Source organism: Myotis lucifugus, unplaced genomic scaffold (assembly GCF_000147115.1).
Source record: "Myotis lucifugus unplaced genomic scaffold, Myoluc2.0 scaffold_27, whole genome shotgun sequence".
NCBI lineage: Eukaryota > Metazoa > Chordata > Mammalia > Chiroptera > Vespertilionidae > Myotis > Myotis lucifugus.
In genome coordinates this window covers 3,778,693-3,922,871 of record NW_005871075.1, presented here as the reverse complement: position 1 = coordinate 3,922,871, position 144,179 = coordinate 3,778,693, and the positions used below count along the sequence as shown (strand labels likewise).

The window sequence follows — 144,179 nt, the reverse complement described above, 5'->3', positions numbered from 1 at the left end:
ATTTGCTGAAGCTCGCACTGCTAGAAAGTGGGGTTCTGGCGCAGGCTGAGCAGCGAGTCCGTGCATGGAACCACTCAGCATCCCACACTTGGTACACACAGACAAGGGTGATGGGAAGGGGCGGAGCCGAGAGCCCAGAGGACGCTGCTAAACTTCAGTACCTACACTGTTGTGGGTGTTGGGACTGTACAGCCCAGCTCTCAAACTGTGGTTCTTTTTTAAAAATATGTATTTTTATTGATTTCAGAGAAGAAGGAAAAGGGAGAGATAGAAATATTAATGATGAGAGAGAATCATTGATCAGCTGCCTCCTGCACGCCCCCTACTGGGAACTGAGCCCACAACCTGGACATGTGCCCTAATCAGGAATCGAACCATGACCTCCTGGTTCATAGGTCGACACTCAACCACTGAGCTACACCGGCAAGGCTCACATTGTGGTTCTTGAGCCTAAAACTGTCCAACTGGCACCAAGGGGCTTGAGCGCCAATCCTTGCTGAGCTGCTACAGACAGGTAAGTGATGGGAACTGCTTCATTGACGGCCCGCTTCCGTTTCCTCAGGGTGGAATTCGGCCGTTGGAAAAGATCACCTGGAAGCTGTTCCCTCCTCCCATGTCTCTGCTCCATTATTTCTGTTCCCTTCCCAGGTATTTTCCATAGATGGCCACCGGCCATTGATCATCCCCAGGAAAGCCCGTGGCTTCCCAGAACCAGCCCAACTCCCAGCCGAACAGCCAGCAGCCTCCAAACATGCTGCGTGTGCCCCACCACTGCGCCTCTGCCGCCCAGGCCGCCCTGGGAGAGGAGGAGACAAAGAACCACAAAGAAAACTCCCGAGCAGCCGTGCGTGCCTCTGTCCAGCTGGGCGCAAGGGCAGGACACGGGCAGATGGCATCCTCCACGGACCCAGGACCCATCCCTTCGCACGACTGCTGATCTGGGCAGCACGGGGCACCCTAAAAATAGCTCCCTCTGCGGCTGCGCTTCGCCACGTCTCATGTTCTTCCTGACCCTCGCTGAGACCCAGAAGATAAATCAGCAGGTTTGAAAGGGCTGCAGAGGAAACTGGCTGCAGCGACAAAGACAGAGCGGACATCTGGGAGAGCGCCGCTGTGCCAGTGAGAACCTTTATGGAAATCAGACGGCTGGCTGAGAGGCACATGCACCTTGTGAGTGAGGACACGACTGCACTTGTTTCTGCTCACCCTGCACCGAGCACGCACGCTGAGGGCAGGAACCAGCGTGTATCACATTTTAGGAGCAAAGCACCAGGTTGGCTGTACCTGGAGGCGGGACCTGGAACTGGGTTTATCTTTTGTTTAATCCATAAATGTTTGTGTACCCTCTATGGGCACACTGTGGAAGATTTAAAACAAATGAAAATAAATATGAGATTCTTATTATATTAGACGAGGCCTATATTGATTCAGAGTCAGCCTGGAGAAATAATGGTGTATTCATTTCCTATGCCGCTGGAGGAAATGACCACCAACTCTGTGGCTTACAGAAGCACACATTTATTATCTTGTAGTTCTGGACAAATCAGTTTCACCAGGCCAACATCGCCATGTTGGAAAGGCTCCCTTCCTCCCGGAGGCTCCAGGGGAGAAGCCGTTTCCTGGCCTTCTCCCGTGGCTGGAGGCCGTCCACAGTCCTTGGCTAGTGGCCCCTTCCTCCATCTGCAAAGCCAGCTGTGCAGCATCTTCTCTCTTCCCTAGCCTCTGCTTCTGCCCTCACATCTTCTCTCTCAGACTCCGACCCTCCTTCTCCTCCTTAGGAGAACCCTTGTGATTGTACAGGATCCATTAGGATAATCTCCCCAATGCAAGATCCTTAACTGAATCACATCTGCCCAGTTCCTTTGCCATGTGAGGTACCATATTCACAGGTCTTGGGGATGAGGATGTGGACATCTTTGGGGACCGTTTTTCTGCCAAAGATGGGCATACGTTGCTAATTTGGAGAGTCCAGGAGGCACTGTGGTCGAAACGTCAGTGTCTATTCATCCTCAGACAGTGCTCTAATTCCATTCCCTTTCCCACCCCTGGGTTCAGGGATGGGAAACGATGGAGAGTTTTTGAGGAGGCCTGGGGCGGGGGGGAATTTCCCTGATCTTAAGAGAGACCCCAGAGGGTGTGAACAGGAAGCAGGTGCCCAGATGCTGCAGTTGGCCATCCTTACGGCCATGGGGACACCTGCTTTCGGATGAGGCTCCTCCTATGGACGAAGACAGAAAGAGCCTGGGTCCCCTGTGACCTTGCTAAGCCACCAAATTAACACACCCAGAGCCTGCTCTCCCCCCTGGACTGGGGGCTCCTGTTTTGCAAGAACGGACGTTTCCTTCTTTTCAAAGCCACTTTGCCTTGGTTCTGTTTCTCGCCGGTTCAAAGAGGAAGCAGGAAGGGTGCAATGACCTCCCAGGCTTCCTCCTGGCACCAGGGGTCACGCGTTGCTAAGAGAAGTGTAAGTGCAGCCCCGCTGCTGAGGGATGCACAAATGCTTTACGGCTAACCTCTTCATTCTTCTCAGTGTGTATGTGTAAGCACTTTCTCCCATAACAAGCAAAAGTTTTATTTAAAAAAAAAAGGGTAGCACAAAATCAGTCTGCGCTCTAAACAGGATGATCCGCAAAGGAGACAATCGGTGGAAAGAAAGAAGTAAAAGTCCAGAGGCCAGCGGTCGAAGTGTGGGTGCTGGGGCAGGGACTCTGTTTTGTACATGAAACACACATTTCCTAAGCGTGTTAGCTTCCTAGGGCTGCGTGACAAAGTCCTCCAAACCAATTGGCCGACAACCACCAGAACGTTATTGTCTCGCAGCCCTGGGGGCAGGAGAGGAGCACACAGTCTGAAATCAGGTGTCAGCAGGGCCACGCTCCTCAGACCCGCGAGGAAGCGTCCCTCCTGCCTCTCCCTCGCTCGGGTGGTGACCCGCACTCCTGCGCTCGCAGACGCATCGCTCCGGGCCCTGCCATGGCCTTCACAGGGCGCTCTCTCCCTGTGTCTGAGTCCAAATTCCTCTCTTCTCCTAACGACACAACCCAGCCGTACTGAAGTAGGGACAGCCCCAATGACCTCATCTACAAAGACCTTAAGTCCAAGTGAGGTCACATTCACAGGTACCAGGGGTTAGAATTTTAAACATCTTTTTGGGGAACACAATGTACCCCCCCCCCCAAAAGCATCTATCTACCATGTAGCAAGGATTAGAGCGATTCCAAAGGTTGAGGACAAAGGCTTGTCGGGCTCACCATTGGGCTGGGGTGCCTAATAATGGTGCAGGACCACAGGCTTTGCAGCAACCCTACGACGTAGGTCTTGTGGTCCCCACGTTATCCATGGACAAACCTGTGGAGGGCCACAGGGCCTGGAGGTGGGAGAGCTAAGACCGAAGCCCTGACTTTACAGAAACCAAAAGGCTCTCTCCCTCCGTGACAAGCTGGAGACGTTCCCAACCAAGGACAACGAGGCAATTAAAGTGGCGGACAAACTACAAACTGTGTAATGCCTCTTTGGGAGCAAATGGTGGGAGGGGCATAAGAAGAGTGAGCCCCCAAAAGTCTGACATGGCTATGCCCTGCAGACTGCCACTTGCCACAGCGCTTTGCCGGGGGCGGGGGGAGGGCATGGCATCCAGCAAGTGGCACTGTCCCCTCCCTCCACCTGCCCCCTGTGCAGGCGGCTTCCAATGGACAGGCCCTCCCGGTCCGCCATGTGCAGGCGGTGAGTGAGGACAGAAAAGCTGATGTGTCAGGGCCCAGCGTCTGCGGCAGGAGGCCAGGGGGTGGGGGGGGGTGGGGGAGGTTGGAGGAAGGGAGACTTAGGAAGCGCCTGGGTCGAAGTGCACGGCCACAGTAAGTCACTGTGCCCCTGTGAGGGCTAATATTGTGGGAAGGCTAATTAGGACAGGAGGAGGCTCTCTGCACCCCCCGTAGGAGCCGGTCCAAAGGGGCAGGGCACCTCGGCGCTGCTGGCACGCTGGACCCGGTCACTTCGTCATGGGGCCGTCCTGTGCATTGTGGGGTGATTCGCAGCACCCCTGCCTCTACCCTCTGGGCGCCAGCAGCACACCCCACCCAAGTCATGCTGACCGGAAATGTCTCCAGACACTGTCAACTGTCCTCGAGGTGCAACATCGCCCTTTTGGAGAGCCACTGGCCTCACAAAGGGGGACACGTGTCCTTGTCCCCGGAGGAGGGGTCGCCGATCCCGGTGCTGGGCCTGGGAAGCCACGCCTGACACACGCAGCGGTCACAGCAGCGGCCCGCACACACGTGCCGCAGCAGCGGAGAAAAGCTATTAAGTTCGATGCCCACCTCCGGCTTCCTAGGCACAGAGGTAATAGGCAATCCTGTTCCCCTAATGAGGAAAATGTTCCACTTGCCATCACAGAACCATTCATTCCAAAACACACAGGTCACTTTCCCCACATCAGCAGGCACCAGCTCCCTCCTTGCAAACCAGTTGCCAGCAGCAGCCTTCTCACCGGGGCTAAGGGGAGCCTCGGCACAAGCTCCTGGCCGTCTCCCGAGGGAGCATGAAGATCAGGCAGAAAGGGGGTAGCATGGAAGGGTCACAAGCTCAGCTCCCCCATTTGCCGCTATCTGACCTTGGGAAGGGTCTAACTCCTTAGACTCAAGTGTTAATGATTGTACTCTAAAAAACATGAGTGTTGAGTGGTGTTTTAATCATCTTTGTTGCACACATTACACCCAAAATGCACCATCTAGGATTTCCAGTTCGGGCTTCCTGTGAAAGTCTGCGCCGCCTAGATTTTCTTGTAACTGTCCCAATCTTTTACAATTGCCTCATCCATACTCAATTTCATGGCAGTTTTTTAAAGCAACTTGCTTCTATCTTGTTGTTCTAAACATCCCACTTATTTTGTAGAAATAACCAATCTTGATTTTTGTTTTCTGGGTTTTTTGGGGGGTTTTCTTTGGTTAATCTTCACCTGAGGATATTTTTCCTTTGATTTTTAGAGAGAGTGGAAGGGCAGACAGACAGAGAGAAACATTGATGTGAGAGAGACACATCAATTGGTTGCCTCCTGCACACACCCTGACCAGGGCAAGGGACTGAGTCTGCAACCTAGGTACGTGCCCTTTACCGGAATCAAACCTGGGACCCTTCAGTCCTCGGACCAACGCTCTATCCATGGAGCCAAACCAGCTAGGGCTTAATCTTGATTTTTCACACTCATATCCCAAAGGTTTACATACTTTACAGTTAAATACCTTCATGACGGGCCATACAATCGTTTGGGGGGGGGCACACAACAGACTCTAGGTTGAGCCTCAACTCAGGTGGCAGGAGTGTGTGGACATGCCGAGGGAAGCCCATGAGCTGTGAGCTCGCTGAAGGCAGGGCTGGCGTATTTCAGAGAGAAAATAAGGAGCACTGGTTATATCAATGGGCCAATTACTAGTAAGTAGGGCTTTGCTGTAGCAATAATCAGCCAAGTCCTACAGGAAGGCAGGGGCCAGGGAAATTAACTCAGGCCCGGCTGGGGCACCCGTCCACATCTAGCCCCCCCTCTCCCACATTTAATGCTGCCCATCTCCAAGGAGCTGGCGAAGGAGAATGGAAGTTAAGTTAACCACACAAGGGGCAGCAGCTTCTCTGGAAGCCTGAACGGTTCCTCCTTCCCAAACATTACAGAACAGCAGAGGCCGAGAGGAGTGTGCGGAGGGCCCACGCGAAGACTGTGCTGTAAACAGTTATGCATCAACAGTGGCCCATCCGGCCGGCTCAGTGGCTGAGATTGACCTATGAACCAGGAGATCACGGCTTGGTTCCTGGTCAGGGCACATACCAGGGATGTGGGCTCGATCCCCAAAAGGGGGCAGGCAGATCCATGACTCTCTCTCAGCACTGATGTTGCTATCTCTCTCCCCCTCTCCCTTCCTCTCTGAAATGAATTTAAAAATATTTTTTTAAAAAAGCTTGGTCATTTGATGGTATTCAAAGCTGTAGCATCAAGAGGTTCCTAGTCAACCTCCTGTCATGAGCCTCGATTTCCTGGCACCCTGCACCTTCATATCAGCAGGCAGCTGCCAATGGCAGCAGCTTTGAGAGGCGTCCCCACAGTTCTAGATCTCTCTGTCGTCTACTGTGGAATTGGAACCTTGTGCCACCAGCCTCCTCCGAGCAATGACCCGAAAGCTCCTGTGGCATCTGGCGTTGGGTGCCATGGCGGACACGCAGGCCCCGCCAGGACGGCGTGCAGCAGGTGTGACAGTGCAGGCTTGCTGCGAGGGAAGAGCGGCTCTCCTTCCTCTCAAGCCCTGCTCTGAGAGCCAGAAGTCTTGAAATGTCAGGTGTCTTTTCACCTTGACGCCGGCTGGAGGGCGGCCCAAGCGCTGCATCGCAGAAACCGCCTCAGCGTGCGTCAGCTGCCGCCCTGGCCGGGCCATCTGCCGCCCGGGGACGCCTGCAGCCGGCGCTCCACGCGGCCAGCACATGCCAGCACCGTGCCCTGCTTCTGCAGCCTCACTGGCGCGTTTCAGGATGCTTCTATTTATCTATCTTATTTATTTTAAAGATTTTTATTGATTTCAGAGAGGAAGGGAGAGGGAGAGGTAGAAACGTCAATAATGAGAGAGAATCGTTGATTAGCTGTTTCCCCCCTCACCCCGCACGCCCCACACTGGAGACGGAGCCCACAACCCAGACAGGTGCCCTGACCGGGAATGGAACCATGACCTCCTGGCTCATAGGTCAACGCTCCACCACTAAGTCACGCCGGCCGGGCAGGATGCTTTTATTTTATAACTATAAGGTACGTGGGTTTCAAACGGGAGAGTAAAAGCGTCTCAGGGCGGCACCTGAAAGCCTGTTCTAATGAGAAAGGAGGGAGCTCAGTTCTTGTCCCTCAGAAAGCGGAGCCACGATGCCCCAGCTAACAAAGACCTGCTTCCAGAGGCCAGGTCCAAAAGGCCCCGAGACGGACCACCTGAGCCAGCCCTACAAGAGAGCGGGTCAGTGAGGACCACCCGGGCACACCAGCAGGGCACCAGCTGAGCCTTGGCCGGAGGGGCGCCCGCTGGGGGCTCCATAAAGTGGCTCTTCCCGCTGACCCCAGGCTGGACTAAAGGACCTCCTTCCTCCTGTAGGAAAAAGGTCTCATGGCATTGAGATGCTGGAGAAGAGACAGGGCACTTCTATCCTCAGCAAACACGGAAAAAACGTGACTATGGTGTCGTTACTGCGCTGTGAATGGAGGCGACAGGCCCGTCCTCGCAGAACGGACATCTAGTCTAAACTTGGGGGCCATGGACTTCTAGGGTGACCTCATCGCTGGGAGGTGCTTAGAAAATGCAGGAGGCCACCAACCAGCGACGGGTCCTTGCTGCTTGGCGACCACCTCTCCGGAGCCCGCGCTCGCCGTCACTTCTCCGGCTCAGGGAGCAGCAGCCTTTTCTTCGCTGCATCCACGAGGCAGGTGGTTCCCATCAGGGGCACTGTCGTTTCATTAAAGGTCAAAGAAGGCACGCAGGATATTAAGAACATCAAACTGACAAATATGTTTCTTCTGGCTTCATCAGCATTTTATTTTTATCCTCAGGCACAGAGAGATGGACAACTGGGAGAAGGCGGCATCATAGGATGCCCTACATTTGTTTAACAACAAGGAGGGAAGGGAGAGGGAGGGAGAGAGTAAGAGAGAGAGAGAGATGGAGAGAAGGAGAGAGAGAAAGGGTTCCTGGTATTACAAGTTACCATACAGAGCTCATCTGCCATTTACACCAGCCACGAAATCTCTCGCCACTCAGTGGAGACACTGGTCACACTGAAATCAGTGAGCAGCACCCAAATCCCTTATGTTAGCCTTGACAATGGCTTCAAACTACCCAAACATGCTTGTATGAGCTATTTAGATCGCCCACGTGTTCTTGCAACAAAGACGCGATTTATCTTCACGGAAACTGACGGATGGAGAACGGTGATGGGGAGCAGGAATCATATATTAACCAGTGGGAGGATCTGTCTCTTTGTCCTCCTGGGGTTTCATTGGACAAATTGAAAAAAAACTTAAAACAGTTTCAAAAATAAACCCTTAAAGCTTCCAACAAAGGAAGCGCAACTTCCCTTTGGCTGCAAGGCTGTCCCCACACCCGCTCCGATGTCGCAGGAAGAGAAAAGCACATGGAGTTTCCTGTTCACAAAACCGTGCTCTCAGCCCTGATGTGGCTGAGATGTGGCGGGCGGGCGGGGACAGCCAACACTGTGAGCTCAGCAAATGCTGGAGAAGGCTGGCGAGGCGTTTTGGGAAGACACCCCCATGCCCACACGCGGGTGGGAAGATACCGCAAACTGATCAACTGACAGTCTTTCGGCCCATCTCCCACATCCCAGCCTCCCCACTTCACGACTTTCCTAAAGGCAGAGGAAAGCCCTGGCTGGTTTGGCTCAGTGGAGAGAGCATCGGCCTGCGGACTGGAGGGTCCCGGGTTCAATTCCGATCAAGGGCGCATGCCCAGGTTGTGGACTCGATCCCCAGTGGGGGGCATGCAGGAGGCAGCCGGTCCATGATTCTCTTTAATCATAGATGTTTCTATCTCCCTCTCCCTCTTCCTTCCTCTCTGAAATCAATAAAATTATATTTTTTTAAAAAGACTACATTTTGGGGGAAACAAAATTAAACACACACACACACACACACACACACACACACAGAGTCCTACCACCATCTGGCGGCTCAGACCAGCAAGCATGAGATTCTGGCCTGCAGGGTCCTGGCAGCCACACAGACTGATGCTCCCCTTTCTTTGTTGCAGTTTTCAAAGCAAAGCGAGAAAGGTAACATGGGAACATAAGACACGGACACGCTCACACTCGGGGAAAACCGTAGCGGGAGCAAGGGCATTCCCACAGCGACTCCTCCCGCCTTCGTTTCGGATGGAGCGGTGCCTGGTTGAAAAGCACCGCGAGGGTATCACCGGGGAAAAGCCGCTGGCTCCCCGACATCTGCTCCCCGACATCGCCAGCGTCTGCCTCTGCCACATGGGCACAGAGAGATGCTCCCGCTGGAGCCAGACTCCAGGACGCCAACCCGTGCCAGCAAAGCAGATGTGGGCTGATGTGCAAAGCCTCACGTCTTCTCAGCACAGGAAATTGAACTGTCGGGCAGATAAAACGCTCCCAGCCACAGATCCGGGCATGATCTCCCAGGCAGCCCTCAGGGAAGGTCAGATGAAGCAGAAGGTGGCCCGACGAACATGGAAGCAGAGCAGGGCCGTTCGTGTTTTAGGGATGAGAGTCAGAGCGGGTGCACCCCTCTCTGCCGCCGGCATGAAACCCCAGAGAGCGAGCCCTCTGGCTCTGCTTCTGCCGGTGAGCAGACCTCCTTGTTACATCAAGCATCCCGATCAGGTTACCCCGTGTACCGCTGGCCTAGGAACCACGCTATTCCTTTAAGGGGCTTCTGTATGTCCCGGAACTGTGCCAGGATGTGCTGACTTCAGCCTCTGTCAGGAAGCAATCTTGCTGCTTTCCAAATTATTAAGAACAGCTACCATTTGCTGAGTGCTTGCAATCTAACAGGCACATGCAAGCACACTGTATTCGAAATCTTTACATCTCATTATATTCCTCAGACAGGTATCATTATAGTTGAGGTATGATTATCCTCACTTCACAGGTGAGGACAAGGGGGCTCAGAGAAGTGAAGTAACTTGTTTAAGGTCACACAGTAGAATTCAGGATTTGCACCCAGGGCCGAGTTCATAGTTAAACCTTATAACCATTCTTGAGGGCATCTCACTGTTGCCAATTATGTACCGAAGTATTTGGTGGCTAAGAAGTTATGTTTTCCTCTCCCCCGGCCCCATCCAAGCACCTTTTTTATCAGCCAGAAACTATGTGCAGGCTGGCCAGTCTGCGTGCGATGCCCTTTGGCACTGGGCGTGGTTTATTCAGGCAGAGGACCCTTCCCTGTTACCAGGAGAATCTCTTTCCCCCAAATCACCTTTTAGCTACTGACACCTCCCAGGAGGGGCCACTGCCGTCCAGTTTCCTGGGAACGGCCATCCCTGCTCAGCCAAATCCTCTTTGGGTTCCGGAAACACAGGCATCTCATAAAACAGCACGTCATGGGACGTGTGCACATCTCTGAACATAGTAGGTGCTCAACAAACCTGAGTGCGTGGGAAGCGGCAGAAGTGCCAAACTTCTGGGCTATAACACTTACCCTTCCCAATTTCTAAGACCCTCTCCCTCCTCCCCTCTTTCCCCTCCATCCTTACTGCACACCCCACCCACCACCGTGACACGGAAATCGGGAGGAGCTAAGATTTAAGATTCCCAAGGACAAGTGGCACTCGGGAATGGGACTCAGAGCGCTCCATTTTGTGGCTAATTTTCTAGCCAAATTCATCTAAGATGATGAGAACGCACTTATCAATGACATTCTCTTCTTCCTCTCAATTTATATCGCAAGTTGCTGTACCGCCACAAAACGAATGAATGAATGAATGAATGAATGCCTGGATGCTTTCGGATCTCACAGTATTTGAAACTCGAACCCGGAAACAGCAAACAGGAAGCTGGCTCTTACAACCAAAGGGTTACCCACGAGGCCCCGGCAGGCAGGACAGCAGCACGTGGCACCACCCAAGTGTCCGCAGGACCCTGAGCCGGGCAGCCCCGTCCTCCTCCCTCCACTTGGGAAACCAAGGCTGAAAACTGGGGTTCACTACTGGTTCCCCCGTCGAGTCTTAGGGTCAAACAGTCGTAATACGAATCCCAGAACCACTCAATAGCTCTGAAAGTCTCCTTACTGCTCAGGGGAAGTCTCCCACCCTTCGTGCTGGAATTGTATTAAATCTGGGAAAATGATCCCAGATGGACAGTTATCATATTTCTCCAAGAGAAGATGGAGGGAGGAGGGACTTCAATGTGACTTAAAACTGTAATCTGCTCTGTAAGATGTTATCGAAAGCTTGCGGTGGGTCCACAGAGGTTGGGGAAAGACCAGCAGCGCTCCGTGGACAGAAGCTGCCACTACGAATCCCAGTCCTGCCCAATTTCTACGAAAACGGGCCATGGTTCTGGCAGCCTGCTGACCCTTTGGGGTTAAACCAAGCTGGCCTCTTGGTCCCTGAGAGCCGGTCGCACAAGGTGATGCGAACTTTTTATATATATATATATATTTTTTTATTTTTTAGAGAGAGGAAGGGAGAGGGATAGTCAGAAACATCAATGAGAGAGAAACATCGATCAGCTGCCTCCTGCACACCCCCTACTGGGGATGTGCCTGCAACCAAGGTACATGCCCTTGACTGGAATTGAACCTAGCCCAGTCCGCAGGCCAACGCTCTATCCACTGAGCCAGACCGGTTAGGGCTGATGTGAACTTTTTACAGGATCATCAGAGCGACTCTGGTCCCTCCTCCTGCTCCCCTTTCTTCTTGGCCCCGAACCCGCATTAGCAACCGCGTTCCTCTAACAGATCGCAAATACTTTCTCTTAGGAAAGTAACCACCCAGGCGTGGCTTAAACCTCACCACTGCTCAGTCATCAAGTCAACCCCAGGGGAAGTGGCCGAGGCTGTGGGCAGAGGGGCCGCCTGCCCTGCTCCGCCACGCCCCAGCCTGACCGCGGAGGACCAGCTGGGCCTGCGTGTCGCCACTGTGCTGTGTCGGTTCCGGCGGCCGACAGCTGCTCGCTCCGTGGATCCTCGTGTTCCTTCCTGCCCCGGAAGATGGGCGAGGCGTGATTCTCAACCCTGGCGCTCTAGGCAATAAGCCGCGTCCTTGTTTGATGGTTTGTCTGGAGGAGGTCCTCCCAGACGAAGGCAGGTGGCAGGTGGGTTTATCTCCTGGGCTGGTTCTGACCGGGGGGGAACAGGTGCCCGAGCACTGTGTCGAGAAGGATTCTCAGGCTGGATCCGGACTCAACGGAGAACAGTGCCCAGACTAGCGAGCAATGTCTGCCATGCAGGCAGGGGCCCCCAGTGGAGGGTGCGCACCTTGTATTTGCTACCCTGGCCCTAAGGTCTCAAAAGAACCAGAGCAGCCCACTTCAGGGGATCACGCTAAAATGCAGACTTGGGTGCAGAAGGTCTGAGGGTGGCCTGGGACTCTGCATTTATAACAGGCTCCCCGGTGAGGCTGCCGCTGCCAGACCACCGGCCTCTCGCTGCGTCGAAGGGGCCAGAGCATTTCAGCAGCAAACACACCTGTCCCCGGTGCCCCGAGAACCTGGATTTCAGGTGGACCCTGACCTGGACTTGGAGGAGACACCTGGGGAGGGTGACTGATCACCGGGTCGCACCCCCATAAAACATCGGGGTCTGCTGCCACGACGAACCCTGCTGGCGAAGCTTCCCCACCCCTCGCCAGATGTCTCCTGCCAATGAGTCCACGCGTGAAAGGACAACTTGGGTCTAGACACGAGAGAAAACCTGGGGGCATCAGATGACACGGTGGGGACACGGTGGCTCGACAAAAGCTCAGCGCGAGTCACCAGTGGCCCTTGGTTCCCACTGGCCTCCGTCTCTCCCAGGCCCGGGACGTTTAAGAAGCCCTCAGCCTGGCTGAGTATGAAAAGGTGGGCATGGAGGGAGCTTGCTCTTCTGCCGCTCGGAGGATTAGCAGCACAGAAGCCTCCAGCACTTGCAATTAAAGATGAGGTCATGGAGGAAGGAGGGAAGGAGAGACTACGGGACCAGGCAGTCGCCAGCTCACACCCGCTCTTCACACGCACAGACAGGCATTCGCCGTATTTGTAACCTTGTCCTGGGCTTACTACCTCCTGGGCCTGGGTCCTCATCAGACCGACCGCGGCCACGTCCGAGTCGTCCCTGAGTTCCCAGATGCCTGACCCAGCATAAAGGTTGGCTAGGTGGTTGTAGATAACAGAAACAAACAAAAAAAGTAAAAACATCAGACAGTCTCCTGTTCTGAAAAGCAGACACTCCTAACATTTTAGCGGCTGAGATCAATCTGAGCTCCCAGAGGGGGGCGATGAGTGGTTTTTATCAGTTTTAGACTCACCCATGGGTCCCCTCTGCTCTGTGGTGTGAGAACAAAAGGGGCCAAAGCTGTGAGCTCTGGGAGGCCTGCCAGGTTGAGGGTCACAATCATGAAGGGAAAGAACGTACCTAAATGCTAATCTGATAGAATAGTTAGAGCAATGCCTGGCGATTCCGCCAGCCTGCCAAATCCAATTACATATCTGAGCACCTACTGTGTGCAAGGCTTCATGCAACAACAGGACAGCGATTCTGCTCCCATATGTGAACATGCTCAAAAGAAAATGAAGGCAAAACAAAGCAGTCTTTTTATTTTAAGATATGCAGCTGATATGGACCTCGAAAGTCCCCATGAGGATGGAATAGAGCCCATTAAAATGTTCGCAATATTCAGAACATGTTTTTTTAGGAGATAATTACTAACAATCTCAGGAAGCCTCGGATCCCCTATATGCTATTAGAAAAGCCTTTGCAGGCGCAGCTCTGTTGCCATGACAACCATCAACTGGCGGAGTTATGAAGAAGGATGAGGGACCTGCCAAATGGTATTCTCAACAGTAAGCCCTGGGATTTCTGAAAGCCACTTTTTCTAAAGAACCTTTAGCATCTACGAGTTGCAGAACCTACAAGCTGAATGAGACCTTCGGGGTAACTAGTTTTAGAATGTGACCGGAATTTTTTCTTTCTCTCCCCCCCCGCAACCTCCCCTCCCCCCCGCCAAGCGGTCACTCAGACTCAAGCAAAACATCTCCAGAGCCGGAGAACGTGCTCCGCTCTGTGCTCCGAGGGAGAGGTGGAGCTTTCCTCGGAAATCCCTGGAGTGGGGGGAGCGTAGGTTTAGGAAAGACGGGGGGTTCTTACTTGAAGAACCTCTCTTTCCAAGCAGAAGGTTGGGGCCACGCATGCTGACCTCTTTGGCAACGCCTGCTTCGAGCTCGGTGAGACTGAGTGAGACAGAAACAGCCACGGAGGCAGCCTCTCCCAGGCCTTCGGTGCAGAGCTGGTTTCTAATTCCAGCCGTTAGACGCCACCTGGAAACTCATGACTGTCACTGTCTCACTGTTTCCCTGAACAGAAACGGCACCCGGCCCCTGGCGGCATTCGGTGAACCGCTCGGCGGGCTGCATATGGCAGACATAACCGCACACCGTGCATCCACACACGGTACAAACAACACACATGTGCACAAACACACACACAAACCACAAGAGGACCCCCAGGATGGGCCTCGTCAGTCACCTCTGCAGAGCAGAGCGGCACCGAGGACGGCCTCTCCCAGCGTCCTGGTCACCAAAGGACTCGGAGATGAAAGCATGTGGGGTCTCAGGTGGCTCCCGGGGACACGTCTGCACAGACCAGGGCTGGGAGGAGGGGTGAGCTGGGGCACTGCTGGGTAAGCACACGCAGGCTGTGCTGAGGGGAGCCCCACGTCAGCCACGTGTGCTGCTGTGGGGAGCGACCCCGCCACCCCCTCAGGTTCCTCTCACTGTCTCCTGATGCCACCCATTGCTGGGAGGCCCCAGGACAACAGGTACCGGGATGCTCTGCTGGGTGCCGACGTCCATCCTGCCCATGACCGAACGGCCCAGGACCCTCGGATCGGCAATTCACCATGCCCCTCCGCTCACCACTTCCCAGATGGCCCTCGGGCACCCTAGCACCTTCCAATAGTCATCCCGGGCCGGCACAGGGCTGACGGGACCGCCATCCTGAGATGAGCTTACAGGCTCACTTCTAATGAGCAGAGAAGTGTTGTCTTTGAGACTCCAGTTTACTTAGTGCAGTGGTCGGCAAACTGCAGCTCACGAGCCACATGCGGCTCTTTGGCCCCTTGAGTGTGGCTCTTCCACAAAATACCACATGCGGGCGCACACGTACAGTGTGATTGAAACTTCGTGGCCCATCCGCAGAAGTTGGTATTTTGTGGAAGAGCCACACTCAAGGAGCCAAAGAGCCGCATGTGGCTCGTGAGCCGCAGTTTGCCAACCACTGACTTAGTGCCTTACAGTTTCCACCATCCCAAAGGAGAATTGGAAAAGACGGAAACGGTTTGCATGACCTACCGTGCTCTCACTGGTCTCTGACACAAGCGGGTTTATTTTCACAGAAACTGCTAGGAAGAGGGTGCCAGTGGAGCAGGTGTCTCCCCAGAATGCCGCAATGCAGCCCCCCGGGATTCCCACCAACGTTCCCATCAGGAACCCAGCACTCACTAGGGGAGGAACCAGCAAACCATCCTTAGTACTTAGTCAGCCAATGTACTAACGTTGGAGGCAGGAACGAGCTCCTGCAAGAATGGGCGATCCAGTCGAGGTGACACTGTATTTACTCCAAACCAGCGGTGGCGACTGAGGGAGGGAAGAAGGAAGCTCAGAGGGCTCCTCACCAGAAGGCAGAGGCCAGGGGCGGGGCACCGGCCGGAGGAGGCACAGAACCATTACAGAACAGGACAGGAGCCGCCCTCCCCCACTGGGGGACGTTAGCTGAGGTTCCGGCCGACTGCACGCGGCCACAGGAAATGGCCCAGGCGCGGCCATTAGGGGAGAATGGCTCTGCATCCAGATAGCTACGAAGCCAATCTCTCGACCCGGGAGATGCTGGTTTATTTTAGGAGACAATTACCCAGTTATTACAGAGCTGAAACTGAGCTTTCAGGCCGCAATCTTGGCATCAGGGATCATCTGATCCCAAGCCTGAGAGGTGGGGTAGCCGGGTCACCCTGAGCTGCCTGAGAGAGGGGGAGGGGGGAAGAGAGAGAGACAGTGTGGATGTGTGTGAGGTGAGAGGGAGAGACAGACAGACAGAGACGACAGACAGACAGGCACTAGTGAATCCAAGGGCAGAGACAGACTGCCCGGCAATACTGGGCCCCTAGATTAACACTGAGTTGTATTCAGCCCACAGTCAAGCACTCAGAGCAGGTTAATAACTGTTGGAAACTGTAAACCCAATTTTCTTACTATTTTTAAGTTCAAAAGACTGAGACCCATCATGTAGAGTAAACAAACCCACACAGCTACCATCCAGCCTCGAATGCCCCGCGGAACATTCCTCCTATTTCATTCCTCAGACGGCAGCACTGGGTGCTAGTCCGGGAAGGAAGTGGTAGGGGGCGGTTCTCCAGGCCCGAAAGCTGGCCTGGCCCCTGAGCACCCGAAATAGACAGTAACCAGACCCGCTACCCCACCTCTCAGGCAGCTCAGGGTGGCCCGCTACCCCACCTCCCAGGCAGCTCAGGGTGACCCGCTACCCCACCTCTCAGGCAGCTCAGGGTGACCCACTACCCCACCTCTCAGGCAGCTCAGGGTGACCCGCTACCCCACCTCTCGGGGTTCTGGTTGGTTATCCATAGTCACTGCCCAGCTCTCCCACCAACCAATGGCATAAGTTTGGGTGAAATCCACTCTGCACCTCAGTTCCCTCACCTGACAGGACCTCCCCCACAGAGCTATCGAGGGCTAAGTGAGGCAGCCCGGTGGGATGCTGAAGACGGGCCCCGTGCAGGCGGAGTCCGTGGGTAACAGACACTTGCCATCATCACGCTCTGAACATGGACAGCACGGCTGTGTGACTGCAGACCGCTGTGTATGCGTGGCTCCACACAAGACGCTCAACTGGGTCTGGTCCCAGGTTTACATCCTACCTCACTCCCAAGTGCGTCTGAGCTTTTTACTACCCAGCAATGTGCGCCATGACCGGTCAGGAGGAGGGTCACTGCCTTCCAAGCAGCCGCAGAACGTGCCTGCAGCACCTCGGGCTGCTGGGGACAGCCTCACAACTGCAGGGGCGTCACGGGCATCGGCAAGTCTGGTTTCTACCCCGTCAGACCCAGAATGAGGTTCCCTGGACTCCGACTCACAGCTCCAGGAGCTCTGGGCCCCTCTCCTGTCATTCTGTCTGTTGGCAAACTTTAAAACAGACTAAGTCACTCGCAAAAAAGGGGAAAGCTCCTACCCCAGGCGCCGGAGGGAAGAGCGGGGTGATTATCTGTGTGCTACTGAAACCTTGTTTACGGAGAGCCCAGGTAAAGCGGCCCACACATTTATTTTAAAAAATCAAACATTAAGCCCGGCTGGCATAACTCAGTGCTTGAGCGTTGACCTATGAACCAGGAGGTCACAGTTCGATTCCTGGTCAGGGCACATGCCAGGGTTGCAGGCTCAATCCCCAATGTGGGGTGTGCAGGAGGCAGCCAATCCATGATTCTCTCTCATCCCTGGTGTTTCTATCTCTCTCTCCCTCTCCCTTCCTCTCTTAGATCAATACAAATATTTTTTTAAAAAAAAATTCAAACATTAAACGCTAGGTGATTTAACTCAACCGAGAACAAGGGTGTGTCACCACTTGCTCTCCTTCCTGGGTGGGTGTGGGGATGTCTTTTCCTGTGCGGAGAGGACCCCTCACCTTTTCCTCGTTGTGGGTATACAACAACGTGAATACAGTTAACACTCTTGAACTATACCCTCAGAACTGTCAAGAGGATAAACCTTATATGATGTGTATTTTGCCACAGTTAAACATTTAAAATTAAAAAAGCCTCAATGAATCTCCATGACCTGATCTCAGCCTCGGTTTCTGCTCTGGGGACGGTTCTGGAGGAGAAACGGAGGCAAGAACAAAAATGTGACTCCTTCCCTAGCCCGCTCAGCCTGGGGGCGCTAGGACAGTGATGGCGAACCTTTTGAGCTCGGCATGTCAGCATTTTGAAAAACCCTAACTTAACTCTGGTGCCGTGTCACATATAGAAATTTTTTGATATTTGCAACCATAGTAAAACAAAGACTTATATTTTTGATATTTATTTTATATATTTAAATGCCATTTAACAAAGAAAAATCAACCAAAAAAATGAGTTCGCGTGTCTCCTCTGACACGCGTGTCCTAGGTTCGCCATCACTGCCCTAGGACAAGTCGCTCACATCACAGGATGAACCACAGAACACCACGCCCTCCTCCTGCCAGCTCCCGGGACGCTGGCAACCTGGGCCCCAGGACTTTTGACTTTCAGGGTCCTCCTGCTCCTCCCCAACATCACTCTCCCCTTTGCCAGCACCCGAGGTGACAGTGCCAGGGATCCTCCCAGCTCTGGGCCACATAAGCCGTCCACCAGAGCGGAAGTGCGATGCCATGTTTCCAGGGGCAGGCACAGATCAACCAGACCAAATAGGAGGCCGCGCAGCATGAATACGCAAAGGAACCTGTGAAAACTCTGCCACGACTGTCAGAAGGCTCTACAGGCCAAGCATGTCAAACTCGCGGCCAGCGGGCCACATGCCTTGTTCAAACGAGGCCTGCTGGCCGCGAGTTTGACATGCTAATGTGGCCCGCCGGCCACGAGTTTGACATGCTAGCACCCCAGGCCGAAGGTGCAGCAGACAAAATTCCACGAACTGCAAAACAGAGGGAGGCTCATTTGTCCTGGGGTCGACGGGGGAGCTGGGGAGGGTGGGAACACTGGCTTGGCCACCTCCTCCAATGCTGCTGCTGCTGCTGCTGCAGGTGTGCTGGCTTCAGGCAGTAAGACACCCCATCACACACTCTGTTAGTGACATTGGCCCCCAATATGCCTGGCATATGCCTGTAGCTCAATGATGTGACGCAACCCTCATACGCCAGGCTGGGCACGGGAGAGACAACAAATCAGGGAGGGAGTTGGATTTATAAGCAACTGGGAGCCATGCATGTTGGCAGAATCGGGGAATACAAAGGGAAGGGGGGGCAGAGCCCGTGAGTCCCCCACCACAAATCCTCTAACAAATTCCCTTTCTGAGTCTGAAGTGGTTTCTTCAGCTACAAAGCAGACCCTTGACTGATAGTATCAGCAAGAACGGAGCCCTTCTTAACTCGCCTTTCAGCCATGAGGCGCTTAACTGCTGAAATCTCGACTGCTTTTTCATTTCAAATTTCGAGCTCCTTTGGAAAAGTAGGAGTTGGTTAATAAGCAATCAGATTAACTAGCAGAAACGCACACTAAGGACTAACGTCTCATCTGCCCTCAGGCCTGCAACAAATCCCAATGTTTTTCCAATCAGGATTATGTAAGCTGGAAGCCCACAGCTGGAAATGCGCTCAGCTCAGAGAGCGGCAGGCCGGCTCTCCAGCCCAGGAGCGGGTCAGACGAGAAGTCTGTGCCTAATGTTCTTCCCAGGACTCACTCCAGAGCACTGGTGGCGGGAGGACTCTCAGGCGGGCTGGGCGCTCCTTGCCGGAGGAGGTGGTAATGTGGGCACCAGGCAGCCCGGGGGCATCGGAAAGCCAGCAGCTGCCTCCACGAGGCAGGGCGCCACGCCTCTCTCTTCCATTTCCAGAACCAGCCCTCGCCAAAGGGCCAGCAGGGTCCAATGAGTCCCCATGCAGGTCAGGAGCAGACATTTAGGCCCAACGGCCATGAACTCGTTTGCCTTAAATTTTCAGGCCAATCTCTATATATAAAAGCCTAAGCGACCGTTTGACAGTTCGACAGTTAGACCGGTAGCTATGACGTGCACTGACCACCAGGGGGCAGACGCTCAAAACACAGGCATGGAAACATGGAACAGACTGATGAATCTCAGAGGGAAGCGGGGAGGAAGGAGAGCAGGAAGAGATTAACCAAAGATCTTATATGCAAACTATGGCCCAGTGCACGGATTAGTGCACCGGTGAGGTCCCTCAGCCTGGCCTGTGGGGATCGGACCAAAACCAGAAGTCCGACATCCCTTGAGGGGTCCTGGATTGCGAGAGGGTGCAGGCCTGGCCGAGGGACCCACTGGTGCACAAATCTGTGCACCAGGCCTCTAGTCAATTATAAAAGGCCTAAAATCCAATTTTCCATTTCTTATGAATAAGGGAACCAGGGCAGCTGGGAAGGTCTTTGAAAAAATCATCTGGTACACTTCAGAAGGGACATCACCCAAGTCAGAAATTTACAAAAGAAAAATTTTTTAGGTAGTGAACCCTATTTTGATTTGAGATGCTTCACAAGAAGGTCCAGCTGTGGCCGGAGGGGTGGGGGAGTGAGGGGCTCTGCACAGACTGTTCTCCACCCCAGGGCTCACCCACCTGACCATGCCACTCAAGATCAGAGCACACCCTAATTTTAGGGACCTCAGAGATCCAAAGAAGTCAACTGGCACAATTCCCCACCACATTTAACACATGCATGGGGCAGCATTCCTGTACCTGGTTTCTAATACCTTTGACAGCTCTAGGCAGTGCGTGTTAATATTCCCATCATGGATGAGGAAAACGAGGCAGAGAAACTGTTGTAATTCCAACAGGTGGCCTGGCACTGTAGCCCCACCCCACCCCAATTCTTTTTGGAAAAGGGATTCTTTATGGGGGCTATGCATGTTTGCTCAGTCTTGTGTAAAGAATTATATAAAAGCACTCCTTCCAGAGTACTACCTCAACACTTCTTATAACAATATTCTCAAGCTGCCTGTGAACAGAGGTGCGCAACCTGCCATAAGTCACACAGCTAACATGCAAGGGAGCTGGGCTCTGTGCCTCCAATGCCCATGCACCTTCCACCCAACCTCACTGCTTCTCTCACTGGAATCCTCTGGCTGCTGCCCAGGTCTCAGGCGATGCTGAGGAGACCTGGTTAGCACCCTCCACGCACCCATTTTCCACAGCAAATGGACAAGTGCCCAGCGCACAGTCCGCTGTTTCACAACATTGCTGAGCTTCGTCCATGCAAACAGTAAGCAGCCGTTGCCTCATTCCACATTATCGCAAACAGATTTCCAACGATGACATCAACAGGGCAGAGTCTGTGCGCCAATTTTTTTCATCTTTGATCCGCCGTTGACAAAACGAATGTTTGGACAGCAAGTGCGGCAGACTTGGTGACCCTGCTACTAAAACGACACTTGCCTTTTACCCGTTGTGATTAGGTTGAAGGACGGCAAAGGGGAGAGAAGCCCAAGGCCACCCCTTCCACTCCCACAAGACACCACATTCAGGCTTTCCTGCACACGCCTCCCCCAAACTGGCTCTGCGATGTCCCTGCTACCCTCCAGGCGTCCCCTCATCCACAGAACCACACACACGGGGCAAGAAGAGGAGCCTTCCCAGACACAGGGGAAAAGAAAGAAGGAAGCAAATGTGAAAAGCATCAACTAAGAAGCAGGCTGAAATACGGTCCAAGGAACAAACTAAAGGGAACACATGCAATGCAGTTTCAGACTAAACAATGACGTCCCCACACCCCGCAGATCATGTGACGGTAGCAGATTTATATCATCTGGGGGTGCGATGGCTGGAAAATGTAAGGATGGGGGGAGCGCCTGGCTCCAAAGGATGTGGACAGATGCTGACCGAGTTTGTTTATCTCGGGTTTTCTCGCACACGGTTCACGGGAGGTGATCAGCATTCACGGGAGGAGAGTTCCACCTGCATCTCATACGGCTGGCGTCTACTAAAGGTAACAGACAACAAGGCAGAGCGCGAATGTACTTCAGACTGGCACCTGAGAGTCTTTGTGGAGACAAACTCGACACCCACTGCCAACACACACGCTCCAGACGACAGGCGTCCGGCGCGCCCAACGCTCGTCCTCCCTTGCACTTGTCTCCTGGCTTCCGTACTCGCTGTTCCCTCCGTCGGGACGCTGCCCTTCCTGCTGGCCTCCGTGCCCCCTGGCGACCCTGCCACGGGTCAGCAGGCTGAGCAGCTCCTCTCTGCAGAGCCAGACCCCCAAGGCCCCGGTCCGATGGTCACACTATCCAAGGCCCCGGTCCGATGGTCACACTATCCAAGGCCCCGGTCAGATGGTCACACTGTCCTGCCACTGTTTACCCTTTGTCTCCTGCACCCAGGCTAAGTGAGCGCCCTGCAGTGGGGCTCCTGTCTGCTGTCCCCCGATCCTGGCATGGGCAGCAATCAAAGCAATTTGCTGAATGATGGAACACTGGAAGGGAGAAACACATGGCGGGCCCTGGGGGGGGCGGGGCCTGTCACTAACGCCAACGGGAATGCAAACGAATTCACACAAAACAGACAATTTATCTTTTCAGACTTGTGAATAAAAGGTTTTTTTTAAAAATATATTTCCATTGACTTCCGAGAGGAAGGGAGAGGGAGAGAGATAGAAACATCAATGATGAGAGAGAATTATTGATCAGCTGCCTCCTGCACGCCCCCCACTGGGGATCGAGCCCACAACTTGGGCCTGTGCCCTTGGCCGGAATCAGACCGTGAGCTCCTGGTTCACAGGTCGACGCTCAACCACTGAGCCACGCCAGCTGGGTACTATAAAGGTTTTTGAAATCTCTCGCTGGCTACATACACAAGGATCACAGAATTCAGACTCATGACGCTGGAAAGGATCCTCGGTCCCGTGGCCCTGTGGCTACATACACAAGGATCACAGAATTCAGACTCATGACGCTGGAAAGGATCCTCGGTCCCGTGGCCCTGTGTCCCACTCATGCAGGAAACACGTGTCTGCTTTGCACCAAGTCGGCGAAAAACAGTACACAGATCACAGCAGAGGTTTTTTCTTTCCGCTGCTTCAGCTTTCTGCCACTCATCATCGGCGAAAAACAGTACACAGATCACAGCAGAGGTTTTTTCTTTCCGCGGGGCACTTCCGTCCTTGGGGAAGGGCACGTCTTCTGAAAGGCACGGCCTTCGTGGAGGGCATCGGACCAACTCTAACTCCCGGGGGTGTCTAGCAAGTCTTGGCATGCAGTGGACGCTCCAAATATTTCATAATTGGTCTTTGACCAACACAAACCCAGTATCAGCCGCACGCCTTCACTTTCCAGGCCTCAACTCCTTCCCACTGAAATTCCCGTCAGATAGAACGGGGTAATGTACTTTTTAACTTTTTAATTTATTTTTAAAAATATATTTTTATTGATTTCAGAGAAAAAGGAAGAGGCTGAGAGATAGAAACATCCATGATGAGAGAGAATCATTGACTGGTTGCCTCCTGCACACCCCCTACTGGCATGTGCCCTGACCGGGAATCAAACCGTGACCTCCTGGTTCACAGATCGGCACTCAACCACCGAGCCATGCTGGCCGGGCGGGTGATGTATGTTCTAGAAGCCACCTAAAAATGAAGGACGTCAACCAGTTTTATTACTGGAGTCATAAAGCGAAGGTCTGACCACCGTGGGAGGACAGCCATACAGGGGCAAGAACGCTACCCTTCTGCTTACAGCAACGCCACGGTGAAGGAGGAAAACAGCCGTGAGAATTCTGAACCATCTTTTCTTCCTCCTGCATAAAAAATTCCCAGGCCGAGCAATGGCATGGCTATGCCTCACCTCACTGTGATAGTGCAAACGAAACTCTATCTTGAACGACTGGGCAGGGAATACGGTTTCTCCTATTGAGCACGGTAGTCCAGTTCAAAGGCCGTCCTCGCCCACATTCCAGCCCCTTCCCGGCATCCCTCTGGAGAAAGCCAAAAAGAAAAAGAGTACTGCTCCTCCCACTCACCTGCAGTCCCTTTACCCATCAAGGACACGTCTAACAAACCACCTTCCCTCAAACACGCCCCTTGTTTCCCATTCCCCACCCAAACCCACGAGGACAGAAAACAATGACGCCACTTGGTCATCACCATGACTCTGACCTTTAAATGTTTAACCGGGGATCTATTCTTTAAAGGCCAGATAAATAGGCAGGTGATTAGTTTTCAACATGAGTCACAATATCCCCACAGAGAAATAATTCAATTAAATATTTAATGGCCTTCGGTTGGTTTGAGGCCCTGTTTATACCGGGCCCAGGTGGCACAGGCGTGGTCTCCTGAGTGAAGAAGGGAACAGGCCCCCAGGGGGAAGAGGGGCCCAGGGGAGGCAGGGCAGGCGGCCCTCACCCTGGAGCTGGGAAGCCAGGCTCGGGGACAGGAAGACGATGCACCAGGCACGGTGGCACTGTCCTGGTCACGCGGAGGCAGAGGCCCTGCCCTCTCATAGACTGTGTCTTACCACCCCTCCCAGAGAAATCCTCACTAGCCCTTGGAGAGGCACCAAGATCCTCAAGTGGATTCTTGGCACCAGAGTGTTTCCGGTTTGGGCTGGATGTTGTTTCTCTGGGTGATGTGCTACCAGGAGCTGGCTTTACTCTCTTAGCTAAGAAGACCCTCCTCACCCGTGTGGCTCAGTGGTTGAGCATCGACCTATGAACCAGGAGGTCATGGTTCGATACCCGGTCAGGGCACATGCCTGGGTTGAGGGTTGAACCCCAGTGTGGGGTGTGCAGGAGGCAGCCGATCAATGATTCTCATCACTGATGTTTCTACCTCTCCCTCTCCCTTCCTCTCTGAAATCAATAAGATATACGGTATCAAAAAAAAAAAAAAAAGCCCCTCCCCAAGTAGACTCGCCTCACCAGGAAATACGGGGAGGGCCTCCGTGGGCAAGGTCAGAGTTCAGACAATCCCACCCTACAGAAGACTAACAACTCAACCTGCTCACTGCTATGTGTCCTTCCTCTAGTTCTTGGGGACTGGAGGAAGCACTGGGGGGATAGCTAATCCGGAGAACAGTTTCATTTGAAGGATTCCGGCAATAAAAATTTCCCAAGCTGCTCGATTTAGCTGTTTCGGGGTATGGCTACCCTATTGAAAATGTTTAACTGCAACGCCCTTTGCTGTCCTCTGAATTCCCACAAATGTTCATCTTTCTTACAAAGACCACAGGAGACTATGGTATGTGCCTTCATGTTCCTATATCTACATTTCGCTTGTCATACTCCCCAGGTATTTCCCATCAAGGTATTGATCCATCACCTTTGTTAGCAACATTGAAAGGCTAACATTATTATGAAATGCGATTCGGCCCCACTTTGTGAATACCACATTTTCTTTTTACCAAATATAAATAAATCTGGCTCCCAAAATAGTTGGGTGCCCCGACCCTCTGCCAAAACTTTGACCCCAAAAAGTGAAACTTATCAAATTAACCACCCAATTGAAGCATTTGGCTTAAAACAAAGCAAGAACAGCCCTGTCCAGGTGGCTCAGTTGGTTGGAGTGTCGTACCACACACCCAAAGGCTACAGTTTCGATGCCAAGTTGGGGCACACACAGGAGGTAACCGATCTGTGTTTCTTTCTTTCTCTCTCTCTCTCTCTCTCTCTCTCTCTCTCTCTCTCTCTCTCCCCCTCCCTCCCTCTCTCAAATCAATGAGAATTTTTTTAAAAAGCACCTAAAACTCAGAAGCACCTTCTAAAATAAGTTGCTATGTGACCCTTCCCTGGGAACTAGGAAAATCGGTTCCTCCCTCCTTGTCAGTCATGAGAGCCATCAACCATGGCTTCCTCTGGGTGAACTGAGAAGTGCTGGTTAAACCAGCTTCAAAGAAAGGGGGAGATTTCCTCGCAATCCCCATTTCAACATGCTAGTCAGCACTCGAGCACACATTCAAGAAGGCCCGGCCCGTGCAAAGACCTGCACAGACAAAGGAAGGACAAGTCAGGCCCTGCTCTCAGGACTGACTGGGTCACCGCGTGGAGGAGAAAGGAGTGCGTGCAACTATGTACCAGGAGCCACACAGGGGCTCCCAACCGCACCGCGTGCAGGTGGCGAGAGAGCGAGCACCATCTTTTTGAGCAGGGCTGGGCCGTTACTGGCAGATGCTCCGCCCAGCGCTTCAAAGGAGGAACGGTGAGGGCATGGACCAAAGTTCAGAGAGAAGGCGACCCCAAGCAGTCCAGACTCAGGTGGTGGCGTGACGGAGAAAGAGAAAGGAATGGGCAGAGGAGAACAGCAGGGAGCAGCACCTATTCAGCTTGAGAGCCTGGGAGTGATCAGTGAGGCAGGACTAGGAACCGAAGGTCAGTCTGACATTTGAGGTCCAGGTGACCTCCACTGGGAGCTTCACAAACAAGGGAATGAAGAGGCGGCAGTTTGGTTTGGCTGAGTCTCAGGTGCCATCGGGAGGACCCAATATCCCTGAACTGCGCCAGGAACGCTGACGGTGCGGAAATAAATGTCTCCTCAGATGATCGGAGACCAACCAGCAGACGGCAGGAGGAGGGAACTGGAAGCTGACCCAAAGAGGTGTGTTTGCCCAGAGTAGGGAGGTGTGGGCACGGGAATGAGTGAGGCCTGCACAGAGCTCTTTCCTACCCTCCACATCACCCACGGCAGATGTCTGGCAAACGCCTGGGAATGTCCTGCTGCTCGGATCATTGTATTTGTTTCAGAGATAGATGCTATAGACGACATGCCCACATCTTCCCAGCGACAGACCTCACAGCAGCACATGGCCCCCAATCTGTCAGGGCCTGGGCGTGTGGAGTTCAGACCCAAATATGCAAATCATCCCTAGCAGGGAAATGGTTCTCTGGGCGGGGCTTTGGGCATGGGAGCCGGAAGGAAGAATGAATGAGAAGGTACTGTGTAAATGGTTGTTTTTTAAAAATGTATTTTTTACAGATTTCAGAGAGGAAGGGAGAGGGAGTGAGAGATAGAAACATCTATGATGAGAGAGAATCACTGATCATCTGCCTCCTGCACGCCCCCTCCTGGGGATCAAGCCCAAAACCCTGGCATGTGGGAATCGAACCGTGACCTCCTGGTTCATAGACGGATGTTCAACCACTGAGCCACACTGGCTGGGCAACAGTTGTCCTCTTTGTTGGGCAGAACCAGACTCACGTCCTGCCTCTGCCTCCCGCTAGTTTCGTGATCCTGGAAAGGATTTTTCTGAGCCTCAGTGTGCTCATCTTTAAAGTGGGCCTCTCTTCTGGCCTCAGAAGATTCTAGTTAAAACATGAGATAAATCACGGGACAATACACTATGGAGTGTAAAGGGTTTCTTGGCAAGCCACGGAATCCTTCTAATCTTTGCACGGAGCCTATCACAACAATTCTGACTCATTCTTACAGGCAGAATTCCCGTCCAGAGAAATGAGTGCGTGGCTGAGGACTTACGGACAACAAAAGCTGAAACTTAAGCAGGCCAGCACTTTCAGACACAGGCTCCCATGGCTGGCAAGGCCACTGTACCCACCGAGGCAGCCCAGTCTGGTCCTGGCAGACGGCCAGTCAAGGCACCCACCACATAAAACTGCAGCTCTGGGGTCCTTGTGAAGGGGTTTCAACTCTAAATGCATATTCAGCTGCACTGCCTTCTTTAAACACATCTCGGTCCTCTTATTTCTTGGTGAACAGACTGCAGATCGGGAAGGCTACCCATCCATTTTCATGAGCAAACCCTCACACACAGCAATGAGTCCGTCCAAGAAATCCAGATGGCAGGATTCTATCCGGGCAACGTCCCCACCGCCTCCCTGCGCCTCCCAGTTGGCTCACAGGGTCAACTTTCCAGTCTGTGACTCTTAAGCATAATAGGCACCTACTATGTGCAGAGCCTGATAACGACAGGAAGGGAGGGGCTGGGATTCAAACCAAAGTATGCCTCCAGGGCCAGGTCTCTGAAGCCTGGCACCACGCTGGCGAGAATGAAGGGACCCGGCAAAAGCAAGACCACAGCGCATCTGACGGGCGATGGGAGAGGACGTTGTGTTAGTGTGGGTCTTCCAGGAGCAGGGCTATTTCTCGCCACACAGAGCCATTCTGGTGTTTCTGCAGTTCTTCTCCAGGGAACACGGGGCTTGCACAGTGCTGGGCTGGTCTTCTCCTGGGAACACGGGGCCTGCACAGTGCTGGGCTGGTTTCTCCTGGGAACACGGGGCTTGCACAGTGCTGGGCTGGTCCACCCCACTGGCAGCTTCTCAGGCAGCTTCTCAAGCACCTTTTCTGCCAGGACGATTAAGCTAAAGTCAAGGTGGCCCCCGCCTGAAGGACCCTGAGAAGCATCACGTCCAGAAATGAGCCATCTCAGAGCAGCGGGGTGGGGACCCAGTGAGGTTTTATTTCCTAAGGCCGTTTGTTGGAAGCTGCTCCCTCTGCCCTTGGAAAGGAAGCGACAAGATGAACCTGGTCATGGGACCTGGTTAGAAATGACCCAAACTCAGCGAGGAGAGATCAGAGGCCCCCACAAGCCCTGCCTGGGACACCTGGTTGTACGTTTCTTCCCCTGCGCGTGGCCCAGCCACTGCTCCAGAGAGAAAGCAAGGGGCGCATCTCCATGGTGCCGGCCGCAGGGACGGATGTACGCCGCCCTGGCACTAAGAAAGGTCTCCGGAGGCTTCTTCCGGTCACTGCACTGCTGAGCCAGCCGTCTGCTCCGTCCCTGCCGGGCCTGCACCCACGGCCACGGCCTGGAAGCGAGCCGGCCGCAGGATGCTGCTTTACCTGGGAGTGCTCTGCACGGTCCCAACCACCGGGAAGCAGCGCCGGGTCCACACCAACGTGCGCACAGAGAAACCTTCCGGGGCCTCAAAAGCCTGCCGCAGCCGGACTCTCAGGAGAAAGGGAGGCTGTGCTCACCTCTCCCAGCCCCCGCCTCGGACCCTGGGGTCTGCATGGTGCCTCCGGGCTGTCTGAAGACCTGGGGCATCTTACCGAACCTACAACTGGCTCAGTGAAGTTCTCGAGTTGGCACAGGAAGGATGAGGGCTGGCTATCGGGGAGACATCAGAGCTTAATCACTCCACCTGCTAACACTTACTGAGCGCCACTGCATGCATCAGACACGTGACCCCTCCCTTTGCACAACCCCGGCTTTATCAAGGAGGACCTGAGGCTCACGGAGGTTAAGTCCCTTATTCAAGGTCGCACACCGAGAATATGGGGGGGAGGGGGAGATACAGGATTCAAAGCAGGACAATCAGATTCCAAACCCCCATTCTCAACTCCTCCTCCATAACACGGGGCCACAGCCAAGGGGAAGAGGGGACACGGGACCAGGGAAACAGGGGAGCACGCCAGGGAAAATTCGTGAAGAGGGAAGGCTGGGATCAGAGGCTGAGCAGCACCACGGCCCCAGGGACTGTCGTGTGGGGTGTGACGGAAGGAGAGGCAGGTCAGGGAGGAGGCGGGCGGCCTGGGTTGTGTAACCTTCCGTGGGCAACGAGTAGGGAGCCAGGGAAAGACGCACAGGGGAGCAGCGAGAACTACATTTTGGGAAGAAAATCAGGACAATGGCGTTTCCTATGGATAGAGCTTGCCTACAGAGAGAATACTGGCCATGATGGCAAGCGCAGCACAGCTCACGCAAAGGAGCAGAAGCTAAAGGCCTGGAGGGGAAGGGCCGAGGGGCTGCCATCACCGTCTGAGTCTAACCTCAAGCAGCCGCCTCGCCGCTCCTGGTCTCACTCTCAGATCCTGTTCCCCGGAACACGGTGCCAATTATCTCTTCCAATTAAACCGCAGCCACAGGATACGAAGTCCAACGACACAGACCAGCAGCAGGAGGCTACCCGGCCTCGGGCTGGCATTTATGAGCCCGATTAGCAGGAAGGCTCGTCTCCTGCTCCCCACCGCTAACTCACCAAGGAAGCTGGAAGTGCTGGTGAGCCCTGCGGGGCCTCCGCCTCCGACCCCGACCTCATGAGGCCCCCACGACAGGGCAGGGCTCTGGCAACGGGCAGGACGACACGGATGGCAGAGCCCGGAGAAGCCATGGCTTCCTCCGCACCAAGTCCACTGTCCTGCACAACAGGCTTTCGGGACACCACAGTCAACGTGCCAACTCCACAGGGGGCTCCTGCCCATTGGCAAGAGCACAAAAGATCCAAGTTACAGGCACGTTATCAGCTAACAGCTTCCACTGATTGTCTACAACGGGCAAGAAACTGAGAAGCATTTTATATCATTTCATGTAATTCCCATGGCAACCCTCTGAGTCAAGTCCTATGTTACCATCACCCTATTGTACAGATGGGGAGACTGAGGCTAAGGGAAATTTGTCATAGGTGGGTAAATCTAGGATTCAACCCCAATGGTGTCTGGCTCCAAAGTCTGTACCTGAAGAGTCACTGCCCCACGGCACACTCAGAAAGTAACATGCGTGGGTTTTATGTAATCCTGGTCCATCTGCAGGAAAACGGTATTCACCAAGGAGGTCCCTGGGCAAGAAGGGCGCTGAGCTGGAAATGAGCTCACATACTGAGCATTATGACCTGTCCCAGGCCTGTGCTCTGTGCATACATTCATTCATTATAATTCTTCCAATGACCCCGTCACCACCCCATTTTACAGACGAGGAAACTGAGACTCAGGAAGACAGATCTGGGTGCTTCGCTCTAAGGCAGTGGTTCTCAACCTTCCTAATGCCGCAACCCTTTAATACAGTTCCTCATGTTGTGGTGACCCCCAATTTCATTGTTACAAATTGAACATAATTAAAGCATAGTGATTAAACACAAAAACAATATGTAATTATATATGTGTTTTCCGATGGTCTTAGGCGACCCCCAAAGGGGTCTCGACCCACAGGTTGAGAACGGCTGCCCTAAGAGAATTAATTACCCAAAGGACTAAAACGCCCCCTTCTGAGCAGTCACGGTTTCTGTCTTCAGCATTTTAACTGCAATCCTTTAAAACACAATGCGCACACTATGCCTTCTTACACAGAGCCTCCCGCCCGCTGGTGTGAGCTCACTTCCCAGAGCTGCCTGGGTGAGGACGGCGAGGGGGCCAGGCTTACTGCCTGCCGAGGCCTGTCTGAGGCCTCCCCGAAACACACACCTCGTCTGCTCCAAGGAACGCGATCCCGCCTTTAACTGCTTAAACTGCAGGATCACACACATTTAATAAACATCCCAGGACTCTGGCCAGGGAGGAGGTCGCCTCCCCGTCCCCGGAGAGACCACTTTCAAAGGCGAGCTGTTTACTCTGGGCCCAAAGGGGCCATGGACCCGAAGGCCCCATCTAACTCCATCCGAGGCTGTTGGGTTCAATGGAAAGTGACCACTCCTCTTAGCAAGTCACCCATCAGCAAAGCCACCAGCAGACACGTGGGCCCAGGTTTCACAGACGGCTGTCATCCACACAGGAGTAAAGGCGACATGGAGTGGAACGGGAACAGAGGGAACAAATTAAAGAGGATAAAGGCCTGGGAGGAAAAGACAACGAGAGACACTGATATTTTTCATTATTTCGATGTACAAAGATCTCACACATATGATCTCAATTCCCACATCAATTCTACGGGAGGGGGACACACCGTGACTGGTCTCCTTGGTTCACAAACACTGGAAGAGAAAGCCAGCCCGATGCCAGGGGGTGCAGACACCTGCTCCAGTGGGGCCCACAGACCAGCAGCAGGGCCTGGGAGCTCACTCCGACCTCCAGCGTCGCAGCCTCACAGCCCGCATTTCAATCACCCAGGTGAGTCATGGGCGCTTTAAGGATGGACAAGCGCTGGTCTAGTGCATAGGTTTGGGGTCAGAAAAATCTGGGTCTCACTTGCCATGTGACCTGAGCTAAACACTCATCTGTGAAGTGGTCCTTACGTACAAGGTAGTTGTAAGAAGGACACAAAATAAAATGCATTTAGCATAGACTCTGAGAGCGAAAAAAGAAAATCACCAGTTGGCTCTGCCATGGTCACCGTCCACCACTAGGACCCGAGCCACAGGCGCGCCTCTCGCGGCTTACATCATTCTGGGAACCTTTGGCCGCGGCACCCAGAACCTGCTTGGCATGTTGCAATGCTCACGGCCCACCTCCGTGCTCTTAAATACACAATGTCCCAGCATCATCACCAAGACAGAGCCGCCAACCACACTCAGAGGCAAAGACACACAGGGATGAGAAAAGGAGAAGAATGACTCATGGTGGGCTTAAACATTTCGCCAGCCAGCGCCCCAGGGCTCCGCCCTGGAGCCTACGGCACCGTACACCCCCCAGGTGCTACAGACAGAGACAAGGAAGCCGGGGACAGGGACGGGCCAGCTCCTCTGGACTCTGTCCAGGCAGGCTTCCTGAGCCGAAGGTCCCTGAGAACACACAGACCAAAGGTCACCACCTTGACCCAAGAATCTCCCCAGGGATGTGAAATGGATGTTACGCCCACAGCGAGCAAACAGCACAGGGATTTCGCCACAGGTGAGCCCATGCAGAAGGACACATACACCTGCAAGGCAAGGGCAGGTCTGCACGCCAGGGCCCGACGCCTCTGCAGAGGTCAGATATGGTCCCGGCCAGCCTGCCACTGTCCTTCTCGTGTCCCTGGGTCCCTCTGTGCCTCGCCAAGCACCAAGCCTCGAGTCCCAGTCAACGCACCGGTCCCCAGGTTTACCCTCTGTCCTATGATGTCTCTGGCCCCATACTGTTCACTTTGCTCCCAAAGCCACCCTCATTCGGGTTCTGATCATGAAAGCCCTCAGGCCGGCCAGTTTCTGTCTCTCCACAGCTCAAACCATCAGGATCACTCCCTCAGTCAATCTCCAACCCCACTGTGCCCGCTGGTGACTCTCCTGCTCAGAGAACAAACCACAGGTCCTCCAAAGGGGGGGGGGCAGCAAAGCTGAGGTTCCCATCACTGCCCCCTGCCCCCCAGTCTTCTGTTGCAGCCACTGGGATAAGAGAGATGTGGAGTTTGCTGGCAGCGGTTGTCTGTCTGGTTTGACTTTAACAGAAAGCAAACAGAAGAGGTAAAGAGCAGGGCTCTCCACATAACCACAGACGGATGTCAGCGCAAAGACGATGCATCTTCCTGCAAACTGGAAACTTCTCCAACCAAATGGCTGTCATCAACTGAGGAGCCAAGCCCTTCATAAAACTCTTGTTGGGCAAACCCTTTTGGGAACTCTATGTAGGAACAGCATCTAGAACAGTGGTTCTCAACCTTCTGGCCCTTTAAATACAGTTCCTCATGTTGTGACCCAACCATAAAATTATTTTCGTTGCTACTTCATAACTGTAATGTTGCTACTGTTATGAATCGTAATGTAAATATCTGATATGCAGGATGGTCTTAGGCGAGCACTGTGAAAGGGTCGTTCGACCACCAAAGGAATCGAGACCCACCGGTTGAGAACCGTTGATCTAGAAAGTGGTTTATAAGTCACTGGAGAAAAGCAGTTCTGGTGACTACTTCACAATCCAACCCTCTTTCTGATCACAAGCTGTGCTGAACAGCTCTGCACCCACCCTGGGCCCAGGACGCGGCTCCCGCTCCTATTTCAAAAATAAAAATTAGCCCACTCTCAGTGGGCAACTATTTACCACAATAATGTTTGGTGACTTTAATTCGCTGCTGTGTAAAGTTCGGATGGTGGTCCCAGAGAGATTTCCCCAAAAGGTCAGGGTGGTGGCCACACTGAGGGAGCCAATGGAATTAGCTCCCAAAATTAATACAATCCCTTCTCTCACACATCAAGTTGTGATCCAGACCCTAATTCATAGATGAAAGTTTATATGAATCAACATGACAAAATGGCCATGACCTTCTGCAGGGAGCTTCCTTGGAAACCAGTAGGAAGGAAACATACAGCAGTCCCTCCTTATCCACGGTTTCACGCTCCATGGTTTCAGTTACCCGGAGTCAACCGCAGCCCAAAAATATTAAGTGGGAAGTGACCACTCTTCTTGGCAACAATTCCTAAGTTTTAAATCACACGCTGTTTCTGAATATGGCGATGAAATCTCGGGCCGTCCAGCTCCATCCGCCCGGGACCTGAATCGTCCCTGTGCCCAGCATGTCCACACTGTAGACGCTCCCCACACACTGGCCACTTAGTAGCTGTCTCCATCATCAGACTGAGTGTCTCGATCACTGTGCTTGTGTTCAAGCACACCTCACAGCAGCCGAACGCTATGTTCCAACGCTTACGTCATTCACCTCACCTCCTCTGGTCACACAGGCACTGCGTCATCTCACATCATCGCAAGACGGTGAGTACAGTACAATGAGACACTTTGAGAGAGAGACCACATTCACATAACTTTTATTAAAGAATATTGCTATAATTATTCTTTTATTAGTTATTATTAATTTCTAATAATTAGTAATTTATCAATTAAACTTTACCATAGTATGTATGTTGTTGTTTTTTAAAAACCCAGTATATATAGGGTTTAGTAGGTTCAGTACTATTCACCATTTCAGGCATCCACGGGGGGAGAGGGGGTGTCTTGAAACGTATCCCCTGTTTTAAAGGAGATATAAAAAAGTCTCTGCCCTAGCTGGTTTGGCACAGTGGATACAGTGTTGGCCTGCGGACTGAAGGGTCCTGGGTTCAATTCCAGTCAAGGGCACATGCCTGGGGTTGCGGGTTCAATCCCCAGTAGGGGGCATGCAGGAGGCAACCTATCAATGATTTTCTCTCATCATTAATGTTTCTATATCTCTCTCCCTCTCCCTTCCTCTCTGAAATCAATAAAAAAATATGTATATATTTTTTAAAAAAAGGTCCCAGCCCTGGCCAGGTAGCTCAGTTGGTTAGAGCATTGTCCCAATATGCCAAGGTTATAGGTTTGATCCCCAGTCAGGGCACATACAGGAATCATCTCTCTCATCAATCAATAAAATTTTTTTAAAAGTCCCAATTCCCCGTTTCTTTGTACTTTCCTTCATCATCTTCTCACACCACATTGTTTACTATTTACAAACATGGAGACATGGAGATCACTCGCTGAGGACACACCCCTTACACCAGGTGCACTCCAGCAGTTAGTGACGCCTGGGCCTGACTTGTGTGATCAGCTGCCTAGAGCACCAGCCTTCCCATTTCCCTGATCTAAACCCTCTTCGCCCTGTTGCTAAAACAGCCATGCCGCTGGTATTCAAAGCCTGCTCCCTGGGTCAGCGGGAGCCGCACAGGCCCACCCCGACTTGCGGAATCAGGGCTGCATTTTACAGGATCCCAGGTGGTGCCCATGTGCATCTCAGTTTGAGAACCCCTGTTCCACGTGGTAACAAAAAGACAGCACATGATTTATAATGTCCTAATGAAGTTTTTGTTTTTCCAAAATAATCAACCTTCAACCTTCAACTTTGTTTTTACAAAACAGGGAACCGTCCGTCCTCTGACTGCTTCTGCTTCCTCATCTGCTAGAAGGGACCCGTATGTTCTCCTGGGCTGTGGCAGGTCCACTCCGGTGCCTAGCTCGGAGCCGGGGACAGAAAGGAGCTCGATCCCCACTTACTTGCCCTCCAAGCATCACTTCCCTCCTCTCTTCCCATAAGCAACCCTCACTTTGGGGTTCAAAAAGATCAAAGGAAACCAAGAAACAGCAATGGAAAGAAAAGAAGAAAACGGAGAACACAGACAACAAGACACACAGGACTGAGCTAGTCTAGGCTCCCCCCGCCAGCCCCCCCCAAATAACCAGTAGACAGTGGGTGCTCAACCACTGCTGTTGCATGGATGTCCTGAGCTGTTAGCATCTCTGACACATCTGCCCTATTTCGAGGTGGACTCAGCTTATTTCATGGCTCTCTGATTTCTACCTTATTAGGATGCCATCCTGCTTTCCATCTGGATGCTAAGTAAAATAATAAGAAAGGTTAGGTTGTCTCAATATTCTCACCTAGCGCCCGCCCCCCAAATGCCCTGTTACACCCACCAAGGACCTGAATGAGTCTCTGAGGAAGGTAATGAACTCTAAGGTTAAAGCACAGAGGTGAGATATCTCTTTGCCAGACTCCTGGGACTAGGAGCAGAGTCCAAAGCAGCCTCGGACACAGGTTCTTGGGTTTAACTACAGCTACTGCCAGATTGCGCGTTCTCTCTCTCTCTCTCTCTCTCTCACACACACACACACACACTCACACACACACACACACACACACACACACAACATGTTTGGAGACTCCAAATTCTAGGGAAATGTAACAAAGGTTATTAACTCGGGCAGCTTACATTCGAAGAGTTTTCCAAAGGGCAGCCCATGTGACAGGAGCAATCTGACAGCCATGACAAATTCGGCTTGATTTGCCCGCGAGCCCTCCCTGTCCATTTAGCTGTGATCACTGAGGCCTCCTGATCCTCGCCGAGGAAATACACCCGGCTGTCCACGATGAGCCTCAGATCTCGCAGACCCAGCGTCTCCGAGCATTCCTGTCCAATGAGCAGAGAGCACCATCACCCTGCGGAGGGGCCTGGAGAGGGGCCGCTTCACGTGGAGGCACACGAGCTCTCTGCCCTGACAGGACCTTGCACAGTGACCTCAGAGCTTCTTTAGAGGAACCAACTGGCAGCATTTGCTATAGGCTACTGACTCCCACAACTTCATCATCATTCAGGCTTCCTTGCTCGCATTTAAAATTCAAAAGTATGAAACTCTGAACTAAGACCAGCCTTTCCTCCTGAAGCCACGACAGTAAACCTAGGCTAAAGAAGGAATGATCCTTTAAATCTTCTGCTGTGTGTCCTGATTCTTCTTTCCAATCTTTAAAAAATGTTTTCATTGATTTTTTAGAGAGGAAGAGGGAGGGAGAGGGAGAGAGGGAGGGAGAGAGAAACATTGATGCAAGCAGGAAACATCGATTGGCTGCCTCCTGCACGCACCCCAACTGGGGATCCAACCCTCAACCTGGACATGTGCCTTTAGCGGGAATCAAACTGACAACCGTTCGGTGCACGAGGCGACCGACACTCAACTGAGCCACACTGACAGGGTGTGCCCTGTGTCTCTATGATCCCTCACTCTCATGTCACACCAACCCGGCACGTTAGACACTTACCCCAAAAGCTCATGACACCGAGGCCTGCTCAGGTCCCAGGGGGAAGCAACAGGCTCCGGAACTGGCTGCCTGAAGCAAGTGCCCTTCTCTGTGCTTTTCTACAGAGCCGTCCTGCTCCGTCAGTTCAGGTTAAGATGGCTGGATTGTTAATGAATTCATTTATCAACCCAACCCCTCCCGAGGATCTATTCTGTGAAAGGGAACAGGGAAATGGGGCAGTAGCTTGAGAAGGAATAGAATCAAGGGCAGTTTCACGTGGTGACATTAAAGACCGCGTATACCCCAGCCAGTCCCGAGTGAGGGACATGCCAGGGGAGACTCGTGAATAGGCTGGGGCAGGGATACGACCCCAGGGGCCTTCTCCCACAGAAAGGGAAAAGGCTCGATGGGGAGGGGCTGCTGGGGGCCTTGGTCCCAGAAGACGAGCACTGACCCTTGCAGAAATGCAGGCGGCTGGGGGTTCGCCCCTCTGCGCACCGTGGCCACCGCTGTTTCGTGCCGGGGCCTGCAGGAAACAGGTGGCCATCTCCATCCGCATCCGGGCAGGAATGGAATTTCTGTGTCACATTCTTCTGATGGGTCTTTTAAGCAAAGGGTGGATCTGCCCCTACCAGTGAAAGGGTTGGTTTCAAAGCTACAGGTAGGATGTAGGCACTTGCCTGTTTATTTCATACAGTTACTGAGCCCAGGTGTGAAAGCCGCTATGAGAACATAAAACCAAATCAGCCTGAACTTGCCCTCAAAGTCCGCTCTCACAGAAGACACATCCACCATTAGGTAAATGAAGGAGGTGAAACTGGTTTGGGAGCTTACGGAGGTAGATTCACTCCAGTTGGGAATAGGATGTCGCCTCCCAGATGTTACTGTACATAATGAGAATCACCTGATAATCCTTTCCTGCGGGGTCTCTTCCGTCTCATAAAACTCTGGGATTCCTTTATCTGACTTCCTTTATGGTTTTACCCTTTAAGCCGGAGAATGTCGCCTCTGACAATAAATCTAGTAAAGATGTTAATCATAATTCTTTTATCAGAAAGATCCAAGGAAATTTCCATCTTGATGACTACAAAAGGTATCGAGCCTCCCATTGTAAGGGTCTTTCTCTCCAACCAGTGGAGAAGATACAGGAAAAAAGGCGTGACACACAAGTGTCTGTGATTAAATCCACTCCCCCAAACGGCCCCACCTTCCAGTGCAGGAATGCCGCTGAATGCGCTTCACAGGAAGCCCAAATCATCCGAAAATAGGCTCGGAGGGAGGAGAGTCCCATCTGACACAGGGAAGAGGATCACACCCGGACATTCCAGCTCGCAAGTTCCTTCCTGGGCAGAGCCCCGCGGCCTCGGGAACACGGCCAGGAGGCCGCGGGGTCCGTGGTGGGGTGAGCGGGCACCTGCTCCCCTCACAGCCTCCGCGCAGTTGTGTCTCCCGGAGCGCCAGGGGAAGAGACCGGGCACAGAGCTCACCACCACCACTCAAGCATGACGCTGCTATGCCCCTGACATGCTTCCCTTTTAATGACCTGCGAGGTTTAAAGTGAACACCGTCACCGGCATCCCTCTGTCCTCCCACTCTGCTCAGGGTCCAGGAGGGTGACAAGGACGAGGCCACGAAAGAATGGGCAGCAGCGGAGGATGCCTTTCTTAATCACTAGCAGTTATTGCTATAACGTCACAAGCAAACAAATGAGAAAGATCATTTTGGAAACACAGAAACAGTCCCCATGAAGGACAGAATTCTATTAACTGTGGAAGGTCGGTTTGAATTCATCAAAAGGCTCAACTGGCAAGTATTAACCAGGCCCTGTAACAACAACACAAAGATGTTCAGTTTTCCAAGGCATAAATAGTAATGAGCGAGGTTAGAAGGTGTTGGCAAGCTGAAGTCCTGGGATACCTGCTTTAACGACGATATAAAATTCTCACAACAAAGTGTACAAACGGCTCCTTTATTTTTTTATTTTTTTAAATATATTTTTATTGACTTCAGAGAGGGAGAGTGAGAGAGAGAGAGAGAAACATCAATGATGAGAGTGAATCATTGCTCGGCTACCTTCTGTACGCCCCCCACTGGGGATTGAGCCTGCAACCCAGGCACGTGTGCCCTTAACTGGAATCAAATGTGGGACCCTTCAGTTCGCAGGCCGATGCTCTATCCACTGAGCCACACCAGCTAGGGCTAAATGGCTCCTTCCAATTGCTGTAAAAGCACATACAGACTCTACAGGGACAATCTTCCCGATAGTATTAACCTGTAGGCTTCTTTTCTATAAAATGTTAGGACAGTTAGTGTCTAGACCAGTGGTTCTCAACCTTCTGGCCCTTTAAATACAGTTCCTCATGTTGTGACCCAACCATAAAATTATTTTCGTTGCTACTTCATAACTGTAATGTTGCTACTGTTATGATCGTAATGTAAATATCTGATATGCAGGATGGTCTTAGGCGACCCCTGTGAAAGGGTCGTTCGACTGCCAAAGGGGTCGCGACCCACAGGTTGAGAACCGCTGGTCTAGACGTTCATAAACTTGGGATCTGGAAAGCCTAATTTAATCAAGAGTTTTGCTAAACTTCTTGCTCCCATAATTAATAATCATAATAGCAAACCAGATAAACATAATAAAAACAGACCAATATAATGAGCCTATCACATGCAGGTGACCTTTAATGCGCATCTACTATGTGAAACATATAACTGTTTACTAGCTGGGCTCTCCCCAGCTGTAGTGCTGGACAGGAGCTGTTCAACCCATTTCACAGATGAGGAAACGGAGTGGTTTCCCTTCGGGCTCACAGCTGGTAGGGGGGTCACGCTGGAATAAGAGCCCCGATCTTGTGACTCCTTCCCCCAGCCTACTCACTGTTCATCACTCCCACCTATTTCCCACCAGGCAACAGGAGGTGAGGCTATGAAAGGCAGTCACTCTGGTTCAGTAGAACGACCATCCTGTCGGATGAGATGTTTGTTTGATTATTTTAAGAAGTCAGAGCAGGAGAGGACTCAGAAACTATATATACACCTTAAACAAGTTACCTTCACTCAAAACATTCACTCCATCTTGTGATGAAGGGCCAAGGCCTCCTCTTTGGATATGGATCTGCTGACCGGAGAGCCATGGTCTTTCTAGCAAAACCAAACCCACCACATCCAATTTCAGGCCCCTTCCAGGAGCATTTCACTACTTGCAAAGAGAAGACTCCTAGAATTTAACCACCACCATGCTCCCTCTTTGTTTATTCTGATGCATCTTAACCACACCTAAAACAACAGGAATATTTTAATAACATTTTTCAAGTCTTTCCAAAACACTGAATGTAGTTTTCAGAAAAACAACTTATTCTCTTCACACTCAAATTTCATCAGCTGCAAAAAGTTTTGGAGAAAAAATAAAAAAGAAACAATTGATCAGCCAGCACAGCACTCCCCTGGACGAAGCAGATGAGGTAGGGGACAAGCAAGAGAGCAATCCTAGCCCCCCACCCAGGACAGGGGGACAGAGAGCCACCGTCACCCCGGCCAGCAGGCCCACAGGCGGCCAGCTAAGAGAGCTTCTGTCACACACACACCTGGGAAAAACACTAAGTGTTCTATCAGAAAGCAGAGTGGTGTGAGAGCAGAAGAAAAGGTGAGACCCAACACACATGGCTCCAAATAACTATGACCTTGGCAAGTCCTGGAAATGAATGGTTAACACAGTGTTCCTTATGCAGCTGCTGCCCTTAGCCCCGGCCTAAGAACACAGAACTGCTCAATAAACTTGAGTTTCTTGGCCACGTTACCTTCCTCCCACAATGCCTGGCAACACGCTTCGAAGTCGAAAGCTCTAGAGATGGATGGGTAGACGGACCGATTTACAGCTGGTCTGGTGGCAGAACTCTAAACACCCTTCCGTTTAGTAACCTGCTTGGCTCAAATGGCCCAAATAGTGAATCAAAAGCTGTATCCTGCACCAGAGGTTTCCCTACTGAAGATGAAAGAATTCTGGTTTTACCCACGAGCACGGAGAGAACAGAGTCGGGATAAAAAGAAAAACAGCCAGCGGGAGAGAATTCGGAAAGCATTGGTCCTGCGTGTTACACAAAAGCTCTGGCTCACCGGTGAATCCATCTTCTTTCTTCCCTCTTCCTTCCAATTGCAGTGACTGACAACAAGGATATATTAGCATGAGTGTGATTGTCCTCCAAGGCGCAGAGAAACGTATAGCCAGCTAAATCCAGGGAAAAGGGTAAATTATTTACATTTAGTTTCCAATAAATAGCAAGTCTCAAAAAGTTAAATGGGTAATAGGTCCAGAAGGGCAACCACATGGTTTGATTCCAAGTACTTAGCATTTCATGAAATGCACAGTTAACTGGAAAGGCGTTTAAACTCTGAAATGAAGCAGGTGCGAGAATCCATGCTTTCAATGGTGAAGGGATAGGAATGGAAAGCAGGCAGAAATGGAAAGCCCTAAGCTCAGCACATCCTAAGATACATTTTTTTAAATGAATCAATCACTCAGTAGAGAAAGCTTTCCCTCACTGTTGATTTTTTATTTACAAAAGCTCCAAGTGCTGAGACACATGGGAAAGCTCGGGAAGAGACACTGGACTCCGGGAAGAAAAACATCTCCAGCTGAAAGCCAACTCATTTCTCAAAGAGTTTAAGCTGATTTCCTTCTTCCTTCAACAACGCTGTCTTCGCTGTCTTCGGTGGGCCCAGCTAAGCTTTAAACATATCCTCAGCTTGTAACATAAGCATTAACTCAACCAATTTGGAAATACGAGTCCCTGAAGAGAGTCTCACTTTCCTTCTGTGTTCTTTCAAGACAATATGCGAACAGTCAATGGACTGTCTCAAAGCCTCAGTTTCCTCATCTGTGAAATGGGGACATAGTGGGCCCCATTTCAGTCAGCTGTTGTGAGAACTAACGATACATAGCAGACTCGGTGTATCTTGTACAATAACTCCTCAATCCAAGGGTGCTGCTATCATTCTCTTTCTCTATATAATTACTAAAAGGAAAAAAGGAGGGGGCGGAGGAAGAATCTTTGAGCAGTAAAACTGGCAGACTGAGAAAAACATCGGTAACACCTAGCGTTAATAAGACACTACACGTTTTATAACCTACTGGATTATAGCTAATAGCTATTTTCTACATGATTTTAAAAGCATCTGCACTATGACACATACCTTCTTTAAACAGAAGGAATTTATGTACATTTTCAAGAACTACCTCAAATTCAAACTACATTTGCATACTATTTATGTTCTATGTATGTGTTATGTAAGTCATGTTTGACTACATCTAGATTTGGGTCTTTTGTGTACCAGGATTTTTTTGGCCTTTATTAGATATCAGAGTTTCTGTGTTTACCAGTTTTTATCCTCAATAAAGCAGGTTCTAATATACAAAGAAAGGTGTGTGCACTGGGGAGAGGGCAGGTGTTGAAATGATACCATTCCTTCTATCCCCATTATCATGTATTAGCCAATTTCAAAAGTACTAAGAGAGAAACAATTTCTCAATTCTTCCTGCTCTTCAGCTGGTCAGCTGTGAAATGAGGCAATCCCATGAGTTTTCTGAAGTAGGAGTAAATAGACATATATTTGGTAACAGAAGACAGGATCCAGGCTTAAGGTCATGTACATGGAAATCCACTGTAAATAAAGTTTTATTGAAACACAGCAGGCCCATCCATTTACCTATTTTCTATGGCTGCTTTTGCTCCACAACGGCAGAGATGAGCAGCTGCAACAAAGAAACCATGGTTCTCAAAGTTTCAAATATTTACTCTGTGGCCCTAAGTGGTACAAAGCATTGGAACCCCTAGGAGTACATGACATTATCAGCAGGAAGCAGCCCTTACCCTAAACAATGCTCTCATGTGGCACAATGGCAGAGAGGACAGGGGCTCTGAGACGGGGACTGTGCTTCCCACCAGCGTTGGTGACCACATGACCCTCAGCTCCTCCGGCTACACACTTAGGGCATCCCTACCTACTTCACGAGGCGGTCATGAGGATCAACCCCCTACAACCAAACCCGGTATCCCTGTGGCGACCTGTTCATGCTAACTGTCCACCATCTACCCTCCCCCAGGCACAGTTACTGAGTAAGCATTCCGGACTAAATATGAATCATGGAGACCTTCAGCCATGAAGGCACCTATCACCACGATCTAAAAGGATCATAGCGCCATCATCCAAACGAGGGGTGCCATGCCCTGTTCTGTGCTGAGTCCCAGAAAGTGAAGGCTCGGGATTTTATGCCGAGCTTGGGAAAAATACTGAGAAGCGTTTCAGGATGGAACCCTTCAAAATCAAATTGCAGGCCACCTCCTGGGTATGGAGAAGACCCAGAGCTCAGCCACCCAGAGTCTGACTTCGAACCCTGCGTGTTTAACCTTATTAATAGCCAGCCAGAGCTGTAAAGAGATTATGCTTAAAGGGCTGTGAAATGACGCTCCTGTGGCTTTGCGCTGATAGGAGGGGTGACTCCAGCCAGAGCAACAGCAACGACCAGGAACCAGACCATCGAATACTGCGCAGGGCAGATGCTGGGCATGATGAAATCACGGCAATGTCCTAGGCCAGGAGTAGCCACGTCTCCTCAGCCCTCTATACTGTCCCCCCTTCCCAGCCCCCCTTCTATGACATTTGCAACCAAAGCCATGCACAGCCTTCCATCACCCCAAAGCAACTGATCCTGCAAAACAAATCCCACAAGGTGGGCAGGTCAGGGGTTGGGTGTCAGTTTCACAGTTGGGGAAACCAAGGTTCAGAAAGGAGGTGTGGCCTGGGAGCAAGGTCCCAACTATCTGACTTACCCGCCACTCCATATCCATCCCCGGGGCCCAGCAGGCACTTGGCAGTTAATACAGGTGCTCGGTTAACTATTGTTTAGGGCTTGCATGTAAACCCCAACTCCTCCTTCCACTAGCCATTAACCGTGGGGATATTCATTTACCCTTCATTGCCCAAGTTCATTCATCTGTGAAAAGGGAATAACAGTAACCTAACCACATAGGGTTGTTGTGAGGCCTAAATGAGTTACTACGGGTGAAGTCCTTAGAACAGTGCTGCTGAATCGAAGCTGCCTGACTTAAAGCCAAATCTTCGGACCACTTTTTGCTTCTCATTTGCAGTCATTCCCCAAACACGCACACAGCAGTTTTAAAAATTATAGCCTGAGATAGGCCCCCTCCTAGGATGTCAGCATGAAAGCGCCAGGCAACAAGAGCCTTTTTCAAAAGGAAGCCTGCCTTACGCTGATAACGTGCCTCAAAGTAAGCAGATAGCACCAGTCAGTCACACGCGGGCGTCTCAAATGAGAACTGGAGTTTGACGTGCCCCTCCAAGAGCATTTCTTTAACACACATTTAGCTGATATGTAGTCTGTAGAGCAAATATTATATGGAACTGCTCTACCTGCCTCTAGTGACCAAACATGGTCCCCATGGCCACTGGGTGTCATCGATGACTGCAGTTGGAAACCTTTTAGAGCAGTGGTTCTCAACCTTCCTAATGCCGTGACCCTTTAATACAGTTCCTCATGTTGTGGTGACCCCCAATTTCATTGTACAAATTGAACATAATTAAAGCATAGTGATTAATCACAAAAATATGTAATTATGTATGTGTTTTCCGATGGTCTTAGGCGACCCCTGTGAAAGGGTCATTCGACCCCCAAAGGGGTTGCGACCCACAGGTTGAGAACCGCTGTTTTAGAGTAAAAGCATTTCTCTGGGGTTCTGCCCTCTGAATAAGGCTGCTGACCATTCCTGACGGCAGAGGGCCCTTCCCTGAAACCACAGGCCAGATACAGACAATGCAGAGGTGTTCACAAGAGACACGGATACTTCCACTGCTCGGGGACATACGTCTCTGGGGTCACCTCGTGCCAGCGGACCCCCTTTTAGGAGATGAGACGACACGCGTGGCTTTCTGTGAGGATGCCGGGACGGTCTACAGTCAACAGACCCACTAGCAGTGACTTGCACCAAAGCCGGTTGAAAACTGAGAAAACCTTAACTCTTGCCGGCCTGAGTGCCCACGGGAAGCAGTGGGCGACGTGGCAGCTGGAGAGGACGCCTGTCCCACCACAGGCTCTCGGGCAGAGCGGCATCTCCTGGGGCTGTTCACATTCCAGAGCCCCCCGGCCGGGCGGTGCTTCCGGAAAGGTCTTACTGCCGCCCACGCGAGGTGCTGAGGCGGGTCCTTGGCAATGACCTGCCAGCGAATGGGGGAGCCTCCACTCCAAAGGCAGGAAGGGCAGCCTGAAGCAGTCCTGCTGCCAATCAAGTACCGAGGAGGAGAGTCTGCCAAACGAATTATTAACCTGTTTGTCAATGTTTGACCCTCTTCCCCATCCAGTTTTCATTGTGAAGAAACGCGTCCTTGGCAAAGAAGAAATTCACTGTTCTGAGAAGCGTGGCAGGCAAATGCTCCCGTCCCCTCTCTCCCCATCTCTGCCACTTGCCCTGGAGGGAACAGCCGCACTGTAAGTGGAAGGCGTGCGAATGAATGACATAGCAGGAAAGTTCTGCATCCCTCCCCACAGATCAGAAGAAATGACAAATCAAAATGCTGGAGAATTTTAAGAAACATGGGAATTTCATAAAGTAGAAACACTCAAAGGTTCACATTAAGCCTGGGCGGTGTTGCTCAGTGGTTGAGCACTGACCTATGAACCTGGAGGTCACAGTTCAATTCCCTGTCAGAGCACGTGCCCGGTTTCTTTAGGGGTTGCTTCCCAGTAGGGGGCGTACAGGAGGCAGCCGATCAATGATTCTCTCTCATCATTGATGTTTCTCTCTCTCTCTCCCTTCCTCTCTGAAATCAATAAAAATATATTTTTAAAAATCAATTTAATAAATAAATATTTTTAAAGTTCATATTAAACCATATGAAGTACAGTCTTTTATGCCAAGTTCCCCAGAAGTCAAGAGCCTTTACCGTAACCCAGCTCAATCACTACTAGCAAGGCGGCCTTCGCCAGCTGGTACCTTTCTAGGCCTCGGTTGCCTTAGTAATAAAAGGAGGGCAAAATCCATACGACTGTTCTGTGGTTAAGTATCTACCAGTGAACATGAGAACACCACCTCCCACCAACCTGTGAAGTATCTTCTGCCTGTTTTAGACAGAAACAACCTGAGGCTCAAAGAACTTTAAAAACTTGCTCCAGGCCACAAAGAAAGTGACAGAACAGGGTGTTGGGCTTGAGTTTTCTTTCTGATGCTAAAACTGCTGATAATAATCAATGAGGCACTCAACCTTAAGACTCGGTCATAAAACCACGGCCCAGGTGAAGCGCTCCGCATCCTCCCTCGCACCCTAACAGCAGAGCAGAACAGCAGAGCAGGACGGGGACCAGAAAGTGATGTGCTTGGAGAGAGGCTCTCGCTGCTGACAGGCTCAGCCCAGGCTTGGGGATCTGCCCGGCATCAAACCAAGTCCACTGACCCCTTCTAGGGAAGCGTTTGTTCCCAAAGTCACTGCAAATGACCCTGAAAGGCGACGTTAGATGCCAACGCTGTTGCAACAGCCACCTGGACAAAGAGAAGGGCATTTCTGGGTGTCCTAGCGGGGCCTGGAGGTCCATGGGATTCCCGAAGGCCCAGTCAGGTATCTCTGTCCTCATCTCAGCAGAACAGGGAGGGGACAGAAGGGGTCTCAACATCGGGGAGAGCGATCAGAGTCCATGAAATCCCACAAATGTTCATCTTACACCATGTGCCGGAGCATGGCCATGCTTTGCAAAAGTCAAAGGTGAAGAATAAAGCTTTCTGCCCTCCTAGAATTTACCACCGGAAACTCCTACAACCACCCCTCACCCATTCGGAGAGTGACATGAGCTACGACAGTGACACCAATAAAGCACGAGGGGACCCATAACACCCAAGGGAGAGGCTCCTGACTGGGGAAGGAGGGAGGGACAGGAGGACTATGGAGAAAGGTTAGCATCCCAGCTGGGCTGTGAAGCTTGAGAAAGAAATCAGAGGGAACAGCATTCAAAGATGGGGACAATGTGGGCAACGGAAGTAGCCAGTCCTTGAGCAATAAAGGAGAAGGGGCTGCTATAGGTTAGATTAGATTGAAAGAGACAAGCACATGTCAACTAAATACAATGATAGCATTTTGTATTTTGATTCCTACAAACCAATGTAAAAGACATTTGAGTCAATTGAGGAAAAATGAATTCGAACTAATGATGTTAAGAAATTATCGTTAACTGTATTAGAAGTGATAACAGTATTGTGGTTATGGTGGTGGTTTTTTTAAGGCCTAATCGGTTAGTGGGTGGTTCCTGCATACATGCAGGTGGGTAAAATAATATAATGCCTGCATTTTGCTTGATGATACCATAGCACAAAAAAGGAGGAACATGCATGTCTGAAAAGAATAGCAGAAAGTTGATGGTAATGGGTAAATGGGGGTTTATTACAGTTTTCTGTCTCCTTTTATGTGTGCTTAAATTTTTCCATACTAAAGAAGTTTAAAAAACAAAACTACAAAACTCAGAACAGAAACATGTTTTTTCTTATTCTCAACACATGTGTCATTAAGGCAGAGTTAGCTTAACAACAACAAAAATATGAATACAGTCACAGACGGACCGGGTATGAGGAGAGGCTACTTCCGTCTGTGCTGAGCAAAACAGAGCTCGGAGACACGAAAGCTCAGCAGCAAGTCTGCAAAGAGGGTCGCAGGGTCAGTCTCCAGCTTATCTCCCCGGGAAACGAGAGCCTTCTGATGACACACAGGACTCCCAGGGACCTCTCCCACACAGAGCAGGAGACCCTCAGCTCCTATACCCACCCCACAGGTGGGTTAAAACCTCCCTGGTAATCTTACCATTGACCCGTTTCGAGTTGTCAAATTGCAAGCATTATGAAATAAAGTCCTTTTCTATCTGCTATGAACTGTGTTCCCCCAAAAGTCATATATTGAAGCCCCAATCCCAATATGATGGTATGTGGAGGTGGAGCCTTTGGTAGGTTATTAGGTTCTGAGGGTGGAGCCCTCGTGAACAGGATTAGTGCCCTATTAGGAAGAAACACTCAGAGATATTCTCTCTCTCAGAACATAAGGGCACAGCCAGAAGGGAGCCGTCTGCAAATCAGGAAGAGAACCTTCACAAGGAACCAAACTGACCAGGACCTTGCCCTTGGACTTCCCGGCCTCCAAAACCGTGAGAGAGAAACTTCTGCTGCGTAAGCCATCCAATCTATGGTATTTCTGACACAACAGCCAAAACTAAGGCACCATTTCTGCATTATTTCAAATAAATCGGAACAAACTCCAGTTATTTTTAACTTTGTTAAATATGATGTTAATAATCTACCAATTTAATAAATAAATATGACTTAATAATAAAACAATAATAAATCATTCCTTTTCAAGAACTTAACACTAGTTAAGTACATGACCAGAGATGAACTAGGCAATCCATCCTGAACATTACCTTTCTGCCCTGTTCAGGGCAGTTATTTCTAACATTAGGGTAATTTTAAATAAATAACAGCCAAGTGGTATCAACTACCACACTGATTTAAAAGCTCAGAGTCTGAGCCTTGGGAAATCATATGCATACTAAACTTAAAAAAAAAAAGAGCTCAGACTCTGTGTCTCTGAAAGCCTCAGTTAGGACGTTCCCCCCATGACTCCTGATCCATGTCAGTGACTCCCATCTCAAGAGTGATCATACACACGTGTGCCTTTATCTGATAACACCAGGCAAGTTCCTCTTTACATCAGCCAAACGCAAGGATCACCACTCTAGGCTTATTCCAGAAAAGCTTCCTAAAAATCACATGGGGCTGCTCAGCTCATTTCTCAGGAGATTAAAGGCTGAGAATTATGATTTGACTGCAGAAGCAAGGAGCCCAAACACTTAAACCATACTGTTCCCACTGGTTACGGTAAATTATAAAGTTCACAGAAATCCTTGGGTGGAAACAGACAAGGTACAATGGTCATCGCCTCAAAGGGGACCGTGTAAAAGCACCTGGTCATCTTCTGCACCCTCTCCCTAAGCGCACTCCCGGCCACTCCACGCCCACCTGGGGGCCCTCTCTGTCCTCTTCACAGACACTCTTCCAGCCCCTGGGGCAGGTTTCCCCTGGGACTGGTTTCCCGGGGATATGAGCATCTAGACCAAGTCCCTGAAGGGAAGGACTGTGACTCACACATCTTCAGGTAAGCAGCACCTAGCACAGCACCTGGCACCTGGCTGCCACTCAAATGCCTGCTGAGTACGCGGAAGGCGGATGGCTGGATGGATGAGTGGAGAACCCATAATCCTGAGGAATTAATAAAACATACACAAAAAACAGATGTACCAATTTAATAAGCACTGTGAGGACATTAAGGAATGGATATTTATATGAGGAACAACTCCATCAACTTCAGGCAGTGAGAGCTACCCATAACATGGAATTAAATCAGAATCCACAGAAAATAAAACAAAATGGATATATACCTCCCTCCTGACTCTGGCTGTTAAAACCAGACCTTGTGATCCATTTACCTTGGGACTTGAATAGCGAAGGCCACAGAAGTAGAAACAGTCTCTGTTCTCAAATATCCAAAGGTACCACCCCCCGCCCCAAATGTGGTAGGTGGGGCGGCCATTCTAACCAGGAAGATCTCCAAACCCCACAATTGTTCCCCATGGCACCCTTGGACTTCAACATGGTCTACACGTGTACATTTCAGAAAGGAACTTTGGAAAGCCCTGCTCTGGCTCTTGAGTTCAATTGTGGGTGAAAAGGCACAAGCCAGACTGGAGTTAGGTTTCAAAAAAAGCACAAACAATCATTTGAGCTTGGAATAGGCTGTGCCCAGAAACACAAGCCCTGGAACAGAGCAGCATTTCAACCAAAAGAAAGCCAACAGAGGAGAGGGGGGAGGAACGATGGCACAGGTTTATAATTAGAGGCATATTTTGGTTTAGAAAGAAGCACACACACATCCTCAAAAGGAGGGGCAAGATCAAGGCACTAAATCAACAAAGCCTCCCCCACAACAGCCCAGTCACTCCCTACCCCGCTCCTCCAAATCCAAAGGAAAGGCGCTTCCTGGGCTGTCGCCTACCCCTCCCACTGTCACTAAAAAGGAGGCTCCGGCTGAGTGAGGACCTGCAAGCAGCCACGGTATTTCTATGAAGTACGTGCTAAGTGCATCTGAAGCGAATGGATCTGAATTCCTGAGCGTGCTGTGCCGCAGCTTCGTGCTAGTTCAGTACCAAAGTCCCCTTCCACTTAGCTCTTCCTCCTGGGTTCTCCCCACAATGATATTCTGGTTCGATCTCGTTAAGGAGCTTGTTGCAGAGTCCTCCCCACGGGGGCAAGTGGATGTCTTAAGGCGCTCACGCACACCTGCACGCACACCTGCACGCACACACGCGCACACACGCACACCTGCACACACACACACACACACACACACATTTAATCTGGATCATACTCTACTGTCTGAATGTAGTCACCTCTGGACCTGAGGCCGTTTCAATCCGAAGAGGCAAAGGCACACAGGGAGAAAACAGTGGGTGCAGAAAAACCCCCAGAGCCACCCAGCATCCAGGCAAGATGCCAGAGGACGGGTGGGTGCGTCTGATCATTAGAAAGTTTATCACCAGAACTCTCATCCTTGGAGGAAAGCGTTTCAGTAAGAAAAACACACTAGCATATCTATGTTTTAAAAATTAAAGTCGATCAGCTTTTTCCAAAACGAAAGGGTAATACCAAAAAGTAAAAAGCCTAAGAAAACACCACCATAAACTACCCAGAAGCAACTTTAGAGATGTCAGTTTGTTTCCTTCCCTTTTTTTGTCCTGTAAACAGAAGTATATTTGCAAACAGTCCATGCTTGCACCAGCTAGTTATTACGGTATCTAGACAAAAAGCAAGCTCCTGATGCCCAGTCATCCAGTCCTACCGAAGCAGCCTTGCTTAAAACCAGAAGCTGATTCGGCAAAAACCTGGCAGTTGGGAATAGACATGTGACCATCACGCATGAAAACTGGGCAGGCCACATGGCCAGGCTGTGGGATCCCTGCAGAACCACAGGTCCAAATGCCACTGGGAGAGAGCACAAACCAGAGCCTTCCCGCCCAGGGAGGGCGCAAGGCTTCCTTCCTGCAGGAAGGAATGATCACAGGTCTGTGTGCAGGTGCAGCAGGGACAGCAGGAAGCGCAGGGCGCGGTCTCTGCCACCGAGAAGCTTTTCCATCTCACACCGAGGGCACCCATCACAATGACCGGAGAGAGGGAGCCTTTCTAAAACACGCAGACCCCAGCCTCGGCCCCTGACCAGGTCCTGAGTCAACTCTGAATAGAGGGTCTGGCCCAGATACTTTTCAAATAGCTATGCGAGTGCTCCTGGCACACAGCTGAGGACATCTGCCACAGACAGTAAAATAAAACTACTGTAGCCCTAGTCAGGTTTCCTCAGCGGTTAGAGCGTTGGCCCGAGGACTGAAGGCTCACAAGTTTGATTCCAGTCAAGGGCACATGCCTGGGTTACAGGTTCAATCCCCAGCCCTGATCCGGGCATGTGTAGGAGGCAACCAATCCACGTGTCTCTCTCACATTGATGTTTCTCTCTCCCTCTCCCTTCCACTCTTTCTAAAATAATCAATGGAAGAAAATATATCTTCAGGTGAGGATTAACCAAAAAACAAACAAAAAAACCCACCCTATTGTTACATTTACAAATATTCAGGGGTAAGAGGAGTGAAGCAGGCAGAGAGGAGTGAAGCAAGTACTTTTTTAAAAATTTGTAACCATCAGTACGTCCTTCCCAGCTTCACCTTTCACTATAGCCAAGCAGGTAGAGATAAAGGGCAACTCCCTAAGGGTCCAAGTGAGCAGAGATGTGGGCCTCAGCCATCTGATCCAGGGACAGCTGCTCTCCTTCCGCCAGACGCCGGCACGGATGCAGGACCCCCACCCCGACACCCCCACTCAGGGCCACTGTGTTGGGAGCTGCCTGGTGGCCTCCAGCACAGAGACAAGTGGCTTATGCTGACCTGCACACATGGCTCTTCAGACAAGACGCACCTGCCGCACACCCAGCAGCTCCCTCCCGGGAGCTGGCTCTTGAGCGGAGAGTCTTTCCTTAGGCCACTTGGTGACATTTCACACTAAGTGGAAGTCATAGCCTCAGGTGCCCTTCGCTGAAGGAGGCTTCCCACAAAGGCCTGGGCAAAGAGCTACAAGTAAAGACAAGGACACTTGTCCCTGGGAGGGAGGGGAAACCCCCAGCATCCGGTGCTTGCTGGCCCGGCCACAGTCCCCTCCTCCCCCGGAGAGCAGGCGGGGGACTCAGAAGGCCGGAGGGAAGTCAGGCTCACATGACCACCAGCCCCAAACCACCCACCGGCCCGACCCATGCCCTCAGCAGTCAAGGGTAGGACTGCCCCACCCCCTTTTCCCCACACTCCTTGATGCAGCGGATTTGGGAATCCCTTTCCTGGTTGCCCTGCCTGGGTGACCCCTTATTCGTCTCCGTACAAAGGCTGTCCCTCCTCCTCCTCCAAGGACCCTCCCAGCATCACCTGTTGCTATTTTGCCTTCGTCCATTCCAGTGCCCTTTTGTAAATGGCCTACTATGTGCAGAGCACAGTAGGTACAAAGATAAATGAATTGCAATCCCATTCTTGAAAGAGGGCAAAGACGCGCCAAACAGAAAATTGTCATAGAAACCACAACGAAAGAGGGGAGCAGGGCATCAGGGGAACACAGGATGCGCAAGGATCATGCATGGCCTTCTCAGGAGCCAAGGAGGAGGCGACGATGGCCACGTGGTGTTTGCAAAGAAGCGACCGAGAGCCAAGCACAGAAGGAACCACTTGCCTGGATCAGCGGGAAGAAACCAGACACCTGAGTGTGGCAAGCGGGTGAAGCGCACACGGTGAGGGGCTGGCAGACAGAGGCCAGCACCTGCAGGGCCACAGCCTCCCGAGTCCTCGGGGTGCCACCCACAGCTTTGCTAGGCTTTTCCCAGGACTGGTTTCATGTCAGAACCACAGGCCTCGTCTCAGCCTGTCATCACGGGGCAACCGAGTCGACAGCCCTAATTACCGTCCCTGAGACAGGCGTGGCCTCCTCCTCCCGGCGAGGCCTGTCTGCAGATAAAGGCTCCTCCACCGCAACCGCCAGAGGCCGGCTTCTCCGGGCTCCCTCCCCGGCCTTTAATTTGGCAGCACCCAGGCATTCCCGTCTGAGCCCGACCATTTATAGTTACAGAGCGGCTCTCTGGTGGCCGGCAGAGTGTGGGCCAGGGCTCGGTGGGATGCAAGATTAGAGGCCAGGCTCTAAAATGAGCCTGTGCTTCCCCAGGGGCTGGAAAGGGCGGGTGACCACCGGGGTGTGTCATGCCCGAAAGCACACACACTCACAGGCCATAGTCACACGGAATTACAGGCAACAAGGGGTCTCGCTGGCTCGTCAGGAGAGCCGGCCCCGTCTGAAATCTATGAAATCTGCAGAGAGCGCACTTTCCTGTTGGCTTCTGCTCACATGGAGTCATTAGTCATTTCAGCCTCCGGGCCTGTTTCCTTCTCTATATAAACACCGCAGCCGCCGCCAGCACCATCATTAACACGTACTGAGTAATTACTGCGTGTCCGGCACGGCCAATGCAATAACCCTGGGAAGCAGACGACTGGCCGTATTTCATTGATTTGTGGACCAATCCTAGACTCCATTCTATAGCCAATCTTTTCCCTCCCCACATTTTAACATCTCTGAAGAGCATGTCAGAGTTTCACCGGCATGATTTTTTTTTCTTTGTGCTATAAAAAATTTAAGTTGCAGCTTAACGGACAGTATCTTGGGTTTGAGGAAATAACCTATTTTTATTTTGCTAATGTGGACACTAAGCGTGGAGAGAACAGATAACTCGTCCTCACGCAGATGTGTGTACCAGGTAATCTGCTGGGTGCCTTTTAGCAGCACTTCAATTATTGAACATCTATCCGAGAGACAGTGCTGCCTTCCGACGCTGAAACCCAAAATTAGCCCCACCGTGCCCAAGACTTTTATCTGGGGATTCTTTAAAGATTCCTTTGCTCGATTCAACAATCCGCTCAGTGGCTAATTCGACTTTTCCTCTCAATGTATTCCTCCCTCTTCCTACTGTTACAGACGCCAGTTCATAAAATTCCATCCAAAGTAAGTTCACTCACTCACTCCATCTCACCTTTGGGCTTTTGCTTACTTTGTCTCCGTCCCCATTCTGCACCCCCTCCAGGAAGCCTTCAGTGATTTCCTCCTGGTTACTCTCTCTCCTCTCCTTTCCCCCCAGCTGTAGGGTCTTGCTTGGCTTGGCCAACCTGAGCTTAGAAAGCCTAGCAATAAAAAATTAAAAAAAAAAAACCCGGCCCCTGGAGACAGATAGCAGAGTTGAAGTCCCACTCTCGCTACTGATGGGCCCCGTGATTTGGGGCTCAGTTACTTAACCTATCTGTGCTTCAGTTCGTTCACCTGTAAAATATTAGTACCTACCTCACAGAGCTGTTGTGAAAACTCCGAGATCACATGTATAACTCATTGCTCATTAGCACGCAACACACAGGAAATGCTCAATAAACATTAGCTATTACTACAGCCCCACTGCATGGTAACAACCTATTCATCTGTACACATTTTCTATTAACTGACCTCACCAAACAGACACCGGACCATATATTAACACATTCCCAGGGCCCAGCCCTGTGGCTAGCTCACAGGAGCTCAGAAAACATGTGTTGAATGAATGAATGAATGATGAATGCCTATGTGTATAACACACACAAGGCATTATGCTTTGGAACACATGGGCAAGAGAGCCATGCAAACTATCAACTCCAATACAAGTGCTGAATTGATGTCCTAGTAACGTGCAAGTACCATGGAAGGAAAACTTAACTCTGGCAGGAAGGTGCAGCGAAGAAAAATACCGATGGACGCGAAGGAAGGCGTGGCTGTAAGGAAGTGACCGGAGCAAAGGCGAAGAGGCGAGACACGCAGGGTCTTCCACATCTGGTCTAGCACGGCGTCCAGCACGGGCCTCGGGTGGCTCAGACCCAGGGTCCCCGGCCCCCTTGAAATTACGGGGAAAGTCAGGTGAATACACACCTTTCTGGTCTAGAGGGCCTTCTCCTCTCTGCATCTTTCTTTTCTCACAGGCACAGTCGGTTCCGCAAGCCACGTCTTGCCAGCTGATTACTGATCGCCATTTTGAAAATAACTCCTACACCCAACACTCAAATTCCCCTCCAAGCTGTATCTATAGGATCTTACTGGCACAAGCTTTCATCCAGCAAATTCTACAAAGCTTACCAAGGTTTGGCTCTCTTTGCTTCTGTGACATAAAAGAAATACATTTTGGCTCAAGTGGGCCCTTTCCCATAGAGCTACATACCTTCAACGATGCCTTGAATGTTCCCAACCAAAGTTTCTGAACAAACACAAGCCGCCTGGTGTAGACAGACATTCCTACTGTATCTGACGTTTAAACCCTTGTCGCAGAGTAGGATTACTGCCGCTGCATTTCATTTTGTTCCACTCGGAATGAATCTCAGTAAACACCATCAGCAAACACCCCCTACCACCTACGCACTCCAATGCAGCCCTTTGGAGCGCGTGATAACGTGGCACAATGAAGAAGGGTTTCATCCTCACAGTTTTAGATTCTATTTTCTCTCAAAATACTTACTCATTTTCTAATTAAACAATTAGTAGAAAGCACAGCCTGGAAATCGCGTAGGCGTCAGCATCCTACTACACTGAGACACTGTGACAACTGGCGCTAACCAATGGTGAATAAAACGTGTTTGGCTCCTCATGTTTGCAGAGGCTGAGATAACCACACGGCCGGCGTTTACAGTACAGCTTGCTCCAAACGTGAAACAGACACTTTTAATGCTGGACATCCTAAATGGAAAAACGGTGCCTCTAGGTCAAACCCAGAAGTCTGGGACTGGGGAGAGAAAAGAGCTGGCTAGGGCAGTGGTCGGCAAACCGCGGCTCGCGAGCCACATGCGGCTCTTTGGCCCCTTGAATGTGGCTCTTCCACAAAATACCACGTGCAGGCGCATGTACAGTGCGATTGAAACTTCGTGGCCCATGCGCAGAAGTCGGTTTTCGGCCTGGGCGAGTCTATTTTGAAGAAGTGGCGTTAGAAGAAGTGGGGGGTGTCGGTCGTAGAGCCGTGGGATACAGCGAGGGGGAGGCGCGAGGGATTCATGCACGAGTTGAGTGAGCCAGTCGGTCTGCAGTCTCATTGTGCAGTGGTTAGTGCTAGTCGCGTCTGCAAATCACACGTGGGTGACAAAATACCTACTCGAAGCATAAAGTTACCTGTATTTTTCCAACCAGCTGCAAATCCTACAGGTATTTTTGTCATCAATTTAAGAACTGCAATTATTTTGTGTTGGTGGCTTTATTATTATAAAATGAGGACGTTTTTAGCAAAGGCCAGCTTAGGAGGACCCTAATTAACTTAATAACAATGTACCTACCTATATAGTTTAAGTTTAAAAAATGTGGCTCTCAAAAGAAATTTCAATCGTTGTACTGTTGATATTTGGCTCTGTTGACTAATGAGTTTGCCGACCACTGGGCTAGGGAATCCGTTTAAGGCAGCTTTATTTACTTTTTGTTTGTTTCATAGGATGCCACGGGACTGCAAAAGGTCCCAGTCCTAAGTGAGTCAAAGACACTGAGCCACATGTTTTTGTTTGATTTTACTAATGTTCAGCATTTCTCTCTTCCCATGTTCAGGGACACAAGACACTGACCTTTTTAGCTCATGTGCTAAATAAAATCTGTCGGTTCTAATTGACTAAGCAAAGTTAATATCCGCTCTTCCTGGTTTAGTCCTGGTGAAAGGACGTGGATGGTTACAACACTAAATAAAGGCAGATGGTACGAGCATCTCACTCCTGCTCTACTAACAGAATCCAAATATCATCACCACAGAAGGATGTGTCTGTAGCACGGGCTATTTTTAAATTCATTCATTTAAAATCCTTATTCGTTCATTCAATACATCTTTACTGAGTGCCAGGTACCGTAGACACAGAGGTTCATAGAGTTCTGCCCTCAGGGAGATGACATGTTAGTGGAAAGGAAACAGATAAGTCATGCAAACAAGTGAGAATTTCACATAATTCCAAGTGCCACCAAACAAGGCAACAGAAGGGAGAGGGAATGGGGGATACAGAGGAAGGAGGGTGGAGGTACTGGGGTGAAACACAATCACAGAAGGCCTTTCCAAGGTTACATTTGAGCTGAAACCATACAGAAGTCAGGGGAAGAACATCCCAGGCAGAGGGAACTGCATTTATTGCCCAGGACAGAGAATCAGACTGACTTCTACTTCCTTTCCTCCTCAGTTTCCCTTCAAGAACCAAAGCCATGCACTTGGCCCTGGGCTAAGCAGCAGGGTTTCCTTCAGGGTCTCCACACGCTGGAAAATGCAGGCAGGTTCTACGCTGGACTGGTGTGTCACGTGATAAGGCGAGCTGTGTGTCATGCGATAAGGCGAGCTGTGTTTTAAAGTGGTACCAAAACACGTAGTAACAGCACAGCTGAGATGAGGAAAGCCACATAAAATGAAATACTAAGCTGAAGAGGAGACCACTCACAATTTTCACAGTGTATGTTCCTCTGGAAGAAAATCACTCCTAACAGCGCTGCACGTAAAAGTTGGTCACAAGCACACGCGTGGCCGATGCGGGTGTGCCGAGTGAACCCAACGCAAGGCCAAGATCCCCGCACCCTGTGTGCGTCCCCGAGGGAGCCTGGAGAGAAGGGCTGCTCTCGGCCACCCCCTGCGTGGCTTCGAGCACGGCGACTTCATTCCTGATTGTTCTCAGGGAGCACAGATGGGCCGCATCAATGCGTGTAACCCCAGGAAGATGAGGAGACCCAGACTGGCAGCAGCATATTTCTCCGTTCTCTGTGAGGACGACGTGAAGCTGGAACTAAGACGTGTCAAGCAGCTGAAAGCACTGGTTCCTTTCTTTCTTAAAGCCTCAGAGCATTTCACAAACACTCCCACGTTTCACGGAAGCAAACTCCACCTGGAACATGGCACAAGGTGAAGGAGTGAAGCCTTCCCGGTTTAGTCAGCGCCAACCACGGGGAGAGCAGTCCCAGCCGCTCCAGACACCGGAAGTCTCATCCCCGTCAACCGAGCAGACAGGGCGCTCACCTGGAACATGGCTTGCGGGAGACCAGGGCTCCCACACGACATCTCATTAGGGGACTAGACCTCCGAAGGCACAGGCTTCCCCCGGCACCTTTCCAGGAAGTTTAATGAGCCAGGTTGTATAAGGGGCAGGCATATACTAAACGACGCGCATTAAACCTCTCCTAGGCACTGCACATCTTTTAAAAAATCTTAACAAGCCCTAACCGGTTTGGCTCAGTGGATAGAGCGTCGGCCTGCGGACTCAAGGGTCCCAGGTTCGATTCCGGTCAAGGGCATGTACCTTGGTTGCGGGCACATACCCAGTAGGGAGTGTGCAGGAGGCAGCTGAATTGATGTTTCTCTCTCATCAATGTTTCTAACTCTCTATCCCTCTCCCTTCTTCTCTGTAAAAAATCAATAAAATATATTTTTTAAAAAATCTTAACAATCCTCTTATAATCCTTATTTCTACTGAAAACGAGCTCAGAGACGTGGAGAAATAACCAGGCCAAAAACACAGGTCTAGTAGGAATCAGCACAGAGAGCCCCTTGGTGGGAACTGCCAGGCAGCTCTGCCTCTGACTCAGCCAGACGAGAAGTTCCTAGAGGAACACTGGGCCTTCCCGGCTCTGCCCAGTGTGTCGATCTCTCCTGTCACCATGCCAACAAACCGCATGTGGGAATAATGAAGATGTAGGAGAAACAGAAACCCAGGAGCCAGTCCTACAACTGCCACTTCCTAAGGACGTGAGCTTGAGCGATTCCATCCCCCGAGCCTCGGGCTCCGATGTGCAAAGGTGTTTGGTTCTCTGTCTATTACAGGCTGGAGACCAAGCACATCCAGGACTGACAACTCCTGGCAATTTGGCGAGTGTACAGCATATGGTAGCATGATACAGGCTGTGTGTGTGTGTGTGTGTGTGTGTGTGCGCGTGTTTTAACTGAAGTGTGTCTTTTAATTGATACGAAATATAATTAACCATTTTAAAGTGAACAATTAGTACAGTGGCATTTAGTACATTTCCCAATGCTGTGCAGTGACCACCTCCATCTAGTTCCAAAATATTGTCAATGCCCCAAAATACACTCCCATGCCCATTAAGCACTCAGCAGTCCCCACCCCCTCCCAGCATCCTCTAGTCACCACGAATCTGCTCTTTGTCACTGTAGATCTACCTATTCTGAACATTTCAGGTAACTGTAATCAGGAGCCCTTTTGTGCCTGACTTTCATGTAGCATCATGTTTGAGGTTCATCCAAACTGTAGCAGATACCAGTACTCCATTCCTTTTTATGGCTGAACTAGAGGCCTAGTGCACGAAATTCATGCACTCAGGGGGAGGGGGGTCCCTCAGCCCGGCCTGTGCCCTCTCACAGTCTGGGAGCCCTTGGGGGATGTCTGACTGATGGCTTAAGCTGGCAGTCAGACATCCTTAGCGCGACTGCGGAGGCAGGAGAGGCTCCCGCCACTGCCACTATGCTCGCCAGCCACGAGCCCGGCTTCTGGCTGAGCGGCGCTCCCCCTGTGGGAGTGCACTGACCACCAGGCGCCAGCTCCTGCATTGAGCATCTTCCCCCTGGTGGTCAATGCATGTCATAGCAACCGGTCGTTCTGCCGTTCAGTCTATTTGCATATTAGCCTTTATATTGGATGATATTCCACTGTGTGCCTATACCACAATTGGTCTATCCCTTCGTCTCATGATCCATGATGGACAGCTTGGCAGTTTCCCCCTTTTGGCTATTGCAAACAGGTTATGAACCTTCACGTAGCAGCTTATATCCCTTAAGGGACTTTCACATTTGATTCCAACAACTATGTGAGGCAGACCCGGATCCTAGGAATGACATGCAGGGTGTGCTGCCTTCTTCATGAAGTCACCACATTCAAGTCCCCCTATTTTTTTTAATCAAGAACACTGACCAAGAGCTTCCAAGGCCAAGTCAGACAATGACGACTTTGTGAAGAAGGTATGAGAAGGTGCTTATTCCTGATGTGATTTTAAAAAAAATCATAACTGAGAATGTGTAACAGAACTTTCACACAGTTGGGTGTTATTCCTGACATGCGTGGATAACGTAAAGGCTGTAAGAAAGATGAGATTTCTCAAAAGTAAAGGTTCTACAGGACTGTGGAGAGAGCAGTGAGATACAGGAGCGAGCAAAAGCAGAACCCCTCATTTCTGGGTCAGCCCTTCTTCGCCCCTAACCAGGGACTTTGGAACCCCCGACCTCACTGCGTACAGATCCACCGTCATCATGTTGACTCTTTCCTAAGGACGTTACCTTGAGCGATTCCATCCCCCCTGAGCCTCTGCCCAGAGATGTTCAGCTCAGAACCCCGAGCAGGCAGCAACCTCGCAGAGCTCCCATCGCATCCGGACAGGTCGGGTCCCCGGAAGAGTAACATGCTCCATTTGGTGATGGAACGGCTAATATTGTCATTGTTAATGCAGTCACTGTTTGGCTTCAGGACCATCAAAACAAAGAGACCCAACACCCTGTAGGTGTTATGAGTCTTACATTGTCAAGGAAAAAAAAGCCTCAGTTCCCTGAATTCTTTTTTAATCTTGGGTTTGGGGCCTCAGGTGCAGTAGAAAGTGAACCCAACCCCAACGGGGGCCTTGAAGGGGCAGCGTGCAGGCTCGCCTTGGGAGGAGCCTGCCAGCACAGTCCCTGCGAACCCGGCCCAGGCCCAGGCCCAGCGCCCGCGGACGGTGTCACGGCAGGTGCTCTTCACTGGATCCCTAATAAAGTCAAGCAGGGAACATCCTCACCCTGTGCTCTGTACGGGGCGCAAAGGAGAAACCTGACTATTCAAAATGTTCAAGGTACTCAAGGTGGGACACAGACAGGAAGGGAGCGAGAACCAGAGAACCATCCTTCTCACGGGCTGTCTCCATGGTCACCAACTGTTAGTGTTTTCTTGAGTCTTCCCCAACCAAGATTCTCAATTTAGGGATAGACAAATCAGGAGGTGGGGAGGGGGGGCGGGAGGGATGGGGAGGAGAGGGTAATTTTTTACAAGAAAGATTTATTTTAAACATTTAAATTTTTTTAATTTAAGGGAAAATGTATTTTCCACCTTCCCCGTATCCCTATGCCCTCCTCCCAAGCTCCTTCGCTTAAATCAGGGGTCAGCTACCTCGGTAAAGGGTTCATTGGTAAATAGTCTAGGCCAGTAGTCGGCAAACTTCGGCTCAGCAAACCGCGTCTCGTGAGCCACATGCGGCTCTTTGGCCCCTTGAGTGTGGCTCTTCCACAAAATACCGGCTCTTCCACAAAATACCGACTTCTGCGCATGGGCCACGAAGTTTCAATCACACTGTACATGCGCGCCCACACATGGTATTTTGTGGAGGAGCCACACTCAAGGGGCCAAAGAGCCGCATGTGGCTCGAGAGCCGCGGTTTGCCGACCATGGGTCTAGGCTCTGTGGGCCATTTGGTCTGTTACAGCTACTCAGCTCTGTCTCTGCAGCAAAAACCAGCCACTGACCGAACCTTCACCACGGGCTGGCTGTGTGCCAATAAAACTTTACAGATGGACTCGAGTTTGCATTTCACATTATCTTACATGTCATAAAATACTACTCTTCATTTGTTTCAACTAGTTAAAAAACGATTCTTCGCTCCTGGGCCGGCAGCGGGCTGCATGTGGCACGCAGCTACGGGAGGCAGGTTTAGAGGTTGTATAAACAAGAACAGAGCCAGGCAAGGACAATGTTACAATAGTATATTTCAGAAAGAGAGCACCAACCTCTTTTAAATGAATTCCAAGAAAGTCTGAAAATACCTTTAATCACTTCTTGGCAGAGGACTACAGACTTTAAAATGTGCCTGCTTACCTCTAAAAGTTAAATGCTCCACTGCCTCCTCTTCAAAAGAGAAATGCAAGAATAGTAATGTATGTTTTCTTTTTCTTTTTTAAAATTAAATTTTCAGAATCAGATTGGTAGGTACTCACTCGATGCCTGGTGCCTTCAGCCCTGGTCACGCTGCTGGACAGAACGCAGACCAGACATATCATTTCTCTGAAAGGACTTCGATCCCGGACAGCTCTCAGTGTGGAGGCGATGGATTGGCGCCGACCCCTCCTACACCATGATCTCCACTGATCCCCCTTTGATCCACGACATTCATTTTAGAGATGATTTTAGCTAGGGGTTAGTACACATATTTAAGGCAATCAAGCAAGTAGTGTGGCCTCGTAGGAACAATTCCAGACTTCAGAATCCTAATTCTGCCATTTAGTTCTCTGACCCCGGGAAAACTAATTAACCTCTCCAAATCCTCTAAGAACAGGGCATAAAAACATCTTTCTCAAATAATCCTGACCCTTCAGTGCAGGGCCTGATGGGCACTAATCCATCCTCTCATTCAACAAAGGCTTAACGAGCCCCATGTACGCAGCCCCAGAAATACCACAAACAAGGCAGACCCAGTCTCCACCATCATGGACCTTACAGACCAATGGCAACTTGTTGGCTTTTTTTTTTTTCACTAAACACACACACACATACACACACACACACACACACACACCTTAACCTATAAAACATCCATCTGCTTTTGCTTTCTCTACTTTTTTTCTTAATATGGTTTTACTGATTTTTAAGTGAGGAAGGGAGAGGGAGAGATAGAAACATCAATGAGAGAGAATCATTGATTGGCAGCCTCCTGCACGCCCCCTACTAGGGATCAAGCCTGCAACCCAGGCGTGTGCCCTGACCGGGAATCAAACTGTGAACTCCTGGTTCATAGGTCGACGCTCAACCAGACGGGCAGCTTTCTCTACTTTTTAATGCCACTTCAACCTGGTACCAGCTTCGGAATCTTAGAACCCAGATGAACACAGAGCGTCTGTTATGTACCTGCCCTTCTGCTCTGGAGCGTGAAGGAGGCCTCATTCTCCCAGACATCAAACGCAGGGGCCCCTGCCCGTGAGCTGCTGCCTCTCCTCTCAGCTAGAAGTGGAGAAGGAGGCCCCCAGAAGTTGAGCCAAGGACAAGGTGGGGGGGAAGATTATAACAAAAACATAGGTGATTTATACGCCACAATTAGGGCTCTTAGCTTCCCGAATCCAAAACAGCACTTCTATTGTATTAACAGTATAGAATATGCCTATTCACTAATAGTACATTATCACCATTTTCTATTACATTCATCTCTTTGAAAGAAACACCAGGACCCGACGGCCAACGTACTCTTCATGAAGAAACTCAACAACCTGTTACATGTGTTGGAGAACGTTCATCGGTGCCAGGCACAGGTTTCCACAGGTTGAATGAACGGCGCACCCCCTCAGCTAAACAGATGAGGCTGCAAGGAGCGCTCACACCCACCCACGCTGCCGCCAGGCCCTGGGGGTCCTGCATTCACTTTACCCCCGTCTCTACCCCAGGAAGGAAGGCTAAGCCAGGCCACAAAGACCCTCCTGGCCAGAGTGGTGGTTTCTTTAGACCACAGGCAGGAGCTCCTTAATCACATGTCAGAAGCTAATCATCGATTCAAGGCCCCCTGGGGACTGAGGGGCAGAGCTCAGGATAGAAAGGTTTCCCCCACACAGAGGAGATTCCGCAGTCAGTGTTGGAAGCAAAGAAGAGGGCTGTGTGCTCAGCCTCTGCCTGGGTGAGAAGCTGGACTTCAGCAGCCTCCACAAAGGGCCTGTCGCGTCCAATCCAACCCCGGGAAGCTGTGGCCCGATTACAAAGAGGTGAACTCAAGTAACTAACCTTCCAGGCAGCGTCACCGTCATCCCTCAGCAGCGAAATGGACTCCTACACGTGGTTTACGTCAAAGAAGCTATTCCGAGCATGAAAGCATTTGCTTTTACATCGTTCTGTTTTGGTTGGTTGACTGGTTGGTTGGTTGGGGTGTGTGTGTGTGTGTGTGTGTGTGTGTGTGTGTAGTGTGTGTGTGTTGTAAATTTTTAAAATATCTGCAATGAAAATGTACCTGTCCCCAAAATATTTGAAACTGTTTCAATGCTAGAAAGAACCTGCCCACTGTTTAGTTTAAATCACCGCCACCTCTCTCAGAACTGCCTTCTATGAAGACTAGTTACTATGATCTATACCAAGCACGCAGCAGAGCGCCTGGCACACTCATCTGGATGGGTAAGTGGTAGCTTTCCTTATTCGTTATAATGGCCAACATCTGAAAGCTGCTATGGATCAGGCACAGAACTACGCCCTCAGCACACATTCTCAAAGGCCCTGCCTGCGATCCTACTCAGGGGCTCTTATTAAGCCCAACTTACAGGTGAGGAAACTGAGGCACACAGAGCTTAGAGCAACTTGCCAAGGGTCAGGTGCAGGCTGGGATTCCACCCAAACCGAAGGTTCTGAACTGGCACAGATGCAATTTCTTAGCTCTAACAATAGGATAGCATTCGCACCAGGATCATTTACCCTGGTTTGCATTTCACACTGTAATGACTTTTTAATTTTTTTAAATTAATTTTATAGAGAGAGGAAGGGAGAAGGAGAGAAAGAAACATCGATGAGAGAGAGAAACATCAATCAGCTGCCTCCTGCATGCCCCATACTGGGGATCGAGCCCAAAACCCGGGCATGTGCCCTGACCAGGAATGGGACTGGCGACCTTCTGGTACAGGGGAGGATGCTCAACCAATAATGATTTTCGTGGTTGCCGTTATGTAGACTAAGAGCAGGGTGGGAAGCTGTTTCCAGCCTGTGTGCCCACTAACTAACATGGCAACCTTCAACGCTGCCTCTTCCCTCGGGCAAACACTCCCTCAGCCGGTACCAGGAGCAGCCGAGAGGCAGGGGAGAGGCCCGTTCCAGGACACGCATTTGCTTCTGAGGCTCAGAGAACAGGAAGGCTCTGGCTGTCGCCTCCATTCCTGGGCATAAGAATACAGCAGAGAGGAGGCTGGAGCAGCCAGTCTGGCCCTGTGAGGCCGAAGGAGGCCTGGGGTCAGGAAGGGGGTGCCAGGCCGCTGGAGGGATGCAAAGGCTGGGGCCGGCCGGCTGCCTGGGCCTGTGGCTCACTGCAAGGCCAGCACAGGGCAGCTGACGGCCACAGCATGCCTACTCCAGAGAACCAGGATAGGGGAACAAAGCAGGGAGGGGCAAGCACACAGGAGGGGCACGTTCCTTAGGGCTCACGCACACAGCACGCGATCAGATCCAGTCCCGTGAAATAGCATCACAAGCCGAATGTATACTGAACACAAAGAAAACACAGGGGTTCTGAAGCCAAATCACATGTTCTTGGAGAAAACGAAATGACTAGGCTCTGAAATGTGGATAAATGCGTGGTCTTGCCTTTTTAACTTGGACAAGTGGTCACTCCAGCCCTTCCTTCTCCAACCCGGACCTTTTCACACCACCTGGGTTCCTCTCCTGATGTTTTAGAGTAGGAAGTCCAGAGTACATTGAACTGTCTAGTGCCATTTGATTTCCATGTGGTTTAAGCCTGATGTGTTTGTGTTTAGCAGGACTGCCATTTTGAGTAAGCAAAAAGATAAGCTTACTTGCACAACAAATGCCTTTGGTTTAGAAGGAAGTGGTCCAAAACTAAAAAAAATAAATTGAATTTAAAAATAGAAGGGGAACACAGCCCTAGCCGGTTTGGCTCAGTGGATAGAGCATTGGCCTGCGGATCAAAGGGTCCAGGGTTTGATTCCAGTCAAGGGCACATATCTTGGTTGCAGGCTCCTCCCCGGCCCAGGCCCTGATCGGGGCTTGTGCAGGAGGCAACCAACTGATGTGTTTCTCTCACATCGATGTTTCTCTCTGTCTTTCCCTCTCTCTTTCACTCTCCCTAAAAATCAATGGAAAAGTATCCTTGAGTAAAGATTAAAAAAAAAAAATCCCCACTCCAGGAATTGTGAGCAGAAACCAAATCTTTCAACATGCAGATAGCAAATACTAGCGCGCGCACACACACACACACACACACACACACACACACACACACACACACCACACGGCCTTGGGCTCTAAACTTAGGAGGGAATTCCTGAGGAGGTTGGCCTCCCTGACAGCCTGGAACGGAACCACAACACAGGTCCATTTCCAGACTAGAAAACTCCCGCCGGAGGCCAGAGAGGACCACCTCTTCCCAGGGTCCCACACAAAGGAACCGACTGCCACATCTGGGTCAGCTTCTCCGGCAGCGAACACGGGAGGATACAGGTTAAGCGAGAACACCGGAAACGACCTTACCCGGGTGGTCAACCGAAGGCTGAGATGAAGGCAATAGCACCTGGTGGGTAAGAGCCTCAAGGACAGGAATCAGACCCCAGTGCACCTCCTGCTGTGAGGCCATCATGAATCAGCCATTGCGCCCAGTGAGGGCTCAGTGGCTACTGACACCACTCCCACCTCCATCATCAAAGCAAGACTGAGCTTTGGTTCCCTGGAGAGCAAAAAGCTGACCTAAGCCTTAGGGCTCTCAAGAATAATCATCTGAACAAATGGGATTCTGTTCCTGTCAACAGCAGAAACTTTAAAGAGAAGAAATGATGCTCTGGTTTGCAGCCTCAGCCAAAACGTTGAGACCGCAAATGCATCGCAGAGTAGATAGAAATGGCCTCGGTAAAACAAAAACCTTTCATTATTTTTTTTCCAGAATAATGAACTGTAAGCTACTTTGCATTCTTTTTAGCTTCTCATTTTTATTTTGTTTTAGTATCTGATACCATGGCCATTAAAAACAATCTCTAAAAAGTCTGTTGAGCATCAGCATGAGACAGCTGGGATGCTGGCATGAGGAAATGTTCAATCTTGTCATTTTGCAAAAGGAATTCATATTCATAATTAATGATGCTTTTGTCCAAGCCAGAAGGAAAATATAAAGGCTCAACTATGCTTAAGTAAATTCTCCCCAAGCCAACTGCAATACAATTTTTATAAATTATAGAGTAACAGAGGAAAACAAGATTTTTTGAGTTGTGAGCATAAAAGAAAAGACAAACAAGGCAAACATATTTCCAGGAAGAAATCGGGTTAAAAACATTAATTTTTCCCAACCATCATTATTGGCTCAAAATGTCAACTAAAAAGAGCCAAGATAGCCCAGCCGGAGTAGCTCAGCTGGATGAGTGCTGCCCTGTTCACAGAAAGGTTGCTGGTTCGATAACCGGTCAGGGCACATACCTGGGTTGCAGGTTCAATCCCAGGTTGGGGCACGTACAGAAGGCAACCAATAGATGTTTCTCTCTCGCTCTTTATACATCTCTATCCCTATCTATCTCGCTCTCTCTCTAAGCTTGTCCTTGGGGGAGGATAAAAAAAATAACCAAGATAAGCAGATAGACTACAGAATTAGCTTTGGTTTAAGAGGCATTTCTATACACATTTCAGTAGATAAGTAGTGAAACATTTCACAGAAATTTCCTTATAGCTGACTTTCCTTGTTAGATAGCTATTGAAGAGATCTACAAAGACAAATCAGTGTTAGAGTAAAGGCTCAATTCATTCATGCAACAGTTTTATTTAGCAACTACTATGTTCGGGGTCAGGGGTACAATGACGAGTAAAACACGAAATACAGCCAGGGTGGTTGCCAAAGGCTGGCGGGGGAGGGAGATGGGGAGTAACTGCTTAATGAGAATGGGGTTTTGGTTTTCAGGATAAAATATACCTAACATAAAATTTACCATCACAAGCAGTTATTAAATTAAGGTTTTATTTTTTTCAGAGCAGTTTAAGGTCCACAGCAGAATCTAGGAGAAAATACAAAGATTTCCCACAGACCCCTTTGATGAACCTACACTGACCAAGTAGTTGTTCTTGGTAAGGTGCAGACTCTTCAGGAAGTTTTATACACACAAGCTCAGGTGAAACAATGCACGAACTGTGAAATTTCCAAAGTCATAACTTAGCTATGAATAACTTAAAACCTAGCCTAACTGAGCCAGCTGTCTGTAACTGCCTCCAAAAAGGCACAGCACAGTGGCCTTGAACTGCCACGTAACACCTAAAAAATCTAGCTCAGTGGCTCTCAACCAGGGCCATTTTTGCCCCTCATTTGGCAACATCTAGAGACACTTTTTGTTTGCACAGTGGGGGTGGGGTAGACAACAGGGGTGTCGCTAAACATCCTACAATGCATACATAGGACAGCCCCTCCCGACAAAGAATTATTCAGCCCAAAATGGCAATAATGCCACGACTGAGAAGCCCTGGTCTAAATTCCTACGTGGTTCTAGACCAGCCATGGGCATACTACGGCCCGCGGGCCGGATCCGGCCCGTTTGAAATGAATAAAACTAAAAAAAAAAAAGACCGTACCCTTTTATGTAATGATGTTTACTTTGAATTTATATTAGTTCACACAAACACTCCATCCATGCTTTTGTTCCGGCCCTCCGGTCCAGTTTAAGAACCCATTGTGGCCCTTGAGTCAAAAAGTTTGCCCACCCCTGTTCCAGACATACAACTGATCTCAGAGGTGGAAAGAAGGTGGGATGAAGGGTCGGTCACACACCTCCAGGCTCTGCTGCTTGTGTGACATTTCAACCAAGTCACCTCAAGTTGCCAAGCTGGTTCCCTGGTTGGCAAAATGGGGTTCCTACCGCAAGATTCAATGAGGCAAAGCGGCTGAGTGCTCTCACAGGTAGAAGGTCCCCTGTAAATCCAAGGCCAAGGCTGGACTAAGATCCTGTCCCTGTGACAGGCAAGGCTCCAGGCGGCCTCACTGTTTGCAAATTACACACGCTCCCAGCATCGGCTTGATGCAAACACATTGGAACAACAAACACCAGTGTGTGCCCACAGGACGGCCAACACCCCTGAGGTCAGGGGCACAGGTACACGGCTCATTATTTCCTGGTTCCAGTACAAACAACACATCCTGCACTACAAGACATCCTGTACTTCGCCTGAAATCGGAAATACCCAAATGGAGTATCACTCTCATAATCAGCATCTGCCTTCCAACGGGCACAGATGGCAATCATGTGCCGATAGGCGAATCGAGGGCTAAAACCCGGGCAAGCTCTGCAGGCTCTGAGAACAGGTTCTCTGGGTGCGTTCGGAGAGAGGGGGTCAGGACGTCAGGATGGTAGGCACCTACTGAGAGCAGAAGGTCTTTTGTCTGCGGTCAGGCCCTTCTGACACACCAAATGGACTCACCTGGGGCCAGTGGGATAAAGCTGGTCAGCCCTGCACCCGTGTTCTGCCCACAGAGCCTGCAGGCCAGCCGCACGGCGCCATTCCCACTGTCCCCGCCACGGAGCTTCTGGTACCTCTGGCCTCCTTTGGGTGATGGTATTGCCCTACTAGACAGTCACAGTAAAAGGATGCATGTTAAAGGTCTCGTTCTACCTCAGCAGAAACAGTATTTTTTAAACCTGTAATCCCACAGCTTTCCCCCGTCCATCTCCTTATTTTAAAAGCGGAAGCAGCAGCATTGTACTGAACTGTGAAATGTGCTCAGATGCAGCTCTAAAGGAAAGTACCACCCAGCGGCTGGATACCTGTTTCCATGGTAACCAGGGTCCCTGGGTCCTGGCGCACACAGCAGGAAATGCTGCAGATTTCCACAGCAGTAGCTTTTACTAGAAATAAGAGTCCCGTGGCAATTTTAAACATTTGGGAATCCGCACATTGTGTGTGTGTGTGTGTGTGTGTGTGTGTGTGTGTTTCGTCACGTGTGTGAGTGCAGGTAAAGATATATTCCCCAAACGAAGCCAATGTAGATGAAAGAAGCCTAGTTATTCTCGCAGATAAGTATGCTTATGTCAAATATAACACATGATCAAAATATAAACAAAACAGCCCACCCACCCACACACTGAGCTACAAGAAAACATCTTCCATAGACGAAGGACTGGAAGTGGAAAACTGCTTTGCGAAACCACGTGATCAAGGACTCCATATAAACAAACAAGCAAACACAAATCTTTACAAACACCAGGAGCACAGAGACAGGTTTGCACGGCCCATGTTCTTTCCTACTTGAATACCCTCCCCGTTAAACCCAGAGGCCAAGAGGCGAGGGGACAACAGCTTTGCCATTCAGTGTTCAGGGGGAACCATGAGATAGGAAGCCCTGGGCTAGAATGGGCATCCCCACGGCCCCCAGACAAGCTGAGTGGCCCTGGCAAGTGACCTCACCTTGCTGAGACGCAGCCTGCCCTGCAAAACAAAACGGCTGCACAAGATGCTAGATGGTCTAAAGAAAAACCCTGTACTCTCTACAAACTGAAAACCAGTTATGTTAAATAAATAAATAAGACACAGCAAAACAAGAAACCTCCAGGTAATTCTCACTTTAGCCAACATAAATATTTTGAAACGTATAAAAAATCAAATTTTTAGACAATGTACCAGGAGAATTCACCATCTGTTTCTCGGTGATGAAGACCTTGCAAATATTCTTTGTTCCCTGAGCTACTTCCCGGTTTCACATTTTTCCTCAGCAGAGCACACGTGCTCAGCGACAGTGGAATTGTTAACGCAAAGCAGTGTCCACATTTCCTGCATGTTTCCGGGCGGGGCCTTCTCGGAGGGAGCAGAGAGGAGGCAGCCACGCGATGAGGCGTAGACTCATCCTAGAAAACACTAGTTTGACAACTTCAAGTGTCTCGAGTTCACATTCACATTCCACACGGCTATTTTTATCTGAGGTGGGCGACCAAACCAAGTTCACGGCTCTATGGCAAACGAGCTTCCACGGGAAAGCATTGTAGAAAAAAAAAAAAAGGTTTGCCTCATCGGTGAGAACTAGAGTGACTGCATTCTCTCATGAACACTAATCAGTGTTTTACCAAAAATGACGGCGACACGTTGGTGTGAGTGGCAGCGGGAGGGGGTGGAGGAGTGTTAGTTATTAAGCCAAAATAAAAAGTAAAGGAGGAGAAAAGGACTAGGATGGGAAGGAGAACCCTCACTGCTTGCACACAAAATGCACGGTAGCCTGGGAAACTGGAAGGGTGAAGTGCTGAGAGCACCGCTTTCGTATGGAAACCGCCTAACGAAACACTCAGCCGACTGCACACACACCAACCCAGTCACCTGTCACGCCCGGACCTTCCTCCCACTGCTGCCAGCCCCGTCACCACGGAATCCGCCTGCGTTTACTAAGGCTGCCCAGGTTAGACAGAAAGCAGCACGCATCCCAACTCACGCACCACCCGGGAAACACGCCAGGGCAAACCGGGTCACACCACCGCACTGAGCGGGAATGAGTGCTCCCCTCTGGTCAGCGGCGGGACAAGCCTTCACAGGCCACGCGGGGTGGGTCTTGGGAGGGATTTGGGTATTCCCAGCTCTCCCTGGTAGAGGGTTTTAGGGTTCTGGTGGCATCCTGCGCTGGACACTCTTACGTAAAAGTGGGACTCGGGTTAGTGTCTTTCAGGCCACCCCACACAAACCGCCCTTTCACGTGTCATTTCGGGAAGACACAGGGAAAAGCCAAACGCGACACAGGCAGGACGCTGGCTGACCACAGTGGAACCGCGTCTCTGGCAACTGTCGCCGCACAACCAAAGGTCAGTAAGAGAAGGCCACTTGTCAATGGTGCTGTCGGTCATCAGTTTCAACATCAAGAAAAGATCAATGAGGTTCATGATTCCAACCTCCTGGACACACACACACACACACACACACACACACACATATGCAGGTAGTTACACATGTTGTTATACTGATTAAACAGAAACATACACACAAATATACTAATAAATCCTCATCAAAAGGATTATAGCTATAAAGTCCAATTAAGGAAGGGCTTTTGGACATAACCCAGCACTCAAGTCTTTCTTCACGTCCACATGTGGCTAAAGAGTAGTTACAACTGGTAAAATTTTAACAGCAATGAGGAGGGAAGCCGATCTTGGATGCCTCAGGACCCAGCTATTGGTCAACACTGGGCAACTTTTTATGACAAGGCCATGGACCTTGGATTGCCAATTTCGTTAATTCCAATAAAGTACCTAACAGCACTCACCTTCATCAGGTTCATGAAAATCCTTAAAATGCACCTTGAATGGGGCAATAGGCAAAAGGCTGACCCGTCTTAAAAGCTAGGCCTTCGTCACAAAACAATTTTCTCAAGCTTTCCCCCACTATCATTCCCATAAAGAGCCCTTTTGGACTCCCCCCCCCCCCCAGTTACCCCTTTTGCCATACTGCAGACATACATATGCCTGCTTATGTATTGCATTCATTCATATCTGTGCCTGGTATATAAAAAGGGTACGATCCCCTCCCCTCCTCAGAACCAATGTTGACCCTCTTCAGAATACTCTCTCGTCCACTGAGATTGCATGAAAGGGACATGCTTTAAAAAGAACAGGGATGCATTTATTGCTTGAAATTATGATTGCTGTTCACATGTACCTCTCCGCCTAACACCCCCACCGCTTGCCTGCCTACACCCTCTGCCACCACGGACCCACAGCCTCAGAAACAGCCCCTTTCCGACTGACTGGTGCATTCCTAGAGCCCTAGGTACACAGAAGCCCTCAATAAAGCTTCCTGACATAAAGAGAATAAATCAGATGACTCACAAAATATGACACTTACTGTTAGAAGAGAACAAGCCTTTCTTTGTAGAAATCATGACACTGCCTATGCCTGTGCCGTGTACCAGGGTAGCCACGAGGTGTATGTGGCCGTTCCAATTAAAATGAGGAAGATTTAAAAAGCAGAACATCAGGTCCTCAGTTACACTGGTCACCTTTCAAGCGCTCAGTCAACCCACGTGTGGCTAGTGGCTACCATGTTAAATAGCAAAAATGTGTCACATTTCCATATTACAGGAAATTCTATCACACAGAACGGCCCCAGCTCAGCCTAAAAGCCCCACCAGGTCAGGACTGCCCTGGGGTCATTCACGCAGCACACACTGGGCCTGCAAGTCAAAGGGAGGCGGGAGGGGACGGATAGAAAAGAAATATGGGAGGAAGATGACTTCATCTTGGCCCGGCCGATTTCCCACTTTAACCAACTACAAATGTTTTCATTTCTCAGCTTTGTTCCTACTCTCACACCCACCTACAGTACAGCAATGAGAATTTTTCAAAATGAGCTACCAGCAGAGCGAAATTCGCTTAGGGCTTCCTCAGCATAATTCATGGGAATCAAATCAAGAGGTCACGTTCAAATTCCCCCCAATGAAAGGCCATCGAGAGATTCTAGGTCACTGTCAAAACAGCATGCCTGGGTTCATGGATGACAATGTTAGAGAGCACAGCTGCGAGCGAGCTAGGGAGTGCCTCCGTTTATACACCTTTCCACACACAGCACCTGTCTCCTGGGCTCGGAGAGGTGTCCGGCGCCGGGACATCAGAGCTGAGGTTTGGAGCCCCCACAACTGCTATCCACAGGCTCTGAGTGAAATCAGCCTCAGCCAACTGTCCACAAACCTTCTTCGATGCTTTACGCTCGATCCTCCTTCTCCTCCTATTAGCTGTAAAGCCTCGGTTGGAATTAAGTTCATCAGAAAAATTAATACACTATCCCTTGAACCTTTCAAAACAAAAAGCTCAGCTGTTAAAGAAAACGTACTGAGCTTATTTCTTCTCGTTTTTTTCTCTTTGTTAATCCCCACCCTCGGATATTTTTCCATTGATGTTTGGAGAGAGTGGAAAGGAGGGGGAGAGACACAGAGAGAGAAACATCGATGTGAGAGAGACACCTGACCAGGGCGGCGTCTAGCCTGCAACCAAGATACCTGCCCTTGACCCGAATCGAACACCTGACTCTTCAGTCGAGGGCCCTGCTCTATCCACTGAGCAAACCAGCTAGGGCTACAACTGAGCTTATTTCTCAAACTACTCAAAGTTCTTACTTTTCCTGTAAGAATTCTCAGGACAATAACCAAAGATAACTTAGGACCCCAAATTGGCCTGTGAGTACAAAGCCAGTCTGTGACCTAGAGCCACATCCACAGATTCACAGGCAGCAGTTTTACACCTTTTCATTTTTAATGTAACGAGTGAATGTGTCTATGCTCCCTTAAGGTTATATTCAAAGATTCTTCAGTTCTAGGCCTGTGAGAGGGAGCTTTTTAAATAATTAATTTTTTTTCTCTCAGTTTTGTGGCTAAGTAGCCTCCTCGGTAGAAATAATAAGGCTCTAATTCCATGAGCGAGACCTCAGGACTTGAGCACTGGTGGGTCCAGAAGCGAAGGGCCGTGACCACCTGGTTAAAATAAAACTTGGGGGCAAACAAAACCAGTCTGGCTGCCTCTTGGAAACCACCTCCCAGTACCTCCCCTCCCTACCCCTGGCAGGGAAGGTTCCCTCACTATCCCCGCCCACCCCGCCACAGCAGGGTAGCCCCTTTACCACCGGCCCCTTCCCAGGGCCTGGTCATGGAATGCTGAGCCCTCCTCAGGTACATGAAGTAGGAAGTCACACATTCTACCAGAGACTGGGTCTCAGGGAGGAGTCGCCAAGATTCCAGTTCTGAACTCGCAAGTGAATCTTGCCGAAGACTCCCTCACCCAGGTGACAGCCTTCCTCACCCAGGTCTGCCTGGTGCCGTGTGCAAACGCTGCCGACGTCCTGCCAAATGCCAGGTCCTTAGCTCTGGGTAAGCGGGTTCCTCGGGGAGGTAAAGCAGCTCCTGTCCTGGAGGTGTCTGCAGCCTAGTGGGAAGGCGGTGACCACGCGGAGAGTGAGGTGAGAGGAAGCATGTGCCGCAGCAGCCCTGGGCAGGAAACCGCTTGCCTTGGGAAAGGGGCTAAAGTTTCACAGGCGACAGGACTCTTTAACCGGCTCTTGGAAGGCAAGCAGCAGATCCTAAGCATCTAAAGGGGGCCACAGGGGTGGGCTGGGAAGGGCGTTCCAGGTCTGGAATGCACAGGTGCAAGCAGAAAGAGATGAACGGTTTTCTCTTTTTAAAATATATATTTATTTATTCGTTTCAGAGAGGAAGGAAGAGGGAGAGAAACAGATAGAAACATCAGTGATCGAGAATCATTGGTCGGCAGCCTCCTGCACGACCCACACTGGGCATCCGAGCCTGCAACCCAGGCATGTGCCCTGACCCGGAATCAAACCATGACCTCCTGGTTCATAGGTCAACGCTCAACCACTGAGCCACGCTGACTGGGCAGAGATGAAAGGTCTTAAGGATTTCAGGGAAGAGTGAGCATTTCTTTGTGGGTGGAACTGCCGGCCCTGGCGGAGATGTCATTGGACAGGTGGGTTGTGGCAAGACGCTTGCGAGAAGCCTTATCCTCCTGGGACGCTTGGATAAATCTGAGATTTCTGGGTCCCCCCGACTCCACACCCCCCTCCTCCCGTTATTTTGATTCCATAGGTATGAGGCAGGGCCCTGAAATCTGTATTTTAAAACAAACTTCTTGAGTGATTACAATCCACAAAGCCAGATCTGGAGACCACAGCATTTAAGAAAATCTACACTAAACGCATGTAACATACTTTTAAGGACCAAGACTGCTTTAGCCAACACAAACCATAGGGATTTCCTCACCGATGCACAGAACCCTGGCGATCCAGGCTCACTGGTTAAAGCCCACGCCTGGGCCTCCAAGGCCGTCTTAGAAGTGCCAACTCCCACCCGCCCCTCTCATGCACATGGCTGAGAGGGAGCCTCGTCAGAGCCCAGGTCACCCCAAACGCCCATGTGTAGCTCCCATTCTTCCCTTCTCACCACCCTCTCCCCTCCATTATTCTCTGCCTCACTTGGCTTCCTCCGCTCCCTTTGTCTCCAGAGCAGACTCTAAGTTAAAATAGAAAATTCAGACTGCCCGAATTCCTTCACATTTTATGGATTTAATAGGGCCAAATCAAGATTTAAAATGGCAGAATACCAGAGCCCTGTGTCCTGGGAAAACCCCAGCTACAGGTGGGAAAATGAGAGCCCCGAGAAGTGAAATAAAATTACTTGGAGTCACACAGCCAGAAGACGAACACAGACATCCCAGCTCCCAATCTAGATGTTACTCCAAGGGGAAATATAGGTTGTTCCATTCAGGAGCAGTAACTTTTAAGCAAATAATAAACCTATACTAAATCCAGGAGTTGCTTACATAGGGATCATAACTTAATGGTTAAATTCTAGGCTGTGGGCCTGACTCCAGCTTCACCACTTACTAGCCACACGACCTTGGTCAGTTGACATAAACTCTCTTCACCTCGATTTCACCACCTGAAATGAAGATCATGAGCACCTACCTCGTGGGGCTGTTAAAATAAAACGACTCGATACATGTAAAACACATAGGACAGAGCCCAGCCCGGGATACGTATTCAACAGGTTCGCCATCACTCTCAAGATTCAAACCACCGCCCATTTTTTGAAGTGACGTATAAAGGTTTTGGGACATTAAAGATGACCTAGTCAGCTGGAGATCCATTTCCTTCCTGCTATGATCTCAAACCCCTTACTGTGGGTTTGGTGTATCATCATCTCAACATCCCTGAGACGGTTCATCAAAGCTTTAAAGTAATTACAGAGGCACAAAGCGGCAGCCCAAACTGCAAGTCACACAGCATCATGCTCTTCAAAGGCCCTTGCTGACCTCAGCAATGACGCCGTGGCCACGAAGGGCCAGTGCTGAGTAAGACAGAGCGTTTCATCAGCTCAACACGCCTGCCTTCCATGGACACGGAGAGCCGAGCCCTGGGGTGCAAGGGCACGTGCTTACGGGTGTAGGGACACTGGTCCCAGAAACGGGCCACCTCTGCCGTAGAGGGCTGAGAAGCCTCCCCCCTCCTTAGTTCATCGTCGTTTTTGCCTTTTTAAAGTAACCCAGACAACTGCATGCCAGTCAGTTCAAACATTTCTCAACTCCTACAATGGCCCGCGTGCTGGCCCCTCATGGACGAGGAGATGGTGACGCTGCCCCAAAAGTCCTCAGTGTACCGAATGCCCAGCCACTAATTCTTCGTGGTCGATAACACAGAAAAGGGTGCGCTTGCATATTAAACACAAGTTGCAAAATCAATAAAATGTGAAACTGTACCATGTCTTACGGAGCTAATAAATGCCTAAGTCCCATTACAGCTTAATTATTAACCTAAATACACACATCGTAAGGGCAACTTGTACTATTTTTTAAAAAAATAGAACAAAACAGAGTTCGGACATATTTCCACATCCTACTTAACAAGTTATATAGAGATTAGAGTGATGTTGCTCTTATAGTGACTAGCTTTAAAATTTGTTCCTAAACTGTATTAACAGCTAGTGTAAAATATTTGCGAAAAAGGACAAAGACCTTTCAGAGCTGTTTCCTTTGGGAAACAATATGGAATGCTAATGTTTGGAAACCAGAGATCTGCTAGCTTGAAATTCTGGACAGACATTTGCCCAACATGAGATGCACTTAAGAATAACTGCTATTCCCTTGTCATCTCCAGCAAGAAAGATCCGAAAAAGACATCTATGGCCCTGGCCTGTTGCTCAGTGGTTAGAGCGTAGGCCCACACACAACCAAGGGTATTGGGTTTGATTCCCAGTCAAGGGCATGTTACCTCGGTTGCCGGGGATGGTGCAGAGGCAACCAACAGAGGCAACCAATAGATGTGTCTCTGTCACATTGATGTTTCTCTCTCTCTCTCTCTCTCTCTCTCTCTCTATCTCTATCTCTCTCCCTCTCTCTCTCCCCCCATCCTCCCTCCCCTCCATTCTCTCTAAAAATATCAATGGAAAAAATATTCTTGGGTGAGGATAAAAAGAAAAAGACAGCTCCAGGCTCTAAGAAAACACTGGACTTTCTGTAGAGGGTAGATATCAAACTGCAAACTGTAGAGTTACAGCCTGTCATGACCTTAAGCCCAAATACGTATTTACTGCTGACCAAAACAGCTTGAAGCATTTCTACGGATTCACTGTTTCCTCGGTGATGCATACGTCATTAAAAATAGATTACGCACAGATCTCCAAAAGGATGCAGACATGGGCATTAAGTGCAGCACAGCTTGTAATAACAAATACATGGGGATAATCTAAATATCCTCAACAGAAGAGTGATTACACTGTGCTACATCCGGGCAGTGAAATTCCATTTGACCACTAGAAAGAACATGGTCGAGCTACAGGTACTGACTAGAAAGATCATACCCTATACTGCAGAGGAAAAGCACAGGGGTGATGTTTCCTATGGGCTACCTCTGGGAAAAGATCACACAGACATACTTCATTTTATATATCATTCTACATATTATCCTGCAACTAGCTTTTTTCCCTCCCACATGTGTTTACGTATGCAAAAAGGTCTGTACATAACACTAAACCCAGTCTCTGCAAAGGGTACTGGGAGGGTGGATTTAATTTTCTATGTTCTGTCACATAAATTTTTTTAAACTCAAGAGCATGTTCTATATTTTTCAATTTTAAGTAAATTTTAACTTCACAGAAATGACTTCTGATGCTTACTGAACATACAAGAAGTGCATGTGTTCAAGTTTCTCTCTTGTCGTCTTCATAAAATATATTTCTATCAACCAGACACTTCTTTTTAGGTCACGTGAGAGTCCTCACCCTCCCCATGCCACGGAAAGTTATACCCCCTACCCCCGCCCCAGTGCACATGGCCAGATGGGGAGTATTCTGGAATCTCTAAAAATGATCAGAAATCAAAGACTAAAAATATATCAAAGCAGAGTCTGTTTGCTGTGACAGTATTTGTTTTTTGTCCAATACATCACCTTTAAATTCCTAGCTCCTTCATCACACCCGCAGAGAAGTGATTCTGGTTTCTTTTCCCACAAATCATCGCTCTGCTTTTCCTCCCTTCAACCAGGAGGACTTGCAGGATCTCCCGTTTCCCACCGAGATCCCCTGGGGGCAGCCTCTGCAAACAGCCAGGCTCCCACTGCAGGACATCATGGACCGTCGGGGATGTCTTTCTTGTTCATCCTTTAGGGTTTATCCCATGATTAAACATTAAAATATAAAAACTTATGAATCACCGAGCCTCGAAAATGCAATGCCAGATATCTAAGCTCTTTAAAGCAATTTTTTAAAGAAGATACATTCTGGTGGCTATTCTAGAAAGACATCAACACAACTGACAAGTCCAGTTCCCTCTACCGGTGAAATAGAAGAAAATATTATAAAATAGACCCAATAACACTAACAATGGTGAAGACTGGCTTCGATGTTCTCTATTCTTTATACTTATATTTTCTAGCTTCTACCACGGACACATATAAACTATGTAATATTTTTTTTAAAGGGCTTAAAGAGCACAGTGGATATGAGCCACATCAAGCCGGCAAACCAGACAAAGCCAGCACTGCTCCGATGCCGCCGTCACGTTCTCCTAGGGAACCTTCTGAAACACTGTCGGCATCTTGGAAATGAAGAGAAATATTCCCTCCCCTGGAGACCTCCCTCGTCTCCCTGAGCTGAGTCAATTACTCACTTCTTCATATTCCCCCAGCACGCTGTTCTACCACTGTCATCCCAGCAAACATATTTCTACACTCAAATTCTCGATTCGAGTATCGCATTTCCTCCTTCAGTTCCAAGCTCCCCCAGGACCAGGACGGCAATGCACTGACGTGTGTGGCCCTGTGACAGTGTCTGACATGTTATCAGTTTCCAGGTTTCTGGGATGAATGAGAAGTGTGCTCCCTGCAAATTCGCCCGAACATTTCACTGAGCCCCGATGGTAATTGGGCGCCTGGTGAATCCCACCGGAGGTGCCCATCACGTGCATCAGAGAAGCCAAACTCTTGTGTGACTGGGAGCAACCCCAACACCCACATTTTCCAATGTCACCTTGACAATGGCAAGAACAAGCGTGTAGCTGCCAGTGCACAAGCAGACCTCGCCTGGGAGTGAAGGAGAAGGCACGCCCCTTCGAACAGGGTTTCTCCTTTAGGGCTGACGAGCTGATGGTGTATTTCTAACAATGGTGGTGGATACAGGAGTATTCGTTTTCTTCTTTATAACTTTCACATGTTCTTACACGTCTTCTGAATGATTCAGTAGTCACTGAAACCATTAAAATATTTCCGAAGACTTTTTTCCTTGATTTAACACACATACTGTAAACACCACGTTCTGGGCACTATATTTGGGGGGGGGGGGGTTGGACATGAAGAAGTCATATGTGGGAGACACAAAGACAACACAATAGGACACCACTTACATAAAGGCTCCCAATTTTACAGAACCCAGAAAAACGGTCTGCCCCATCATTCTTCCTGCTTCCCGTCCCCCAAGGGAACGAGGAAAACCTTAGGACAACCCTTGCGAGAAGGGAAAAACGAACTACACCCATATGCACAGCTCAGTAAAAGCGACCAGGAAACACGTCGAGCCACCTCCTGCCTCTTTTAAAGGAAAAGTGGCTCTTTCCCTTCACTTTCCATTCTTCTCTTGAGCTTTGTCCTGCAGAGAACCTTGAAACTTTGAAACGTGTGCTATGTGGAACCCCGCAGCGTTAACAGAATTTTAGGTATGAGTCAGCTCAGCCCTGATGCTCCTCCCTGAAGCCCCCCCAGGGAAAGAGCCACCCTCCATCTGCTTACCACGTGTGTTGGTAGCCATGTCGGCCACTTTCTGAAAGGCGTCCAAGAAGGCAGCTGCCGCTACTACTGTTGTCCTAAAATACAAACAGATGACACAGGCATGAGGAATGTCATTAGCGCTCAAGGGCTAAAACCTCCACGGACAGCACGTTATCCTCAGGACAGCCGAGCCAGCTGGGCAAGGACAGCCTTCGGCTTTGTGGTCCCACTTTGTTCTTGGGAGGCGTTCCTCCTCCTCACATTATTCGCAACCCTGCCCCAGTGACGCCCAGCTCCTTCGGTGCTAGTCAATAAATGCCAGCAATCCCTCCCATGCCCTCCTGCCCATTACCCGGTAAAATTTCACAAAGGAGGGAAAGACAGGTGTTTCTACCGAAAAGAAAAACATTATTAAAAAATATCAAGGGTACCGGTAAGAATTAACTTTAGAGTAGGAATCTTAGCGAGAGATCATCTAGTGTAAGTAACTCATTTTAGAGAAGGGAAAACGGAGACCGCATCCACAAGGTGGCTTTCCAACTACGTTCAGGCCAGAGCTGGGACTAGTAGCCAGGCCCATGACTCACAGCCCCATGCTGTGTGACTACACGTCAAGATCCTGGCTGTGTGACTTTCCCCCGAAATCGTAATCACAGTGAAACATCTTTTTCCAACCTTAGAAGGCTACCTCAACTGTACCTTCTGAATTCCTAACAGCTGAGAATAGGGAGAAGTTACTACACTCATTTGCTGGTCTAGAAATGATTTTGAATCCGTCACATGCCCTTGAGCACTATAAGATGTGCTGAGCGCTCTGCGGTCTCCTGCCTCCTGGAACTGGGATCCGAGATGTCATCCAGTGAAGAGCAGATGGTGGATCCCCCAAACACGCAAGCCAGCCCCAAGATCTGTACTTTACAATCGAGCTCTAACCTGATGTAATTTCTAAGTATTTTACATATGAATCCAGTCTTTACTGAGCATGTGTATGAATGCAATGTTGCTGAAGGAAGGAGATGAGGATAAAGATAAAAAGGAAAGAGTTCAAAACAGCGACATAGAAAAGAAATGGCTTTTAAATATAAGCAACAGTGGCAATGGAACAAAGGCTCCTGGCGCTCAGCGTGGTCTCACCAGTCCCTGAGCGCTGAGCTTCCAAATGAGGCCTGATATTTTCCATTCTGCTCAAGTTTAAATATATATATATTATCAATTTCAAAGAGAAAGGGAGAGGGTGAGAGAGATAGAAACATCAATGATGAGAGAGAATTATTGATCAGGGCTGCCTCCTACACACCTCACACTGGAGATCGAGCCCGCAACCCAGGCATATGCCCTGACCAGGGATCGAACTGTGACCTCCTGGTTCATAGGTCGACGCTCAACCACTGAGCTACACTGACTAGGCTCTGCTCAATTTTTTTTTAAAATGACACAAGAACAAAACCATAACGTCAGAAACCCCACCTGGAAGCACATTTTTAAAAGATCTGACATCCAATGCAAACCCTGGAAAAGTTAGCTTTCTCAAACATCCTAGGATTTATAAATAGCTCATTCTGGCGCACAATTAATATCTGACACAGTGGCTGGATTTATTCTCATTCGAGTCCATGCCAATCATCCAAATTTAATGAGCCCGCTGTAGGGGTGCCTTGCCCATCACCCATCATCAGGGCCGCATGGAAAATGAGGTGGTCAAGTGTGATGAATTCAGAGCTTTAACCACGGCTCCCAGTGAGTCATAGTTCAGTATCTGCTGTGTCACGAGATCTTAGGCCTCTGGGATCAGACAGGACACACATGCAGCCACGGGCAGCAGGAAGGAGCGAGTCTCGGGTTTCAGTGCTCCCGGGCTTACTTGCCTCTTCTACAGTCTTCTCTTCATCCTTTCTCAAACACAGACAACTACACCATGTGCATGAGGCCCCCGGCGTGCCCTCAGCCGGTGCTAGGAGTCTGACAAAATGCAGAAATGGTCCCTGCTCTCAGGAGGCCTAAGTGTTGTCAAAAAATACAAAATGTACTTTGCACCAGTGGCGGTAAGATAAGATTGCTCTAAGTCTTACTTGGTGTGTTGAATCAGTTCATTACTTGAAGCTTCGGCTTCCTCATCGGTAAAAAGGAAAGGGAATCTTTTCCATGGTCCATCTTGAAAGCTTGCCAGACAATTAAATGAGGCCAGATAAGGAAAAGTATGTGTGTGGTGGAGGGAGGGCGGGTAAACATAAGCGTCTTACGTTTTACTGCAGAACACCTCCTGGATGGAGGCGAACCTATTTGAAATAAATGTAACAGTGGCCGAGCTGGGGGGTGGGCTGCAGATGTAACTAACGAACAAAGGGAAGGGGCCTGCATTCTGAGCAGAGGAGTTTGGATCCTTCGGCATAAAAGAGAAGGAGCCGGACTCCAGGGCCCACTGTCCGCCTGGAGGCCCACTCACGGCTCTGGACACCCAGGTTCATGGGTGGACACCCAGGTTCATGGGTGGAAACCCCAGGCAGGAAGGTGCAGGAACGAAGGGGAAAAGATCCACCTCTCCCGAGGTCCTCTCTTCTGATCTCCAGGGAGCCATACCCTGTCCTGCCCTGTGGCCAAAGCTCTGGGCAGTAACCCCTGGGGTCCACAGGCAAAGGCCCACGAGCATCATGCCATCCTTCCGCCCTCTCTCTGTCATCCGCATAGCTTTTGATAAAAAAAAAACAAAAAACAAAAAAAAAACAAAAACAGAAAACCTACCTGCTTTGTTCTCTGGAAAACCATCCTCATACATCTGAACCAACCTATGTCATCCCCATATGCCATGAACAAGGGCCATGACACTGATTGCTTTTTCAAGGTCCCATCCCTCATGGAGCACCCGCCAAGTGCAAAAGTGCCCCTTCTTCCCACTGATTTATGGGCATATAGTCTTAGCAAGAAGATGTTGATATATTTCCTATTTCTTATCAGACGATATATGAACAAGCACAAGATGAAGCAATAAGAATAGCCCCTGCGAGCATTATCAGCACTAAATCTTATGTTTTTTTAAAGCAGCTTTACTGAGGCATCATAATTTGTATACCATAAAAATTCACCCCTTTAGGTACACGGCTCAATGATTTTTTAGTAAATTTAGAGTTATGAAACCACCAAAGCAATCCAATTATAGGAACATTTTCATCACCCCCCAAAAATCCCTCGTGTCCATTTGTAATCAGTCTTCTTTTCCATTCCTGGCCCCAGGCAACCACCAATCTACATCTGTGTCTACACATTTGCTTTTTCTAGACATCTCATGTAAATGGGATTCTATAATGGTCACGACTGAGTTTTAAACTCTGTATACGAATAGGCAGTAAGCAGAATGGACTCTGGAGCCAAACTCCGTAAGTTCAAATCCCTGTCACCAAACTCCGTAAGTTCCAATCGCTGTCATTTACTAGCTGTGTGACTTTGGATAAGTTATTCAGCTTATCCATGCCTCGGTTTCCTCATCAGTATAATGGGGATAACAGCTGTGCTTAGCCCTTGGGGTTCTAAGACTTAATTAAGCTAACACATGCCTGGCACATAGTGAGTGCTCTATGAATGCTGCCCAATATTACTTTACATATAACACCCCATTTAACTCTCACAGTTCCTGTGGAGGAGGCAGAACAGATGAGTTTAATTTTATATGTGCATCGTGGGGCCATCCCATTCCCTCCTTTGTCTACGGACGTTGCCATTTTCCTGGGAAGACCTGCTTCTACTTACCGAAGCTGGGACTGCAGTTTCCCCGCTTTGTTTATGAAATCTTCCCAAACTGGGTAGCTCCCCTGCAACAGAATAAAGCCATCAATCAGTAAGTCACACTGTGACAGGCATCTGATTCCGACAATAACACAACACCCGATTCCGATGACACAGGAGCAATCTGTGTATGCTCTCTTCCCTGCCGTCTGGCCTACGGCCCCGGTGATATATAAATGTATTGGCCCGGGAATGGGTTTAGAATGTGCTCAGTCCTGTAATCGAGTCAACACTACAGACACCAGCTGGACACGTTGGGCAGAATCTAATACATACAGAGATGCATCACTTTTTGAGTCAATAGATGGTGGGTCCAAATTCAAGATGTGCAGGATATTCAAGGCTCTACCTTAAATATTCTGCATAGCCTGGGAATGTACTTCCTGGGAAAGGCCCCCTTTTTTCTCCACCTGATCACTCTTATTCCAAATGGTAGGGAAGAGGGAAAAAGAGGGACTGGGGCTCCTCCCAGGATAGGGGCCCATTGGGAAGCATCAGCAGAATATCAAGGTTGGGAAGTTACATAAATAGAACTGCTCCACTGATGGCTTGAAGTACAACAGGTGGCCCCTAGCACACTTGACCATCACCCTCCCATGGCAGCCTATATCTCCTACCCTGTCTTATATATCCATGCAGCCCTAAGTCTATCCTTCCAGGCAACTTCACAGTTAAGTTTAATATTGTCTACCCACTATTAAAATGGACTATTTCTGGGAGCTAAGATTTAGACCAATGAGTTGCTTTCTTGGTCATACTTTCCTCTCTGGCTATAGTTTGGATCTTGTTTGTGTGTGTGTGTTTTTTAATAAGGTCATGTATCATTTTTACAAAAACAATAAAAGTCATTACATAAAAATTTTAAGATCAAATTAGAGGTTCTGGCAACGACAGCACCATGAATTTACAATCCATCCAAACCCTAAAGTCTCTTGCACACAAGCTTCCACATGGACGTCTTTTCAAAGAACTGAAGATAACCAGCACATCCACCCACAGCTTTCCTTCTTTCAGCCGCCCCCCAAGTTCAATTCCATCTCTACCTGGGACCCTGCTTTACATCCCCACAGCATCCTGGGAAAATCCATCATGTCTCCCTACTATTTATTTATTTATATTGATCTTTAGAGAGAGAGGAAGGGAGAGGGAAAGAAAGAGAAGCATTGATGTGAAAGTGAAACATCCATCAGCTGCCTCCTGCACGCCCCCTACTGGGAATCGAGCCTGCAACCCCAGCATGTGTCCTGACTGGGAATCCAACTGGCAATCTTTTGGTGCAAGGAAGGATGCCCAACCAACTGAGCCACACCAGCCAGGGCTCCCTACTCTTTTTCTAAGCAAGGTACTCAGACATGAGCTCAAACCTGCCGGGACAATTCTGCCAGGGCGAAACCAGAGCAGGGCCTGACACCTCCCTGCACCTGCACATTACATTTATATTAAGATCAGTAGCCAACCAACCAATAGGCGATGCAAAACAAACCCAGAGAAGCGGAAACCATGGTGACAGAAATGTCGCTTGTCATTGAATCATTTAAATATAGAACTAAGACTAAACACCTAGGGGGTTTGGGGTGCAGGACAGAACATAAATACTATGTTAAAAACAACACAGGCCACCTCTTGATTTCGTTGTCAAGGGCAGGAGGGAGAAACTATGCAATGACGTAAATCATCTCATCTTTCAATACAGAGGCCCAATAAATAGTCTAAAGCTGCAATTTAGCTAAAACTTAACAATTTCACCTTCCTAATGGCTTTAATAGTCTTTTTTTCTTACCCTTAGAACAGTTTCTCAACCTGGCCACTAAGGACATTTTGGGCCAGATAATTCTTTCTTTAAGGGGCTGCCTTGTGCATTATAGGATATTTAGCAGCATCCTTGACCTGCGCTCGGTAGATGCCAGTCGCATTCACAGACACTGCTGGCTGTGACAACCCAGATGTGTCCAGACAATGCCAGATGTCCTCTTAGGGGCAAAACCACCCCTGGTTAAGAAGCACCGCGATAGAGGAATATCTGAGAAACTCATTTCTCTCGGCGCAGAAACAGTTCTCTGGAGTTTAGCGATTTGTTTGGTATCACTTCAGTTTCAATTTTTCTGTTAAATGAAAGTGAAGTTAAATATGTTTTTATTTTGAAAATATCATGCAGAGCACGAACACCTTGTTATAAAAGTGCCGTGTACACCTTTCTCTAGCAATCCAGTCTGTCTGACAAGGTGCAGGCAGACATCTGGAAAATTATCTATCAAACAGTAAAAGGGACTGTTTCTGGGAGTTCAGATTTGGACCAATGGATTGCTTTCTTGTTTGTACTTTCCTCTCTGTCCGCAGTTTTTGTTGTTGTTGTTAATAAGCTCATGTATCATTTTTATGAAAACAATAAAAGTTGTTTACGTAAAAAAAAACTTAAGATCAAATTAGAGGTTCTGGCCACAGCAGCACCATGAATTTACAGCCCATCCAGACCCTGAAGTCTCCTGCACACAGCTGAGAGCACACCCATCAGTTCTGCATCTCTGCCTCTGAGACCTGCTGGCCCAACTGCAGGCCTCTGGGTCACTCCTCCAGGCTGCCATTTGCTCCCATGGGCTGCTAAGCCGCACCAGGCCAGGGATCCTGTCTGACTGGTTCCTGGCAGAGGCCCTGAGGCAGCTACACCTGAGCTACTGACACCAACACCCATGCACAGGTCTTGTCACCATACTGCGCAGCCACATGGCCTCCATCCCTTCTTCCTACCCTGGTTCTTCAACCCAAGAGCATAACTTTATTTTAACTTATGTTGCAAAGGCTCAGGCTACCACCATTCTAGGTCCATCAGACCTTGTGGGAAAATCCAATGACCCACTTAACATATTTACTATTTTCTGATCCAGTCCAGATATGAACACCCCTTCTACACCCACATCCAAGTAAGGAAAGAGTGGAGGGCCAAGATCAGAGTCCGCTGGCTGGCCAGTAGAGCTCTCTGACCAGATGGGTATCAGTGAGCATCCTTAAGAGTGCAAGAGTTCAACCAACCAATTAGAGCCGTATCTAGCCATTCCTTCTCTTTCTGACCCACAAGGCAGTATAAGCAGCTTTTTGAAAAGCCCATGTTCAGACCCACTGACCACCAACTTCTAGCCAAAGTCACCATCACCTCTCATCTACACCAAGAAGGACATGAGAGCTACCTCTTCCTCTCCCCAGCGCCAACCACTCCCATCCAGGGAGCCCTGAAGAAGGTCACTGAGATGAACCAGTGGCAAGAGGCCTGAGCAGGAACCATTGAGCCCTGAGTTCTAGCCAGGATCCTGCCAGTAAACGACTGGATGAAGTCACTTCACCCTCTCAGGGCCTGTTCCTCCTAATGATAAATAATAATAAAAAGCAATTCCACCACCATCACTGAACCCTGACATTACTGAACATTGAAAGAATACAGGGAAGGAATAGAGAACCCAATGCAGGAGTTCAACCTCCTGGACCGAATCTTCACTCTCGTTTGCAATGTGACACTAGGCAAGTCGCTGGAGCTCTGCATGGGGACGGTCACCACTTCCCTGGGTTGGTGTGAGGAATGAACGAGGTCAGACATTAACATGCTCAGTAAGTGTTCAATACACAGTTGAGAGGATTGATCCAAGCGTTTCTCAGGCTGTCCGGAGAGAAGTCATAAACTCTCTAAGTCAGACCGTCCATCCAGGCGGAAATCCCTCATTCTCCGTCCTCAGTACAGAACCAGCTGTACACGGGCACACTGTGTGCCTCACTGTGAGTTAACCGCAGTCACAGCAGAGCTGGGCCGGGGCGGCTGGGTGCACAGTGTCAGACAAAGTCTCTGCCGCGCCTAAGTAAGTGGTGGGTAGAGTACGCCAAAGCGAGATGAACGCTCCTGAAAACGACTGCTCAACCCACTTCAAAAACTACTTACCTGCCCCCACTCGGAGCCTCATTTCAGTCTTTACCAAATTAGCAACCAAAGGAGGGTCCCCTCTCTCGTCAAGGGGTGCAGCACGCCGCTCTCGCCCACGCACACCCACTCAGCCCCAGAAGCCTGCCAAGAGCAGCTCTCTCCCGTCTTAATGATATTTGAAGTCTTTCAAAGTGTCAGGCCCACCTCTTTCAGGCAGCCTATAATTTAATGGGTTCTAAAAAAAATGAATTTCTAAGAACACAAGACAAAAACCTCCCTGTGTAAGAAAAAAATGTGAAGTGTGTAAATGTTATTAAAACTTAAAGGCAAGGTGATTTGAGTTGCTCCATATTTTTTTTTAAAGTTTCTTTCAAAGTTTCTACCCCCTTGAAAGTAGTTTTACTACAAAAACCCAAAAGTGTGGAGGAAGAGAGAAAGGAGGGAGAAGGGACGTGGAGAAGAGGTCACAGGGGCAAAGCCAGCGGCTGTTCTGGCCTACCAGACTTAGTCAAGGAAAGCACACTCAAATTTCAAAAGAACTTTGCAGGTAAAGACACTGTATGCCCTGAGGACCCTTTCAGAAGGCAATTCCAATACAGTCCTTCATCGTTCCATCTGCACCCCACCCACCAGGAAGTCCCAGTGAGTCCTCTCCCGAGGCCATGTTGCTGCCTGGGTTCGCATTTGAGGAACTCCCTAGGAAGGCTGTCCGGGAGCTGTGGAAGTCTTGACACAGACCCCACTGCGGGGTTCACCAGAGAACACATCCAGGTCTCCACACCTTTCAGATGCATGGAGGGACCTCGAGAATATCATGCGAAGTGAAGTAAGTCAGTCAGAGAAAGATAAGTATCACATGATCTCACTCATATGTGGAATCTAATTAATAAAACAAACTGATGAACGGAGTGGATCCAGATACATGGAAGCGTGAACAGAGTGTGGAATCTCGGAGGGAAGGGGGGCGGGTAGATAGGAGATGATCAACCAAAGACCTGTATGCATATATGCATAACCCATGGCCACAGACAATAGGGTGGTGAAGTCCAGGGTGGGGGATGGGGTAGGCTGGAGGGCTCAGTGGGGAAAGAGGGGGACATATGTAATACTTTCAACAATAAAGATATTTGTTAAAAATATTTTTAAAAATACACGGTATATATTTAACATGTAAAATAAAGGTTTCCTAACTTTCCAGACAGACCCGAATAAAAAAAAAAGAGAGAGAGACTCCCACTGAGCACCCGGCTTCTGCCAAGTCCACAGGCAAAGGGAAGAAAGACCCTCCTCCCCTGGGACCCCTGCATTTCTCTGCAGAGGGGAGCAGGCAGGTTTGCTGAACACAGAACTCAGATCACACTGGGTCGTGCGAGAAAGGAAAAGCTCCCTGTTACAGAAACGGGATGAGAACGCGGGTTTGTTCACAAGCATGGAGGGCTCGCTCAATGACCTGCATGACTGTCCCATGTCCTATGAGGAACGAGAGATGGGCTTCCCTAAAGACAGGCTCTCACTCACAACCCTGCAGCCACGAGGGGCACATGCTGCCCTCCCCACGTACACCACCCCCGATGGCTGTCCTGTCTCCTAACCTCCACGGGGATCCAACAGTCCTGGAAGCTGCTACTCAGCTGTCACCGCCCAGCTCAGATGTCCCCTCTTCCCGGGCGCTCTCAGACGCACCTGCTTCTCCCATGTCACACAGCTGTCCATCTCTGAGCCTGAGTCTCCCCACTGAACTGTGGACTCGAGGACTGAGAAATGAGGAAGGAAATGCATTTCCAGTAAGATGGACAGCAGGGAGGCAGAGAAGACCTGAGCAAGAGGGTCCAGTAAGGTCCAGGGAGGGTCCAGGGAGCGGGAAGGCAGGGAGGCAGGAGGGACCCAAGCGGGCTCTGCCCCAAGGACACTGCAGTGGAGCAGCTGTGCTGGGAGAAGCAGGAGATGGGCGGGTGGACAAGGGGACCGTGAGCAGCCTTCAAGGGCAAGGCCCAGAGCTTCCACCAGTTGGACGGCAGAGGAAGACTAGGCGGGGCCTTCATTCAGATGGCAAGTGACAAAACTCCCCAAGCCAGCCAGGTGACCAGAGGGCCTGGCTCAGGGGTCCCACACCTGAGAGCAACCTGGTGCCCTGGGCAGTGGGGAGGAGAATGAAGTCATTGTCTCACTGCTGAGGAGAAAGGCCTAACTTTCAACTCCCCACGAGTTTGGTGGCCACCTAAATAAACATGTGAGTTGGCTTCCCCCTCCCCACCCTCAAGGTTGAGCTGTGGCACAGCCCTGCGTCTTTCTCCTGTCCTTCCTGGAGGCTGGGCAGGCCCCTGGCCTTCTGCAGGGCGCAGGACTCAGCCGGTGGCCATTCTGGCTTGGGTTCTGTTTTGCTTTGTTTTGTATCAAACAGAAGCCCAGGATGGCCTCCCACGCACGGAGCAGAAGAATAAACTGTGTAAGGCATTGGCAGGGCTGGTTAGCATGGGCCATAAATAATGCACGAGCTGCCTCTCCCAGCCCAGCCCCAGCCCGCGGTGACAGCGCGACTTCAGAGGACAGCTGAGGGAATCAGACACCACCAGGAGCGTGGTGGAGAGGGGGCGGTTTCAGAGGTGTCCAAGAGTTGGAGGAGACTCCCAGGAAGAAGAAGGACTGGGCTTAGCCAAGAATAAAATAAGGACCAGCGGGCACAGGCTATACACAGGCACAGGCTATAGAGAATCGGGCTCCAGCTCACAGACCTCTGTCCCGTCCACAGGTTCCGCACAAAGGCTGGCTCCCCAGTAGTTATGGCTGATGAGAATCCAAGGCATGGGTATGCCACTGGACAGGTAACCTCTCAAGCTCCTCTTTCCACCTTGACAAGCGTCCCTGTCGCCATCATCATCATTTTCTAAACAGCTGCTAGGTGTCGGGTACTTGTATCAACATTTCTCACACCTGGGGATCTTGCAAAAACGCAGGCTCTCATTCCTGGGGTTGAGGTGGGGCCCGGATGTTGCGTGTTTAATTGGAGTGATGCCGTGGTCCCCAGACCACACTCTGAGAAGCACAGCTGGATAGACACTCTTATTACAGGCTGACTACCCCACGAGGCAAGGACTACTATTATTTCACAGCCAAGGAAACTGAGGACCAGCGAGGTCTAATCTGAAATTTGATCCCAGATCTGACCAACTTTGTGGGCCAAGTGCTACCCTGATTCTGGGAAATGCAAGCAGCCAGATGAACAACCCCAGCCTCCGGGTGCAGCCTCAGGGCCACAGAAAACCAGTCAGCAGGCAGGCGGGGTCCTGCTTCCTACTGGGGTCCTGTAGGAGCCTAGACAGAGTAGAATGTGTGTGTGTGCGGGGTGGGGGGTCCTTAAACACACAACCCCCAGTTACAGTGGCAATGCCCTGAGGGAGCTATAATGTCACCCTAGAAATGGTAGGACCCTCAACCAAGTGAAAAAGAAGACAAAAACAAAGAAAAGTCCTTTGCAGAAAAAGGTCTTATAGGAACGCACTAGAAATGCTCACAGTTGCTGTCCTCAGTGCTGTGATCATGGGTAATTTTATCACATCTTCAGGTTTTCTGCGGACACTGGAACCAACCTGCTGCTACCAGGAGAAGGGGCAGTGTGTCTGAGCATCTCCATGGGCTGCTGCAGCCCCCAGGTCCCTCTGTGGATCTGCGGGAACCTCATGGGTTGAGCGCAGCCCACAGCATCCCTCCCCTCCTTCTTCTGGGCACACCCCTTGGTGAGCTCAGACTTTGGGGAGATGAAGAGCTCAGCTTCAAGAGGAAGCTTCTGACCTAAACAGCAGCGCCTCTGGACCCCTCGCCGCTTGAAGCGCAAGGCAGGAGCATCGGCTCCAGAGTGGGTGTGCAGGATGCAGGGCGGCCCAGGCATGCCTGTCACAGCTTTGTCCCCAAAGCCACCCTTCCCCACCCCATCCTGCGAGAGGAAGGACTCCCGAGATCCTCGGATGAAAGGCACTGTGTAAGCCCATCCATCAGAGAAACCATCCCTGATTGGAGCTTGCCTAATCCACTAATTATCCTTGTCCATCAAGTGGATGACAGCCCTGGAGATAATCAATGGTTGCTTCCTGCACGCCCCCCCTCGCCCACTTGCCCAAGCTCACCAGCAATAATACGCCTATGAAAGAGAAGACTGACCACAAAAGGTGCTCCCCCCACCCATCCACCCTTCCAACTGCCCCATTTGTAACTCTAACACCCTAATTAAGTCAAGGACATCCTTCCTCCTGTGTTAGGAGGTTCCAGGCCCAGAATCCCCATGGGTAGGTCTTCTCTTGCAATAAGAAAATAAAATAAAAAAGAAGAACAAATATGTCAACCGCATGTTCAAAGTAGTTCAAATGTATTTCATGGTCATCATTAAGCACGCCGTCTCACTTTACATAGACCCGAGGGGGCCAACGGCGTTCACTGCAACCCTGGGAGGGCAGGCAGCAGAGCGGGCATTCAGCGCATCCCTTTTTCCCTGGAGAGCTAAGGCACGGAGAGCTTCAATAACTTTAACTTCCCAAAGGTCAGGGAAGGGTTTGCCCTCACACCTAATTTACAATGAACTGCTCCCTAAGTTTGCTCAGTTCTTCTGAACACACAACTGTCCCACGGATTCCCCTAAAACTTACTGCTCCTCCGCAGCTAGAAACCTGGGGACTCGAAATCTAAGCACCTCGCACCGGGCTGGCTGCTCTTCCCCAAGTGCCGTAAGGGACGTTTGTGTCCAGCCCGGCCTCCTCGTGATAGAAAATACCTACCTACCCCCTCTAACCTTTGTCCCACTACACAGAGTCCAACGCTGCTGCTGCAGTTGTTTATTCCTGTTTATACGTGTCTACAAGAGATAATGAACCTAAGCAAAATACTTGGTGACGTGCATTCCCCATAAAAATGTCAAGTGCTGTTATTATCGCTCCGTGTTCGCACGCCTGCACTCACCCACTTCTCCCTGGAAGTGCCCTCTCTGGCTGGCCCCCACCCAACTCCACAACTGCTTCTGCCTTATAGGAATCAGTTCTTTTAAAATATATATATGATTGATTTCAGAGAGGAAGAGCCAGGGAGAGGGAAAGAGAAACATCAATGATGAGAGACAATCATTGACTGGCTGCCTCCTGCATGCCCCCCACTGGGGACCGAGCCTGCAACCCAGGCATGTGCCCTGACTGAATCAAACCGACTTCCTGGTTCATAGGTCAATGCTCAACCACTGAGCCACGCCAGCTGGACAGTTCTTCCTGGGGGTGATCTCTCCAGCCCCCTGAGTATCTGGCACAAGCAAAGCACCAGGACCCGAAAGGAACCCTGCCTGTACTTGGGGTTTTGTTCTCCCCGGTGAGCACCTCTGTGTTCCTCCTCTACTCACTTTGAAATTGTAAGCTCTCCCGAGGCAGCGGTGGGGTGATCGACTTGTCAAATCCACCCTGGGGAGCAATGGCCATACCACCCTGTGCGCGCATCTGTGTGCTCTGCCACCTCCCACCAAACAGAGCCTCCTCCACACCCCAAACCCCACCCGGCTGCTGGGCATGACGCCCAGGTGAGCATCACCAAAAAGGGCCATGGCTGTGTGTGTCACTTCTCAGTCGCTGCCCTGCTCTGGGTGTCCTCCCACTGATGTCCTTCTTGCCTGGAGAGAAGGGCCTAATGGGCAGTCATGTCCCAGAGTCTTCAAGGACCCGTGGCGTCTAGGGCTTAAACGCCTGGCTCTAGAGTCTGACTGCCCAACCTCAGATCTACCCCCTGGGTGACCAGTTACCTAGTCAGCCGTGCCACCCTGTCTTCATGTATCTGTAAATGGTGCCATGGCAGTCCCCACCTTCAAAGGATGGTAACGAGAGTAAGCGAAATAACCAAGTGCTTACAAGGGTGACTAGCACTCAACAAATGCATGTATCTGTAAATGGTGCCCATGGCAGTCCCCACTCAAAGGATGTAACGAGAGTAAGCGAAATACCAAGTGCTTACGAGGGTGACTAGCACTCAACAAATGCTGGCGATACCTGTTTTAATGAGTCAACAAATAATGCCAGCCACCTTGACTAGGACATTTAATGAGCACCTACTATGCTCAGGCGACCGGCGGGGTGAAGGCCATACAGAGATAAGGGAACGCTAACATGGAAGCCACCAATCCCCAAGCCTTCAGAGGGCACCAAGACCCGAATTTAAAGTAACGAAAGGTGTGGTTGGGGCAAGCTTCAGGGAGGGGGAGTGATGCCTCCCCCAGGTCTCAAAAGATAAAAGAATTTTCCTGGCAAACAGGAAGAAAGAAGGAAGGGAGGAAGCATTCCTGCAAAAGAAACACAATTAGCAAAGAAAAGGAAGTAGAGATGGTGACGCAAGTCACTTAGACCGGAGTCACTTTTTCACCTGAAACACACTCCAGGCAGGTGTGATGTGGGGGCTGGTGGGGGCAGTGAGGGATCCCTCCTACTCACTTCATGAGCTGCAGAGGAAGTTCTTGGCGGCTCAGGGTGGCCCAAGAGCCACCCCCCCTCTACTACCTTCTCATGGTATAACCCCAGCACGACCTACCAGATACCAGGGAACATCTGCTAGACCTACAGATAGCTGAGCCCCACCCCAGATCTACACGGTCAAAATCTTCGGGGATGGGCCCAGGATCTGCATTTTACACAGTCCCCAGGGGACATTCACGCTCTGCTCACTAACATCACAAACAGCAAGAATGAGAATCCTCATACTAAATAAGATGCATGTCCTTCTGAGGCCTTGGAAGCTGTAGCCCCAGCGATTTCCGTCCTAATGCTCCTTGCGATGTAATCCCTGGTGACGAGCACTCACACGTGGGAATGTGAACTGATACTCTTTCTGAAAGGCATTTGGCAGTGGGTTCCGAACGCCTTGAAACGTCCATACCTGACGACAGCAATTAATTGAGGCCACTGAGTATAGAAGCGACACAGTCATCACCGTTTCTGGTGTCATTCCCAGCGGCCCGGGGTAGGTCCTGGGAGTGTGGAGGAAGCCCTGTTCGGTGAAATGTGGCAGAGCACACCAACTGTGCCCGGTGCTGTCAGGCCATTGCTCTCCAGGGTAGAGCTGACAAGTTGATGTCACCGCCCCGACTTAGGAGAGTTGACAATGAAAAATAAATGGAGGTGCTCATTTAGGAGAGCAAAATCCTAACGGTGTGTAGCGACAAGGATACACTCATTGCAGTGCTGCTTACAGTTCATCAAAACCTGGACACAGCCTCAACCCAAACCAGCATGGAACTGGCTCCCACCTCAGGGCCTTTGCACATGCTCTGCCCCAGCCTGGCGCATTCTTCCTCTGATATCTACATTCTTCATAAGCTATGCTCACAGGGCACCTCCTCTGTGAGGCCTTCCCTGACCACCCTATTTAACAACAACGACACTGCCCCTGCTTTATTTTGCCCCATTGCATGTAATCTTCCTGACCTATGAGAAGTGACTGATTTACTCAGTGTGTCTGTCCCCTCTCCACTAGAATGTAAGTTCCAGGAGGGCAGGGCTTTCTGTCCATTTTATTTATTGCTGTATCCCCAGCACTTAACAGAAAACCTGACACACAGTGGGTCCTCAAGTACATGTTGACTAAATAAATGAACTACAGACCTACCAAACAATGCAAGGCCACGCAGCCACTAGAACTGTCGCGGCTTATGATGACACGTATAGAAAGGCAGTATAGCGAGAAGCTAAGTGAAAAAAGAAATTTTGGGCACAGCAGAGGCCGCACCAGCCTTCCTCTAAAATGTGTGCACATAACCCACTTTGCGACCCAGTGGCTAAGGGTGACTTTGATTTTTCACTGAACTGAAGTTTCTCCGTTTGTCTTCCATTAACTTTATAGATCTTGCATAATCTTTGAGAAGAACTCCCTCATGAAATGCTCTCAAAACATTTGCTAATTTATTTTTAGGAAAAAGCTTCCTCCTGGGTGACTTAATTAGAGTGTCCCTAATTAAGGCCAGGCCGACATCAAAGAGGACAGGTTCCAGGGGACCCCTGCCCAGGTCTACTTCTGGTTGCAAGATGGCCTCAGTCCCGCCAGGCGGGGCCCCGCCTCCGAGTGCTCAGATGCCAAAGGCTTGGCCATCAGCTAGCTACTCCTGGCTCTGCTCCCCGCTACTTGCTTCCTATTGGGGTGCCTCATCCAATTATTCAGGCACAGATCACATCCTGCTGGAGAGCTGGCTTTGAAGGTCCAGTAAACAATCACTTCAAAACAAAGAGCGACCATTAAACCAAACTCAAAGACTTCCTTAATGGCCGCTGCTCAGCTGCAGGAGCCAGGCTCAAGCAAGCCAGGCCTCTCATGTGCAACTGAGTGAGGTCTGTCTCCCTGGGAACTAATCTCAAGGCAGGCCAGCCTCCTACTGCAAATACCCCCCTTCCTGTTTAGCACTCAGCCATGTGTGTGCACAGCCGGTTACTGGGGTGACCCTGATGGGAGGGGGTTTCTCCTGCAAAACAAACATGTGTCATGTGGTTGTCACCTTGGACAGCCAAGCCCTTAGGTCTCACACTCCGCCTACCCCCCACATACTTCCCTCCGCTGACAACTTAGAGACACTGGCCAGGTGAGTCAATTGCCCAACAATGTCATGTCATTGGCTGGATCAAACTCTTCAAGCAGAGTGAGGCCCCTGGAGCTTCTTGAAGCAGCTCAGAGAAGAGCCTAGATTTGTATGCTTTATCTGGTTCATCCTGACTCCTAAAGGGGTGTGTGTGTGTGTGTGTGTGTGTGTGTGAAAAGATCAATGAGATACACCCATTCCAGAATCTGAAAATGAAATCCTAAAATACGATGCTGTAAGAGACAGTGCAGCCTCGTGGATAAGAGCACAGGCTGGAGTTGGACCACCTAGGTTCAAATCCCAGCTGCGCCTCTTACTAGTTTGATAAAGTGGGCAAATGGCTTAACCTCTCTGCACCTCAGTTTCCTCATCTGTGAAATGGTAACCAAGCAGTAACTACCTCACTGGGTTCTTATTTGTAAAGCACCAGAATATGCCTGATTGTGCCAATCAAATGCTTTTGGAATATGGGAGATGAAACTCAGCTTGGGCGTCACCTGTACCAGAAGCCTCCCCCGACTCTGTCCCCCGATTCAAATGAGAATCAGAGCCCCTCCCCAGGACTCCACGCTGACATCTGTCGTGGTGCTGATCACGCTGATTGCGAATTCCTTGTGTGTTCCTCTCCTAGACTAAACAATGTTAGGGTAAGGACGGCGTGTCTTGTCCAGAGTTGTACCTCCACCACCCAGCGGTGCCTGGCACACAGCAGGCACGTCATCAATTTGTTGAATTGTTCCCTCAAATGATTTATTTGCTTAAGAAACATTTCACTCCTGTCTCCACCGCATTATAAAGGGGAGACACAGGTTTCTTGTATTTGCTGAAACACCTGAGTGTGGCATTCAGCAGGGTACCCCGCTGGAAATTACCAGGGTAGCTCAGACACACAGAGCGGTTTATTTAGCAATTACTCCGTGCTAAGCCCTTTACACAGACTTTCTCATTTACTTCCCAACAACTTTAAGAGGGAAGTTATTATCCCCACATTTCTCAGATAGGAAAACCAAGGCTCAGGGAGGCGGAGTAACTTGCCCAAAGTCATAGAAGTGGCAGAGCCAGACGTCAAAGGCCAAAGGCAACCACTAAAGGTGGAATGCCATAAAAACACGGTGGAATCACTGCAGAATGCAATGCGAGAAGTCCCTGCGGGTATCTTATCTGACTTGGTGGGAAGAGGAGGAACCAGAAATTATGCAACTTTCTGGTGAGGCCTTGAAAGATGGGAAAGATTTCATTAGGCAACAGGGCAGAGAGGGTCCTCCAAGCTCTACTGGGGCAAACGGGATGTGGTCAAGGAAGCCAGGGACCCCGGGCTGGAGAGCACTGGGCACGGAGCAGGCCACTCAGCTGGGCTGAGCCCCAGGGCTCCCTGAATGCCAGGCTAAGGCAGGGGCCACAGTAGGCGGGCCGGCAGTCGGGAAGAACCCAAATGTGGCCAACTCTGGGGAAGGACAGAAGCCTCAGCAGGAAGCTGCTGCTACAGGGCAGGCTAGCGGCACACAAGGCCACTGTTCCTAGTGGTCACTCCAGAAAACGAAGATGCAAATAACAGAGACAGAAAAAGCTGGTCTTTACAAGCAACTCCTCCCTCTCTCTCTCTCCTTACCCTGGTGTAAACATCTCTTTTAAAAAATTTTTTTTAAACATTAAATGCTCTGGGGACCTCAGCCTCCCCTCCCTTCCCTTTATATACTGACACTGGGATTGCAAATATAGAGATGCAAATAGGAGGCCTGGCTGAGCCAGATGAGGTTATAATGAACTGGGGAGTAATTTACTTAGCAAGAAAAAAAAAGCAACTTCCCCATTTCCTGCAACTTCATTGCGAGCTCTAAATACAGCTGGGGGAGGGGTGGGGTAGTGTTTGCTCTAAGAAGTGGTGGAGATAATTACTACACTGATTTTGAGAAGTCAGAATTCTTCATTCCTCATTCTACAAGACAGAATAATACAGGCGACAAACATTTGGGTGCCTGCACGCCAGGCACCATATGAACCCTTTCACAAGCATTATCCCATTTCAGAATCTTGCAACATCCTTAGAAGGTGGGTACGGACCCATTTTGCAGAACGGGAAAATGAGACTCAGTAACTTGCCCACGGGATTTAAAACCAGATCTCTTTGACTCCACGGCCAGCAGTAGTTCTAGAATTTCTACAGGAGGGGTTGAGGGACGGTAATGTAGCCAGAAGGAAGTACAAAGCAAGCACAATATTTTTACTTAGATGGTGTTATAGGTCCGCACTGTCCAATATGATGACCACTAGCCACATATGGCTATTTAAATTTAAACAAATTGCAAGTGAATAAAATCTAAAAATCAGTTCATTGGTCGTACTTCAAGTGCTCAACAGTCACATGTTGCTAGAGGCTACCATATCTGACAATTTCCATTACTGCAAAAAATTGTATTGGACAGGACTATTACATATCAACTAATAACAGCCAAGTATTCTAAAGATGCTTTTTCTGTTATTTTTCTATTTCAACTTATTTAGTGTTATTTCACAGTAAATTTATTATTTTAATTTGTGATAAAATACACATACCCTGAACCACCAGAAAGAAGGACAAGTGGGACCTAGAGCAAATGAACCCCGAAACATCGCCGGGAGCAGTAAGGACAAATTGAACGTGGCACACCCTGAGAAGGCAGGGAGGGCCCTTTGGAAAAGACGATCGTGCTGGGAAAACCGAAGGCAGCAGCAAAAGAGGAAGACCAAGGAGGGGCTGGACTGACTCCATGACAGAAGCCCTCGGCAGAGTCTGCAGGAGCTGAGCAGGCTGGGAGGCTAGGGCATCACTCATGCAGAGGGTCGCCAGGAGACGGAGCGGACTCAGTGCGTAATACATTCACATATAAAATGCCCCATCCTGCATTGTTAAGCGTACAGTGTTAAACACATTCACACTGTTGTACAACCATCTAAAGATGCTTTTACTCAGATTTAGGTAAGGTGGAGAAAACCCTTTGAAGGTGATGAAATTGTGTACAGCTCAATGTTCCTCAAGCCTGGCTACACATTAGAATGACCCGGGGGTGTTTTTTATAACCCTAGTTCCCAGGATGCACCCCAGGAATAGGGTCCAGGTTTCAGTGTCTTATGGCTCCCAGAATCCAATGCACCTGTCCCTGTAACCCCGCCCTTTCTACCGAAAGGGGCACACCTGCCCAGAACCAGCTCCCCCAGCCAGACCCACTCCTCCAGCCCCTGAAGACTCCTGTCGTGTGGGAGGCGGCAGGAAAGAGAGTCCCAGACCAAACCTGCCGCCCGCCTCCAGGAGGCCACTGATACTGCACACGCGAATACTTCTACTGCTGGCCAAATTCTTTGAGGGAAAGAAAGCAAATAAAAAGACACATCACTCAAAAGGCACTCAATTGATTTTTTTTCACCCACTTAAACTAGACAGGAAAAGAAAAACCACTTAGAACTATGACCAAGGCCGTATGTGCCAAGAGGCGGCACAGGAAGGAGTTTTTTGGTGATCCCATCAACTTACTTCTCCAAACACAACTCAACCCAAACCGGAGGGCTACGGGGCATAATTAAACACAGAAAGCTCCTTTACAAGGGAGTTCCAGGGCTGGACGCGAAATGAGTTCAAGGTAAGGCGTTCTCTTTGAGGAGCCATTTGAACTTTGGGTGAACTTACTCAATTCATATAATTAGGAGGAGCTGTCGGGCCTGCACAGTCATCCTGCCTCAGGGACCGACGTATGAATCCGGCATGGAGGCGCTCTGGGGACAAGGACTGGGGACAAGGACAGGAGCCAAGGGCGACCGCTAAAGCCTGGCCCAAAGAACTCTTTCCCCTCCGCACACCCAGGGAAATAAGAGGAAAGGAGAATGCCAGGCTATCTGTGAGAAAAGACTGGTACTCGGGAGAAGGCAGGAAGCCACACTATGTTGATGTGTCATAAATTAAACAATTTCCACAAAAGTGGCAGCCAGATGGGAGCCGCCCACCCCAACAACCATCCTCACAGCAGCTCAGCTCAAGCTCACACCTCCAGGCTGAGTCTGCGCCAGAGGCCCAGAGATCAGATCCCGTCTTCCCTGGGCCTCTTGTGGGACTGGGGCATGTGAAATGCCATCTTCTAGAAATAAATCCAGCCCCCCGCTCTCTACCATAGGTATGTTCTAAAGCAGCAGTCACCAACCGGAGGTCCGCGGATCACTGGTGGTCCGTGAGGTCTGAAAGGTTGGCAACCGCTGTGAATCTAAAGACCTCCCACCCTACGATCAAATAGGTCAAGGTCCAAATAGCAGTCCACCTCACCATGGCCTTAGACAAGGTACTGACTCTCCAAGCCTCAGTTTTCTCATCTGTAAAGTGGGGTTGATGTGAGAATGACATGAATCCATGCATGCCAAGCACTTAGCACAATGCCTGGTTCATAGTAGGTTCTCACCAAGTTCCTTTCTGCCCTGTTCACCACATGCAGTGAATACTGAGCACCTACTTGCTCTGTACGGGTGGCACGCCAGGGCATCTTCAATCGGGAAGCAGCAGAGATGACACAGCCCTTGCCAAGCCTCCCCTAGGCTAAGAGGTGGGAAACATTGATAATGGGTGGGCTGCTCTGGAATCTACACTGGGTGGGTTTGGGTGTTGCTTTTGGGGGTCTTTGTGTATGTGTGGCACATACTCGGATGAAACCTTCTGCAGAGTCCAGCTAATTCCAGGGAGAACCTTGGCAATCAAATACAATGGGTTTCCTCAATGCTCCGCCAATTAATTTACTCCATTTGTCTCTCTGCTTTGCTACTTAATAAGGCCATATCAGCAGTGCAATCTGCAAATCTGAGTTAAACTGCTTAAGGCATCAGCTCCCTTTAAGGAGCCCCAAATGCCTCTTGTCTGATGTCCTGGGCAGCTGACTCTGTCCTCTGGCTTTTGTTTGGTTTGGGGAGAGGTATGTCTTTGTTTCTGCGGAGGTGTGGGTTTTAGGGGAAAGTATCCTGAAGGCAGTTCCGAGAAAGAATGGTGAACTTGAAATGAGCTCATTTTTCCATAACCGGTTTTGAACATCTAAAGGTCCCGCTACAGAAGGAATCATGCCAACGCTCACCCATCTCTGGGAAGATGGAAAAAGCCTCGATGAAAATTATAGGTAAAGCGTCTAATAGATCAATAGTTTCAACATTTCCACCCTCCGAGCATTTTAACAACCTCAGAGGAGCTATCCAAATGACAGGTATCATTTTAGCTTTCTCCTTTTCCCTACCCCCAAGTGCAAAATGACAAGTTCAGAAGCCCAGAGGCCAGCCGCCGAGGAGACATAACATGCATGGGACAGACTTATACTGAAACTGTCCAGTGCTCACGTGAAATTCAAATGTACCTGGGAATTCTGTATCTTTACCTGCTGAAATCATAGCATGGAACTTGGCGCCTGCAACCCTGCTGATGCTTAGTAGATATTATAGAATTAGGGATACATGTTACTCACATAAGAACTGAGTGATAGCTGAACCCGGCGAAATTCAAGCTCAGCTTACCTTCCACGCAAACCGTGACCCAAGACTGGCCTTCTCTCTGCATCTGAGGCATTACTAACTGTGGAATCTCAGAACATCCAGCAACTCGTTCTGAACCATTTGGTTAAATGTGATGTACCGGGATTTTCCCACAAAAACGCTCCAGCCAAGATTAAAAAAAAAAAAAAAGATTTCTTTTCAAAACTGGACTAAGATTTACACACACACACACACAAAAAAAAAAATCTATGTAGAACAGACCCTAAATCTCTGAACAGGCACCCGTTCCGGGCAGTTCCCTGCTGCCAATTTTATGACATCTTTACTTCAACTTCTCCCAGAGGCCCAAGCTGAGGAAGCTGTAAAACCCTGGGCAAACACAGCCATTTGCTAAGAGAAAAGCCAGCGTGGGGCCCATCTGGGCTTTGCTTGTCCTGCGTTTGTGTGTCACCATTTACAGAGTGGCCCGCCTCCCTCGGAGCACCTGGCCACTGGCAGGGGCCTTGGCTGGGTTGTCAATATCTTCCTCACAGACACTTTCTGTCAAGAGTCAGGGGACCTCCTGCAGGGACTGACTGACGCCCTGCCCCAGGCTGGACTCCACATTCTCCCTGAATGGCCGCCATACTGTATTGGACATTAGCTACTAAAGACCCACAGGACAAGCAGCTCTCCAAGGGCGGGCCTGTGGATCGGTGGCTCCTGGAGGCCCAGCGAAAGGCCTTCCACAGAGCAGGCCCCCCGATAAACACTGAGGAAGTAAACCTCTCTGCTGACTGGAACCCTAAAGCCAACGCAGGAGGAGAAACAACCACCACTCTGAAATCACGATCCAGGGCTGGGCCCACTACCCACATTCTTGATCTTATGATAAGTGAGGGAAAATATCGTGACGTGCCTTTGAACCACAAAAGATTTCCATGGAACTCAAGAAGTCCCTTTAGCAGATCCAATTTTAGGCCGAACTCCGGAGAGGGGATACTGGTAGCAAACAGAGGTGGGGGCGGCGGAGGGGGACTGAACAAGGCCCCTATTCTGCCCGGCACAGGTGCTGGTAACAGGACACCCTGTCTAAGCGAGACCTGGGTGGGGAATGCAAGGTGTGGTTGGGTGTTTTTTTCACTCCCAGTCGCATTACATAAGGCCAAACACACTCTCCGACCTGGGACAAAGTTCTCCCTGCATCAGGCCCGATTCAGCTCCTGACACGCTGATTCTTAAGCAACAAGGCGGAGAAAAATATTTGATGTTAGCATCCAACTGTTTTTGAGCTAAGTTAATTATTAAAAGAAGAAAGAGAGCCACAGGGTGAGCTGCCCTCAAGTTTGGCCAGAGTCTCCTGGTCCTACGAGCTCCCCAAACATCACGAATTCTATGCAGGTTCAATTACTTACATTTAAAAAAAAAATAACCCATGAAAAAATACAAATATCAAATCGGTATGGTGCACACCTGAAAGTAATATAGTGTGCTGTGTCAATTATACCTCAATTTAAAAAAAATATGATGTTTGCAACAGTTATCCTTGGATAGAAACTCGGAAAAGATTCCAGGACCTCCTTAATGCAGTCAACATGATCTAACCATCAGAAGCCAGTCAACTGACTTTCCACACACAGTCACTTCCAAGCTGCTGTTCCCCGAGACAAGCAGGCGATGCGCCCGTGCCTCCAGCCACATGAGTCTCTTGCTTCCCCTTTTCCTCTGGGATCAGCTCACAGCAGACGACTTGATTTATGTGGATGGGCGGAAAGGCAGCCAGTAAGCGATTTTGCACACCACCATTCATTACTGACCACCACCACAGTAGGGTGGGAGAAAGGGAAAAAACACAAGGTTTCCTCTCGACAAGGAATCAATAAGTTATTTAACAGCTGCATCCCAATGGGAGCCAAGTGAGGGTTTCTTCGGCGCCCCTCCCCCTGAAAAGGATGCCACGCACGCCCTGACAGCCGAGGACTTAACCAGATGAAGGATCATTAGACGGAAGCAAAAAGAAGCCTCCCTAGCTTTTCCATGTCTTGGGCTCTCTGGCTTTGGAAGATAGATGGTGCGAGGCCTTGACATTACTCCATTTGTGTTGTTGTGTTGTTTTTTTCCTCCAAAGAGGAAATCGACTCCCTTCCTGTGCTGCTGTTGTTCATTTTGAAGAATCAAATGCTACTAAAAAAGCCATTTTTCATATCTTTCCTCACCCCCGTCCAACGTCACTTCTTAGAAAATGACCTAAAAATTTTCTCAAGGTGGCATTCCAAACGGGTGTCCAACATTTACACCTGACCTTCAAAGTGCACAGAAAGGGGACGAGAGGCATTAAAACCCATCGTGGGAGTTCAAAGAGGAAAAGAAACAGATAAGCAGGGCATTAGAGAGCCAGCTGATTTCAGCATTAAAAACTGACTTTTACTGCTGGCAGCTGCATGCATATGCATACTCTACACTGCTTAGCCTATCTGCCCAAATTTTAAAAGTCCCTTCTAAAATGTCAGTCAACTAATTCATGAAGAAATCTTTTAAGAAGAAAACCCCATGAAAATATTCAGCAACTATCTTATGAATAAACAAGCTTGGAAATCAGACACCCCCCTCTCTTTTTCCTTCTCTATGCCCCAAAAGTCTGAAATTCTGCAGACCCCAAGGCATGTTGTAGTTGTTGCTTTTAAAATCTGCTTTCAAAACAAAACCAACAGAAACCTTTAAAACAAATACCTTCCCACAGGATGTTGAACAAATGCTACTACATTCCAAGGGAAAGAACTCAGGAACCACAGACTATAGATCCTGCACCCAAGGGGCATTAAACAAGTCTTTATTTTTAACTGGAATCTTGTGGAGGAAAAAACATGCCAACGTAGCACCCACAAACCCCCAGAGCCACAGTGCTGCAGGGCGGCCATGGGGTGGCAGGTGGAAGCAGAAGGGCCCACTCTGTGGAGGGTTACCTACAGAAGGGCTTCGGGCTCAAACCGGTAAATGGGAAGAACCAAGGCTAGATTCTGGATTAAAGAACAAAGAGAGAGGGAACACTAGATGTTTACACTCTGGAACTGCAGTGGGCAGACCTATTAGGTCACTGGGTTCTTGTTACTACTACTGGGTCCTGGAAACATCCTTTTCTCTCCCTAAAAAAAACACAAACAGCTTTACCAACCCATCCCAGATTCTTCCCCTAGTGATCAGAATAGGCGTGTGCCTCAAACCAAATCCTGTTTGATTATAAGGCCTGCACAATTAAGTTAACCAGAAATACTCCAGGAGTCCAAGGCGGCACCAATCTTTGTCTCCAAAGAGCACATCAATGGTGAACTGGGGGCAAAGGAATGCGAGGGGCCGTCTTTGAACAGGGAATAATCTAATTCCAAGTGGCTGGATTAGAGACATTCCCGGGCAAACAGGATACCTTTGAAGATAATGCTGCACGGATGTCAATTTCTGACAAAAGGCACCGGCTCTGTAGAAGGATTTCAAATAGACAAGAGCAGGACAGAGGCACCTTGGAGAAGTTCACCCTGGGCAAGGTGGCAGTTGGTTCTAAAAGGGGGAAGTAGCCCGTGACAGCTGAACATTCCTCCCCAAAGTCCATCTCCAAGGCCAAACCCTGTCCAAACCTTACACTTCATCAGACAAAAGCTCCTCCCCGAGCCCAGGCAGCGGCTGAAGGGGGGCTGTCCACACCCACTCGCTGCACAGCTTCCAAACCTGCCCACTCCTTTTGGAAGCTGAGCTTTTAATTAAACACCACCTCCCCGGATCTGTTGAGGCAAATTGAGGCTGGGCTAGAGCCAAAGAGAAGCTCCCTAAATACACATGGGGAAAAAGATCCCCCCACCGCCCCCAATTCCCACCTCCAGCCAGCTCAAAAGGCTGATTATATTTCCCTTGGATGAGTAACGGAGGGCCCTCTGGTCTATCTCTATGCACAGAAAATCCACGTCCAAGGATCAGGTTATCCCCAGTCCCACCCTTCGCAGGAAAAAGCCAGGGTGTTGTTCTCCACCCCCAACACACGCGTGTGCGCGCGCACGCACACTCACGCGCACACAATTTTCACAATCCTTCCAAGAGAAAACCGGGAGTCTGTGTGTGGTGGGTACGTGTGTGGGGGGAGGGGGGAGCTACAGTTGTTTGTGGGGCCCCAATCTCGCTTTCAGGCTGGGAGCCTCAGCCAGGGCCAGGAGGGGCCCCTGCAAGGCTGCTCTGGGAACTTCTGCTCCGCGCCCCGGGGAGGGCCCGAGGGAAGGCATGCACACCCTCACCAGCTTTGAAACGGCATAATTAATGCCTAATTTGTTCGGAACCCTCCAGGTGGACCTGAAAGCCAAGGAGGGAAAGGGAGTCTTCCTTTCCAGGCTCAGGCCGCGAGCTCCTTTCCAAGGCCAGGCAGAGCCCCCAATACCGCGCCAGGCGCCCCCTCCCCGTACCCGGGGGAATCAGGTGTCCGCCCTGCACCCAGCCTCTGCGGGTCGCAGACACTCCGTCCAAGGACAGACAATGGAAAACTTGGAGCCGGGGCCCTGAGCCCCCCAGGAAAATGAGTTGAGGCCGCCCCCTGGGACAATGAGCAGGGAGAGGGGAGGGAGCATCAAACACCCCCGTGGAAGCCGCCCGACCGGTGACCCAGCAGAGCCCGAAACGGCGCCCGGGTTGAGCAGGTGACACCCGGCCGCAGCGCTCCCGCAGGTGGCTCTCGGCCGCCGCGCAGACCAGGACCGGGCGGCTGGCCCGGGGCGGAGGCGAAGCGCCGCGGCCAGGTCAGCGCGCGGCGGCCAGCGCCGCAGCCGCGCCCCCGGCGACCTACCTTCATGTCGCTGATGATGGTCTGGAAGAGGCCTCCGAGCGCGCTGCATTCCTTCTCAATCACAGCCTCCATTTTCCCGGCGCCGGCGGGGACAGGACGCACACGCTGGGCCGCCTGGACTGTGAGCGGGACCGGGCTGGCTCACCCCGGGAGGAATTTCACACTCGCAGCCTCTCCAGCAAAGAGGACCGAGTGCCCGAGGTCGACTGTTCTCTGCCCAAAATAATAACAATAATTTCAAAAGCCAAACCGCTCCGTAGGGTGATTTGCCTACATGCAGCGCTCGGCTCCTGGCCTTAAAAATGCCCGGAGAAGGCTGACAATCAGACCACCACGGGTGCCCACGACGGAAACGGCAAAACCCATCTTGAGGCAGAGAAAAGCGCCCGCTGACCCAGGGCCAGCGCCATTAAAAAATGCAAGGTTTTCCAAATTAATAGATTTGGGGGAAATTACAAAAACAAAATCGCCCAACAGCAGAGCGGGTGAGCTCGCAGCGCCCGGATCTGTTGCTCGCAGCCGCGGCCGCCGCCTCCTTTTCACTCCTGCGCGCCCGGCCCTGCGCTCGCTCTGGCTCGGCTCCCGCGGACGTTCCGAGAGGCGCACGCGCGCTCGTGGCCGTGCGTCCGCCGCGGGGGTGCGGGAGGGCGCGTGCGCGCGCGCGGGGCTGGGAGCGCGTGCCCGGGAGGCGCGTGGGGCGCGGGCAGCGGAGAGGCGCCGGCAGGCGGTGCAGCGAGGATCCGAGCCCGGCGGGAGCCTCCCCCTCCGAGCACGCACAGGGCACCTTCTGCCCTGGCCGCCGGTCGCAGCGCGGAGAGGGCGTGTCAGCACGAGGCGAGGGGAACGCCCACCCCACAATGGCTGCGAGCGCCCGGAACGGAGGGTGCACCCGCCACTCCCCGGGGACTCACGGTGGCCAGCTTAGCGCAGTGTCCAGCAAATAGTGAGCGCTCAGTAGGGCGAGAAAACTGCTGCTTGCTGCTGCTGCTGCTGCTACTGCTGCTACTGCAGGCTTCTCAGAATAGGCGCGGTCTGTGATATCAGGACTGCAATGCCAAGTCACGACTGCAAACAGCCAAATATGTCATTTAAGGAGAGTTCGGGGCGTGTCCTGCAGCGGGATGCGGAGTTCAATAAAGTTGCAGGAGGCTGGGAACGTGGATTGATTTGCCATTGCTAAATAAGTGGCAGTAGAGCATTATTGCTGACTGCCCGTGGCTTGGACAGTTTTTCAGGCCCACAGAGGTCAATGGTGTTGGTATAACTGCAGAGCGCCCTGTTGGGAAGTTTAACCTGGAAAGAGAGCGCATGTGCCCAAGTTGACGGGGGAGCTGGTGTTTCATTTTCGCAGCTCCACCGCCTAACTGCACAGGTCTCATTTAGATCAGGATCAAATAGACAAAGAGGAGGGGGCCCCGAGGAGCGGCTTTTAAAAGACCTTGAAACAAAAGCACCAAACTCTGGGCTGTTCCCTTGACCCTTGAGCTGACCGTTGGCAGCACTAAACACACAAAAGGAAATGACAAAAGAAACCATATGCAACATGTGATAGACTATTTCAGACTCAGTGATAGGAAGAGTTCTGGCTTTGAAAAGCTGCGTGAATCAAAGAGAAGCACAGATCTGCCGATCACAGCTCAGAAGATCATTTTCCCTGGGGCCACTCTGCCCAACTCTTAACCACAACCCTCTTTGTCCACTTCTCTCCCCAAAATCATAGGAAGGAGTGTCGCTTCTGGAATGAGCTGCTCTCATGTGGATGTATAGATTGGCTGACGCATAGGTTGTTCTTAATCATTATCGTTATGATGACTTTACTACTATAAATATTGTAGTGATCAAGATCATTGATTTACAGCCAGATTGCCTGGGTTCAATCTAACGGGATGGCCTTGGGCCATGCTAATGGTGCCTCAGTTTCCTCATCTGTAAATGGGGATAAAGATAGCATCTACTTCACAGGGCTGTCCTGAGTTTCCCCTAGACCCGTGGTCGGCAAACTGCGGCTCGCGAGCCACATGCGGCTCTTTGGCCCCTTGAGTGTGGCTCTTCCTAAGCCTTAGGAGTACCCTAATTAAGTCAATAACAATGTACCTACCTATATAGTTTAAGTTTAAAAAATTTGGCTCTCAAAAGAAATTTCAATCGTTGTACTGTTGATATTTGGCTCTGTTGACTAATGAGTTTGCCGACCACTGCAGCCTAGACTAATATATGTAAAGCATTTAAAGCAGTTACTGGCACATAGTAAATACACACTCAAAAAATTTTATCAACAGAAAGAGATTCACAATAGTCAAGATGTGGAAACAACCTAAATGTTCATGCCGGATGAATGGATAAAGTGTGGTGTATACATACAATGGGCTATTATTAGCCTTAAAAAGGAAGGAAACCCTGCAGTATGCAACAGCATGGATGAACCGCGGGGACATTATGCTAAGCGAAATAAGCCAGTCACAGGACAAGTACTGCATGATTCCACTTATATGAAGTATATAATAAAATAGTCAAACTCAGAGAATGAGAGTGAAGAGTGGTGGTTGCCAGGGGGTGGGGGTGGGTGCTAATCCATGGGCATGAAGTCTCAATTATGAAAGACAAGTTTGAGAGGTCTACTGTACAACACATACTTACACTTAACCATCCTGTATTATATACTCTGAAATGCGTTAAGAGGGTAGGTCTCATGTTGTGTTCTTACCACAATCAAATACATTTTTAAACAGAAGAAGGAAGGGAGGAGGGACGAAGTCAAGGCTCATTGCAGCCCTGGTCCCAGAGGGCACGTGGCAAGCCTATACTGTTGGCGTGCTGTCCCTCTGACTTTGCCAAGGGCCTACTGTGTACATTGTAGGCGTTTTATGTGCATTCTATCTAATCCTCACCACAACCTTAAGGAGGTGGTCATACTAGCCTTCATTTTACTATTGGAAAGTGGCCGGCAGGACTTCAACCTTGGTTTTCTGACTGCCATGCCGGAAGCCTCGCTTCTACCCAGCCTCCAGCCCTCCTGGCATATGGGGCCCTGAGGACACTGTGTTCGGCTTTCCTGCCGCACACCTGAATTCAAATGCCCCGAACACACAACCTTAGCGGTGTTTAAAAAGCACGCCTCTCTCTCTTTTTTTAATCCTCACCAGAGGATATTTTTCCATTGATTTTTTTTATAGTGGAAGAGAGAAGGAAAGACAAAGAGAAATATTGATGTGAGAGAAACACATCGATCGTTGCTTCCTGCACGCGTCCTGACCAGGGCCCGGGCCAGGGAGGAGCCTGCAAATGAGGTGCATGACCAGAATTGAACCCAGGACCCTTCAGTCCACAGGCCGACACTATCCACTGAGCCAAACCGTCTAAGGCAAGCACACCTCTCTTGTCTCCTTTCCCTCAGGTCTCTACTGGCCTCGGGACTGAGAAGCAGGCCCCTGTCTTTCATGAGAAAGTGAAGCAGCCTTGAGGGGAGCCTGAGAAAGATTCACCAGGCAGGAAAGGCTCAGAGATGGGGCAAGACGTGGCATTTTTAATAAGTCTGTGGTCAGGCTGGTGAACAGAGGGATTTTGAGGAAAAAACTGACAAGGTCAGATTCACACGCCTGCTGTTACCTTCTTTCCCCATAGTTGCGCATCCCCCTAACTTTCTCCTTGCTTTGGAACACCCAGCATTCACTGTGCAAACATCAAGACCAATTAATATATAATTCCTCCAAGAAATGTTTGCTTTTTGTTTGTTTTGTTTTTAATAGCTCCTAAAAGGAGGAACCCAAAGGAATGAATCTCTACCAGAATGAATTTCAACCCCAGTGATCCTGGGAAGGAGAGATTGGGAGGCAATGATGCCTTCCCAAAGCAGCCCCCCGCACCCGCCTCTCCCCAGGGAAGATGGTCAGGGTGCCCCCCACCCATCTCCTCGCGCTGTGACCTCCAGCAGGCGGTTTGAGCTCCCAGCTAGCCTCTGTTTCTGCGGGGTTCCCACTGATGGGCTGCTCCCAGGATTGAAATGGATGTCAGATGCAGTCATATAGTAATGCTGTCCTCATGAGTTCCCCTCCTTCCCAGAAGTGATTCTCAACCCAGGCTGAGTGGAGAGCTCTGCCTGGTCCCCAGACTTGGCAGCAATTGGAATCCCCTGTGGGAATTTTAAATCACTCCCACCAGGGCTCCACTCCCAGGGAGACTGATTCAGGTGATCTGACTGTGCCCTGGGCATCGAGACTTTTCAAAGCTTTCCAGATGATTCCACTAGGCAGCAAATTTACAAATCCGACCCATAAACAATTAAAGTGGAATCTCTGGGGACTGGGCACCAGACTTCTTTAATGTATCATATTTTATTCCATCCTCATAGAAGGATATGGAGGGTGTGTGTGTGTGTGTGTGTGTGTGTGTGTGTGTGTGTATTGTCATTATTTGTTTTACAAAAATGGATCACCCACACATACTTTTTTTGGATCTTGCTATTAACACTTCCTGTTAACACTTCTTGCTATCAATGGTTTCTGTAAAAAATCCCTCCAGGTCCATTAATATTATTCTAACACATTCTTTTTCTTCTTTTAATTTTTAAATGTTGATGTAATCATGATGTATAGAAACACTGCAAGAGTAGGGCAGAGGTTTCTCATTCACCCTCCATTAGGTTCCCCAAATGTTAACCCATTATGATATTTGCTTCATGCTCGGGGATGCTTTTAAAACTCCACAGGTGTCTTTAATGTGAGGCCAGGTTGCTATGTGAGGCCCCGGGGTTGCTATGAGACTTCAGATGCTGTTTGTGACTCTCCTGAGCCTAGTGAAAGGCTTTGCATTGGAGGCAGCTGTGTGAGGTGGTTAAGAGGGTAGGTTCTGTCCAGCTGGTGTGGCTCAGTGGTTGAGCCTCAACATATGAACCAGGTGGTTACGGTTCAATTCCCGGTTAAGGCACATGCCCAGGTTGCGGACTCCATCCCCAGTGTGGGGCGTGCAGTGGGCAGCTGATCAATGGTTCTCACTCATCATTGATGTTTCTTTCTATCTCTCCCTCTCCCTTCCTTTCTGAAATCAATAAAAATATATTTTTTAAAAAAGGAGGGTAGGCTTAGGGTCAGGCTACCTTGGTTTGATTTCTGGCTTCTTCACTTTCAAGCCTTCTGTGCCTCAGTTTCTTCATCTGTAAAGTGGCTAATAGAAGTGCTAGCTCCAAAGGCTATGTAAGGTCTGAATGGGATTACTTATGTGAGCACACAGTAGGACTCAATAAAGCGTAGCTATTAATATGCATTGATCATTATCATGGCTCATCTCTGAAAAAAAATTGGTTTAAGCTTGCTCTATAAGTAAAATTCTTTGTGAGCCCAGAGCCACTCCTTCGCTTAGAAAATCTGAGGAGTTGTCAGTATTTAAAGCATCACAAATTGAGAAACAGAATCCCCCTTTGAAAATGAAACTAGCAAGAGTCTAGAAATAACATCTGTCACAGTGACTCACTGTCAGAGGTGTTTGACTTGTGTTTGTGGATGGTGGCCTAGGAAACACCCAGTTGTAGCCTCAGAGTGTGAACGTGTCCTTGGTCAGGAAACGAATGAAAGAAGGTGTTTCCTTATTAACTGGTTGGTAGCGAGGCCAAAGTGATGCTGCAACAGCAGGGTCGCTAGCCTGTGCCTATGGGGGTCGGGCAGCGCACCTGTGTGAGGCAGGCCAGGTGCAAGTTCACAGGAGGTGGGGGAACTGTAGTGACCTGAGAGCAAGTTCTCCAGCTGCTCCCCAGTCCAAGGCCAAGTGGGAATGTTGGCCCTTCATTGCCACAGGTTCCAGTTCTTCCAGAGGGACTGAAACTTTTGAATTGGATGGGAAATTTCCCCCCCAACCACAATATGTTTTAATTTCTAAATTTTTACAAACTCCCCTGCAAGCTGCAAGCAGCCTGTGGTCGTGGGAGTCTGGTATGGGGTCTGGCTCAGGGGGAAGATGTGAGAGGGAGAAAGAAGCTGGAAGAATGCATGCTTCTCTGGGCCCCAGCTGACGGATCTAGGTCACCAGGAAAGTGTGTCTGCTCCGTAGTGGGTGAGGGACAGTTCAGGTCAGTTCCTGAGATGTTTCTTGAGCACCTACTCTGTGCCAAGCCACTCTTGTTCTCCAGGACCGTCGGATTTCCCCTTCCTGTTTGTATTCTCCCCAGCTGTCTGCTGACCCCAACGGAGCTTCTGAGCTACCTTGGTATTGAGAGTGGCCTTCTGAGGGGAGCAGATATCCCGCCGCACGTTATAGAACAAGACAGTCCAGGACCCAATCGCTCCCTCTCTGGAACGTGTCTCTTTCTGTTCCATAGGAGCACGATGGGAAAAGGGAACATGTGGCAAGTGAGATGTGAGTTCTGGTTAGAGCAGCAATAGAAGAGCATGAAACGCATGTTATTCTAGAAAACCTCTAACGTACCATGCAAAGCAATTGAAAAACATCTAGTTATTTCCAATCAATCAGAGGCGCCCGAGTTTGCCTAGAAATGGAAAATATGACGCTAACCCCAACATTTTGTGATGTAAACACAAGGAAAGGGGGACTTTCCGTTTTTATGAAGAGGCCGATTCTACCCCCTGAAACCCCCTCCTGCGACAGCCACAGAGACTTGCTAGGTAAACGTAATCAGAATCCTTTGAAATCCACGGCAGAACCAGCAAGAAAGAAGGGAAATCCTTAGGGGCCAGGAACAAAGAGGAAGCTGAAAACCAGAAGAGAATGCATGAAAGCTGATGCCTCGATTGTCCCTTGGTTTCAGGGATCTGGGTGTTTAACCCCAAAGGGGGGGGGGGCGCGAAAAAGAGGCCTGGGTCCCTGTAAGGAGGGAAGTGCAACTGAGAGCCCCCTGCAGAATCGGGATCCCACGACCGCCCAGCTTCGAGGGCAGGTGGAGCAGGAAGCAGTGTGCCCACCGGGACAGGGAGCTGGGCTCTGCGTGGGCCTAAAGCATCCCCTGAGAATGTGTCACCAGAGGCCTATGCCACAGCTTTGTTTGGAGTTTGAATTTGCCTTCCTTTGAATGGATCCCAAATGCCCAAGATGAAAACTGATGTGAAAACTGGGCACTGGCCTAAAATAATCCTGGGTAGCCTGGCAGAAGCTAATGAGAAATGACTCTGAGGGGACAGACCCTCAGTCAAGTCCTCATAAGTTTCCCACAGCTAAAGGCCCCTGAAATGAGCTCATGATTCAAAATTATAAATTGTACAAGGAACAGTCTACTGATCATGTTCCAGAGTCAGCAGACACAACTAACATCAGGATTTAACCCCTAAGAGCTAAAGATAATCCAACAGTCTAGTAGATAAATAAGTTTTAACTGATTAAAATATCAAAGAAGGATACAAAACACAAGACACTATGAAAGGATGGAAAACACTGGGGAAAAAAGAATTAAATACACTGACTAGCAATGAAAAATATAGTCACTGAAATTACCATATGTATTTGAACTATAAATGGACAGGTTGGGGAGCTGAATAGATGTAGAGCTGAAGAGAGAATTTTTTATAAGAAAGATCTGAAGAAAGCACATAGAAATTAAGTAGAAAATAGAAAAAAGAGGCTATGAGACAAGAAGGACATAAAGAATAAAGCATATTGTTAGAGAATGGGGGGGGGGGGCGGGGAGGGTAGATATTCCAAGAGATTTTGGCAGAGAATTTTCCAGAAGTTGATGAAATGCATAAATCCTCAGATCTGAGGTAGCACAGCACATTCTGAACAAGATATACCCAATGAACATATGTCTTCATGCTGCATCCTCCTAATGAAAAGTATGTTTTTTAAATTTTAAACTTTTCTTAATTTGATACTTCTAAACATCATAAAATAAATGAACATAAAACATCATTTTGGCTAACTCAGAAGGTAAGATAAACTCCACTGAAGTGGAAATACACAGGAAAGATATGTACATTTAGGCAGATATTCTAAATTCTGTATTAGATTAATGGTTATGAATGAAAGTTATAATTTGTACTATACACTCATTTCCTTCAAACTGGCAAAAAGAGAACCCTTGCAATATTTTTTTTAAATTGTATTTTCTGGAACATCCTTGTTGTTGGGTGGGGGGGGGGGGCGGGCAGTAAAGTTGCTGACAGGACTAACATATCTACAGAAACTGACGGAGGGTCCCACATCTGGCAGTGTCACTGTGTTGACCACACTTTTTCTTTTCAAATTTCTCTTTCAGGCTGCTTATCTGGAGTTTTGTGTCAGGAGGGTGCTGGCAGGAAACAGATGGCCCATTGCAACCAAAAATAGAGTAAACTTAAGACACAAACTCTTTACAGGGGCACGGGCAGGGTCTAGGGAAGCCAGGGGGCAGTGCAGTTCCAGGGGCCAAGGTGGAAAGCTATCACCCCCCCCCTCCACCACCACCCCTCCCACCTCCCCAACCGTCCCCCCCCCTCCCTATCCCCTAACCCCCCACCCCCACCCCGGACCGAAGGGCAAGGACAGGAGGTGGAGCCCGGAACCCCGAGAGGCCGCTGCGTGGAGAGGTCTGCCTCATAGGAGCTATAGCCCTCTGTAGAGCAAATGTTGGGGACCAAACCCCAACAGAACCAGGACCCCTAATTTGCCCAGCACAGTTTGTTTACCTCCATTGTTCATTCTCAAAAGTGTCCCAGTTTGGACAATAAATTATTTGATCACTTGCATAGCGGAGCCTGTGGGTAAACAGTGCACAGGATCAGCTTCCTGGGGAACAAAGCACAGAATGGAGAAGGGATTGGGGGTGGGAAGAGTAATGGGAACTATTCAGGACAAGCATCTCCTGCGGAGTCGTAAATGTGTTTGTTTTTTTCTTAAAGCAGCTTTATCGAGATGTAATTCACATACCATAAGATGCACCCTTTTAAAGTATGCCATTCAGTGATGGTTAGTATATTCACGGGGTTGTGAAACCATCACCACAACTAATTTTAGGACGTTTTCTTGTTAGAACATCAGCCCTCAAAGCCACTCTGTACCCACTGGCAGCCACTCCCATTTCTCCGCCAACCTTGCCATCCTGACCCAGGCAACCACTAGTTTACTTTCTGTCTCTATAGATTTGCCTGGTCTGGACATTTTCTATAAATAGTTTCATACACTATGTGGCCTTTTGTGCCTGCCTTCTTTCTCTCAGTAAAGTGTTTTCAAAGTTCATCCATCCTGTAGCGTGTAGCTGTACACCATTTCCCCTGATGGCCGAATAATTTTTCATTGTATGAATACACCACATTTTGTTTATCCATTCATCCATTGACGGACATTCCACTTTTTGACTGCTGTAAACAAAGGTGCTGTGAACGTTTGTGTATGAACTTTTGTATAGTCAGATGTTGTCAATTCTGTTGTTTATATCCCTATAGTGGAATTGCTGGGTCATATGGAAAAGCTATTTGTAACCTTTTAAAAAATATATATATTTTATTGATTTTTTTTTTACAGAGAGGAAGGGAGAAGGATAGAGAGTTAAAAACATCGATGAGAGAGAAACAATGATCAGCTGCCTCCTGCACACTCACAACTGGGGATGTGCCCGCAACCAAGGTATATGCCTTTGACCCTTCAGTCCCCAGGCTGACGCTCTATCCACTGAGCAAAACCGGTTAGGGCTATTTGTAACCTTTTGAGGAACTGTCAGACTGGTTTCCAGGAAATGTTTTTATTTTAATTCCCTATAATTCATAAAGTTTTTCACAACATGAAGTAGCTGTAATAAAGTCTTTGTCAATCTATTCATAACAGTGACACCATCCTTCCACATCAAGAGTTTTGGCTGGCCTGGTTGGTGTGGCTCAGTGGTTGAGCGTTGACCTATGAACCAGGAGGTCACGGTTAGATTCCTGGTCAGGGCATGTGCCCAGGTTGCAGGCTCAATCCCCAGTGTGGGGTGTCCAGGAGGCAGCTGATCAATGATTCTCTCTCATGATTGATGTTCCTATCTCTCTCTCCCTCTCCCTTTTGCTCCGAATTCAATAAAAAATATTTTTTTAAAAAGAAGAGTTTTGGCTGCTTTGTCATCCCCAACTAGTCATTGGTGGTATAGTATGTAGTAAATTTCTCTGTTACCTAGCATAGCTGCCATAGCAAATTGCTTATTGATTCTAACAATAGCATGATTTTAGACATTTAAAAATCTCATTTTAGAACAATCCCATTGCTTAGCTGTTCCTAGCACTAAGACTGCCAGGAAAACAAAATTCTACTGTAGCCAAGTAACATTCTGTCTATACATCTGTCTCTTATAAGTTTGGCTAGTAGGAGTCTGTCACTCAGGGTCAGTTAGCCCTAGATTCACTGGCAAGGCTGAGATTCTGGACCTGCAAAGCTACGTTCTGGTTTGTTTGGGAAGCTGAGTATATATGGCACAAGAATTAGGCAGGCATGGGGGCAAGATGCTGAGCACCAGAAATTTAGCATCTATAGTCTTTGCCTACTTTGCACATTTAAGTGACTTAGCTTGCTAATGGGCTTCCTCTTCCCGGCAACCCCACAAGCATGCCTGCAACTTCAGGTTTTACCAGGGCAGATGCACACTTCTTTCTCCCAGATCTTGAGTTTCTCTTTGAAATCAACAGCAAAAACAGGGGCATGGGGAGACCTGTCTTTCATGGAGGCTATGCGCTAGGGTGGTTTTTGGAAGTCATAGGATTCAAGTTCAAATCCTAATGCTTCCATATTTCATCTGTGTCCACGAGCCATAAGCGGCCCTGTCCAGGCCATCACCAGTAAAATGCAAACCACAGAGCCCACCTATAAAACTTGAGGATTAGCGGGTATGTGGTCACCAAGCCTGACCTGTCCCAGGCGCTCAGAAGGGGGCTGTTCTTCTGAAGGCTCTTCTTAAGGTCCTCCCCCTTTAGATTTCAATAAGGGAGGTTTTGTTTGGGGGTGAATTTAGGCCTCTGAGCCAGGAGACATTTCATCAATTGTTTCAAAGCAGTTCTGCCTTGTTTATTTTTAATAACGGGGTTGTTTGCCTTTAATAATAAGAACCAGACCCAGCCCTCCTACTTTGCCCTCCTACTTTCTGAAGCTTATGAGCAAATGATGTGTGTGAGTGGCTCCGTAGCGATGTTTACGGCCACAAGTGGCCAGCGGCCCGGGCGACAAGTGAAAACAGGTTTTGTGCCGGGAAGAAAGGCTAATGATATTTACCTGCAGCCCTACCCGCCCTTCAAAGGCGACAGAAGCATCACCCAACTAATGAGCACAGCGCCCCTGGCTCCCTGTGCCCAGGGCAGGAGCCAAGCTACCTGGTAATCTCCCTAAGTGATGCCCGTGGGGAGACAGAGGAAGAAAATAGGACTTGCCCACGGAGCTTAAGTGGCTGTGTGATCCCAGGGGAGCCACAGGTCCTTATAGGACTCACTTCCCTCATTTGTAAAATGAGAGGGTTGGTCCCTTCCAGGTGACGGTGAAGGTAAGGCTTCCATGTGACTCTGGCTGACCTCCAGGCCTGCTTTCAGGCTCTCCCTGGATTCCCCGTCAGCTTTAGATACATAGGTGTATGCGTCTGCCCCTGCCGGTGTGTGCATGGTTATGTGTTGGAAACTGCTGGAAAAAGAGATGAGGGAAGGAATGGTGTTACCTGCGCCAGGCAGTGACTCAAGGAGGCACACACAGTGAATGCAGAGTCACTTCTCAGGTGATGCTACTGCTTCCCCTGGAACAACACTGGGTTGGGGCGCTGACCCTCTGCGCAGTAAAAAATCCATGTATAACTTTGGACGCCCCCAAACCTTAACTACCTATCCTTACCGATTACATAAACAGTCCATTAGTACATATTTTGTATGGTATATGTATTCTATATTCTGCATTCTTAGAATAAAGTAAGCTAGAGAGAATAAAATGTTATTAAGAAAATCAGCCGAAACCGGTTTGGCTCAGTGGATAGAGCGTCAGCCTGCGGACTAAAAGGTCCCAGGTTTGATTCCGGTCAAGGGCATGTACCTTGGTTGCGGGCACATCCCCAGTAGGAGATGTGCAGGAGGCAGCTGATCGATGTTTCTAACTCTCTATCTCTCTTCCTTCCTCTCTGTAAAAAATCAATAAAATATATTAAAAAAAAAAGAAAGAAAATCATAAGAAAAAGGAAATATATTGCCAGTACTGTATTTATCGATACCAGAAGTTTTAAAAAATCAGCGCGTAAGTGGAGCTGCGCAGTTTAAACTCATGTTGTGTGAGCGTCAACAGGACATATAAATACAGACATCAGCCCCCCCGACCCCCATCACTAGACAGAACAGGGCAAACACTACCCATTAGCTTGTCCCAACTGCAGCTTGGATACTTCATTCCCCCAAAACTTGTTGTTCGTATTTATTTTACTCTTAAGCTATTTTAACCTAACCATGTTGAAGTAAGAGGCCTATCCATCTCACATCCTCACAGACATATTTTATAGAAAAATTCAAACCCAATCATGAAATGAAAACAGATTTCCACAAAGTGGTTCCCCACAATCTAAATTTTTCCACCAGGGAGCTTACCACTTCAAATGGCGACCCATTTCCTGCTGGTCCTAACGATTTATTTAAAATACTTCCTTTAGCCTGAGCTGAGATCCTTTTCCCTTGGTGAAGGGAATTTTCTTAAGGATTTATAGTCAAAGCACCAGGTTTCTTTAAGCATCCCTCAGAGGAGAAATCTAACCCGTCACACAAGTCACATACTTTTTAGCCACTGGGACTCAGTAACTTATTATTACCATAGAAATTATATTCTATTTATTCGACATTTATTTATATATCCTATTTGATAATATAATTTATGTTTATCATTTAATATGTATTATACTACATATAATAATTTGAAAACTAGATTATAAAAATTCAAATTTAGTAAAAGCACTTCCACCAGGGGACTCATTCAGGAAAATGGAAAGATCCTTTACCCGGTAATTTCCCCCAGGGGGCCTTTAAATAGCAATCTCCCGCATTTTCATTCAATCTGCAGCAATCCCATTGAGCTGCGTTCCTGGACCACCTCATTGTGCGGGGAAGGTAAACTGGGTGTTGGGAACCACTTGGCTCTCTCTCTTTTTCCAACTCCCTACTAATTCATTTGGCCATTGATTCCTCCCCCCACCCCCACCCCACCCCCCACCCGCCAGGCCATTTGATCTGTGGGCAGGATGAGCGGGGAGTTAGGCCGCTCCACCAGCTGCGCTGGCTTTCCAGAAGCAGATAATTCGAAGGGACAATGCAGTTATGACAGAAATGATTAATTGAATAACTCACTTGAAAATTGTGTGCGGCTTCAAAGGCCTAATAGCTGATCAAGTGGGAGTCCGTGCGGCAACCTGGCTAAGGAAGGCGCCGGAGGGGAGAACTGTTTTTGAGAGCATCCCATCAATGGATCCCAGAATGCCGGAGGCGTGGTTGCAGGCAGTAACATTTCCGTAATCCTGATGATATTCATTTGCATTTGCATAACTCTCCACAGTTTATGAAGCATTTTCACAAATATCGTCAGGGCTCTCACGTTGACCCAGAGGGGGGGACGAAAGGGCTAAGCTGACCTGCGCCCCAGAAGCGGAAGCAGGCCTGGGGTTCCTGGACTTCCCGAGGGCACGCGGCTAGCGGAGGAGTGGCACCAGAGCCCAGGGCTTCTCATTCAAAACCTCGTAGCCAAACTGAGAAAGACAAATGTCGCATGATCTCACTTATTTGTGGAATCTAATGAACAAAATGAATTGGCCAACAAAATAAGACCCCAAGCAGAGAGGCATGGAACAGACTGACGTACCTCGATGTGGGGTGGGGTCGGGGGTGGGGGGATGAGAAGAGATAAACCAAAGAACTTATATACTTATGCACAGCCCATGGACACGGGCAATAGGGTAGTGAATGTGGGGCGGGGGGGTAGGGGGACGGGGAAAGGAGGGAAAATGGGAGATATCTATAATACTATCAACAATAAAAAATATATTTAAAAAACAAGTCTCAACAGCACACCACCCTGACTGCCGGAGCACCATGGCTAAGACCACCTTACTGAATTCCTCTGACCTAGGAAACAAGAGCGTACCCACTCAATACTCTGCTCCATGCCTGGCAATAATCGGGCTATTGGGGTACAGATGTCCAAGCAAGATTGCTATCCCCAAAAGCATTCAAGTCCCAGGATACATGCCAGCATTACTTTCTATTTTAATGTCATGGGTTCTTTTCTGTGGCTGTGATGAGAGAGACCTTCATGCAATTTATTGCAAAGGGTCACCCTTAAGAACCACCAAACTTTGTGTATTGAGAGACTGAATAACACAGACAATGGCCAGATCATATAAAACATAAAAAACAAACAAACAGCTAAACCGCAGAACTTTGACCTGCAACCTGCCCAGGAAATGAACCCCTTATCTACAATAAACCCAGGTAGCCAGCCTGCTGTCAGTCACACTTGCAGGAAGCCAGCTTGCTATCTTCAGTGACAATCCAGGAAGCTAAACAATAATTCAGTACAAACTGGCCCCAAATGGCCAGGATTAATAACTGCTTAATAACTAACAGCTTCCCTAATTTTTGTCCCTGTTCTAACACGAAGGACCAATCAGAGAAAGTCAAACATGTACTCCTAGCCAATAGGATGTCCTGCTTCTAGTTAGCCCTCCTCCAGCTTCCTTAAGGCAACAGCCTCCAATCAGGGCCCAGGAAGCCCTCCTTTCCTCCCACTATAAAGCTTTCCCACTCCTCTGCCTGACGTTGAGACTCTGCCAAACCTCAGGTGCTGATGCCCTTGCTATAGCGAGCTCAGAATAAACAGCCTGTGCCTTTCTCACTTGGTGGGTCTTCATGTATTCCCCCGGTATGAAGCAGAGCTGTAATACGGCTCGTTCATACACTTATCACTCTCTTCAAATATTTGTAGCTATTGTTGTTGTGATGTACAAAACACAAAATCACTTGGGATGCACAGTGTCTATTATGGCTCTGAAATGTTGTTACACTAAGGAGAAGAAAGCCCCTGTGTAAGTACCAGCTTGGAAAAATGCTAAGTGTAAAAGCAAGCTGCGGAACAGTGTGTATACTGTGACCCCAATGTGAAGACCTACAATAAAGAGCCGAATGATTAATAAGTGCTCACGGTAAATTGGGTGTGAGATGAAACAATAACAGCAACAACCACGAAGGCTTCTATTTTTTGAACATTCAGTCCTAACAATAACCCTACAATGTGGGTTCTAGCATTAACCTCATGTAGGGAAAGGAACCGAGGTTAGGAGAAATCAAGTAGATTGCTCAAGTTCACGGGATGGGGAAAATGAGACATTTTCGGGGGGCTAGCAATCTAAATCTGTGCAGTAACCTAATGCACATTCTTGTTAGCCTATAGTCTAGTCACTGCTCCTTCTTTAAAATCTGGTCCTGCAAGACCTGTTTACCTAAGTACTAGAGGCCATAAACCATGAACAATACACAACCCCCAGACGGAGTTATCAGTGCTGGCACCAGGCCAGGCCTTGAGATGTGGTCCCACTGCCCCCATCCCAGCACATGGGGCTTTTTGCAAAGCCTGTGAAAGGTCTGGAAGTATAATCCATATCTGGGGGACAAAGAAACCAAAGGGGTGTAAAGGGAAAGCTTCCTCCATATTGGTTTGCTCAGGAGTTGGAGAGAAACAGACTCCCCAGAGTCTGTACTGATACATGTGAAATGTCTGGAAATAAATGGGTTTTTCCTGGGCCTCCGGTACTCCTGTGTATTTTTCAGTCGCCTGGTAAATTCTGTAACACATGACACTAGTGAACTTGTGGGCTTAGGGCGGAAGCCCAGTCCAGACTCTAGAGCTTGACTTTTTCTGGTTGCCGTTAGCTTCTGGAAACCCTGGTTCTGCATGGCTATGCCGTAGGTGTTGAGGGTCGCTAGCAAACACTCGGTTTAAATATGTCGGCTGAGTCCTAACCAGTTTGGTTCAGTGGATAGAGCGTCGGCCTGCAGACTGAAGGGTTCCAGGTTCGATTCTGGTCAAGGGTATGTACCATGGTTGCGGGCACATCCCCAGTAGGGGGTGTGCAGGAGGCAGCTGATCGGTGTTTCTCTCTCATCGATGTTTCTAACTCTATCCCTCTCCTTTCCTCTCTGTAAAAAGAAATCAATAAAATATATTTTAAAAAATATGTCGGCTGAAACTCAGAGGAAAGGCAGAGCCACGCCCTGGGGGCGGACCTGATCAACAGACTGGGACGCCACTCAGTTTTGACTTTCCCGCCCAGTGTTAAGATGGTGGATCTCATGATGTCGCCAGGAATTCAAGGCCCACCCAGATGTGATGTAACTTCCTGTTATTCGAGTATTTATAAAAATTACTTCCGGTGTTGGAGGTCGTTTTGCCCCTCCATTCAGAGGGCAGACGCCACACCGGCCCAAGCTTTTATCCTATTTCTGCGTCTGTCTTTTCATTTTCTCAAATCCCCAAAGTGCCTCCTACCTAAAAGAGCCGGCTCACGGCTCGCTCTCTCTCCATGCTGGATGCAGAGAAGGGAGTCCCCAGCCAGAGTAGGTGACACTAAGGTTGGCTCACTGGCTTTTCTGTTTTAGTTGGAGGACCAGAGTCCTGGTGTAGTTGTGTTTTGAGTACATTTCCATCGGGCTGAGGGAAGGAGCAGACCAGAAGGTTGTGTCCTGCCACCAACTGCCATCTAGCTCTTAGACTAGTTCCTCGTGTTAAATGTTTGCAACTTGTGCAGCTCTGCTTTCTCCTTCCTACTTTTCAGAGCATTTGTCATTACTTGCTCAAGGCTGGCCTCCTCCGGCCCTCTGGCCTGCAGCAATAATGACCAGGACAGTAAAATGCATGGAATGTGTTCTGAATGCTTCATGAGAATTGTCTCATGTAAGCCTCGCCCTGACCTTACAAGGGGGATGCTAGTGGCGTCGCCTTTTTGCAGGTGGGGAAACGGAGGCATGAAGCTTTGAGTAACTTGCCCAAGATCATGAAGCCGGTGTGAGGGAACCAGGACTCTATACAGGTAGTTTGACTCCTGAACCTGGATTGCTCATGGCTCCAGTTCCACCCCCCATCCTGTCAACTGTGTGAGGGCAGGGGACACGGCTGCCAGTTTTTTCACTGAATTCCCAGCACCTACCTCAATGCTTAGTGCAAAGTACATGCCTACCAGGTACTTACCTGAATGAATGAGTGGCTTCTACCTCATCCACACAGAGCCTAACACCGCATCCCATACACCTTGGGTCAGTGTTCCTGGTTAACTTTATCCCATTTTCTCTCTAGTTATTGTTAACAACCAAAGAGAAAGGCCTCCCTATACACTACGAGGCATTGTCTACCCAGCCTCCACCAGACTTTTGTTCCCGTTTGCCCCACGTCTAAGCGTGTCTTTTGTTATAGTTGGACGCCCTGTTGGATGACAAGGACCATTTGTTTCAACAGGTGCTAGGAAAGAGATCCTTCTTTCCCACCCAGATCTCTATCCATAATGGGCATCTTTCCCCTTCGGGGCGTATTGTTTTATTCCCCAATAAGTGGCTCTGTCGTGAATGCTTCCAAAGAGCCCTCGCCTGTGGGCCCCCCTCTCCCTTCTCTCGCTGCAGCTCGCACGCACGTCTCCTTGACACCATTTACAGGTAGGCGGGCGAAGTCTGCAGCGGCTCCGTGAACTCAATTCGCTCACACGGAATGCCGCGGGGTCCTGTTCGCTGCTGGCGGCTTTTTTTGGGTTGCTCATTTCCCAGGCCTGGCACTAATAGCTTTTTCAGACGTCCCCGGGGACCTGGACTATTTTGCATTTGTAAGCCACCTTTCCGCAAAGGGCCTCCAGGTTTGAAGTGTCCTGTGACCACTTATTCAGTTGGAGACGTGTCAAGGCCACGTTCATGGGAAAGTGAAAACGCATGGCCAGTGAGTGTGACATTGGGCATGTCCTTGTGGCACTGGATGGTCACGCAGGACTCCGGCGTGGCTGAAATAATGTCCGAAAAAGAATGCTGTTGTTTTTTGATTTTTTTTTTTTTTTTTTTACTGATTCTGAGAATTGTTCTGCTATCGCTTTAAAGCAGGGTGGGGGGATAGAAAGGAAGTGCGATTGTGTGGGGACACGCTCAGAAAGGAGGAGAGGAAGGAAGCGTTGGGCTTGAAGGCTGGAAGACTTTGCCCTTCCACAGCAGGGGCGGATCCGCCCAAATCCTCAGTTGTCACCGCCCCGCCCAGCCCTGATCGCGGGGAGAGCAGGCAGACAGATGTCTCCAGACTGTAATTCCGGTGCCTTCTCAGTGCCAGGCCCTTTCACTAGTTCATCTCACAAGTTTGCAGTGAGAAAGCTCCTAGTGATTTCTTTTGCAGACGGGACACTGGCGCTCAGGGAAATCGCATCACTTGGCCAATTTCGTCCTGCTAAGCGCCATTCAAATTCAAGGTTGCCTGATGCTGAGGCCAGGTTTTCCCTCTTGCCCCCACCCGCCACCGTGCACTGCCCGCGTGCTGTTCTCTGGGGTTCTCCTGGCTGCGTCCCTTTGCTGCCTGGTGGTAAACCCCGTTCAAACAACAGGGAACAGTACGTCCTCGTGCAGGACACTGCATTCTCCCCGGCAGGTTATCTTTGCGGTGAACGGTGCCCCAGAGATCAAGTGCTGCTGTGGCCCCGCTGAGAGGAAAGTCCCCGTGGGGGGAAGACAGGCGGCGGGAGGAACAGGCCTGAGTCACCCTGGGTGCGAAGCGGCAGAAAAGCCCGAGGAGGCCCCGGTGTTTGTTTGTTTCCATGACTCCCCACCCACCCCTCCGCAAAATTAATTTCCTCCCGGAGCTCCCTTGCAGCCCGGGCATTCCTCTCACTAGTCAAATATTTGTTGACGGTTTCCACGTGCTGGCCTAGAGCTAAGATTAGGTTCTGCTGCACAGCACAACGCAAACACATGCGGTGGCTTCAATGAGGCAGAAGCTTATTTCTCCCTCATGTAAAAGTCTACATGTTGGCCATGCAGGACAAGTATGGTGGCTCTTGGTGTCCTCAGGGACTCAGGCTCCCATCTCTCTGCTCTTCCCTCCTCGCTGGTGGCCTCTCCCTCGAAACCACCTCCTGATGCGAGATGGCCATGGGGCCCTCCAGGGGATGGAAGGAGAAGGAAGAGCAGAGGGTAGACAGAGGCATCTTCTCCAACAAATCAGCTCCTTTCCAACAGCCTCCCAAGAAATCCCAAATAATTCGTCCACCCACTTCTCATTAGCTAGAATCCACTCACATGCCCACATCTGGCTGCAGGGGTGGCTGGGAAGTCCAGATGTACTTTGGGGATAACCGAGTAGCAACATGCACAGCTAACAGTGAAGATTTACTCTGGAAGGAAGGATATGATAGTGGACTAGGGGACTGTAGGGGTCAGCAAACTATGGTCTGCAGCCAGATCTGGCCCACCCCCTGATTTTGTAAATGAAGTTTCCTCGGAACACAGCCAAACTTATTTACACATTTTCCATGGCTGTTTTTTGTGCTACAACATGAGAGTTACGTAGTTGTGATGCAATATGGCCTGCAAAGCCTAACATATTTACTACCTGAGTCTTTACAGAAAAATGTTGTTGACTCCTGAAATAGACAAATAGTAACTTGTGAGCAAATAGCTACAGCCAGGCACTGGGTACATAGATGTGGGCTCCATCCTCAGGAAGCTTAGCCTAGTGACTAATTAGCCAAGTCAATGACTAATTAGCACGTGGTGTGATGAGAGGAAGAGCAGGATTCTGTTCAGGGTTCTTCAGGACCACAGAGGCAGACCATCTGAAACGGACTGTAGAGACTGAGGTCAGGCAAGCTTTCTGGATGAGTTTTATGGAGGGGAAGCTTGAAAAGAGAGAGGGAAAGGACTTCCAAGCAGAGGGGAAAGATGTGCAAAGATTGGAGGAGTGGGATGCCTGTCGTTATGCATTCATCACACTGTGCATCCTAGTCGCCCATGAGTCTGTTTTCTCCAGAGACCATGCATGTTTGTCTCCCCAGTGCCCGGCGCTGTGCACTGCTTCAGTGTAGCCAGTGCCTCTGTCTTGCAGGGACCTCCGAAAGCTCGTCACTTAGTGGCTCACCTTAGCATCACCTGTGGTTCTGTTATACCTACTCCTGGGGGCCTTGGCCCACTGAACCAGAATTTAAAACGGGGGAGGGTGAGGTGGAGGGACACGGAGTTCCAGTTCCAAGTTTGGCAATCACTAGATGAAGGCAAGGTCTTTGATGGCAGCCCCACCCCCACCACTTCCTGCCCTGTGTAAGCCTGGACAAATTGTTCAGCTTTTCTAAGCTTTATTCTTCCTCATTCGTAACAATGGAGATGGCATCATGAGCTGGTACGGTTCAGGGTCCTCAACCTCGATGCTGTTGACATGTTGGACTGGGTGATTCTGTGCTATGAGGGGCTGTCCCATGCACCGAAGGGTTTTTAGCAGCGTCCATGACCTCTACACACTGAATGCCAGCAGCACCCCTGGACTGCAACAACCAAAACTGCCCCCAGACATTGCCAAACGTCCCCTGAGGAGGCAAAGCACCCCTGTTTGAAAACCCATGGGGATTAGGTGAGATCATGTCTATACCATATCTGTAAGTAGTAAGTGTGATAACCATCACCATTATTGTCATTAGTGCTCAGAAAATATTAGTTGAAAAAGATTCGTCTGGGGTAAAAGAAGACAGAAAATATTAGTTGAAAGAATGAATACATGTCATGGGAGAAAAGCAAAAATTTCACAGGAACTACTCCTGGTTTTAGGGTGGCAAACACAGGAGAGGACTTCTTAGCCGTGACTAACACAATGTTCTGTTAAACCCACCTGTCACAAATCTGTATTATGTGAGCAATGTTGACTGAGAGCCATTTTCAAGTGAGCTGTTGGACACCTGCTATTGGGGGCCTATTTCCGCACGGCCTGATTGAGTTTTGGGGAAACACCCACCCCCACTTTCAGCCATGTGCTTTGCTGACCTTTGTGTTGGTTCCAGTGGTGAATCGTGGGACTAAGGCCCACATCATCTGGGAAGTCCAGTCTCTTGGCCGCAGAGCCTAGGCCAGGAGGGGAACAGGCCTCCAGCCGGGCGCAGCCAGAAAGCCCCAGGGGTTTGCTTGGATAACCCCGAAGACGGATTTCCATTCCCCACTGGACTTGAACGTGAGAGGTCAGGCCCTAAGATCTAGACTGCAGCTGGGAAGGGAGGTTGTGTCAGGGCCACAATGGGTTCTTAAACTGGACCGGAGGGCCGGAACAAAAGCATGGATGGAGTGTTTTCTGGATTCAGCTAAGCCTGAGGCCCAACTTAGTCACCAACTGTTTGTGTTCCTGAGCTAATGGGTTCTATCTTTTTATTCATTTCAAACGGGCCGGATCCGGCCCGCGGGCCGTAGTTTGCCCACGGATGATCTAGACTGCAGCTGGGAAGGGAGGTTGTGTCTGAGGAGATGAACGAGGCAGAACTGAGCAGCGAGATGGGGAGGAACTGAGTTTTGTGATTGTGTTTGAATTCTGGATTCAGCTAAGCCTGAGGCCCAACTTAGTCACCAACTGTTTGTGTTCCTGAGCTAATGGATTCTATCTTTGCTTGTTGGTTTGGGCTAGTTTTTCTGTCCTTGAAACCAGTAACCCCCTCCCCCAACTAATACTTGATCCTGATTATACTAAGAATACAACACTTGATGAGTATCCATGGAATGCTTTGGGTGACAAATGATAGAAAGCCCAGCTCTAAATGGCTCATTCTTGAAAATGCCCAGAAGTATGCAGGCTTCAGACCTGGGCTCCAGCTGCATTTCTCTGCAGCTCTCTTGGCCTCCCTGTCCTCCCGGTGTCGGCTTTGCCTTTAGGCGGCTCCCCTGGTGCAAAACGTGGCGGTGGTTCCAGGCCTCGTGGATATGTGTCACCGGGAAAGAAAGAGGAAGAGAGTCTTAGCTTGAAACCAGCAAACAGAAGTCTTAAGCTTTACTGTGGTTAGACCAACTCAGATCACGTGCTCAGCCTTAAACCGAGGTGATGGAGGGGATCTCCCTGGGCTGTAACCAGGACCTGAAGCCCGACCTGGGGGGTGGATCAGTGCCCTGCAGAGCTCAGAGCTGCTACCCAGTGGGGAAGGGACACGGGCACTGGGAAGCCTGCTCAATACTCACTTTAAAACAAGAAAACAGTATTTGATGTCTACTGTTACTGTTCAGTGACACCTTTCCGTTTCTCCATTCACTATCAGCAGCCCTCCTTCCGGCTCTTTCAGGATTTGCTGGCTGATATGTTAGCGATTATGTCACTTCTGTTAGAGTTGCTTGTCTAAAATCTATATTCCTCACTAGAAAAGTAGGGCAGAGACCAAATTCAGCATCTTTTCTTTTCCTCATTAGAGCCCCATAGTCAGTGCCAACTGCCATTTAACACAGAGGCCTGCAACCTAGAAAAAACAAGCTCATTAAGGTAACTGGAAGCAAACGAAGGGAAACATATAACTTACAAAAATGCAAACAGGCGCCTTCTCTCTATTTTTTTTCTTGGCGGTATACTTTGACTTTCTTTTATTCAGAGTTCCAGAAAGAATATGCCAGTACTGATCTTCATGACACTAAAGGTCTCTCTTCTGAACCAGACACATGGCTGACCGCTGGGCCAGTCATGGAAGCCGGTTGCTTGTGAGGAAGAATTGTTTGATTTGCAACCCACCTGGCCTATTGGCAATAATTGGCCCGTGAACTTCAGGCCAGATATTGGAAGACTAGACCTGAAATGAGGCAGAAGTGTATTAACTAAGTATATTGATTGCTTTCCTTCAGCAGGGGGTGATTTGTTGTGTTGTTGCTTCTGTTTTTTCAATCCAATTAAATGTGTTTCCCCACAAAGCAAGGACAAAGTGTTTCAAGTCCAGCTTGCCAAAAGAGTCTAGAACAGGGGTGGGCAAACTTTTTGTGAGTGCGTGCCAAAACCAGCAAAATCTCTGACTCAAAATTCTTCTGCATGCCAATCCTAATTTTTTGAGAACATGTTACGCCTACTTGATATCTCTTAAGGTGTACATATGTGAAGAACCTTGAAGAAATAATAAAATTCATTTGAGCGACAAAAACACAGTATATGATGATGAAAAATACATTTATTTTTTAATGTATACATGTACACTGATAGTCCGACAGAAAACTTTATGACTCCATTAGATATTATTAGTGGGACTTTTGCTGCTGCATCACTGATGACAGAGATTTTACATCAGGTTTATATTTCGTGACCTTCAGAGATATGCACGAGCTACTACTTTCATCCGTCAGGCTACTCCTATTATGAGACTTAACAAAATTCATCACTGAGAACAAAGATTCACAAGCGTATGTGGATGAAAACATGGAGAGTAACGCTGTTGCAAAGTTTTTTAAACAGAAAAAATTTTCTGGAATGGCACTCCAAGTCCTCAATAGTTCGTTTTCGACACTTCTCTCTGGTACTCCTGTCTCTAATCGCTTTTTTTTCAATGTTTTCCAAGTCAACTCTAAGGTCAATAAATTTCTGCTTCCAAATTGAGCTACTCTGAAATTCAATCAGCTGCATTTCAAAGTCAGCCATGTCTATCCATTAAAACATTTGTAAGTTTAGTTCCTCCAGTTTCATGCTGTCTGGAAACCTCATGAATTTTGCTGTCTCTTCCAGTTCTCTGAATTTCGCAAATCTTGAGAAGAACTGCTCAATAGTTGACTCGATGATGTTTAAAAACAGCTTTTGAAGGCTTTGACAGTCTGTTCTGTCATCTTTTGGGGGGGTCTTTGATGTGCCTCTTGAGGTTTGGGAAATATCTAAATCTCTCACCATCCACATCCCTCTTAAAGACTTCCAGTTTCTTTTCAAAAGCCTTTATGTAACCAAACATAACATCAAGTGTCTTGCCAGTTCCTTGTAATTTAACATTTAAGTCATTCAAATGTTCACAAAAATTGTAAATAGAAGATTATAAGAGAGGGTTTCGCTTGCCAGCAAAAGTTACTGGCACGCCATGTTTGGCACGCGTGCCAGGGGTTGCCCACCCCTGGTCTAGAATCTCCTGAATTGTCCTTTCATGACTGAAGTTTGAATCCCTCCTCCAAACCAACTGGCTGTAGGATCCTGGACAAGTTACTTACCCTGTATAAACCTCAGTTTCCTCATCTGCAGCACGGGGATAACAGCATTACCCACCTAGTAGCGTTAACCAAGAAAAATCTATAATAATAAAAGCATAATATGCAAATCGACTGAACACTGGAACAGCAGAACGACCATCTGGATGACCTTCCAGATGAAGCCAGGGCTGTGAGGGCCGAGGCAGCCGGGGCTGTGAAGGCCTACTCTTGCATGAATTTCATGCACCGGGCCTCTAGTAAATGAAATAATATCTCTAACAGCGCTTAACAAAGACCTAAGTCAGGGGCCATGCTCAGCAATGCCGGCCGTTAATGTGACGGCTTTTTATCACTGGGGGTGTGAGTTTGGGCAAACCTGCCAAGGCACCCGTTTTTTCATTTGGGAATCCAGGGCCAGAGTCCCTCCTATACAAGGCTGTTGAGTGTAGCACATAGTAGGTGTTGACTAAACATTAGCTCCAATTCACTTCCACCCATGCCCATCCCAATCTGGAAGAGGAGGGGTGGGCGCCCTTCATCCCCCCAGCCCCGCCCACCGGTAGAGGTGGCATTTGAGAACCTACAGGTTTGTTTTACAAATACTTAGGAATCTAGGGCAAAGAAACCCTGCCTGGGCTTAGAGCGACATTATGGTTGAGATCTGATAGTCGCAGACGAAGCCAGCCAGCCTCTGCGGTTCCTGTTTCAACCACTGTTGACCACACTGGGCTTTTCCACAAACCTGCAGACAGGGAGGCGGAAACTTCGGTTGGAACAGGAGAGGGAAATGTACGTGGGCAGCTGCAAAATGTTCTGCTTCATGCGAAACACAATGCTGGCTGAGGCAGGAAGCCCTGCGGCCTTTCTGTATGTTACTTGCTCCTTTGCTTCCAGTTACCTTAGTGGGCTTTTTCCTAGGTAGCAGGCCACTGGTTAGGGTGGCATGTGGCATGTTGGGAAAGTAGTAGCCTGAAAAAGATTCACAGCCTGAAATACCCCTTCGCTCCAGATAATGGTTTGTAGGTAGTGGGTGTGTTTGGGGATGCGAGGTATCTATTCTCTCTCCCAGGGGTGGGGAACGTCCAGTCTGAGTGCCGTATAAGGTCCACGGAATCATTTGGCCTGGCCCTGCCAAGGCATTAGGAGTGAGTTAATGAAATGTCTGACCACATATAGCAGGCTCATTTTTAAGTTGATAATTTTGTATGGCCCTCGAATGATGTTATAAATATCCAATGGCCCTTGGCAGGAAAAAGTTCCCCCCCTCCTGCTCTATCCCATTATCCATTTCTATGTCCCAAGCCCCTAACATGGTGCCTGACATAGAGCTGGGGCTCAGTAGACATTTGAAGAGTGAGTGAAGAGAGGAGGAAGTCACTCACTACATAGGTCATTGAACCAACAGCAAATTCTGACCAATGGTGTTTACAGCCTATTGATGACTGAGAATTTCCAGGCGGCCAGGGGCTTGTTTGGACATTTACTGACTTGACCCAGGGGGAACCTGTTAGGGACGGTTGGTCCTAATTTTCAGGCAGGACAAGAGACAGCATCAGCCCAGGCCTGTGAGCTTGGGCATGTAACTGGTGGGTGTCCAGGGCCAGCCAGTTCGGCTTGGGGACAGGAGCACAAAGCCACTGCTGCTGAGTCCCTCTGTAAGGTCACTGTATTCAGGTTAGGGATCATGTCGTTACACCCTGGCCTCCCTGTCACCTCCGGCTCAGCAAACTTCTGTCGGCTGTAGCATGGTGGGACACAGGCTCCGAGAAGGTTGGGCTGGAAGGAGCAAGTGGAAGTTTATTCACTAGGCCTGCTGACCACACATGTCCCAATTACCTGTGACACTGACTCATCTTACACATGGGGAAAATGAAGCCCAGAGAAGTCAAGTGACTTCTCCAAGGGCACACAGCTAGTTTGCAACTCAAGATGATTACACTAGGGCAGTGGTAGGCAAACTCATTAGTCAACAGAGCCAAATATCAACAGTACAACGATTGAAATTTCTTTTGAGAGCCAAATTTTTTAAATTAAATTATATAGGTAGGTACATTGTTATTAACTTAATTAGGGTACTCCTAAGGCTTAGGAAGAGCCACACTCAGGGGGCCAAAGAGCCGCATGGGGCTCGCGAGCCGCAGTTTGCTGACCATGGCACTAGGGTGATCATTGATCAGCTGCCCCCTGCAAGACCCCCACTGGGGATGGAGCCTGCAATCTGGGCATGTGCCCTGACTGGGAATGAAACCATGACCTCTAGCTTCATGGGTTGACACTCAACTACTGAGCCACACCGGCTGGGCTCAACCACTCTTGAAATGAGAAAATGGAATTATTTGTTTTCATGTTAGAAATGCAGTTTTTATTTATGTCTCTGTGTCAGTAGACATGACCTTCTCAAGAGAGGTGCCACTAGGCTACAGAGCACCTTTGTGCAAATTAGTACACGGCCCCCTCTCTCCCACAGTGGGCCTGGCCCAGGTGCCCACAGTGCAGCCTGGACTGCAGTCCCCACTCTGTGGGTCAAATGGCCTTGGGCTGTTTCCAACCTGCACTACTGTACATGGCAGCCCTGCTCTGAAGGATGAGGAACGTAGCTTGTACTTTGGTCTGTACTCCCACTAACAGAGAGGGGGCTCCCGGTGTTAAAGAAAGGTGGCTGAATTGCTCCGGGCGGCATGCTTGACCCCTAGCAACCTCTGATTCTAGGTGTGGCCTCAGGCTGCCTCACGCAGGAAACAGCAAACTGTAACCTGGTCTGCCCTCTCTACTCCAGCACTTGGGGGATTGGCCAGTGTCATTTAGTTCCCCAGAAATCCAGCACTTTGCGGTGACCCCTGAGGCCCAATGTTCAAAGTCAAGGCTGGATGTGCAGTGCCGAGATGTGAGCATGGGGAAGTGTCGTTGGAAATAGTGCGATGGCCCCCATCCTCTTCAGGAATTCCAATCCCAGCCCTTTTGTTGGGCAGAAGTCAAATAAGAGCTTTTGGATGCAGAGCTAAGCCTCACCCTCACTCAATCCTGCTTCTGTTGTAATGTACCCCTCGAATCACAGAAGGACGCCTCAAGAAGTCGAATTAAAGAGTCACATTTATTGCAATCCCCAAATCTCATAGTAACAAGATGGTCGCAGCTCCAGGGTTATATAGGCAAAAAATCACAAAGGTATTGATTACATCCCAGAGTTTGGAATGAGGAACCTAGTTTGCAAAAAAGTAGTTTACAGAAGTAGAAACAGCATGTTACCTAGAGCCCTTGGGTAACCTGGGTTAAACTTCGGCATGTTATCTAAATCACAGTTTTGGGTCTAGAGCCCTCTGACCTTGGGATAACTGTGCTGTCCTTCCCAGGTAAAGGAAAATGTGCTCTCTAAGACCAGTATGACCACAACCCATGGGATATTCACATTATAATCAATAAGGCATTTAATCGAATGGGATGATTTATATAATTCAGAAAATCAAAATAACCTGTCCATTGTTAAACAAAGCAAATAGGTACATAAGCCAAACAGCAGGGTTAAAGTTAAACTATAATTTCTACCTGAGATGATTGCTACCATACTTCACTTCCACCCCCTTGAAAGGTAGGAACATTGAAGAAGGTTCCTGGGCAGCCCCGCCTGCCCCATACTGGTGGTGACACTTTGGGCTGGTAATAAATGTCCAGTCCTCAGCCTTTTGATTACACTGCTCAACCCAGAGTCATGTTCCATTGTTATCCAGCGGAGTGACTATTATCCCTCCGTCTGCCCCTGCGGAGGACTTTCCGTTACTCAGAACATTCTCAGCTGCAGCTACAATAACAGCAGGAGCCTGCTTTTAGTGAGCTCCTCTCAGGGGCCTGGACTTGGGTTCAGGGCTTTACTGGATTATATCACTTTATCCCCACGGTCACCCTGTGAAGGTGGCATCATTATGCCCATTTCCCAGATGAGGAAACTGAGAGTCAGAGGAGTTAGTAAGTGGTGAAGCCAGGACTCACACTCACACCCCGGGGTGTCTCACCACAAAGCCGATGTTGCTAACTCTCATACTCCCCTTAGTCCTGCTGGACGGCACACCTTCCCAGGTGCTGGGCACAAAGACTTGGGGGCGACCCTATCTCTATTGCGCACCTGTTTGCTTTGCTACATTTATTGAGCGCTTGCTGTGTGCCCAGCGCCATGCTAAGCAGCTTTCGTGGATTTACCTGCATTTTCCTGTTTAATCCTCAAAGCAAGCCTGTGACTAAGTACCACTGGCCCACTTCCCAGGTGAGAAGATCACGTACGCACTCAAGGCGAAGGTGGGATTCCAACTCCAGGACTACGTGACTCAAAAGCTTATTTTCATCCAAAGGCCAGTATTTCTGGAAGCGTGGCCCTGGCTCTGGTGCTGCACGTAGAAATGCAGATTCCTGGGCAGCACAGTAGGGAATCAGAACCCCCAGCAGTGGGCCAGGACAGCACCTTTCCTGTCACGGACCTCACTTGGTCCTTATGAGCATTTACGTTTAAAACTCGCTTCCATGCCTAAGCGCCGGTAACATGGGCATGCTCACGTCTGGAAATTTATGGAGTGATATGTTTCTGATTAATCACTTTTCTGCATGTCTGTTATATACGAATGAAAAGTTTACTTTAAAAAATCCACTCCCAGGCCCAGCTGGTGTGGTTCAGTGGTTGAGCCCCGACCTATGAGCCAGGAGGTCACGGTTCAATTCCTGGTCAGGGCACATGCCTGGGTTACAGGCTCAATCCCCAGTGTGGGTGTGCAGGAGGCAGCTAATCAATGATTCTCTCACATCATTGATGTTTCTATCTCTCTCTCCCTCTCCCTTCCTCTCTGAAATCAATTTTAAAAAATTACCTTCCTGGTAATAAAAAAAGAAGGTGATGGGATTAAGAAATATGAATTGGCAGTTACAAAATAGTCACAGGGATGTAAAGTACAGCATAGGAGATATAGCCAGTAATACTGTAATGACTATCTTTGGTGCCAGGTGGGCACTGAATTTTTCGGTGGGACCACTTTGTAACCTATATGAATGTCTGTCTGCTGTGCTGAACACCTAAAACTAATACAAATAAGTGTTGAATGCAAACTGTAATAAAAAAATAAAATTAGCCCAGCCAGCATGGCTCAGCGGTTGAGCGTGAACCTATGAACCAGGAGGTCATGGTTCGATTCCCGGTCAGGGCACATGCCTGGGTTGTAGCTCAATCCCCAGTGTGATTCTCACTTATCATAGATGTTTCTCTCATTCTCTCTCTCTCTCTCCCTCTCTCTCTCTCTCTCTCTCTCTCTCTCTCTCTCTCTCTTCCTGAGATCAATAAAAATATATTTTAAAAAATTAAATTAAATTAAAAGAAATATCCCCTCCTACACAGGACATGGCCTCTTTACTATGGGCACTTTTTCTTCCTCGGCTAGTCTATCTCACACACCGTCACATTGTTAAATTCCAACCTTAACTTGCCTGGGACCCACAGCGCAGCCGCCTGAGAAATCGGGCTACAGGAATGTCCCAGAATCACCCCTTCCCTGCCTAACGCGAGCGCGCAGAGGTTACCGGCAGTTCTCATTTCCTTCTCTCCAGATAATTCCCCCAAAATAGATCACCCACGTGCCTCACTCTGTAAACTTCCATCATGTTCTTTCAACCCCGAAACCCAAATCAGTACCGAACGCTCCCCTGGGGTCCTGTGATGGCTGAGCATTCCAGTTTCCTACGGGCCACTACCTTACCAGATAGCTAATTCCATTTATTATCAACCAATGTAATGGGTACCTCAGTTTCGCAAGCATCCCTTCCATCTTGTTTGATAATAGCATCCCAAATTTATTTTGGGCGACTGCCTACACCCATTTCAAGTCATTCAATGAGGGGCTGCCAATCAGCAAGGGTGTGGGTATAGGACCCCAAGTTATGCCAATCAGACTGTCTCTCACAGGAATCTGAGTTTGGCACCCGGGGACACCTCGATAGAAAACTGATAGAATCAAGTCCCAGCAAAGGAAGACCGCCCATGAGGGCCTCAAGCAGCTCGGGGACTCGGGACCTCCCTCAGTCCTCCCTTTAATTCTGTGAGCAATCGTATCCTTCCATTAAACCCTTTGGCTTGTTCTGCTGATTAGCCAGAATTAGAATATGATGCTTGCAACCAAGATACCTTAGCAGATAAACTCCACCTGTGTTTTCTTTCTGCTGTACTGGATTATTAAATTTGTTTCTTCATCATAAATGTAATTCGTGCACATGGGTTCAAAACTTTTCCAAATGGTGCGTCCCCCTGTTCCCGCTCCCTGGAGGTAACAACTGCTAATCATTTCTTGTGTTCCCTCCAGAAACTTCTGTTTCATTTATTAACAGCTCTGACTATTAGACAGCTCTTTTTTAGACTGAATTGAGATCTGTCAGTCCGAGGGTTCCATTCATTTTTGCAAGTTCTGGATTCTGGGAACCATGAAACTGGCTTAACCCACAGCCTTGCAGGTAGCTGACAATTACCATAGGTGAGTCCCCTCTCCTAGAACCAGACACTCTCAGTTCCTTAAGCATCACCCCGGGGGCACAGTCAGGAGGCCCCTCATTATCCTGGCCCCTTTCCTCTGAATACACACTAATTGCCGTATTGTCCAGAATTGGGGTGCTCAGTACTGAGCACGCTGTTCTGCAGTGATCTGACTGAGCCGAATTCCTGCTGCTGGCCTTGTCCTTCTTGTTCTCCTGTAAATGCAGCCTGAGATTCCTCTATTAGAAGTATTATCATCCCACTGACCTCTATTGTCAGTATTATCATCCCATTGACCTTCCTGTACACACACATACACACACACACACACACACACACACACAGAACAAAGCCACATCTCCTTGATTCTGAATTTCTACTATTTGCTTTTTGAACCCCAAGTACTGGAACCAACACATTTTATAACCAATCTCTCTAGTGTTCAGATGCACGTTAAAATTGTAGGCCTTCACTCAATGGAGTATTAGCAATAAGCTTTCCATCCCCAACAGTGTCTCTCCTGACAACCCGATCTTACCCTGTAAGCCGAACCTCTGCACACTGAAATATAGCACAACCTCCACATCGCTATCAAAAGCCTTAGGTTATTGCACAGCATGTGGCTCCCCGGTTCTACTTCTGGGGTGTTCTTTGAAACATTGTTCAAAAACATAACCCCAAAGTGCAAAAAGCCTAAATATCTCAAAAACAGGGACTTGGTTAAATAAATCAAAGTCCAACCATATGATGGATTATCATGAGGTTATTAAAGATCACACTAGAGAGGAATAATTAAAGATGTGAGAAGTCGTTGATGCCATATTGTTAAGTTTACAAAAATTACAAAACATTTGGGGTAATAAAATCTCATTTTCTATGTATCTGAATGCATAGAATAAAGATGAGAAGGATGTACACAAATTGTTGCAGAGCTTATGTCTGGGTAAAGGGATTTTAACTGATTTTTTTTTCTACCTTTAGTTTTACCTGTATTTTCAGGTCTGATTCTATCATAAATATTACTTTTATAGCAAATTATTTTTAAAGTAAGGAAGAAATATGACATCGACACCTAACAGAATGATCCAGAGTACAACATTGGAATTTTAAAAATTAGGTTTAAGACTATTAGGTTATCTGAAAGTTCTTGTGGTTTTTATTTATATGTCCATGCCTGAGTCAAATTTATGTGGATATCAGTTAAATCACAAGATAGTGCACGTCATGGACCTCCAGGGTCCTTTGGAGACACTTGAGGTGGCAAGTGCTTAATTACAAATACAAGGGTTGTCTACATCAGGTACCTCTCACTCATACCTTTAGGGCCAGTCAAGTTCCATCAATGAGTGAAGCAGGCAGAGGGTAAGAGTGGTGAGGAACCAGGTTTCTCAGTGCCTGTCAGTTATTGCCGTGTGGGAATGCAGGCCACATGTTGCCAGACCTTCCAATTTTTTCGAGAAAAGTCAAACGTCGAGATTTTTCTTTTTAAAGTAAAGGTTTAAGTTTTTAAAGTTTGTGAATTGTCTTTAACAACACTTTGAACCTGAAGAGCCCTTTACCCTGCACCAGCTTTCTCATGGTGAGTGTTCACGTGGTCTGTCTTTTCCAATCCATTTCCTTTTAACCTTTCAGTGTTCTTACATACCTCTTGTAGCAGCATCAAGTTGGCTTTTGTTCTTCTTTTTATCCAATCTGACAATCTCTGAGTTTTACTTGGAATATTTAATCCATTTCCATTTAATATAGTTACTGATGTGTTCATGTTTAAATCTACATGATTTGTTTTCTATTTGGCATATCTGTTTTTAGTGTTTTCCTCACCTTTCTTTTCTTTGTGACTTTATTTTTCCTCTGTATTAGCTTGTTAGTTACATATGCTTTTTACCATTCTTTTAGTGGCTACCCTAGATATTTCAATGTGTATCATTGACTTATTACTATTAATATAAAATACACTTTCATATAGAATGCTTTTACCACCTTCCCAAAAATGCTAGGACCTTAGAGCACTTGAACTCTATTTCCCCCTTCTGCCTTTGTGTTCACAAGATATTATTTAATAAAAAATATATATGTACATAAATACATAAACATATAAATATCTATATAATAAAAGCCCAAGTGACCATTATGGCAGAACAACCAGAATGACTGGTCACTATGATACCCACTCAATGCAGACACTCAATGCAGGAGCTGCCCCTGGTGGTCACTGCCCGCCAGGGGGCAGACACTCAATGCAGGAGCTGCCCCTGGTGGTCAGTGCACGCCCACAGGGGAGTGCTGCTCAACCAGGAGCCGGGCTCATGGCTGGCAAGCACAGTGGTGGTGGCAGGAGCCTCTTCCACCTCCGCGGAAGCACTAAGGAGCAGCAAGCAGACGGGCAGTAAGGAGCAAGGGGTCCTGGACTGCGAGAGGGATGTCCGACTGCTGCCTTAGGCCCGATCCCCACGGGGAGTGGGCCTAAGCCAGCAGGTGGACATCCCCCGAGGGGTCCCAGACTGTGAGACGGTACAGGCCAGGCTGAGGGACCCCCCCCCTCCAGTGCACGAATTTCGTGCACTGGGCCTCTAGTATCCTATCTAATAATAGACAACATGGTAATTGACTATACCTTCGCTACGCCTCCCATTGGCTAATCAGCGTGATATGCAAATTAACTGCCAACAAAGATGGAGGTTAATTTGCATATGTAGGCTCCAAGCGGTGGAGCGAAGCCTGACATCCCCAGGGCTGGCGGAGCAGCGAGGCCTGACGTTTCCAGGGCTGGCTCCGGCCGGAACTCGGCCAGAGCGAAGTCCTGGGCCCTGGGAGCCAGAGGCAAACCGGTGCCAGCAGCCAGGGAAAAGGAAGGCCTATTGCATGAATCTCTTCGTGCAACAGGCCTCTAGTAAATATATAAATAAGAGAAAGGAGTATATACCAAAATGTTAAGATTTTTACTTCAGTGTGGAAATTAGGGTGATGGATTTTTTATCTATATATTTGCTTTTTCAACAATAAGCATGTATGTTTTCCAAAAAAAATTTCAAATAGACAAAAGGAAAAGGAACTTTTTCCACCGACCCATCATGCCAGAGTACTCGCTCCCTGCTCAGCTTCTGTGCACAGACAGACACCTGTCTTCCCACTGGCCAACAGGGTGAATCAGAGTGTGGGCTGGGCTGGGAGTGAGTGGGGAGCCCCTCGGGCAGTGAGGCCTGCGCAGGATCGCCCAGTTCGGGCAGGATGATGAGACCATGCAGCCCAGTTGAGACTTGCTTATTAGCTTGTCCGTTCCAAGAGCTCATCACCATGGGTCACTCTACCTGATGATCAGCAATATCTAGCTGTGGACGTGACCAGAAGTTGTGCAATGATGGAGCAAATCCAGAGCCTTCCTTTCTCAAAGCCAGTGGATGCTGCCCAAGGGGCGAGGCCCGCAGCAAAGATAGCATCAGGCACACATTCACAGGAGCTTCTTCTCCATGCTGCCTTCTCAGCCCTGGCTTTGGTCCAAGTCATGGGGCAGACCAAGTTCAGTGTCACCCAGCTAGTAAGAGACAAAGCCTAGCTATAACCCAGGTTGAGAATCTATAGGTTAACTCACCATGCAATATCGCCTCCAAAAATTAATCCTGTTAATTAATAGGTTAGCCAAATAATATGTAAATATCTCCCAGAGAATGATGTGTAACTCAGCTGGAAAACTTAGGGGAGCCTTCCCAGAGAAAGTAACATTTAGGCTGAGACCAAAGGATTGGTAGGAATTACCCAGCCAAAAAGAGAGGTATATGTGTAAAGACCCGGAGGAAAGACATATTTGAGGAACTGAAAGAAGTTCAGGGCTTGAAAGCATTGAGATCAAGTGGTGAGATACCTTATTTGAAAGCCTTGGAGCATGAATTACTATTAGAATGCTTTTGGCTGATGCCAGTTACATAAAACCGAGACTCACATGACTGAATGATAAAGAAATTTCTCATTTAACATTACAAGAGGTTCAAAGGTGGGTGGCTTCAGAGTTGATTCAGTGGAGCCAGAATCTTTAGCTCATTGCTCTGTCTTCCCAGCCTGGTTCTCCTCATGGTCACAAGGTGGCTGCCAGCAGCAGCTGGAGTAAGACTCCTTTGCTGATGATGGTCAGTGACAATTATCAGAAATTATTATGTACTGGGTGTGTGTGAGTGGAGGGGGGGTTAGTTCAGATTCTCTCTTAAACTGGGGGTAAAGTGTTTACATGACTAAGTAGAGGTGTAGTTGGGAAGGGGGAAGGGAGAATGATGATTATGTAGGCAACCAACACTACCCACTACATCATGTTAGAGTTTGGAATTTTTCCTAATGTCACTGGGAAGCCATTGAAGAATTTTTAGCAGAAACCTGCTTATTGGTGGGGTGGTCCTCCCTTCCTTCCTCCCTTCTCTCCTTCCTCCCTCTCTCCAACCCTCCCTTTCCTCCTTCCTCTAAATCAGGAGTGGGGAACATCTGGCCCAAGGTCATATAAGGCTCTTGAAATCATTTGGTCTGGCCCTGCCAAGGCATTAGGGGTGAGTTAATGAATGTTTGAGCAAATATAGCAGGCTAATTTTTAAGTTGGTAATTTTGTATGGCCCTCGAATGATGTTATAAATATCCAAATGACTCTTGGCAGAAAACAGTTTCCCCATCCCTGGTCTAAATGGATCGTTAAATTGTGCACATTATCTTTTTTCCTTAAAAATTCAGATCCAGAATTCCCTCTTGACTTTATTCAGGACCTTGGAACTAACACAATTGAGAAATATTCCATTTCTTTCCAATTTGGAAGCACTATAAATCTGAAAATTTCAGGAGTCTTGTTTTACCATTTTAGTGCAATACATAGTTCATTTGAAACCTTTTTTATTTAGTTCCCTTGTACTTTGCATATGCTTTGTTAAATGCCTGGCATACCATATATGCCCAAATATGAATGATGACAATGAAATTGTGCCATGGGCTTGCCATCCCAGCTGCACGATACATACTTTCTGTGAAACATAAGATGATGACATTATGGCACTCTCATCAATTCTGATAATTCATGTTAATGAAAGAATTTCACCCTTTGTTTATAAAATATTTTTTCTTTTAAAATATAATTAAATAAGCACATTGTAAATAAATACTATATTAAAGAGCATTCTTAGGGATTTAAAAAAAATATGTACTAGATACATGTCAATCTCTCCTCAATAACTTTAATTCTCACAATACTTTTTGTCTTGGCCTCCTTTTATACCCATAAAATGATAATTAATTTTGCTTGAGCGCTCACTAGATATTTGGTACTATCCACTCTATGAATGAGTGCCTTTGCTCTTCCCCAGGAACCCCATGCGGTGAGTTGTTAATATCTCCCTGCACAGACACAAAAACTAAGGCTTTTACATGAAGTGAATGGCTTTTTCAGAATCTGACAACTAGAGAGAGGAAGATCCAGCTTTGGAGCCTGAGTTCACGCTCAACTGTTTCTCTTTACTTCCCCAAGGAGTTCATTACAGAAACTGTGCGCTTTTCTTTCGCATGCCTATTACATTGCAGTCCGAAGTAAATTCTCAGTGATTGGCCTTTAATCATAAACAAATTCAACACATGTTTATTGACTAGTTTGTGCTAGATGCTATGGTGCAGGGGGCACACAGATGTACAGGAACTGGGCTCCTTCCTGCAAGGACCATGTGTTCTAGAAAGGGGCCGGGATGGCATACAAACGATGTTCATCACTGGGAATGCCAGGCAACGTAAACTAAGGCAGAAACTCACGTCTGTTGAACATTCTGCTCTGTGCCAGTGACGATGGATATTTAACTTATGTGATCTCATTTACTTTTCTGACTTTGTGGAAAGGAATCAGAGACTCAGCTTTTTAATTAATTTGCCCGAGGCACACATATAGGAAGCGGGAGAACCCAATAAACCAGGGATTGAATGAAACTTGGCCCTAACTCTTGCCTCAAGAACAAATAGAAGTCCAAAGGAATGAAAAGTCACTTGAGTTTTAGGGGATGAAAGAAAGTATGATTGAAGAAGAGGTGGTCTTTGGAATGGTTATTTTTAATTTTTTTTAAATCCTCACCTGAGGTTATGTCTTTTATTGATTGTCCTTTTTTAGAGAGACAGAGGACATTATGGGGGAAAGAGGGAGAGGGAGAGGGAGAGGGGGGAGAGGGAGAGGGAGAGGGAGAGAGAGAGAGAGAGAGAGAGAGAGAGGAACCTTCTTGGTGTACAGGACAATGCTCTAACTAACTGAGCCACCGGCTAGGGCTGGACTGGTTATGAAGGAAGAGAAGATGGACTAGGGTATCAAGCAGAGAGGGCACGGGATTGGAGGAAGAGGAAGAGGCAGGACTTGGGTGGTGTGTTTCAAGAATGGCACAAATGGAGGATGTGACATGTTCAGAAAAGGGAAACATACTTGAGAAGGGAAACATACTTGAGAAGGCCTTTCTCTTGGTAGGTGATAGGGAGATAAAGGCATAGGCAGGCCAGTGATGTAATCAGACCTGCATTTTAGGAAGATGGACTTTATGAGCTTCAGGCTGACTCAGAGCTGAAGTACTCCTGCTGTCCTCCCACCCCCCCCCCCCCCCCCCCCGCTGCTTTTTCTCAGCTGCTCCCTCTCCCAAGCAGTGAAAGAAACCTCCAACGATAAAAACAAATGCTGTTCAATGTGAACCCCTATTGCTTCCTCCTTTAAGAGTTTCTGCCTTTCATCTCCCCTCGAAGTCGGCAAAGAAACATCCGTTCTCAGGGAACATGGCTAATACCTGTATAAAAAAATTAGATCCACTAATAATAGAGAAAACTAATTAAAAGAATCAACATCAATTAGTAATGAAGGGGGATTGGTTTGGGTGGGGGAGGTGAAGAGGGTACAGGGGGGACAAATGGTGATGGAAGGAGACTTGACTTGGGGTGGGGAACACACAATATAAAGTACAGATGATGGGTCATAGAATTATACACCTGAAACCTATGTAATTTTACTAACCAATGTCACCCCAATAAATTCAATTAAAAT

General features: G+C 49.1%; 1 protein-coding gene across 4 annotated transcripts; it reads right to left on the bottom strand.

The window, feature by feature from the left end:
- Positions 1 to 38,877: 38,877 nt before the first annotated feature.
- LOC111825456 (metastasis suppressor protein 1-like) lies at positions 38,878 to 107,607 on the bottom strand. Of its 4 annotated transcripts, XM_023751947.1 has the most exons (5): positions 107,509 to 107,607; positions 106,598 to 106,810; positions 83,789 to 83,850; positions 80,069 to 80,142; positions 68,571 to 68,883 (listed from the first exon to the last, which is right to left on the bottom strand). In XM_023751947.1, exons 2-5 carry the CDS (start codon positions 106,644 to 106,646, stop codon positions 68,706 to 68,708), a joined length of 363 nt encoding a protein of 120 aa, XP_023607715.1. In that variant the 5' UTR covers positions 106,647 to 106,810; positions 107,509 to 107,607; the 3' UTR covers positions 68,571 to 68,705. The 4 variants fall into 4 exon arrangements, with proteins under 4 accessions (XP_023607717.1, XP_023607718.1, XP_023607715.1 ...); XM_023751949.1 differs by lacking the exons at positions 68,571 to 68,883; positions 107,509 to 107,607 and adding an exon at positions 38,878 to 40,672 and having other exon boundaries at positions 106,598 to 107,486; XM_023751950.1 differs by lacking the exons at positions 68,571 to 68,883; positions 107,509 to 107,607 and adding an exon at positions 56,017 to 57,520 and having other exon boundaries at positions 106,598 to 107,484.
- Between the last annotated feature and the right edge of the window lie 36,572 nt (positions 107,608 to 144,179).

What these genes read in the sequence shown, in the direction of transcription:
- LOC111825456 (XM_023751947.1), bottom strand. Translation starts at nt 106,646, where the DNA reads ATGCAGCGCGCTCGGAGGCCTCTTCCAGACCATCATCAGCGACATGAA. An exon ending in CCATCATCAGCGACATGAAG is followed by an intron (nt 83,851 to 106,597) that starts GTAGGTCGCCGG and finishes ATTCTGTTGCAG; the next exon opens with GGGAGCTACCCAGTTTGGGA. An exon ending in AAACTGCAGTCCCAGCTTCG is followed by an intron (nt 80,143 to 83,788) that starts GTAAGTAGAAGC and finishes TTTGTATTTTAG; the next exon opens with GACAACAGTAGTAGCGGCAG.